At 41.2% G+C, this 144,179-nt stretch overlaps 1 protein-coding gene across 11 annotated transcripts; it reads left to right on the top strand.

Annotated features, from left to right (window-relative positions):
• The first annotated feature begins 31,612 nt into the window (after window positions 1-31,612).
• LOC147621353 (protein BONZAI 1-like) lies at window positions 31,613-88,356 on the top strand. 11 transcript variants are annotated; one of them, XM_086824089.1, is made up of 19 exons: window positions 31,613-32,012; window positions 32,874-33,057; window positions 33,167-33,279; window positions 39,291-39,338; window positions 39,471-39,619; window positions 39,720-39,768; window positions 57,807-57,863; window positions 69,763-69,954; window positions 70,079-70,219; window positions 70,302-70,363; window positions 70,459-70,558; window positions 71,080-71,191; window positions 78,978-79,054; window positions 79,143-79,277; window positions 79,470-79,634; window positions 79,751-79,864; window positions 87,256-87,335; window positions 87,449-87,545; window positions 87,632-88,356. In XM_086824089.1, exons 4-19 carry the CDS (start codon window positions 39,330-39,332, stop codon window positions 87,701-87,703), a joined length of 1,611 nt encoding a protein of 536 aa, XP_086680215.1. In that variant the 5' UTR covers window positions 31,613-32,012; window positions 32,874-33,057; window positions 33,167-33,279; window positions 39,291-39,329; the 3' UTR covers window positions 87,704-88,356. The 11 variants fall into 11 exon arrangements, 10 of the variants coding, with proteins under 10 accessions (XP_086680215.1, XP_086680210.1, XP_086680212.1 ...); XM_086824084.1 differs by having other exon boundaries at window positions 31,613-31,940; window positions 32,874-33,279; XM_086824086.1 differs by having other exon boundaries at window positions 32,874-33,279; window positions 87,665-88,356.
• Window positions 88,357-144,179: the final 55,823 nt, after the last annotated feature.

Genomic DNA, 144,179 nt, shown 5'->3' with positions numbered 1-144,179 from the left:
CTCTTTTTAACTAAAATATCAATACCTATTTTTTTGAAGAAACTTGAAATCCTTCTTTTTCTCATTTTAATGAGTGCAATCCAATTATCATGGGAATTTCTCTTTTACCATAAATTAAATCCACTTAAAATTATTTTTAAAAATTACATAAAAATATCCATTAATTTCATTAAGCTAAAAATTCCACTTTTCTCATTTAAACATTTGAATTCCAATATGGTGGGAATTCCTCTTTCATCATTTAATCTTATCAATACAAAAAGATAAATTTAACTAAATTTTCTCTTAAAATTTAAATAAAAATCTTCATTAATTCCTTTTACACTAGGAATTACACTTTCCTCATTTGGATTCCAATATAGTGAAAATTTATCTAGGATGATTAATCCTAGAATTTGGTAGGAAGTCCTCTTTTCATAATATATGAAAATGATTTATGTGTATTTTTAAAAAAATTTACCATAGCTCCGCTATGCTATTACTGATAATTCTCAAATAATTTGAAAGCATAAGGTTTAGTATTATCCATGTGATTAGAATAACCACTAATTGGATCATTATCCAATTATGGATTGATTCATAATTTTACCATAAATTAAATAGCATAAAAGTATTAAAAAGCCATTATTTTGGCCTCCAATTAAACAAGCATAGAAATTACTTTTAGATTAGAGAAATGCTTCATGAGAAGCTTCATCTTATTCGAATTGAGAATGTCATAGGAATGACCATTCTTTGGGGGAGAAAGAGAAATGCTTAAAAACCATTATAAATTAAGCATAAATGGAAATTTATGTGTTTCTTCATTACAATACATTAAAGAACTTCAATACTATTCAAAAGCCATTCAAATTAATGCTTATCAAGCTTGAGAGGGGTTGAGAAGAGAAACATTTAGAGATTTAAGAAAAAGAAGACAATAATCCACACTTTACCTCCTAAATTACTTGATTCTTTGATCACTATAGAGGCCCCCAACCAATCAATTGGTTTGGTATGTTGTTGGAGTCTCCAAGGAAGATTGAAGAGAGAGAGAAGCTCCAATCTCTTCAATTTGTAGAGGGTTTTTAGAGGATAATAGAAAATAAGCTTAACTTAGAGTAATATCGGCATAGTTTAGTTCACAGATGAGAATACAAAGGAATGAGGGTCCATTTATAGGTGAGGGAGGCCACTAACTGAGTCCAACTGAGTTCTAGAATTTTCCAGTTTCAGTTTGGCTGAATTTGGACCAGTTTGGCTCCCTTTTTTATTTGGTTTGATCTAGGAGAGATAAAAATATCCTATTATTTTTTAGTTTAAAACTCATCCACACATGTGAAATAGGCGCCTCCTTGAAGGGCCCCCTTCTCCTTACCAATGTGTCAAAAATGAATGATTACTCCAAAATATCTCATTTTCTTATTAATACTTCATAGTTTTTAACTAATAAATCTAGTACTTAGTCAACCTTTCATCTTATGTGGGCATTTACTCATTTTTGGGTATTTTCTTTTATTCTTTGGATTTATCTTGTCCCAACACTTTGATTAATCTTACTGGTCCATAGGAACCTTAATCCAAATCTTTAAGAAAATCTTGACCCTTAGGATAAGGTCTTCTAAATCATTTTTAATTAATTCCAATTACACCTTGAAAAATCTATTTTGATTTTCTATTTCAGGGAAACATTTTTTTGATATCTATAGAATTTATTTATCCTATGGCAAAATTTTCAGAAAATAATACATATCTTATTTTTATGCATAATGCCAAAAGAGGACTTCCTACCATTTTCTAGGATTGGACATCCTATCCAAAAAGAATGATTTTCATCATATTCATGGAAAATAAATTTTTAGTATTCATGCATAAATATTTAATTAAAAGAAAAGAGAAATTTTTGGTATATTTATTTTATGCATAAGAAATTTTTAAATGATAAAAGAGGAGTTCCCATGACATTTGGAATTCAATCATTTAAATACAAAAGAGGAATTTTTGGCATATTTGAAATAATGGATATTTTTATTAAAAAAGAGAAATTTTAGATAAATTTATTTTATGATAAAAGAGGAATTTCCATGACATTTGGAATTCAATCATTTAAATGCAAAAAGAGAAATTTTAAGCATATTCAAAAAAATGGATATTTGTATTTAATTAAAAGAAGATTTTTCATGGTATTTTAAGTAGAGAAAGATTTAAATTAAATTTTGGTGACAAAAGAGGAATTTTCACCATAATTCCACCTAGAAACTTAAGGTTGATAAATAAATTGGTAGAAAGAATATTTTTAGATATTTTAGGTGGATAAATCACCAAATTGATATTTATCCAAAATTAGATTAATGGAAGAAGAGTCAAGACCTCAGCAGGCTTGACTACCTTGAATTTTGCTTAAAACACCGGCTAGGGGGCCTGGGAACTCTTTTCCAGTACCCGGGCAAAACAGAACCAAATTTTTATAAAGGAATCCCACCAATACAATGGTTGGGCCGGTTGGATCGGGGGATTTTTGCGATACAAATAGTTACGATTAAGTTACATTAGTTAGAATAAGTCCTAGTTAGGAAGGCCCTTGTTCTGTGGGAGGGAATCAATGGCTGTGCCTCGCTCTAAAGGAGGAAAAAAACGATGATTATATGGACCAAAGTGCAAGTCTCTTCCTTGATCTGACTATGTGACTTTCTGGTTCGATCGGATCAGTTTGGTTAGTTAAGACTTTGACTCGATATATCAATTCTCCCGTTAGATGATTTTCCTAGTGGAATAGCTCGTGCCTTCTGGGCGAGGGAATTTTTCCGAGTTCAATTTTGGAGGAACCACCGGCGGGCTAGTCTCTTGTCCGGATATCCATGGGCGAGGCCCCGAGTGTGGATCCGTGCCCCATGCGAGAGGCTAATGCTGCTTCGTCGGCTGCGCCCTCGGAAGGGGCATTCTCGAAAAGGAGCGGGGGTCTCACACTTCTCCTCTTGCTTTCTCATATAATAAAATGTAGTATACTTTTTAACTTTTTACATAAAGTACTAACAAAATGTTGATTCCTAATTGATTTTATTTTGTTGATATTTTGTAGGCTCTTCTTTTAGGGTTTCAACTAAACACAAGATTCTAGAGTACTAATAAAATGTTGATTACTGATTGATTTATTTTGTTAATGTTTTGTAGGCTCTTCTTTTAGTGTTTCAAGTAAACACTTACAAGATTCTTGAGGTAAGAGCTCACTCCTTTCTCTTATGCTTTTAGGGTTTTATATTTTTTTAGATTTTATGCTTTTAGGGTTAGCTCTCAATGCATGCATAGAGCTCTTTATGCATGAATTGAGAGCATAAAAGAGCTCTCAATGCATGCATAAAATCTTAATTCATAAGCTTTATACATAAACTCTATGCATAAGCTTGTGCATAAAGCTCTCTTCATAGTTTTAAGCATAAATCCTTTATGCACAGGCTTCATGTGTATAGGCTTTATGCATGAAAGCTTTTTGCATAAATCCTATGCATAGCTTAATGCATATAGGATTTATGCATAGGCTTTATGTATGAAGCTTTTTGCACAAAGCCTATGTACAGCTTTATGCATGAAGGCTTTTTGCATAAAGCCTTTTATGCATAGCTTTATGCATAGAGGCTATATGCATAAAGCTCTATACATCGAGGTTTTATACTATAAATAAAGCCTTTATTCATCATAAGCTTTATGCACAAAGGCTTTATGCATGCATAAATCTTATGTATGAAGGCTTTATATATAAAGCCTTTATGCATAGCTATTTATGAATGTTTTATGCTTCAACCAATTGACTATCAGAAGCTAAAATCTGAAAGGAGCACTATTTACCCTAATTGTCTAGGCTTTATCCTAAGAAGAATTCAAAATTCTAATTCATTATGTAAATGGGTGCTATTTTGATTCCTTACTCTAATTATTATGTAGTTAATCATGGATGATCCTCCTCAAACTTCTATGTCGATCGACCCTACTCAGCACCGAAATGTCACAAACTTGTTCAACATCATCAACCAATGTCATGAGCAATAGGCATGGAGGTAGTTTTCACATACACAAGTATGTTTTATGACTCATTTTCACATACAAAATATTTAGCCTTTGTATATTTTATGCCCCTTTAGGCATTCTATAAGTACATTCATGCATCCTTATATGTAGACCAACATACCATCAAGCCAGTCCATTGCATATGGCCAATCTACTCCATATGGATAGTCTACTCCATTGATAAGCCCAAGTCCAAGTGGTGTAAGCCCATCATGCTATAGTTGATGAGATTACACCACCAAATGTTGACTAGACCCACCCCTGCTCCCGCATGTCCAGCTTCACTAACAACATCATAGGGAGTCTAGGGGGTCTACTAGACATCTTAGGGGGAGTAGGGTGCTTTTATTTTAGGAAAATTAGCACTAAGTCTCTCGAGACATCATCATCCACTCATTTTAAGCCATCCCCCAAAGAGACCCATGCCACAGGGGGAGTAGGGTGCTTTTATTTTAGGAAAATTAGCACTAAGTCTCTCGAGACATCATCATCCACTCATTTTAAGCCATCCCCCAAAGAGACCCATGCCACAGTTTGATCCTCGCAAGCTACCATATAACATAGATCCTCGCAAGCTACCATATAACATAGATCCCAATGGGGCACTCGTGATAGATGGTAGAGGGAATCAAGTCATCAATAGAATGCATGGAGTAGACCAACATACCATCAGGCCAGTCTACTCCATATGACCAATCTACTCCATATGGCGAGTCTACTCCATTGATAGGCCCAAGTCCAAGTGGTGTAAGCCTATCATGCTATAGTTGATGAGACTACACCCCGCAAACGTTGACTAGACCCACCCCCTCTCCTGCATGTCCAGCTTCAGTAACGACATCGTAGGGAGTCTAGGGAGTCTACTAACATAGTAGGGGGAACACGGTGCTTTTATTTTGGGAAAAGTAGCACTAAGTCTCCTGAGACATCTCCGCAACGAGGGGTTTCATCATCCGCTCATTTTGAGCCACCCCCCAAGGAGAGCCATGCCACAATTTGATCCACACGAGCTAGCATATAACATAGATCCCAATGGGGTGCTCGTGATAGATGGTAGAGGGAAGCAAGTCATCATCAATAGAATGCATGTACTTGGGAAATTGGAAAGCACAAGATAAGCTATCAAAACAATCTCTTCTTTGATATGCTCAAAACTGAGTTTCATGTTCAACATCCGAGCCTCCCCTTCTCAAATGATTGGATGAAGAAGAGAATGAAACTTCTCCTCTCTCTAATAGGAGAGAAAACATTAAGAAAGCGGCCAAGAACAACATAGAGAAGCCAAGTATTTTCTCACAAGAGGAGTGGAAGTATGCGCGGAGCTTTGTGAGGAAGCATCTAGGTGCTTTTTAACAACAAACGGCGAGACAAGTGCTTCAAGACTATGGAAGTGAGGAGCATCGTACTTTGGCTCAAGAGGAAAATCCTCCTTTATTACTTGCCTTGTAAGTGTCTATTTTACTATTCTCCTTACTTTAATCTAATTTGGTTTTAAACTATATTATTCCCTTTAGTCTAATTTGGCTTATGTGTTACTTACCTTGTCAGCTTCTTGAGTCTCCAAAAAGACATAATTAGATTAAAGAAAACAATAAACTTTAAAACCAAATTAGATTAAATAAAGCAGAATAGTAAAATAGATACTTACAAAGCAAGTACTAAAAGAGTATTTTTCTCTCAAGCCAAAGTGCGACACTACTCGCTTCTGTAGTCTTGAAGCACTTGCACCGTTGCTTGTTGTTGAGAGGAACCTAGATGTTTCCTCACAAAGCTCCAATCCTCTTGTGAGCAAACACTTGGCTTCTCTATGTTGTTCTTGGCCGCTCTCTTAATGTTCTCTTCTATTAGAGATGAGAAACTTCATCCTCTTCTTCAGGATGCGAGACCCGGATGTGGAACATGACACTCACTTTTGAGGACATCAAGAATATATTGTTTTGATAACTCATCTTATGATTTTCATTTCTTAAACACGTTTGTGAGCTCCATGTTTGCAAGTACATGCATTCTATTGATGATTTGCTTCCCTCTACCATCCATCACAAGCACCCCATCGGTATCTATATTATATGGTAGCTCGTGTGGATCAAAACTATGGCATGGCTCTCCTCGGGGGGGTGGTTCAAAATGAGCGAATGATGAATCCCCATGTTGGAGAGATGTCTCAAGAGATTTAGTGCTACTTTTCCCAAAGAAAAAGCACCCTGATCCCCCTCGCTACTACGTCTAGTAGACCCCCAGACTCCTTTTGCAACATCATGAAGTTAGACATAAGGAAGCAAGGGTGGGCCTAGTAGATGTTTGCGGTGTAGACTCATCACAACCATAGCATGATGAGACTACACCACTTGAACTTGGACCTATCCATGGAGTAGATTATCCATATGAAGTAAACTGGCCACATGGAGTAGACTGGCCATATGGAGTAGACTGGCTTGATGATATGTCTGCCTACATATAAGGATGCATGAATGGACTTACAAAATGCATAAAGAGGGCATAAAATATACAAAGGCTAAACACTATGTATGTGAAAAGAAGTCATAAATGGACTTACAAAATGCATAAAGAGGGCATAAAATATACAAAGTCTAAATACTATGTATGTGAAAAGGAGTCATAAAACATACCTATGTATGTGAAAACTATGTCCATGCCTATTGCCCATAACGTTGGTTGATGATGATGAGTAAGTTTGCAACATCTGGGTCCTGAGTAGGGTCATCGACATAGAAATTTAAGGAAGATCACCCATGATTTCCTACATAAGAATTAGAGTAAGGAATCAAAAAAGCACTCATTGACATAGAACACTTTAAGGAAGATCACCCATGATTTCCTACATAATAATTAGAGTAAGGAATCAAAATAGCACTCATTTACTTTATAAATTAGCACAACAGTGAAATTTTGTTTCTTAGCGCGATATTGGAGCGTTTCTAGTAGTAAAAATAGAAATGTTTCTAGTATCAAAAATAGCAGCATTTCTCTGTGCCCTTATAGTTATAGCAGCATTTCTCTGTGCCCTTGGAGTTATAAAATCATTGATATTTTTGCTTGCTAGAACCTCTTTCTATTGTAGTGTAAGGCCATAGATTGTTGCTTGAGAACATGTTGGTTTTGGAATTATAGTCAGGTGATAGTATCCAAAGGTGTGTGATCTTGATTTTTCAGGATCGTTCTTTAAGTTTGATTACTTAGCCTAATCATGTTTAGGGATGTGATGATGGGTCCTGTACATGGACTTGTCATCACAATATTGTGAAAATATGCAGGGGAGAAGGGATCTTGAGCTCTTGCAAGCACACACACTCTCTCACAAACCCTAGAAGAGAACACACAAGGTGAGAGGCTGAAAATTGTTCTTCTTCTTCTTCAACAAAAGAATTCTACAAAGGAGATAAAGCGACTAACACACATACTAGAGCATGTACAAGTGGTCCATGATGTGAACATGCTAAAGTGGAGTGGGTAGGTGTGGACTAGTTAGTGTAGTCCTGGCAAGCAAAGATATGTCGGTGCCAGCTACCAAACCATCCAAAAACTTCCAAGTGAGACAAATCAGGTTTCTTGCCACTAAACTTCTCCTTTGGAATTACATCATGTATGGCTACAGTAGGAGTCTTGTTCATGATATAAACTGTTGTAGATACAACCTCAGCCCCAATAGCTATGTGGAATATTCTTCTCTGCTACCATCAATGCTCATGCTATCTCTACAATGTGCCTATTTTTATGCTCAGCAACTCCATTTTGCTGTGGAGGTTATCTACATGTAAACTATCTTTGAATGCCATTCTTCCTCTGCAAGAAATTAGAGAACTCATTGGAGAAGTATTCTCCTCGTCCAGCAGCTGACCTTAGGCACTTCACATGCTTTCCTATTCTCTTTTCAGCATCACTCTAAAATTCTGAAAATGAGTAAAAACTTCACTCTTCTCCTTCATGAAATACACCCACACTTTCCTCGTGTGGTCATCAATGAATGTTACATAGTACCTACAACCACCCCGTGCAGCCACCCATAGACATAGTCTTCACAGGACTCCATTACATCTGAATGCACAATATCTAGTACATTCTTGCTCACATTTATGTCATGTGGAAATACATGCTTTCCAAATTAACATGCTTCACATACTTTCTACATACCTTTAACCTTAAACTTAGGTGGCCCTGTCACAATTTATTTAGTCTACATAGACTTTATTCTTTGCACATTTACATGCCCAATTCTCTTATGCCAAATGTCTGTATCTACAACAACTCCTAAACCATTTGCAAACATTGCAGCCCAGGCATATTTACATTCAATGTAAACATTATGCCTACTCTGTTACCTTTTACAACCAACCACTCTGTTACCTTTTGCAACCAACCACACTTATCTTTAAAGTCTGCTACATAACAACCATCAGGGTTAAACCGGACCTACAAACCTTGCTCAACAATCATCTAGCCAATAAAACCAGATTCTTTGTAATATTCAGAACATGAAGTACATCTACAAGGTACTTCACCTTACCATCTTGCATAGACAATGGCATATCTCCAACATGGGCAATCGGATGAGCAATGTCATCCCCTGTTTCAACAAAACTTGGTCTTTCAAGACTCTTCATTTCCTTGAACTACTCCCCACCATGACTTGTCATGTGGTTCGAAGCACCTAAATCAACATACCATACATCATCCTTACATGTTGCTATATCATTTCCAGACACGGCATTAACTACATGTTGCATAATAAACAACCTCTCATCATCCTCATTATTTCTGCTAGAGGACGCATAGTTATTTTGCTACACTTTTGCATTTCGCATGTCATTCTGCTTCTTATAGAAATATTCCTACACATGTCCAAGCTTACCACCATAAAAATAGCCTCGTGTATCATTATGCTACCTTTGCTAATTACCATGACCTCTTTGACTCCCCCTTGCCTCTAAACTAGCCTCTTCCACCTGCGTGTTGTTGTTGTGAATCCTGGGACTATTGCTATTGCTGACCATAATTTTGATTACCTATTCAGCTCTACCACCTTGGCCACGGCCTCGACCTATACCTCATCCTCTACCTAACCTTGTGTAAAAGGCATGCTGCTCCGAATTGTTTTTGTTTTGTGAAGACTGTTAATCTTCACCCAAATTCTTCTCTTCAGTCAATGATCAGCATTGACACCAAATCTGTAAAGTTGGGAATGTTTTTTCGAGTCTGAAGACGTCTTGAATGTCTTGTATTATGGCCTAAGACCACATAGACATACTTCTACCTTATCATCATCATCCTCAACAAAAACACTAATAGATGCAAGGGATTCCATAATGCCCTTGATCTTCAAGGCATAATCATTCATAGACATGTTTTTCTTCTCCACTGTATGAAGCTTATTCTTGAACTGAATCTTTCGTGTCTTGGTGTTAGTTTCATACAACTTCACCAAGGTTTCCCATGCCTCCTTGGGTGACTTGGCATCCTATATATACCCAATCATGGTGTCATGTATTCCAATACTTGTATTCTGCACCAGTTGGATTAATCTCTAGTATCTCTGGTGCCTCCACATGCTCACCTTATATTTAGTCCCAATAGCCTTTTCCCATCAGAAATTTTTTCAATCTAAACCTCCAAGCATGGAATTTGTTCTCGTCAAGCTTCTTTGCAACAATTGTTATGGGCTACCACACCTCCAAGATAGAACTCAATGCATTCACCTAAAGGATGAGCAATAGATATCGTAGGGCACTTACCAATGCTTCGAACTTGAGTCCCTTGAGGCCTCCAAGCTCACTTGTTAAGCTCCAAACCTCCAAGCTCCACCTCCACGCTGTCACCGTAGAGTCGCTCACACCGTCGCACAAGAAAATCACTCTCCCACAACACAAGCATGAATCATACAAGCATAGAAGAGAAACAATGCTAGAATGCTCTCTCTCTCAATCTCTCTCAAGACACAAAAAAGAGCTCTCACTAGCACAAAAGGGGATTGTGTCTTTATGAGAAAATGCCTTATATATTTGTCCCTTATTCACACTTGGGCACCCAAAACTTACTTAACTAGGCCTTGGGTGGCCAATATCTCATAATGTATAACTTTTATAGTGCCGTTTCATGACACTTATTAATGTCCTCAATTGGAGGATCATGTTTGTTAATCTAAAATGGAATTAACATCCCCCCCTTCCTAATGTAGATTCTGTCCACAGAACGTGTTACCAAGGTCAAAAGACCTGGTCACCAAACTCATGTTGGTAGAAATTTCTTCATGATTGGAGCTTTCTGAGTGTACGTCTGAACGCTGAGTTGGAGCGCCAAAATCCTATGTCCACCATGCCTTTGAACGTGACATGCATGTAACCCGGAAGACATCTTAGATGATGGTAGTAGAGCATCATGCCCCTATTAGATGGCCCTTGATTCATGTCGAACTTCAGTTGCTCAGCTTCATAGCCATCATAGGGCTTCTTAGATTAATCAATTAGCACCCCCAACAATTTCAAAAATCTAATGCTTTTCATAATTGCCAGGTTTAAAATTCTTCGCCATGCTTGTATCCATGTAAGCATTTGTTTCCTTTGCTCCCGTATGTCTGGAAATGTCATTGGCAACATGAAGATCCGAAAGTTGTAGCAGGCATGGGAGTCGCATCGTTTGGCTTCCTGAAACTCCATCAGCGTCCATCTTCTCTTAATTGGCATGCATAATGGGTCAACATGTTGTGTTGGTGGCGCGCACATATAGGCCTGGTCGTACTCTAGAATTGTTAAGTACTCTTTTCGTCGCCATTCCAATCATATTCCAAAATCTTCCAAGTTGGGTTGCACCTCATCTATGACAATGGTGGCATAACCGCCTCTTGTGTGTACGAGGTGAGCCTTCCTCCACCTATGGAAGTAGTAGCTGAGCATGAAGGTGACGATCTTGATTTCTAGCATGTCAGCTAATTGGGGGTTGGCCAACTTTGTGTGCTTTGCCACATTTGCCCATAATGTGCACTCTCTAGCCAAGAAAATTAATTCTTCTAAATCAAGGTGAGGAGCTCGTAGAGGGTATGGCATATTGTGTTGCTATGTTGGTGTGACCTCGGAGTAGGCTTTTGGCATGATCCATCGAGTTGGCTCAAATGGAGTGAGTTGCATGAGGACCTTGAACATCAATTTTGGCTTCAAGAGAGGATTGCCAGCGCAAATGAAACCCTCGTACTCTACACCAGACAATGATTCCAAAATTGTGTCATCAGTGAAGGCTTCAATATTATCCTGGGGAATAGGATAGCGTACCTCTTGAGGGTGCCATTGGGGAGATGGGTGAGGTGCCAGTATCTCCTCGATGGAGAGAGGGTTAGTCGAAAAATCTATCTGCTCTGAGGAATGAAGGTTGAAACAGTGTCGAAAAATTAGACCTGTTTGTCCCAGATGACATTCTCGAGACACTGGCCAACTATGAGGTGGTAGCACTATCAGTGGATTATAAGTCATGGTGGGTAGCTCGAAGTATATAATACTCACCAACATATTAACTTATGTGAGTCTACTTTGTATCATCCTTTTGGAATTCTAAAGCTATACTCTAATATCTACAAACACTTAGAAGCCATGTTAACAAATGTACAGTACAATTTTGATGCTACCCACATTGAATATCCTACTATAAATCCCGAGGAGATCCCTGACTTACAAGAATTTATAAAATCTCACAAGGCTAGCCACCCGCCCCCTAGCATAGGTCAGGGTCAAAAAGGATCCTCGTCCTCATCTTTAAAGTCAACTTACCCCGTCTATTCTAATTTCTCTAGTAAGCTACTTAACCCATATCCTAATACACCACCTACTTAACCCATATCCTAATACACCACACATCTCAAGTCGATTGCATTTTTGTCTTATGGATTAGTTATTACTATGTCCGCCTGTAAAATTTCCATTATTATTGTAGGGTCAGCATCTCGTTCAGTATTTTGCTTAATTAGGGTTAGTTTACCTAGGCCTATGTCTTCAGATATATTTATATCGTACTGAAGTAAAGAGAGGATTAGTGTGTAGACAAAAACAGAGTGAGAGTTTGAGGAGGGGCCTGAGGAGTTACTGGAAACTGACCCAATGTTAGGGCTTTCTTATGTAATTCTTAGACCTTAGTCAAAGGGATTGGGGGTTAGTTATGTGTGGATGTACCCTTTGGGATCTGAACCGAGTAGTTATACTCTGAGTTGCATCTAGGGAATACGTTGATTCTGATCGCTAATGAATGAAGGAGAAGTTCTGCTATGTCTTTGCTCAGTGTCTATTATGTCTTTCTTGATGTTTGTGCAATCATTATGCTGTCGTGAGATGAATCAGAGTCTGTGCTCTAATGTGCTCTGAATGGTGTTGAGTGAGTATTATTTGTTAATGTCTTGTACAGAACCTTTTTGAGGCCATGTACACATTGGCGATCCTGCGAGTTCGAATGCCCTGAGTTCTGGGAGGATATGACATATTCAGAGGACCGCTAGCCTTGGATGTCTGAAGATAATTTGGGGAATTCAAGACGATATTATACAAGGTTAAGGGCCAGAGATGCTGATGGAGCTTTAACAAGCAAGAATGATGAAGAAGGTGATGATTATGATTCGGATTATGAACTTCCTCCAGGGACAAGTGGACCATTGGAAACTATTTTGGAAGAAGATGTAGAGGAGGAAACATTGGATCAAGAAGCAGAGGATATTGATGATGAGGAAGAAGTACATGATCAGTTTGTGGATGCTATTCAAGGAGAAGGGATTCCGACAGGTTCGGTACAATCTAAATTTGATCCGGGCATTCTAATTTTAAATAGTGATTCAAATGCTAATGCAGAAGCAGGAAGTGTTGGGGATGCTCAAAATCCACCAGTATTCTCAAGCACTTTCAGGACATTTCTTGGAGGAACCTTGTTGAATAGAGTTATTAGGGGACGTAGTAGGAGAAGGTTGCAGTTTCAACCATTACCAGTCTAGCAAGGAGGCCAGTTAGAGGGGCAGCAATGAATCCTTAAAATCCACCAGCATAGAACCCAAAGGTGAGATCAGCAAAGTTCAGGGGAAAACCCAAGGAGGACCCTGACTGCCATGTAGCCCAATTCCAAACAAGGTGGGAGGCTAGTGGCTATGACACACTTTATGGGGGAGAGGTGAAGAAGAGGCAGTTTGCTGCTACCCTAGAAGGCTCAGCAATGGATTGGTTTAGCCAGTATGGTTTGGGACATTTTGGAAACTTTGATGCTTTGAGAGATAGTTTTCTCGCCAGGTTCAGAAGGGAGAAAATAGCCAATGACATCATAAACAAAATTAAAGATCTTCAACAAAAAGAAATGCTAGTAGAGGACTATGCTCAAAAGTTCAGGGTTCTCTCTAGAAGATTGGAAGGAGCAGATAGGCTTTCCAATGAAATGTTAACTTCCTATTTCCTGAATGGATTAAAGAAGACAATCAGATCAGCAGTGGCTAATGTAGACATTGCTGCAGGTTTTGATGCTTTGGTGCAAGCAGCAGTAAGAGTAGAAAAGAGGTTGGGTGTGTCTGCTCTCAGAATACTATTATGATAGATCTGTGGAGGAGCTAATGACCCACTAGGATCTTCACTACCAACCCGCTTGTTTGTTGTCTGCCTACTCTCCTCAAGGATACTCTCTAGAGATCACGCTCGCACCACTCCATATATGCAAGCTCCTCAAATCTAGAGGAATCTTGTTAGCACCAACGCCCAACAATTTCCATGCCATGATCTCCAAATCCTTGATCGTAGCATGGGGTTGGCATGCCTATCACTAGATCGATCTCTTATGTGCTAGGGTAGAGATCATCTAAGCCCAAAACTTTATGTATCACCACATCCACCACATATTGTCTATAAATGGGACAACTAGCTCATCTCGCACACCAACTAGAGAGATTGATGTAAGATAGGTAAAATAAGTGGTCGCATCCCAATCCATAAAACCTAGTGGCATCAAGGGAAACCATGCAAACTAGGCAGGTGATGTCATGAAGAAACTCTGGAGCATGGGATGTAAAAGGACATTGACATCTAACATCAGTGGGGTGGCTCGACGAGGATATAACGCAACATAGGGTGGGTCTACCACAAACTACTACTAGTCGCATCTGATGAAAGAAACTCTGGAGTATGGGATGCAAAAGGACATTGACATCTAACACCAGTGGGGTGGCTCCACGAGGATATAAGGCAACATAGGGTGGGTCTACCATAAACTACTAGTAGTCGCATCTGATGAAAATAGTTCTTGAAACGATACTCTATGATCCAATCCCTCATTGCCTCATTGAAAAGATGCCCTCTCTTATCCTCCAACTGCACTCTCACATGCTCTCTAGACTGGTCTCTCTCTGCTCTTGCCTGGTCTAGCTCTGCTCGCGCCTGCTAGAGATCTACACTCACCTGCTATTGGAGCTCTATTGTGAGACTCTCAGTCATATGAGATGTGATTAGATCGGCAGTCCCATACACTAGTGCCTACTCAAAAGGTTAACATTTAATGAGATATCTACCAAATGCACAAAGAATATTTTAAAGAAATTGTTGATATAAGAAAATAGAGAACTACCTCGATAAGTGGGGTCCTAGATTGTGAAAAAAGTTATACCACCTACTAGATGCTCTCTATATAGCTGAATGTAGATCCACACCAACATCCAAAACTAGTGCCTTAACACTAGAAAAGGGCATAAAAATGAGATCCCCCTAGCTTATACAAAGGATTGGTGAAGGTCTCCTAGGGCCCTGGTCGTGCATTCACCCTCTGCCAACACCACCACTAGGCCACTAGTCTATGTAGTCCACTCGATGTCTCAAAACAAACTTTACATATAATTGTTTCACAAAGTATAATGGGATATATCGATGGTTAGGCATCCTCACTTAGGCAATGACATATCACTGCCTAACATGGTGGGAGCACTTAGAAATAAAAAGGGGCTTCTCAACCCTCGGTCGCACTCTGCCTATTAACAAAAAGATCTAATACTCCATCTCTATAACACCAGGTAGCCTATCTATCTCACAATGATAAAATAAGCCTCGTGACACACCAGATATACGCTATCTCTCTATCCACTCATCTACAAACAAAACGCAGTAAGGCTGCAAAGCAATGTGAGAATGGCCTCTAGGTTTGACACTTTATGTAGTGTAGATGGTCTATCTATAGTAGTAGCACAAAACAACAGGTAGCTTACACTCAATGGAAGCTATTAAGTTTGCTATAAAGTCGCGTGGCTCATCACGTAACTCCATGCTAACTAAGATACCTCAAAGGCCAAGTATCTAAAAAGAACAAAAGTTTAATTTGGCTTAAGGAATTTTGCCTTTAAAAAAGACTAAAATAAGATTATGCTAATGAAGACACGAGAGCTTGGTGTGTGAGAATGGTGTAATTTTTGTTTTAAACCTTATAACACATCAAACGAGGTCGTTTTATGGCACCAATGAAATGGCAACAAAAATTAGGGCTTTTTTGCTAGTAAGCTAGATGGGGTTGATCCATCCATAGTATCTCAATCGAGGTATGGACTACACAAATATGATCTTACCTCAATTGAGGTATTATCAACGGTCTAGATTCCATTATATACCTTGATCGAGGTAACAATAGATTTGCAATTTTTGGACGGTCACGTTTTTTATCTTATTGCCCTTGATCAAGGTACAAACAATGAAGATTTGGTCCAGGTACCTCAATTGAGGTCTTAACGACCCATAGTGCTAGAGAAACTATGCCATCTTTGGAGTAGCAAACCTTGCCTATAGAAGATTGTGGTTAAATTTTACACTTTGTAGAGTTGAGTGGACCCGACCGATCGCCCAACTGCTGAAGCACTTATGGGAGAATAGTTTGTCAGGGGTCTGTGGAAAAATTTTGAGACCAAATTTAGCATCTATCTCACCATCAGCCCCAGTGGATAAAATGAGCTAGTGGAAGGTACTTGAAGATTGGAGCACACTTTAGGGGAAAGATCGACTTCAAAGAAGGGGAAGAAAAGGTGAGAAGTAGATTCCTCAGAGGAGGATGAGCAAGAAGACGACACTTTAGATACTAACTCAGATGCAAAGTCAAATTGAGAATCCAAGCACAAGAACTGAAAGAAGAAAAACCAAAAGCTAGAGTTGGTCAAAGAATGACTAGTGGTAGCATGGTCTAACCTTCAGGGGGCAAGTTTAGGGGGAGCTAGATCTAGACTGCAATCAAATGTTTGGTGAAAGAAGTGTTTAAATCAAGGTCATACCAAGGAGGAATGTAAGCTTACTCTCTATTATGCCATATGTTAAGCCATCACTCATATTATGGAGGCTCGTCGTCGGTACAATGGCAGAGTACATTGTCCATAGCTCCAGGCAGAGCAAACCCAGGGTGCAGTTCTAGTCCAACAAATAGCATCAGTCAAACATAGGCTTGTCCTTATGGTGGACGAGGTTGTGGTGGTGTGGAAAGTGTACCTTTCCAATGTTAATATACTATAAAGCAATTGATCATCGTACAATGGAGTGTCTGGTGTGGTAGCACATCATCACCCCAAGAACTCCAAAAAACACAAGCGAAGGGGTCCACTTTGTCCCCCAACCTGCAGCAAAATCAACCTCATATAAATTCAACTATATCTAAAGACATATGAGCCTCTGTAAAGCTATCATGGTAGTTATAAGGTCACAATGCCCAACAGCTAATTTAGAGAATAAGGATGGACCAATGACAAAGGAAAAACCCCATAATTGGGAGGAGCACAGGGCAAGCTTTGAAATGCTTAGAAATCTCCCCTCCTAATAATAAGGGCAAAGGTAGCAAATAGTCCGGAGGCTACTCGATCACAAAAAAGGAATTAGTCTGATCGAATCAAAAAGGATCCAAGGTTTAGTGAGCCAAAAAGTGGTGAATGCATCAAAGCAAGCAAAATAGGTGCAGTGTAAAGTTAAAAAGTGTCGAAAGCACTTGAATCAAGCCATAGAGCTAGCAAAGCTATAAAGGAACTATCTTACACAACAAAGCATACTATTGAAGCTCAAAAGAAAAAAGGAAAAAGAACATTGTTAAAGTTCAAATGTTGACATTCAAAAGAAAGGAGGAAACCAAAAAGTTATCTGAATCCAAGCCTAATGCTCGGCCAAGAGAGGGGTAGTTATTTCACCTTACAAATTTGGAAGCAAGGGACAAACAACTGAAGAATCATCTAATATGCAAGAGCTATGCACAAGATGAAGCTCAAAATTACATTAGATCAATTTCTGTGTATAGTGCCTACTTATTGGAAATAGCTATTTGAAAAGGATAGTATGTGTGGAGAAATGGGTGAAAGTTCAAGTCAGTAGCAATCACATAAATGCACTATAATGTTGATCAGTAGAACCAGTTTTGGACTATGATGAAGCATTCCTAGAGGTCACAATAACATTCAAAGGTTAGATAGTGTCTAGTATCCTTATAAATGGAGAACCTATACTCAATGTGCCATCAGAAGAAATGGCCCATAGATAAGGGATCACAGAGATGCACTCAACACCCTTCACCATCAAGATGGTGGATTAGCAGGAGACTTATGCCTGTAGGTATCATCCATAACCAATAAATTAGTGTGGCTAAATGTAAAATTTTGGTATCCTTTGTGATACTACAAATGAAGGAAAACTTCGAAGCATATCTGATGCTGGCCAACTATGGTTGCACCATGAAAAGATCCACCAAAACTAGAAAATATACCAACTTACCATCCAAAGGGAAGAAAAAGGTCAGAGCATTTGTGTTCTCAAAAGGAAAAGTGGATCCGCTGGTCTAACCACTTTATACAAAAGGACTTAACTAGCTAGAAGGAGTGGAAGACAATGAGGAAGATAAAGTCTTTAAGGAGAATCTGGATATAGTTTCCTCGTTTGAGGTGGATGTAGACCAGATTATTTAACGATATGAGCAAGATGTAATGGTAAATCCAAAGGATAGGGTTAAGCATGTTCTTTTAGAGATAGATCAAGCTAAAGTCCTGAAGGGATTAAACCATCATTTACATGAAAAGGACATGCATAAAAGTGGTCGGGTGCAAGAAGATGAAATGTTTGAAATGAACTTGGGAGATGATCAAAATCCTTGGATGGTCCAAGTAGGTGCTGAACTCATAGAAGAATGGAGGCAGAAATTATAAGAATTTCTATTTGGATATAAAGATGTATTTGCTCGGAGCTATACAAACATAAAGGGTATTGATCCTAATTTTACCAATATAAAATCAATCTTAAGGATCAGATCCCATCCGATAGCCTTGGTTTGTGGAGGTGCTCATCACGAGAATGTGACACATATTTTAAGGTACCAGAAGAATTGATGTCTGGATATAAAGATGTATTTACTTGGAGCTATACAGACATAAAGGGTATTGATCCTAATTTTTATCAACATGAAATCAATCTTAAGGAAGACGAAGTTCCCATCCAAAAGCGGCTTTTGGCTTCAAGCTCTGTGTAACATCAAAGAATTGGGAAGGTTTCTTGGGCAAATCGAATAGCATACAAGGTTCCTTCATTATCTAACACATGTGGCATGTCCGTTGTACATACTCACAAAGACAAATGCTTAGTACATATGCAATGATAAATGTGAGCAAGCATTTTGGCATCTCAAAATGATGTTACACTAACATCAATAGTGCAACCTCCGGATTAGGAGAGGTCATTTCATGTTTTTGTGGATACATTAGATGTTGCCATTTGAAAGTGCATTAAAGCAACAAACCAACAGAGGATGGTTCTACCTAATTTATTATGCAAATCGAATAGCTATCTGCTGCTATAGAAATAATTACTCCACAATAGAGAGAGAAGCCTTGGGTATGATTTATTTATTCAATAAGTTCAAACATTATATATTGGGAAATCATTTTGTTTTCTATGTTGATCTCACCAAGCATTGGTTTATATAGTGAGAAAGCCTAATCTCATCGGTAAGTTGGCAAGATGGATGTTGTTATTACAAGAGTCCGAGTTTACCATAAAACATAGCCCTAGAAACGAGCATGTAGTTAAAGATTTTATGTCCCACATAGAGATCGAAGAACCATTAGATGCAGTACTATATCAATTTCTAAATCATGAGCTGTTTATTCTTGATGTTCCACCAAACACATGGTATGATGAAATCCTTATGTCCTTAGCAAATGGAGCATTTTTTTAGGGAATGACCAGAGATCACCAAAAGAGGTTGGCACTCCGTAGTATGGCTTTTACAATTGTAGCAAACCAGCTATACAAAATGGGGGTGGATTAGATTTTAAGATAATGTGTTCAAGATTATGAGAAAGTTGCAATGATTATAGAAGCACATCAAGGTGTCAGTAGAGGACATTTTTATGAAGAAATTACAGGCAAAAAGATATTTCAAGTAGGATTACAGTGGCCCACAGTGTTAAAAGATACCTAGAGGTTTGCCAAAGCCTATGACTTTTGCCAGCGATTCGGACAGCTGAATACTATGGATAGAATGCCGTATAATTGATACTACCATTGCGCTAGAAGCATTTTAAAAATAGGGGCTAGATTTTGTAGGACCTTTCAAGCCGCTAGCTCAAAGAACTAGTAATAAATACATTATAGTGGGCTACTGACTATTGCACAAAGTGGGTTGAATCTAATGCCCTCAGAGATAATAAGACTACATCAATAGAAAATTTCTTATATAACATGATAATGATCAAATTTATCTATCCAATTGAACTGGTCATCTCTGATCAAGGTGGAAATTTCTTGAATGAGATCATCAAGAGTCTCACAGAGTATCATATGATAATGCCAAGAAATCCATAATTTATTATCCACAAGTAAATGGTCAGGTTGAATCCACAAAGAAAATGTTGCAGAAAATCTTGAAGAAAATAGTTAATCAAAATCAGACAGATTGGGATCAATAGTTATATTTGGCACTATGGGCATTTCTGATAGCTTATAAAGTGGCAATACTTTTTCATTAGTGTATGGTCTCAAAGCAGTTGTGTTGATGAAATTCATCATTCCTAGTTTTTGAGTAGTAGTGACTCACAGACTTTGCCTAGAGGAATCAGTTACACATCATCTGGAGTAGTTAATGGCATTGGGGGAGAAGAGAGTCCAGAGTAGTTAGAATGTTAATGTGATCTATAGGTGTCAAAAGATCTTTGTGGACCGTAATACAAAGCTCAAGATTTTTGATGTGGGTGTGATTCAGTTTTATTATTCAATTCCAAAATGGGTCCGAATTCGAGTAAGCCCAAGCTGAGGTGGATAGGACCTTACTAGATACCCACCATAAAATTTGGTACGGGCACATTTGAGCTGACATTGCTAGATGGTGTGAAATTGTTAAAGCCAATTAATGGGTTCAAATAACAACCCTATTTTGGTAAACCATCAAAATCGGTGCATGTGTATACTATATATGTCATGCACTAGTATCACATGTGTTTGAATCCATGTAGTGTGTATATATTGGGTAATGTGCAAAGTCGTTGTGGGTCATTAATATTGCATCGTGGGACAACAAGCCCTGTTGCCTTGATATATGTGTTACTTGGACCCATGATTCCTAAATTGGTGCCTAGATTTTTTTACTCGTTTTTTTGGCCTTTCTCATGGATGAGGGCAATTATTTTGCATTCTTGCCAAGTACTTTCGCAAGGTTCATTGCCTTCTTGCTCTCTGTTTTTCCCCTCACATAGCTCTCACAACTTGCAATCGCTCTTTGAAGCCATGCTAGAAATCGAGAAGTTGATAGTAATTCTGGATGTCAACACCATTTTCAATTACACATGGTTGTAAAAGGTAGGATTGTTGCAGTTTGCTTCTCTCCCATGGAACCCTATGAACATCAACCCGAACATACAAGAATAGTTTGCAAGAAGTGCAAAATAACTGGGTGATAAAGATGGCCACATAGGGATCTCATCTATGAGTACATGGCCAAGGTATTTCATTTTCCACTGAAGGGAGCCATGGATGTTCTATCAGCCACATAGAAGAAGACATGGAGTTCTACTTTGGCTCTAAAGGGTCTGGGAAGGAGTAGAAACTCAACAATCACAAAGAAGCTCAAGATAGGTTGCACTTCAGGTTTCTTATGAAATGGTTATCCTCACCAACAAGCTCACTTACATGTCAAAGAGGACACTAGGCTTAACCCTGTATGCATCTACTCTAGTAATTCTATTGCATGGGTGCATATCTCATTGAATAAGCTACATAAGCAAAGCTTAAGAGTATAGACCCTAACTCAAAGATAAAGATTGATCAGTATCTGCACTTTCTCCATCAGCAAGGAATCTCAACTAGTATGAAGACCTCAATTACAACTATCTCAAGAGCAAAGTGTACACCACACTTTCAGAATAAAGTGAAGAAGTTTTAAGCCTAGGAAGAGGGGTCCCATAAGGAAATAACCAAAGAGAATACCCCAGAAAAAGAGCTAGAAGTAGAAGTGCAAGCACATACAAAGATACTTAAGGAATTCGGCAAATTAGAAAGGCTCTTCCAATGAAGACAACTTTGGAGACTCCTGATGTGGCATAGGCAGTTCAAATCCACTAGCTTTTCTAGATGAGGTGAAGGTACAGTCTTGTTACAAGCTGCAAAACTGTGCAGCAATAGCAACTAGTGTGTTTGCATCATTAACAACCCAAAAATATTCTCTACATAATAATGTACCTAATTTATCTAGAGCTAAGCTGACAAAATCCAAAGCAGAACTCGCAAAGAACCCAGAACAAGGTGGCAACCTTAGAAGTTGAACATGCGACTTTAAGGCAGACAATAGAAGCACTCAGAGAGGATGTAGTGTAGTCCAATGCAGACAAAGCAGAATATAAGAAGAAATTCTGGATTTCCAACAAAATTACACAAGCTCATAATTAAAATGTCATCTAATGACCTAGCATCTTTTTACCATGAATCAATATGAGGCTGCATCCAAAAAAGTTGATTAAGCAAGACTCTAGATCTTACAAAGCTGAATGGATGCCATGGATACAGCTAAAGATCTAGAGGTCCACAAGCTCAGAGCTAGTGATGCGGATTCTTATGAAGCCTGAATCAAGAAGCTCACAAAAGATCTATATGCTGGATATATAGAACAATTTAAGCTTTTGGTTAATCTTAAATGTTGACCTGACACCTTGCTAGACAAAAAGCTAGATGATACTTCCGGAGGTGGTGGATCAAAAGCAGGTGGATCTAGAGGGCCAAGCAAAATTTTGATAACAATTGCAAGAGGATCTAAAGAAGTACCAGCAAAGACTTCAATGGCCCAATCTTTAACAAATTCTCGAAATCAACATGATAAGGACAAACAAGTTTTTTTTTATAGAATGAACAGCTTACTCAAGTTTAAAGAAAGTGTATCATTTATAAAGAATAGGCTAAAGCTTATCTTCATAATGGAGAGCAATTCAAGAATGAAGTAACAACTTTGAAGTTAGCAAATCAAGAGGTAGAAAAAAAAATACAAAACTTGAAGACTTACAAGCTCAAGATATTGAGAGGATTAACAATCTTAAAAAGAAAGCTGAGATTAAATTATTATATATATCCAGCATACAGATCTTCCATGAGCTCCTTGATTCAAGCTTCATTATAATCCATGAGCTCCTTGATTCAAGCTTCATTATAATCCACATCACTAGTTGTGAGCTCATATATTTGGTTGCATCCATGGCATCTATCTGAATTTTCAAGATCTAGAGTCCTCTCGCAGCTTTGGATGTAGCCTCATGTTGATTCATGGCAAAAAGATGTTGGGTCATCAGATGTTGACATTGAAGCTCTGAGCTTATGTAGTTTTGCTCAAAATCCAAAATTTATTCTTGCATCATCCTGGCTTTACGTGCATTGGACTATGCTACATCCTCTTTGAGTGCTTCTACTGTCCATCTCAAGGTCTCCTGTTCAGCTTTCAAGGCTACCACCTTGTTCTAGATTATGGACAAATTAAGCACATTGTATAGAGCATGGGTTGTCAATGAACTAGATCACCCATATCAAAAATCTTGAACTTTGTATTTCGATCCATAAAGAGCTTTCGATTCCTTTGGATGACATCAATATTCTAGCTAATTTGAAGCCTCTTCTCCTTCAATGCTACTCTAGATAATGCATGAGAGTGAATGCATACTCTCTTGTGACAACCATATGCCCTTAGGCAATCTGATGACCTCAATGCCAAGAAAGTATCCCAACTTACCCAAATCCTTCATGTCAAACTTCTTCCTTAGGAGACTCTTTTTATTCTCAACTTCCTCTTCATTTGTCACCCCCAACAATTCATCCACAAAGATCGTGATGACCACAATCCCCATATCACTCTTTCACACATAGAGTGAATGATCAGCATCTGCCATATGAAAACCAATGGTGATAAGATACTATGTAATCTTATCATACCATAGTCTTGATGCTTTCTCAAGCCATAAAAGGCTTTACATAGCCTGCACACATAATTTGGGTGACTGAAATCCTCATAACTAAGTGATTGTTCCAAATATACTTCTTCTTGTAACTCACCATGAAAGAACACATTCTTTAAATCCATCTAACGTAAAACCCAACCTTTTAATGTAGCCACTACTGAATGTATCCTCATAATCAATGCCGTAGGTCTGAGCATAACCTTTGGCAACCAATCTCTCCTTGTACCTGCTAATACTTCCATCTAAGTTGTGCCTCACATCTAATAGCATTTTTACCCCCCTCAAGCAAAGGCACCAATTCCCATGTCTTATTTGCATCCAATACAGCCATTTCTTCATCCATGGCTTTCTCCCAATGTACATGCCTGATAACAGCCTTGAAATATACGGGTTTAACCTCCTACATAACATTTGCCATGTATGCATAATGGTGAGCTACATAAGCATTATACATCAATCTCTAAACATGGTTTTTGACCCTACTCAACAATTGTTTGGTCTTGGATCTATCCTTGGTGTCCTTGCGGGAAACCTTAGCCTTCCTTGCACTAGGTGTCCTAATAGCTAGAATCCCAAACTCCTCATTAAGCCTTCGCTCTAAGCCACTAGACTCTCCATTAACATATAAATGCCCTATTGAAATGTCAAGCATACCAAGAGACTCATCCACCTTCTCTTTACCTTTATGTGATGCACTTGTTGAACTTATAGGACTAATTTTCTGATGCAGCCTACCACTCCATGGTCTATCAACAAACCCACGGTTAGAGGGCTCTCTCGGTCCACTCAATGACTCTAATTGTTGACCTATATTTTGTGCAACCACCTGCTCTTGTGCATCAGCCCCTAATTGAGTCTTTTACAACATTATACCAACTGGTCATCTCATATCTTGGTGGTGGATCAAATCGAGGAAGATTCTCTAACATCCCATGTTGCTGCAAAAGTATCAAACCACCAATAGCAAACCTAGCATTCCACAACTAGGCATCTTTCACTCAGTGCATTAGAAGTGTCTGCCATATAAGAAAAATCACACTTGTTATAGATGTCTAATTTGTATAAACCACTAGTGGTTCAAGATCCATTAAGCACAATTTGTCATGTTCTCTATATTGGACAATACATACATTTTTAAGACAAAGATCCTCACCACTTATTACTGTAGTGAGAACTATCTCACCAATACCTTTGACAAGGTAAGAGGCATTGTTGGCACACATAATAGTGCCTCTTACCTTTGACAAGGTAAGAGGCATTGTTGGCACACATAATAGTGCGACCACCTTGCAAAATCTCTATATGTTCGACTAAACTTCTTTAAGACGTTATGTGCTTAGAAGCACCACTATCAACAAGAAACCAACTGTCACATAGATAGTTGCTTAGAAACCAACTGTCACATAGATAGTTGCATTGAGACATACATCTTAGTTAGGATTATAATCACAAATAGCCATTAGTCAGAGAAGTCTTGATGGACAATAGCATTAGTAGAGTCCTCTTTCTTAGAACTCTGATTGTGTCAAGTAGGACTGCTAGAACCTTTGTTGGATTCCTTTTTCTTATTTTCCTTATTTTGAAGTTTAAAGTAAATTTTAATTGCATGGGCGGGTTTCTTACAATACCGACAAGTCACCTTCTTTGGATACCCTTAGCCTCAAACGTTCTGTTGGAATTGGTCTTCCATTCAAACTTATTGCCCTTATCCTTGGTTACTCCAGCCTAGTCACTATTAAAACTCTCATTTGGATTGTTCCTCTTACAACAATAAGCTAACAAGCTTCTGATAAATAACAGGGGTTGCATTGTCTGTCAAAGAAAGATGGAGGGAGGTATTGAAACCTATATATAAATCAGGCAAAGAGTTAAGGGTGATGTTAATCATGTCCTTTTCACGAATGAATTCATTAATATCAAGAGGTTGCTATCTCAAGTCTTATAATTTTGTCAAATGTTCATTCATGGACCCCTTTTCTTGCAAATTTTCATTATCAAGTTGCCTTATGATGAGAAAGGAAATCCTTGCATCATTTTTAGCCTAGAATGTTTCAAGTAAGCATGGATGTTTTATAAGAGAAAATATGAGGAACAATAGACCCTTTAATTGACAAGGTAATCAATGCCAAAGCTTGAGCATCATGTGAATTCCACCTTCTTTTTGTTCTAAAAATAACTTGAGGAACTAGATGCTAGCCTTGACCCTTTTTGTGGAGTAGCAAGAGTGGTTGTGCTAAGATGTGGATTGTCACCATTGATATGACCCCATAAGCTATTTTGCAATAAGGACATTTCTAACCATAAAACTTCCTAGGGAGTAATTTGACCCATCTAACTTATCCTCTTTAGAAAAATACCAAACAAATCTTTTAATGAGTTGTTGGGCCATACTTGACTGATTAAGAATTTAAGAAGGAAAGATGCAAAAAGAGAAGTGTAATCAGACGAATGGAAGACCATCGATCAAACGATTAGAAAACATGAATCACACGATTAGAAAGTGTAACGGCGATTGAGATTAACAATCGGGAAACTACAATCGTTGATTGGAAAAGTTGAATCAGACAATTGAAAAAGTACAATCATCAATTGGAAAAGTATAAAATTAGGCGATTGGGTTGGTTGATTGAAGAAGCCGCAATTGAAAAATCAAAGCAATTGCTCAATGCATAAACTTGAGAAGCTGGCAATTGGAGAATCCAATAGAGAAGCTCGTGTGAACTAATGCAATTGGGGCAATTGGAAAAAGCCAACGATTTGCGAACCAATCAATTAAACAATTGGAAAACCCTGTAGAACGATTAGAGAACTAGATGATTACATCATCAGCGACGCGATTAGAGAACCAACTAGTTAGAGAACTAAACAATTGCTCAGATTGATGATTGCACAATTTTATGTGCCACATAGTGTCAAAGCTTGTGAAGCAATGGAAATGGACAGAGTTGATCGATGGATCTAGTCAGACATCAACATCTATCAATTGATTGATAGACTACAACAACAAAATCTAAGAATTATGCTACTCTATTGATGAATTGAGCTGCTTGTGTGAGAATTGAGCCTTTTGGGTGAAGCTACAGATGACTGCTTGTTGTTATCGGCTGTAATGCCACCTCCTGCAACTTGACTATAGAGATGCACCGATTGGCTATTATGTGATTTAGCGAGCTATAGGCCAATGAAAAACACCTGTAAAATGAAAGCTTGAACACTAAAATAACATGCACCACCAAAGCTATGAAAGCTTCAACCAATTGAAACCCACACTGTTTTTGCAACATAATGGAAGATATTGAAAGCTTGAACAAATAAGCAATGAAAGCTTAGAAGCTTGAACTGAAAACTAAGCTATGTAGAACTTAAAAAGTTGCAAAGATTGAAAACTAGCAAACTAAGCGATGGAGAGCTTGATGACTCTGTTAGCTTCGATGAAAGAAAAGCTGTAAACACTCACTCACTCTCAATGTCCATAGATCAAAGAGAACACAGGGGAGAGGTAGAGTGTAAAAGGCTAGTTTACTATACTGGGAGCAAAAGCTCAAGGTATAATGAATTATAAATCAACAACAACCCTAAACTAAGGATGAGGTTGCTTATATACTAACTAACCCTAAGGTGCCGTTCACACCTAGATGACCATGAGAAAAAACCAAGTGGGACAAAAGTTCTCATGGCATAAGTGCATGACCTCATAGTGTAGTACTACCAAATATTTAATAGATTCATGAATCTTAGTAAATACAAATTTACATAAGATGTATTTTTGTGAGCTTTAAGAGCTTTTTTTATAAAATCTTGGGCACAATAAAATAGGAGCCATCTATTTTTTTTATGACATGATATTTTTTTTGAATAAGTTACTTTTTGCCAAGTCTATGTTCGCACACTGCATCTTAAGTTTGCTAATGGGGTTCTATCATAGAAGTTGTTATTATTGAAACAATCTTCGTTTAGAATAATTGCAACAATGTTGGGGGTGGTTGGGTGGCCAAAATTTGGGTTGGGACCTTGGGGTAAAGGGAATCCACGATCTTCATTTTAGAATAGTTGCAATGATGTTGGGAGAGGGTAGGTGGCCAAAATTTAGGTTGGGATTCATTAGGACCTTGGGGTAAAGGGAATCCATGTTTGGTTTATAGTTGGAAGATGGATGTACAATTAAAAACATATGTACACATCTTATATTTTCTTTTTTCAAAGAGAGAGAAAAATATATATGCACATTAAAATTATGCCTTGTTTTTCCATAAAGGGAGGGAATTGTATGAATTTAGCTTCTTAAATTATTTAAATCAAATCTACTTGGTAGATTTGCTTACGAATAGTCCCAAACAACCTATTGCATTTATGTCGAAAACTGCCAAAGTATCAAGTAGAAGCACTGAGTGTATCAATAATAAAGGCTTGATGAACTCTCTTGGATCAATATATCCACAAGCTATCTCCTATGTCCAGGAGGATTTTTAAATTGTTGTGCTTTCATGAAGGGCTTATGCAAGATTTTTTCTTTTAAGGGGATGAAGATAAGAAGGGGTGGGGATAGGTGGGTGTTCCCAAAGAGAAGGAGAAGGTGTGGGCTTGCAGTGTATGTTGTACAAAAAGAGTGGCTATGTATAAGGAAGATTTTACAAAGGAATGGGACCCTTGAAAAAATGTGCGAGGGAGAGGGGTTCCCATGAGCATCTTGAAAAGCAGCTTACCTAGCCATGCGATATGTTGTAAAGAAGCTATAGCAAAAAGATGAAGGTGGGATGGTGAAGTAGCTTACACAAATAGAAGAGTGTTATAAATTAGAATTATAAGTTGGATTATGGTGGGATGGTGAAGTAGCTTTACAAAAATAGAAGAGGGCTAGATATTATAAGTGTAAGCTGGACCATGGTGGGCCAACTAGTGGGTTCAAAGAGGATGAACTGTGTGGGAGGTTTATGTGTGGTAAAGAGTCACAAGGATATTCATCCTATGGAGTTATTTTGTACCCCTTTGCATAGCATTCTTCTTTCTTCAATAATTCAATCTTCTAAGAAATTAAGGAAATAAGTTGAGATTACACAAAACCTCTACTTAACTAACTTTGTTTTCCACATGGGGGCATCTAGGCTAAGAGCAAAAAATGCTCCAATTGAATGAGCATGGGAATTGAATAGGATCTCATTGTAAAACTTATCTCTTCAAATAGCTCACAAAACATCCATCTTTTTAAACCCTCTCAAGCTATTCTTTACTACTACTTAATGAGCATTGCTATGTCTTAAGATAAAATAGGAGTAAACAATGGGGGAAATTTGGAAAGACAAGAAGACCTCAAAACAAAATTCATTATAATAATTGATCACCCATTCATTGTAGTATGCAATTTTAATCATCTCCTTGCTATATGTAATAATCATTTTGAGAGATACTCTAGACAAAATGCTTAAAGGAGTGCTTGAAGGAGGGTGGTGTGGCTTAAGCGCATGAGAGGGGACTGTGTGTGGGTGATTTTTTGTGCAAGTAGAAGGTTGATGACACATGAAGGGGGTTTTGTGGCGAACTCTTTGTTGACCTACTAAAAGAGGCTCTGTATTTATGCTTAAATTTTGATGTGTATTTCCTTTTGGTCAAAATATTTAAGATTTTAAAGAAAAAAATATGGCAATTTTATAATCAAGTGTCCACCTTTTTTTAACTCACTAAGTGGGTGCTCCTTATGTTGATGAATGTCATATTATTAAACACAAGTATGATAATTTCTTACTAAAGGTCCATGTTTCTTTCTTAAACTAACACGTGGGTGCTCAATATTTCATTAAACATTACATGACGCAAAATCAAATTTAATGATAATTTAAAAATTATTATAATCCTAAATTACAAGATTTGGTTGTTTGTACTAATATGGAACTACCTTTTGAACAATAAAAACTACCTTTTCATTTTCCCAAAGACTAAAAATTCATTCTTTAGAATTTTTAAATGAAATAAAAAACCCATATTATTTAAGGGACTGGGAAAGCTTTCTTTTTAGTGTTGTCCAAGGACTAGAGACTATCACTATGTCTACCCTTGCAAGAGGCACATTAAAAACTTTGAACTTGTGGCAAAAAGAGCCCTTTGTCCATATACCAAATGAGTGAATCAATAAGGAAGTTCATTTAATGCTTCTTTAAGAGGATCCTAACTTTGTCCATAGTTCATATAACAAGGTCCCTTTTTCATATGCCATTTTGTAAAAAGTGTAACGGGATAGCCCACCTTGATTTAGTAACAAGTATATTACGAGTGCTACTGATGATTCATATGTTTCTTTTAGAAATAGTGTCACCTCATAGAGGTGCTTCGCAAAATGCAATTAGGATTTTAAACCTTATACAACCTTGATGGGAGGTTCTAAGATAATAAGTGCACTTCATTTTCAACTACAGAAGAGATAGTGATCACTTACTCTTTAGTACCATAGGCTTGATCCAAACCATCCCCAAGCACTTGGAAGTTGCCTTGAGTAAAAACTTCAATGTAAGACCTTTAGACATACATATTAGCTCCTACTATTTTTGTTCCTTACCATCAACAATACTTCTAAAAGGTTTTGTAACCACCTCATGGGCACCATTAAAATCCTTACTTGTGTAAAGTATTATCAATTAACCCTCCAATAGATAGAGAGCCAATATTAAGTTAATCCAATATGCATGTAAACTTCTTATGTGTCCCCCTCCCTTTATTGAACCAATGCAATAACTTAGGTGGGCACAATCATTCATGAGAAATAACTTTTCAATAAGATTAAGGTACATTATTTTCACTTCGAATCATGCTAGATGATATTAAAGAATAACACTAGTGTTATGTGGAAAATTGGCATATAACTTTTGAGAAAGGTTGGTGGAAGCATGATATAAAAAGACTCCATTTGGGTTGAGCACATGCCACAAGTGTGTGGTCTCTTGAGATGATGTCATCTTTCTATGTAACCCAAGTTTTTATTTATATATACAACTATTCTAAAAAAAAGTAGAGGGACAAGGACACACCCTTCACCTTCAACCATTCTAGTGCCATGTGGAAAATTGGCATATAACTTTTGAGAAAAGTTGGTGGCAGCATGATATAAAAAGACTCCACTTGGGTTTAGCACATGCCACAAATGTGTGCGTGTGTGTTGTCTCTTAAGATGATGTCATCTTTCAATGTAACCCAAGTTTTTATTTATATATACAACTATTCTTAAAAAAAAGTAGAGGGACAAGGACACATCCTTCACCTTTTTGAAAACTCATTCTTTCTCTCTCTCTCTCTCTCTCTCTCTCTCTCTCTCTCTCTCTCAAGTGCTAGTATATTGGTTTAACTAAGAGATCCCATGTCTTAAGACCCATTCCTTCCAATTTGGTGTTGTCATGTGGATCATATATATGATGTTGGCTTGACCAAGTAAGGATTTTATCATGGCATAATCAAACCAGTATAGTAAAATATGAACATCAACTTTTGCCTTCATAAGCACGTAGTCATGTATGTAAAAATCTAAGTTGGCATGCGATGGCACGGCTATTTTTTTCAAACACTCATATGGCATGCTAAGTGTTGACTGCATAAAATTAGCCAAAATCTTCGTGGGCCAGTCAATTCGCATAATCAAATCCATATTGTAAAATATAAACATCAAATTTTGTTATCACATGCAGGTAGTCATGTATGTAAAAATCTAAGTTGGCATGCGATGGCATGGCTAACTTTTTCAAACACTCATATGGCATGCTAAGTGTCGATTGCATAGAATTACCCAAAATCTTGGTGGCTTGGCCCAATCAATCGGCTCTTACATTTCAATTGGGCTCTATTATTCTATGCACTTGTGGAGCTAAGTAGGAATCACATGCTCTTAGGGTGCAACCATTCAGAGCTTGTGAAGCAAAGTGCCATGTCCACTTAAAGGTTGCTACTTCGACTTGCCGATCGATCCATGGTGGTCAGGTTGTTGGTTGTGTGGAGGCAAGGAAACACAACCCAAAAATGGCCATCCAAGTCCATGTATGAGGAGCCTTGAGGCAACCAACCTAGTGAGAACTGTCTAAAAATCAAGCAGGCTCATATGTGTGATGGCTAGACACGTGAAAACAGACATATCCAAATGTGAAGGTGTGAACAAAAAAAAAGCACACTGTCTACGAGGAAATGTACTCGTAGGCAAGGTGTTAGGCCAACGTAGGTCAGGTCAAGCCATTGAAAGGGTTAGGTCCGTTTTATCAGGGCACGTAGACGTTTTCACTCGTGCGGTGTAGTCTAGGGCAATTTACTTCTTATACGGCATCGGCAGAGTCACCGTGGCTGACTGGACGCATCACCTGTCCTGCAGGCTGGAGTCTTCTCTCGCTTTCCTTCTGTCAAAGCTATATTACTAGCAGAATGGCTATGGAGTCTACATAGTACAGCTGCTGCTTTCAGCAAGGTTTCTTCACATGCATCACATCGGGTATTTTAACCTATCTTTATCACCATATACAGCATCCTCGCAGTTCCGAGCTCATCTCTCTTGATGCCGCAGGTACTCGCTGTAATTTTTCTTTGCTTTTTTGTTTTTTTGTTTTTTTGCCTTGGATGATTTGCAATCCTACGCAAGTTGCAAAGTGGCTGGTCATTACGATCCATGTGTTTACTCTCCTCCCGCCCCACCCCCTGCCCTTTCAAAGCATAACGATATGATCTTTGCATTGTCATAGCTCGTAGCCCAGCTGTCTACATGTAGATTTGACATGATCTGCAAATAGCTAGATGTTTGCTTTGCATTGTCATAGCTCACGTCCCCAACATCAATACATCAATGTCACATGATCCATGTTCTTTGCACTATCATAGTTCACATCCCCAAACATCAACGCATCAATGTCATATTATCCATGTGTCATCAGTGCCATTGCAAATGGCTAGACGTTTACTTTGTACTGTCATTAAGCCCCCAGCATTGATGCTTCGCGATGTCACATGATCCAGGAATATTTCCCATTTAAAAGAACTAGATGTTTGCTTTGTATTGTCATCGACATGGTGATGTGACACGATCCTTGTGTCAAAAGCCCGTCACAAATATTGAGATATTTGCCTTGCATTATCATATGGCTGATCGACATGCTTGTGCCATTGTGCACCCATAGGTCCTATGATTTGCATCATCGTTTCCCCATGTTAATAATGCAAAGCTACACTTCCTATATGGGGATATTGCTTTTCAATCCTGACAATCAATTCAATTATTCTTTGATATAAGCATTCCTTGAAGGAGTATAATTGTGTTTTGGAGTCTTATGGCCCCATACAAGCTATGGATTTGTTATCTTTGCAGTGTAGCTTTTTCAAGCTCTACATGTCATTCCTCTCATTCTGTTTAGCTATTGGCTTTTCTTTGCAGGAAAAACTATTGCCATGGGTTCTATACATTTGAGCTCCAAGCTTGCTGATATTTTAGGCTTTTGTCTGGAATAGCTTGAATGCTCTTGAAAGATAAGAGAGCTTCAGCCGATGATTGTTTGTATTGTCATCTGGTTGATCATCAAAGTTTTGAGCTATAGATTGGCATCTTCTTTTTCTCAGAGGTAAAGGTGTTGGTGGAAGATCTTATGTACTCTTTCAAAGGTTACATTGAAGAACTTAAGCTGTAGCTTCGTCCCAAAGAGAAGATGGGTTCGTGCTTTTCTAGTACAGCGGCAGGGAAGAGTTCTGTTGGAGGGGTTAATGATCAAAAGTTTAATGGAGGGGATGCTTTAGAGGCCATTCGTGCACTTACTGGAACCCGTGGTTTGTCTTCTGAAATAGAGGTAAGTACCTTTGTCTCAGTTGTCCCTCTCCTGGCTTTCCCTTCTCTCTCTCTCTCTCTCTCTCTCTCTCTCTCTCTCTCTCTCCACACCTCTGTGTGTGTGTGTGTGTGTCTCTCTCTCTCTCTCTCTCTCTCTCTCTCTCTCTCTCCACACACACACACACACAGAGAGGTGTGGAGAGAGAGAGAGAGAGAGAGAGAGAGAGAGAGAGAGAGAGAGAGTAATCCCAACCATTATTGAGCATATCAGATAGTCACAGAGAATAAAACCAACCACAAGAACTTGGACAACTCTGCTCTAAAACAGGGACCTGATTTGTGCGTTAATCTCAAGGAGAATTTTCCGACTTTTGACTTGACCAATGTTGCTTGAGGAACGCTGTTCTTTGCTGCCGCACTGTGCTGATATGCTTGTGTTAGACTTCGTGAAGGCGACTTAATCTATGCGTTTTTCAATGTTGCAGCAGATCACCTTTTGTTAAACCTCGTTGTGCCTTAGCGTTAAGCCTCTTAGCTGTCTTGGCTGCTCTTTGGCTGGTGTTAGGGTTTGGTGCTGATTGTGCACATGAGATGGTTGCTACTGAGTCTCTTTGACCCTTTATGTAGAGGCCATACGCTGGGTGACCAGGGCTAGGTTTGGGAGAGCCTCAAGTGCATGAACAGGTGTGCCCTGAATTGGGTGCGTTCTTTCAGCCCAATCTTTCACACCTTTGGGTGCCTAGAAGTGGCCAGTGTGTTCTTAGTCCTCAATCACCAAAAGCATCCATTTCCCACTTTCATAAGGATTTTGCTACTTCCTTTGCACTAAATGAGTTTACACGAATTCGACTCTTAATCCTAGAGTTTCACCTTGACTTTGACCGGTTGTCTGGGCTCTTGACCATGGGTCTAATGAGTGTCCGGATGTCCTTATACATCATTACAGCTTGCTAGTGGGTGATATGCAACTTGTGCGAGACTTGCACAAATGACTTGACACAGACATGACCCTATGGCCTAAACCTAGATGGTGCCTGGCGACATGTCCGTGGACAAGGGCTCACAACATGCACAATGCCTATTAGAAAATGCTTTGAGTGTAGTAAATGTAGCATTATGTCGATGTTGCACCCTAGTACAGTAGGTGCATGTGCCAAAACATTAGTCAAGCTATAAGGTATGAAGTATTGTGCATGTGGTAGAGACACTCAAAAGCCCGCCATTATGCATTCAACCTATAAGATTTTCAAATAATCAGCTATAGATAATAGACCATTTTATGTGTTCCCTTCTTTACTTGATTGAGCTAAAATTAGATTCATATGTATGAAAGATATGTCTAATCATATGTATGATCCATATAAAATTACTTGATTAAAGTATTGTGCATGTGCTAGATACACTCATAAGCCTGTCAGCATGCATTTAACGTATAAGATTGTTAAATAATCAACTATAGGCCATTTTATATGTTCTCTTCTTTATTTGATTGAGCTAAAATTAGATCCATATGTATGAAAGACATGTTCATTGTAGGGCAAATCTTCAGAAGGACATGAAAGTTAGCCTAAATGTTTTGGAAAATCCTTTAGACTAGCGATTGGGTTGATATTAGCACCTCTCTTTTTCTTTGATTTCAACACTTTGAGTGAGCTTGAAAAGTCTTTGGATGGAAGCAAATGATTTGGGAGTCTAATCCATAAATGAATGCCCCCAACTTATCGGCGTCCAATTTGCACAATTGCCAAAGCTAATCGACCGATCTTGTTGGCAAATAGAGCACTGGCTGTGAGTTCTAATGCAATCCTTGAGACCCATCATTGAGTCTTGCTAACTACTATGGTGGTGGGAAAGATCCGACACTTCAAATTTGCTAAATTGGAAACGAATTGATTCGATTGCCAATGTCTTGGTCACTTATTAGGCCACTGGTCAGTTGTCTGTCGTTGATGTTATTAGGGTTTGTTGAAAGTTAGTGGATGGAGGTTATGAGAGAGAGAGAGAGAGAGAGAGAGAGAGAGAGAGAGAGAGAATTGCACGACTCGCAAACAAAGAGGACCAGTGCAAACTTTCTAGTCACATAGTGTTATCAATTGGAAAATCACATCCCACCCATTTGAGGTTTTTCAATGCAGCAGTCTTCCAATCTTGCACCATTCTTGTAGCATATGGACAATCCGCAATGCGACCCTCAAAACGGCCCAACACCACTTCCCAATGTGAATTGACGCAATTTCCATAAGCCATAGTTTTCATGCAAGGATAATTGCCCAAGGTTGCTATTGCCGAAAAAACACAGGAATCATGGTAGCTTTTTGAGCTAAAACATGGTAGTGAATGTCAAGAATATTCAAACCACCATGCATCTTTGGAGAACAAACACAATTGTGTGGCAACAGTCTCAAGCCTTTTATATTCATCTTGGTCTTCCAGAATAATTCCAAAGCTTCACACATGAAAGCATGCAAATCTTTCTTTTTCCAAACAAGCAATGGTAAATGGAATTGAACATAGGGAATGATCACTATTTGTACAATGCATAATCTCACATGGAAGGGCCACATTGAGAGCTTTCAATAAGCAAGTTTCGCTTTAAGCCTCTGCAATGCCCATTGCGCCACTTTCTGAACCGTCATATTCCATCCTAGTGGGTATCCAAGATGCCTAACGATTTGATCAGGTTGAACTATTTGTCTTGGCCATAGAAGTCGATGCCAATCCATACAAAGCAATGGAATCAACTTCGACTTTCCAAAATTCATATAAATTCCGGTAGCCTTACCAAACAACTCTAAAACACTCATGATGCATGTGAGATCGGTTGTTGGATCATTTTTAGGCGTGAAGAAAGTGTCATCTGCATTTGCTTGTGCCATAAAGTGAGTTCCATCCGAAGTCCGCAAGCCATGAAGTTGTCGTGTTTGCGTCAATTTGTCAATGTACAAAAGCAAAGGATGTGGAGCAATTGCATATAGCAATGCACTCAGAGAGCAACCTTGTCTTACTGATCTTCCCAAGATCCTTACCAAGAATACATTGGGCAGTGCTATCCCTATACAACCAATAGATTACATGCCGCATTTTCATCCCAAAGCCCAGAGCAGCCATTACATCAGCTATGTAATCCCTTGCCTTGTATCTACTATCAAACGCCTTTTGCCACATCCACCTGCAGAATCAGCACATCTTGGTTTGTATATTTGGCCTATTCCATAGCAATATTATCATTATTTTCTTCTTGGCACAAAACCATATTGACGAGGATGCAATCCATCATACAGAACACCTTTCAAGCGGTTGGCTATCATTTTGGTGGCCAGCCTATATATCATAAGCATTAAAGTAATTGGGCACCATTTGTAACGTGCGGAAGCTCTGGGGTCTTCTTTCAGCCCTAAACACTCTTGGAAACCTTCTGATGCAAAAACGCACCATCTGATGCAAAAACGCAGGTAGAGAGAGAGTAGAGAGAGAGTGAGAAGTGCTGGAAATTCAGTATATACTATTGTACAAAAAGGGTACATATCTTGCAGCCATGGGCTGCCTTCATAAGGTGGTTAACCCTAAAATCTGTCCCCTATGGGACCTCTAATGATCCAATCCCCTAGTGGGAGAGAATCCTAAAACAATGAGTACTTGGGCCTTTTTATAGGTCCCTTGGACAAAGGGTAGATTGGCCGATTGCTGGTCGGCCAGTATTAATGCATTAAATGCTTATTAATTCAGCCGACTGGGTGGTCCTCCTTGATCTTGATGCGCCTGATGCCTTGATCTTGATGCGCTTGATGCTGGTTCAGCCGACAGTCCTTTCTATGCAGCCAGCACCAATGTCCTGCAGCAGCCGACACACTTCTGATCTTCAGCTTGTTCTCCATGCCAATCTACTCTGCCACAAGTGCTCTGTACTCCTTCATCTCGGTTCTACTCTTTATCTGGCTGCCTCTTCTGGATCTAGCCCTGAGAATGTCCATGGCATCTATGATGCACATGGCATCCCCCTCTGCTAAACTTGATGACAGGATTCCAACCTGCTCTTGGATGACTGTCATCATCCCAATCCTATCCCGAAGTCCCTCTGTCATCATCCATCCTTGGCAAAACCTTTTTCTCTGAAAATCCGGTCTGTTCTCCAAACCACTCTGTCTCTGATGAAGATCTATGCATCTGGTTCCTCTAGTCCACCATCCATTCCTGCCCTGACTCTGAACACCGTCTTGGTCTTCTTTCCTGGAACTGAGTCTGGCACTCACATCACCCTTGGAGGATCAACCTCCCTTGGGACCGTCACTTGAGAACCTATCTGGCTCACGGAACTGCCATCCCCATCTGGCACTGTGGAACACCACCAACAAACTTCCTGGGAGTTCTTCCCGCTTCTGTGCTCCTCGCCTTGGGCTTCGAATTCGTGTACTTTCCTGTACCTTGGACCTGTACACCATCATATGGGACTGATTCAGTGTTTAGCTTTGCTGAGCCTGATGCTCTGATACCAATGTAACGCGTGGAAGCTCTGGGGGTCTTCTTTCAGCCCTAAACACTCTTGGAAACCTTTTGATGCAAAAACGCACCATCTGATGCAAAAACGCAGGTAGAGAGAGAGTAGAGAGAGAGTGAGAAGTGCTGGAAATTCAGTATATACTATGGTACAAAAAGGGTACATATCTTGCAGCCATGGGCTGCCTTCATAAGAAGGTGGTTAACCCTAAAATCTGTCCCCTATGGGACCTCTAATGATCCAATCCCCCAGTGGGAGAGAATCCTAAAACAATGAGTACTTGGGCCTTTTTATAGGTCCCTTGGACAAAGGGTAGATTGGCCGACTGCTGGTCGGCCAGTATTAATGCATTAAATGCTTATTAATTCAGCCGACTGGGTGGTCCTCCTTGATCTTGATGCGCCTGATGCCTTGATCTTGATGCGCTTGATGCTGGTTCAGCCGACCACCTCCATGAGCAGCCGACAGTCCTTTCTATGCAGCCAGCACCAATGTCCTGCAGCAGCCGACACAATTCTGATCTTCAGCTTGTTCTCCATGCCAATCTACTCTGCCACAAGTGCTCTGTACTCCTTCATCTCGGTTCTACTCTTTATCTGGCTGCCTCTTCTGGATCTAGCCCTGAGAATGTCCATGGCATCTATGATGCACATGACACCATTCATTCAGCATTTCACACAATTCCTTTTTAGGAGCCAATGTAAGCAACCCTTCTTTCCACGAAGTTGGCATTTCACCGCTCATCCATGAAGCATTAATCTTATAGAGAATTGGCGACTTTAGATTCTCCCACAATGTTTGGAAAAATTCCAACGTGAGGCCATCCCATCGAGGAGATTCCGAGTGACCCATTTCTTTTAATGCATCTTGTAGTTCAGTAACATCAAACAATGCATCAAAACGCATGGCCACACGTGTCTTTTAATGCATCTTGTAGTTCAATAACATCAAACAATGCATCAAAACGCATGGCCACACACACACACACACACACACACACACACACACACACACACACACACACACACTCGTACGTACATAGATGAATTCACACATACATACATATAAAAAAACATGCAGGCACACACATATTAAATCTTTATGCATGCTTATAAACTATATTCATAAATTTTGAAAATACTAAGTATGGAAACCGCACATTTTCTTTTTTTGAGGGATGTAATGCTTTGAAATAAAACCTCAAAAAACCTTGCAACTTTAAAAACCTTCAAATGTTTCTTGTGACTACGACTGCAACACAAATTGCATATATGGTGTTTGACAAGGTTACAATGTGCCGAAAACATGTGTAAATGTGATTTGGATTATGGAAGTTGCCACGTTTGTAAATACCATATTGCCAAGGGTTATAATGCATTCTTTCAGTCTATTTGAAATTTTTTTGTGCATTTTATGGTAACTTAAGATTCTTAGCTCATCAATTTATGAATCGGAGACCTAACCATTTTTTGCACAACCAATATTTTAGTGACTTTACTATGGACACACCTTTCTGATTACTTTCTTTTTGTCCATAGCTATCACTGTCAGCTTCAAAGTTGCGAGATAGAGATTCAATGTCAAAGGTATGTACATCACGCACGCACGCGCGCTTTTTTGTGCATGTGGAAGCACACACACAAGTGCATGTGCACGTGCATATGCACGTTTTTTGCATGCCTGAAGAATCATTGGAAGGTGATTTCACTCATGTCCAGAGTGATCCCATGGTGGTTCTCTACGTCAAGAGAAAAGATGGAAGCTTAGAGGAGCTGGGGCGAACTGAAGTTTTCTTGAACTCTTTGAGCCCTAAATGGGTGACAAAGTTGCTTGTTTTGTACAGTTTTGAGGAGGTTCAGGTCTTGCTGTAAGTGACAATTAAAGGCTTCTCATATTATATCACATGACAATGATTTGTGTATGTTGCTTTTCCTCTTTGCCATGAAATTTGTTCTTTATGGCCACAGGTTTAGAGTGTATGATGTGGATACAACTTTCAACAATGTTTCAACCAAGGTAATGTATGGCTTGTAATTAAACAAGAAGGAATGATAGCTAGTTTGCTAAGTGGTTGGATTTTCTATCAAACTCCCCTTCTCCCTACCCCTTTATTTCTCTTTGGCCTACCTCGTGTTGGCTTTCTGCATGGAAAATCTATGCAATTTTGTTTATGTTGCGATAGAAATATCCTTGTTCTTGAACACTTTCTTGGTCTGAAATGTACCTTGTAGAAGCCTCCATCACACATTCCTTGTAGAAGCCTCCATCACACATTCCTTCCAATTCAGCGTTTTGTCAAATGTATCTTTTGTAATCATATTTCCTTTAAAAACTTACGAGCCTTTCAATCGTTTTTTGCCTTTTTTGTGTCTGACCTCACTTCTTTACCTGTGTGCTTAGAATATTTAGCATTCTTAAAAACAACTAGAGTTATCTGAGATGACATTTGGTTATATACATCCATAGGACATGGATACAGCCAGAGACCCTACCCCTCCAGGATGACCCTCTACTGATATCAGTTTCTTATGCTATTTCTCTACCTGAATGTCTTGTAGCACTGAAGCACTGGACACAGGCTTCTGATATGTGAAGTTCAGGCTGCTAGTTGGGCTGTGTTCGTTAGCAACCTGCATCTGACTAGGCTTATTCTTTATTTAATGTTTTGATTAGGTGGCCTTTGTGCATGAGCGCTGGTCAAAGTTGGGTCCTTTTTGTGGTTGATTTTTTCTATCTGAAATGTCTGGAATGTAGGAGATATGCAGATTTGTAGTGGAATTGTATGTAGGAGTTAGGAGGTAATAGTGCTAGGCACACTAGGCCTTATAGCATTTAGTTTGAGTGGTTTTTTAAACCTTAGAGTCACTTACACTTTTATAGGGACACATGGCACATTATGCTTGGACCCGTTTGGTCCTTTGATTTGGGGGTTTTTACTTTAGCTAATGAAACGACTCACACACTTACGTGAGGTTTTCCACCGCCAACTCTCCTTCTCTCTGTGCTCGTCAAGTTCTGCCCTACCTGTGTGTGTGTGGTAGCTACATGTAGCCACCTCTTGAAAGCCCTACAACCCAACATTTGATTTCAGAGCAAGGTTAGCAGCAGTTCAGCTTCAGCAGCTCATCGCCATCCACATAGAGGTGCACCTGCTGGTTTAGAGCCCTACAACCCAACATTTGATATCAGAGCAAGGTTAGCTGCTGTCACCTCAGATCTGAACGCCGCTGCTGAGAGCTCATCTCCCCGCTACTTCAGAGCCGAGAGCTGCCATTTTCTGCCTGCACAGAGCTGACTATTGCCACCCGTTTGCTGCCAGTTTTGGGTGGTCCCACTGCAGGGCGCACCAGAGCTGCCTAGCCTGTCGTGGTGCTAGTGTGGAGCCTTCCACTGCTGTCACTTCCCTGGCCTGCTCTGCCTGCCTCGGTCTTGCTTCGAGATCACTGCCAGTGGCTGCCCAGCTCTGAGATCGCTGCCAGCATCCTGTCCCCCAGCAATTGCAGAGTTTTATGCAAAAGCTGCAAGGTGGCCACTTCTTGGAGGGTCTTCTGCACCTAGGAGAAGAGGAAGAGGAGCTGCGGGGACAGCTCTAGATATAGCTGGGTGAGTCTCGCGAGATCCTATTGTCGGAAGGCGGAAGAGTTTGTGTGTGGAGCGAGAAGATCGTTGTGGCGCTACTACAGCTGGTGTCTTTGTCTTTGAGCTACTCGTGGGCACTGCACAGAGAGAGCTTACGGGTCATGGTGCATTGACAAAGGGTGCTCTTGTAAGTCATCAGGTATAATTTTTGATACAGTGCATTTTGAGCTTTTGTACTACAGTTCATCTCTTGCAGGCACACAGATCTGTGTTGGAGATTCTTGTGCTATCACTTGTGTTTACAATAGAGTAGCGGGCATGTTGAGCAGTGATGGCACATGCAGAGGATGTATTTGGGGTGTTAACCCAGGAGGATAAGTTGCACTGAACCAACTACTCGTTGTGAGTTATATGATTTGTATTGTGTTGATAGCCAAAGGACTTTGGGATATCGTGTCAGGTGTTGACACATGCCCACAAACAATCTGCACCCCAGAAACAGCTCCACCAAGGATTGCAGATGTACAGTCCCCCTATGCAGGAACAAAAGAGGTGGGATTCTTGTGATGCATAGGCTTCATTGATTGCCTTATCATTGAAAAGATCTATCATACCTCATATACGTTCATACCTCATATACGTTCATGTAGATCAGAAAAACAGGCATGAGACACACTGAATAACATGCATCAGACAAGGAATGAGGCACGGGTTGCCTATCTCAAGAGGCAGCTTGACATTTTTGAGATGCATGAGGGAGATTCCATCTCAAAGCATCTACCAAGGTCAAACACTTGAGAGAACAATTGCTGAATATAGATAAAGTTGTACCTAACAGGCAGCTTGTTACAAACACCTAAAATTCTTTGCCTCCGTCTTAGAAATCCAGTCTCTTTTGATGAGCTTGTGGGCTTGCTTCTACAAGACGAGCAAACTAGGGCCAATCGCTCTCTTGGTGGTGAACGATAAAGGCAAAAAAATGTTAGATACAAGGAAATTGGTCACAAGGGTGATGCCTCAAAGATAAAGAAGAAGAAATTCTGCCATAAGCTAGGGCACTATATCAATGAGTGCAGGAAGAGGATTGCTCAAGATAAAGAGAAGAAAAGGATGCAAGCAAGGAGTGAGGCAATTCTTCAAATGACAAACAACGAGAAATCAGCCAACGTTGTGGAGGATGATTGGGTGTTTTTGATCATAGAAGAGGTGAATGATGAGTTGCCTCTAAGTGCACGTGAGAATAGTCAACTTGTTTGCTACATAGACAACGGAGCTTCTAGGCATATCACTTCTAGACGTGATGTATTCAGCTGTATGCAGGTTGTGGATAATGGGAGTGTCTCAGGTGGAGATCACTCTTCCTATCGTGTAAAAGGAATTGGCAAGGTGCCTTTGGTGCTTGCTAATGGCAAGCAAAATGATTGTTAGAGAACAAGCAATTGCTAATGTGCAGATCACTCTTCATACTGTGTAAAAAGGCGTAGGCAATGTGCCTTTGGTGCTTGCTAATGGCAAGCAAAATGATTGTTAGAGAACAAGCAATTGCACACAGACATAACAAAAAGCTCCTGCTTTTTCCGTGTATATGCAACGATATTCAAAAATTGTATAAGGTATCTAACCATAGCATCTTCTTTGCTCACCTTTGACTCTTCTTTGTTTTCCTTTGAATTGTCCCATACCACCAAGCCGTGACCATAGCATGTATAGATGCCTTGTCTTTACCTTTCTTGCACATAACCATGGCCCATTGCATGCATATAAATTCTTGTTGTCATGACAACCACTCCGTCCTTGAAACTGGGTGGCTTTACGAAGGTATGATCACCTACTTGCCCTTCGCCATGTCTTCCCTCTTGACAGAGAGCTTTCATAGGCCTTACAATCATCTACTCCTAGTGCTGTTGAACTTTGGGCTCAACCGCACCAATCTCTACATCTACAAGATGTGGTAATTTGCAATAAAAACCCTAACCCTAAATCAATGGTTGGTCCTACGAAGATTGAGCATCATGCAAAATTTACTGTGTGGCTTTCAATGGCATCTTTGCGCATGGAGAACCATGAAGGTTGCCAGCATACATGGCCTTGATCTGAAGACTTATTTGGAGCACGTTGGAGCCTTGAAGCGTGTTGGAGACTCTTGGAGATTAGAGTCTGACACCGGTCCTTCATTGGTGTCCTGTCAATGATGATTAAAGACTAATCAATAGTAATTAGAGAGATTAAGTCACAATTGTAATATTCCCTTTGTAATCGATAGGGGAGCTGGAACAAAAAGAAGAGACACTTCAATAGCAAACAGAGAATAACACTAGGAAGCCATCAAATATAAATAGATAATACATTGAGCCGGAACGGCCGGCCCCCCCTAAGGAACTTATTTATTACATAGACGTTTTACAAAGAATCCAAGGTGAGGGTGCGGATAGCACTATATTTTCCATAGTATACGGAGCAACTTTCCACAAAGCATAAACAAGCCAAGACAAAACAGTCCCAAAGCTGCCCCAAAATTGTCTCAAAACAATTCCAAATCAACTTTGTAGGTGACGAATAAAAGACAGGCACTCTACACCATTGTGACCACCAACTTGAAGGTGGCCAGAAGAGAGAGAGAGAGGGAAAAACACTAGTCGTTGTCACACGTGTGGGTGTACGGATGCTGTACGGCTGCCTGTATAGCTTGGAGGCAGCCATCAAAAAACATGGGTAGCACTGTTGTCACCGAGCTCAAAGGTAGCATCAAACAAGAGAGAGAATTAGCTATATGTACGACTAGTTCAGAGGAGAGAGAGTCCAGCAACTGCTGCTGACCTACAATCTTGTGTGCCACCTCTTCCATGAACATACCCTTGCCACCACCTAGTTGGAATCGGCCAGATTTGAGAGTAAAACCAAGAGGGAGGAAGAGTCAACGTTTTACGGCAAGTTTCTTGTGCACTCATCCCAAAGCAAGAAGCTCCACTTGTGCGCCTCCTTCAAGCAAGCAGCTCCTTTAAGGCTTCAGCGTGTGCCTTTTTGACTCAGCCAGCCTAGAATAGAGCTCGTGCTTTTCCGTTTTGCCAAAAGTGGTTGTGTTTGCCTAAAATATCCCACTTATTGCTTTTCCCCAACTTGCTCCCCAAGTTTGTACTTAGGTGCCTCATTTTGTCGAGGGATTCATGCCCAGTGTCCGGTCAATCTTTAATGATGTTTGACCACATTGACTTGTAGACTTTATAAGTCATGTAAATGATGTTTGACCACATTGACTTATAGACTTTATTAGTCATGTAAATGTTATTCATGCTTTGTGAACATCTTTCATGTCAATCCTTGCCAGTGAATGCTTCAGCTTCCTTTTGTGGAAAATCACTGTTCTCACCTTGGTTCCGTTCTTTGTGTGGGCTTGCCGCAAAACACTGATCAAAGTTGGTGAAGGGACCAAAAGGTGACATCCCCTCCGCCTTACAAACAATTGTCCACAACTGTATAAGCCTGGTACCATCAGAATACTCTTCAAGTGTAGTAAATCCGTTGCCAATATGCCAATCTAAAGTATTTGATAGTCCGGTCATTAAAGCCATAAGTCCAAATTGCAATTTGAAGTCGGATACGGGCACAAAAAGACAACCGTATCGAGAAATAAACTTTGGCCAATTCAACCGGCTATATCAAGAATCAGACACAGGCACAATAGCCAACTATGTCCCAAATATCCATAAATCCATAAGTAGCTATGAATATCTGCAAAAAGAAAATAGACAGAATACATAGCAAAGAGATCTTGTCATGCCATTGGACTCCATGAGGGCACCACCCGTATGATCCATACGCATGCCCAAGACTAACATGCTTCATATGTACAACTACTATACCAGGTCAACAACCCTTTCATGTGTTGGAGAATGCACATGTGGAAGCATAAACAAGACGAGAGAGTAGAGAGAGCTTGTGGACAAGATCACCTTTTATATTAGCTTGAAGCTTTACAATGGCAATTGGCCAGCACTGGGTTCTCTTGAGCGTGAAGTGCCATGGGAGCCCTAGAAGTGGTACTAGAATCTGTATCACTGTCGTGTGTCGTGTCTTTGCCCTTTCTGTGAGATGAAGCCTTGCCCTTGGTCTTGTCCTTCTTCTTGGACAAACTATCCTTGGACAGATGTCCTCTTTTCCCGCAATAGAAGCAGCGACTCTTAACCTTTCTTTTGAATTGAGGAAAGTGCGTGGTTAGAACTGTTGGCTGACACCTTCAACTTACCTTGTGAGATGAGAACGGACGCCTCCTCCAAAAGCAAGGAGCTAAGATCATCAAAATCCAATTGAGTGGATGTGACCTGGCATCGCAAAGATCGAGAAATCACATCATAGTCCGGAGGAAGCTTGGTGAGGATAAGTGCAGCTTGCTGAGTAGAGGACAAAGCAGCACCCATAGCCAGTAACTCGTCTCATGGATAACCTTGGCTTTCATGAGAAACGACTGCATGGAATTGTCTTTAGGAAAAAACAAACCGTAGAGCTGCCCTTTCAAGGTAATTGCCCGTACCGACGAATCTCAAGAAAAGAGATCCTTCAATTTAGACCATACTTGATGAGCACTGGTGAGTTTGCACTGTCGGTGAGACCTCCTCTGTGATGGTCAGCACAAGCACAGAATGCGCCTTCAGGTTCTGATTCTCCCAGCCCAGGGTCCCACTGTAGCCGGGCCAAGGGGCGCGCTGCATATGTCCATATGCGCCAATCCGGGAGTACATCAGCAGGGTCGGGGTCAATATGCCACTTCCGAGAAGCGGCGGCCACTACCCGAATCCTCTGAAAAGTGCACTCTGCAACCAAAGGCGACTCCACCTCCACTCGCTGGAGTCTGCCCTCATCCTGAATCTCATAGTAGAGGCAACTGCCATCCTCAGTGCAAGCTCTGACCGCAATCAGGATCTCCAACTGAGTAAAGGCTCCCATCCACCGTGGGGCCACTGGCTCGAGAGGCGTGAACCACTCCTCTGTGAGTGCCTCCTGGATATCATCCCTCATAATCAACCCCCCTCTGAAGTGACTCAACCTCTCCACCTGAATGAGACTGCAGAAGGCCTGCCGGTCTCCAAAGCTACGAGCTGGGCCTGCCGCTAAAGGCCCCCAGGCTAGACGAGGCCGAGAACCCAGCATATGACCCTGCTCTGTGCGAACCGCAGGGCTCCAGATGAGCGGCTGTCTGGCCCGCTCCTCAACACAAGGAGGAGGTCGCTGAGAGAGCCCCGGTCTCAGCAGCTCCCAAGCTCTCAGGATACTCAAAGCAAATCTGTCCTCCCATCCTCTACTGAGGCCTGTCCTCCTCATCTCTATGAAGATCCAGCGAATCTCTGGTGCCCAAGTGCCCCCTGCTGGGGGCGCCCGAGCCTGCAGCCGCTGCAAGAGGAGCTCTTTCCAAGGCTCAGCGCCTGGAAGCAACCCCCGAACAATAAGCTTCCCCAATAAGGCTCTACTCTGATCAACTGGATCTATAATGCCCAAACCTCCCTGAGCCAGCGGAAGTGTAATAACTGCCCATGCAACCTTTGCTCGAGCTGGCTGACCGTCCCGCCCAGACCACAAAAAGTTCCTGATCAGCCTCTGTACCTAGCTGATGCAAGAGCTCGAGAAGATCCAGCAAGACGTAATGTACCACATGGTCGCTAACAGCACCTGATTTGCCACCACCACCCTCCCGGCCAAGGATAGTCGAGTTGTACTCCAATACAAAAGCTTCTTCCGAATGCTCAGAAGAAGCGGGGCAATCTGCTGCTCAGGTGACAAATCCAGGCCAATCTGGCATCCCAAATACCGCACTGCTGTGCCTGGAGGAATCCATCTAAAACCGGGGTCCGGGCTCCATGCCGGAGTAGGAGCACTACTGATCCAAAAGGCCATTGTCTTGCGCCAATTGATCAATGCTCCCGAGGCTGCACTAAAAACCTGGAGCGACTGCTCTGCCCGAAGAAGATTGGCCTCTTGGCCATGCAAAAATAAGCCCGTGTCGTCTGCAAACTCAGCATCAAGCAGGTCCTCCCCCCGGACTGGGAGCTGGAGTCCTCTCAAACCAACCTCCTCTGCTGTCAAATACATGCTCATAGCCTCCGCAAAGAAGAGAAAAAGAAAAGGAGCAAGGGGACACCCCTGACGGACTGATCTGGTCAACTCAAAACTCGGCCCCCGTCCTCCTGCAATCAACACCTGGCTGCGAGCTGTGGAATACAGAGCCGCCACCCCTCTGATCCATCCTGGCTCAAAGCCCAAGCGAAGCATAGTGCCCTCTAAAAACCCCAATCAACTCTATCGTATGCCTTCTCAAAATCGAGAAGCATCACGACCAAGTCCTCGCCAAGAAATCTAGCTCGGGCCGTCACCTCCCAGAAAGTGAAGATGTTGTCAAGGATATTGCGCTCCTTGACAAATCCTGTCTGAGTAGCATGAATCAACTCCCCCAAGAAGGGCTGGATCCTCAAACTCAAGGCCTTTGCTAAGACCTTGTAGACAGTATTGAGGATCGTAATAGGCCTCCAATGCCGAATATCATCTGATACTCCCTCCCCCTTGGGGATAAGATAAATCAAGCCCTCTGAAAAGCTCTGCGGCATCACCCCAGTATCCAAAACATGCTGAAAGCCCCTGCGGAGGCCTGGCCCCAATAGGTCCCAATAGCGCATAAAAAAGGCCGGCGTCAGTCTGTCCTCCCCTGGGCAACTATGTCGCGGCAGGACCCTCAAGGCCTCGGCAAGCTCAATCTCTGAAAGAGGCGCACCAACAACTGAACGCATACGATCTGTGACCCTCCTCTGCACATGGGCCCACACAGTCTGTCTGCAAGCATCTTTGTCCTCAGTGGAGCTGACTCCGCTGAAAGCAGGTCTCTATAAAATGCAGTGGCAATGGCTCTGATCTCCCCAGGCTCAGTAGCTACCGAACCATCCGGTCTACCAAGCTGACGGACTCCTGCCCGAGCATGGCGGGGTCCAGTGATCTCAAAGAACTCCCCAGTCACTCTATCACCAAGCTGCGTCCACTGAGAGGCCTGACGACGATAGTAAAACTCATGTCTCTGCTCCTCTGCCTCTCTAACCTCCTGGCGTGCCTGGCTCAGCTGTGACGCCAACCACTCACATGCAGGCTGCTGCTCCTGAAGGCGCTGAAGCGAGGCAAGGCTGTGTCTCAGCCGATGCTCCCGCTCGCGAATCTCTCCCAGCCGTGTCAAAGTTGCAGCGTGCAGAAAAGAGCTAAGCTCGATAAGTCCTTGGGCACACTGGCCTGCTGCATCCTGGTCAGGGCACTGACTATCATGCCAGATCCTCTCAATGTCCTCAGCGAGACTGGGATCTGTAAGTACCCTCTGGGATCCTCAACTGCAAGCTGGGCTCCCGTGTCCTCTCCTCCAATGTCTGGATAACTGGCGCATGATCTGAAAATGAGGTGCCAGCGAGAATGCCGACGGAGCCCCCTCGCTCCCCTAACGAGTCGCCCACATAAAAGCGATCAATCCGAGATTAATTAGTCCCTCCCTGTCGACGATCCGACCGAGAGAAACTAAGACTGTCCTGAGAGCGGGAAAAGGCCCCATGCTGCCATGCATCAGTGATCTTAATGTCATGCAAAACCGGTCCCAAGCTGCAAGCTCCGTGCCGTGCACTGTAACATGACTGCCTCCCACCCTATCGGCCGGGTCCTCAAGCATGTTGAAGTCTCCCCCGACACACCAATGTGCGGCCTTTGGCAATGCATCCATAACCTGGGTCCAGAACTCTGCTTTGGCACTAGCATGATTAGGCGCATAGACGTTGAGCACGCCCACTAGCTCATCATGCATCCTCAGAATGACATACTGTGCTCTGCCAGGCACAATGATCCCTCGATCCACAATGGCTTGCCGCCATACATCTGCAATGACCATGCAAACTCCTCCCTGTCCACCCAAAGGACCAAACCCTGCAGACCAAAAGGTATCCCATCTACCAGGCATCACCGAACCATATCTCCGGATCCTGCTCTCACCCAAGTGGTGCTCCTGCATCATCAAAATATCAATGCTGCCACCAATCAGGCATCTCTGAAGCTCCTGCCTCAAGCAACCTCGATAGCGTATAAAATGTGCTCCGCCCAGGCCCTGTACATTCCATGAGATGATCCTCATGGGTGACCTGCTGAGGTGGATGCTGTCTCAGCCGTACGGCGGGCCTTCGCAAGCGGCTTGGATGGAGAGTAGTCCCCATTCGAGCGGCTTCGAATCTGCCCACCCGGTGTACCACAAGAATTACGGAGCAGGTGCAAGTGGCTGTGGCCCATGGCGACTGCCTCCTGCTCTGACAGAGCAACGTCATGTATACATACATATCCAGGGTCGCGTGCTAAGTTTGCCACTATACGCACGACCAAATGACGAAGCCCTGAGGCATCCACACTCCCGGGATCCAAGAAAAAATAAGCCAGCTCCCAGAGCCGGCCTATCACATCTGTCACCTCCAGGTCGCTCACATGATGAGAAAACTCAACTGCCTGAGTCTTCAAAGTGCTAAGAGCGAGCTCTACAGTCCACTCCCGGTCGCAAGGGCCACAAAGAGGGAACGAGAAGGCCACCGCTGAATCAAGTGCCTCCTCCCCGCGGGCCGGAGGTATCACTACATGAACTTGGATGGGTGCTGGCTCATGGGGGCCCTCTGCTCCAAAAAGCCGAGTGAAGGTGTAATCGAAAGCCTCCTATCGCTGTCTAACACTGAGGCGACTCAGCCGACTGCGGATAGATGATATCCGTGAAGCCCGAATCGGCATGGTAGGTCTCCTTTGTGGTGCTCGAGCGAGGTTAGTGCTCAGCGCCCTCCGGACTGTGGGCGAACGCCAGGGGACTGCCAGGGTCTCCTGGGAAGGCGAGGCGGGTGGGGGGGGGAGGAGGGGGGGCGAGGGGGGTGGAGAGGGAGCCACTGCCGCAACCGGAGCGGGGACGGGAGGAGGCGAAGGTGGAAGCGAGGCGGTGGGAGGGGATGGAGGTGGGGGAGCTGGCATCTCCTGGTCCTCAGTGGTCTCTGCAGGTGTCTCCTCCTGGAGGGGAGCGAAGCTGTTCCTCACGGGAACCCAGTGAGGCTGAGATTGTGGTTGCTGCTGCAGCGGTCTCTGAGCGTGCTGTTGTGGCTGTCTCCCTCGGCGGCGCCCCTGTCCAGGCTGCCACTCCGAAGTCTCTGTGGCCTGAGCAGGTGTCCCGGAGGCAGCCTGCCGCGCCGCATCTGTGGGCGGGCCACCAGGGGCCTGCTGCTGTGGTGAGGGTCGAGGTCTCCTGCGAGGGCAGGCCTTGGCCAGATGGCCGACCTGCCTGCATATGAAGCACTGGTTCGGGAGCCCCGAAAACCATCCCCCCCCTATCCTAGGTAGCTGAATGACCTTAGGAAGGGAGGAGATGTCAGACACCAAAACTCTGACGGAGGGTAGCCCAGCTGCTCTGGCCACCACTGAAGCTGCTGTGGGGCCAGTCTCGAGTATCGAGCCCACCAATGCTCCTAGTCGAGAGAGGAGCGAAAGATACTCCCGACGGAGTCCAGGGAAGCAAACTGTAACATGAAAAAGGCGCTCTCCCTGCTCAGCCGCTGCTGGGTCAAAGCCATGCTGCCAAGGTCTGAAGAAAGCCCGAGCACCCCGGATGTCAAGGGGACTCATGGCAAGGACCTTGGCCACACTCTGGGCGGTCTCGAACTCGATCTGATAATGTCCACGGCCCAGTAGCTGTACGTCCAGGATCTTGCCCACATCTGCAAGAAGGCGGGCCTGAAGAAGATCCCGGATCTCCCCTCTGCTGGGGCGAGTGCCGACTATACAGCAGATGGTGGAATGAGCCTGAAGGCGTTCCACCTCTGCGGTGAGGCTCGCTTCCTCTTCCGGTGAAAGAGAAAGCCTGATGGGGATGTCCTCGGGGGCGGGCGAGGGGGCTTCGGATGAGTCCCTCTGAGGCGAGGCGGGAGGAGTCTCCATCAGAGTTTGAAGCTCAGGCGTAGGCGAGGTGAAAGCGGAAATCTTGCAAGAAACGGGCTGCACACAGAGAGGCGGAAGACCGGAGGAAAATGAAAAAACAAAACCCCCTGGGGGCGAAAGACAGCACGAAAGGGGAGGGGGGGCGGAATGTCGAAGGAGAAGCCCGGGGGGTGGGCGGCAGCTACGCGAAGAGGGGCGGGGAAGAGAAAAAATGACGGAGGGGGGGGCGGGGCGCTGCAGAAGTGGGGTGGGCGCGAAGAGGGGGGGGGGGATAGGCGAAGAGGCTAGGGGGGGGGGCGAGATGGCGAGGAGGGGGCGCAGCAGCGAGGGAGGGGGGGCGCAGCAAAGAAGCAGGCGAAGGGGGGAAACAAAAATGGCGGCGGGTAGAGCAGCAAGGGAAGAGGGGCGCAGGACCTACAACAGGCGGGGGGGGGGCAGGAGCAAAGCGAGGGGACCAGGCGGGTGGCGCAGCAGTGCAGAACGCACAAGCAGGGGTGAGGCGGGGCTTCAGCGAGCGCTATAGGTGGCTCCAAGCATTGAGTTCTTCAATGCTCATGGTGAATGGTTTTCAAAGACGAGAAAATCTGTTAAGCCCATCTATAGTCATCCTCCAGGGGGGAAGTATGTTATGTCCCAACAGGCCTAGGATGAGGGCTAGGGGTGTGTGTTAGGGTTAGGGTTAACACGTGATTAGGGTTAAGGTTTAGCTGGGGGGTGGGGACGTGGAGGGTTCACATGTGGGCTAAGGGTGCTAGCAAGATGAGGTCTAGATTGGCAAAGAGCTTATAATTAATATCTTGGCGCTAATACTGGCTAAAAGCTTATAAATAAAGCATGAAAACTAAAAAAAAGGAAGGGCCATAATAGCCATTACTATATAAGTGACCTTGGGGTCACTTATTAGACAATAAGAGGTCATGTAGTCATGTGGTGGCTTGGGGCTACCAAGGAAGCGTGCAAGATCTCATGGCCATGGAGCTGCAAGGTGGGTGGTTCAACCGAGTGGTAAGGGATGCTAGGTTGCAGCCATCGGTACCAAGGAGGCTCGCGGTGATTAGGCCTCAAGCTCGAGGATGGTTTGACGTACTGAACCTATGGTTGTGTGGTAGGTCGCTAGCCACAATCTATCGCAGTCATGCGATGCGCACGACGATGTCAGGTCTATGAAACCTCATTAGGGTTTTGGTTCTAGGTCAAATAATCCTTGGGCGTGGTCGGTGGAAACATAGTCACAGGGGACGGATGCTTGGAACGGCGGGACGTGGAGTCGGGACGGATTAGGAACGGGGACGGCAGGGACGGTCGAACATCCCCCTGGAGGCGTCCCCCTGGAGGCGTCCCTCACAAGGGATGGGGACGGGGACGACTGTAGGAGCGGGGACGCTGTGGGGGACGGCAGGGAGCTGTTGTGTGCTGTCCCGACTGTTTTTTTACCCATTTATGGCTGTTTGGGGACGCCTTGGCCGTTTCTAGCCGTTTATGGCTGTTTGGGTGGCAGTTTGGGGATGCCTTGAGTATTGAGGCTTGGCCTTTGAGGCTTGGGCCTTGGCCCTTGCCTCTCTCTTCCCTTGGCCTTTAGGCTTGGGACCTTGGGTCTTGGTCCTTGCCTCTCTCTCTTGCCTATCTAATATCTATATAAGAACAAGGCTACAAGGCTACAAGCACACACACCCCTTCAACTTTCAAGGCTTCGAGGCTTCAAAGTTCAAGCAACTCTCTCTCTCAACTTGACATCCGCATACTTAGCCAGGCTTCAAAGTTGGTGTTGCTCTATGGTGGGAGGACTTTGGTTCGGATGGACTGGAGCTACAGCAGCTTGCCATTCGCATACTTAGCCAGGCTGCGAGCTCCTCTTGCTTGGAGCAACTTTGGAGTACCTACAACCACATTGCATCTAGGAAGAGGAACTGACTTGGGGTAGAGCGTGCCAATGACTTTGTCTTCGTCAGCACGAACTTGCGAATGCTTTGCAAGAGCGTGATCAAGAAGGCAGATCCCTTCACCGAGTGGGAGATGAGTCAACAAGAAGAGCAACAAGAGGATGAGGTGCAGGAGCAGCATGCTTGTGAGGATGAGAGTGAGGATGAGCTTGATGCTCCTTTGGCACAAGCTACCCATGACCATGAGGCGAGCACTTCACGTGGATGATGATTCATGGGTCATGATTCATAGGCCTTACTACTTAGCTCTAGCCTCTAGGCTTGAGCAGTTTTTGTCATTGACTCATTTGAGTCCATCCATGTATTCTGCTTCCTTAAGCCTTAGTCCTGACTCATTTTGTATCTACTTAATTATGAATACAATCAACCATCAACGCCTTCACTCTTTGATTGGCGTATTTTGTTAATATGACTCAAAAGCTTATCATTTTAGTGTAAATTTGTGCTCATTTTGATGTACTTCCAAAGTAGAATAAGTGTAGAGTAGAAAAACTTAAAAAAAAAGTATTTTTGGAGTGCCGTTCCCTCTCCCGTCCTCGTTTCCTTCTTATGGCCATCCCTCGACTCGTCCCGACCCCGTCCCCCGTTACCGTCCCCCGTCCCTTGTGACTATGTGTGGAGACCTTACAACAGTAGTGCTTGTACTAGATTCTCCTGTGCAATATATCATTACCAAGGGAAGAGGGGGGAGGTTTGTGTACTTCTCATTATGTTGTTTCTTTGTTGATGTGTGAATGATTTATAAACTTGTCAGAATATCTTTATCTCTTGTTTAGTAGTCCAGTAAAATTCCGTACACAATGAGTTATCCCTATGAGACAACTCTGTTTCATCAATAATTGTTTGCACAATATAGCTATAGAATATCCAAGCAACTTTCTCCCTTGTAAAACAAACGGATACATCCATCTTGGTGCTAGCTAGGTAGTAGGGAAGAGGACTCGACTAACCAATGAGTTGTAGGTAATGATTTGCTTATGAATGCTGTTTTGTTAAGTTTGAATGGTGTGTTTTATAGTTTTAACCTTGCATGTGCTAGTCACTTGGGGCCCATCCCTAAGGGTCACAATTGGTCAACCCACTAGGTAAGTAAAATGAGTTGCAAGACCAACAGACCTTACAAAGCCTTTTCGCTTTTCCTTCGCTAATGACAAAGACCTCAAACCTTTAAAGGGTCTAGAGATCTCAACTAGATAACATCAAGGGAAGCATGTTCACACAGATGGCGAGCTTACGTTGAGAATACACCTTGTAATAAAAGAGAAACCTTGAAGTCTTGTGACTAAGTTTTAAGGGAATCAATTTGCTGCCCATTTAATATCCTCTCTAAGTGTCTATCAAGGAAGTCTAGTACATGTGCAATGATGAGTAAAATGAAGCTGTAAGTAGAGAAAGTGGAAACATAAGTGTAAATGTAGGAGTATATAAGTGTAGGAATGTAGATGGAATTTTTAAAGTAGAAGTAGTGTGTGCGCCTCCCATCTAGAAATGTAGATGGAATTTTTAAAGTAGAAGTAGTGTGTAGGAATGTAGATGGAATTTTTAAAGTAGAAGTAGTGTGTGCGCCTCCCATCTAGAAATGCTTTTAACCCTAACAAAAGTATTGTAAAGAAAAAGCAATGTTTGGGACTTTCAAAGACTTCATATCTCTTTAAGTGTAATTTCTCAAAGGACTTTCAAAGACTTCATAAAAAAAACCAATTTCTGTATAAGTGTAATTTTTCAAGAAATTATGCAAAGATTTAACCTATTAGGACCCCCTAAATAGTAGTGTTTATATGCCCTCACAACCGTGTATGCCGGGTTACGATATTAGAGTTAAGAACCTTTGCTTATACTCCCAACCAAAAAAGTATCATGTGCCCTTTAGAAGCTCTTCCCACAATGGTCATGGAGAGGTATACAAAATGCTTCTCCCATAGTACTCGCGGGTGCTACACAACCACTTACTTGGGGTTTCAACAAGGACCTAGAGTTGGACGATACCATGGCATCCTACCTGTATACAAAATGCTTCTCCCATAGTACTCACAGGTGCTACACCACCACTTACTAGGGGTTTCAACAAGGACCTAGAATTGGACGATACCATGGCATCCTACCTGTATACAAAATGCTTCTCCCATAGTACTCACAGGTGCTACACAACCACTTACTTGGGGTTTCAACAAGGACCTAGAATTGGACTATACCATGGCATCCTACCTGTATATAGCCACTTTCAAACGACCATTATTTTTTTTTATTAAGAATGAGCCACGGGAAAGTTTCAGCCTGAAGGCAAGCCCATTTCTTTCTTCAATTCATAGGCAAGCTCCAGCCTTTTAGTGTAAGGTATACAAGTCATTCATGTAACACTAATCCATAAAACAATTGCAACACAAAGGTAGACAACATTTTGAATCGGCTAAAACAGCCCGCGCTTATTAAACATATCAAAAAGCACCATGGGTTTTTTTTCAGAAAAGTTGACAACACAGTGTAAACATTAATCCTCCAAGATAACCTCCATTGGGTTGCACAATACAGTAGCATGCATAGAAGATATAGGGCTTACTCCAACATCCACAACCCCATATTGTTGGAACAAAATCTTATTGTCCATGTTTTGGGCAAGGTGAAAAAGCACCATAGAATGCCTAACTTTTTTTTTTTTGTAAGCTTGCTTTATCTCCCCCACAAGAGAGAGCTAAAAGGGTGTGTTGAGTTCTTATACAGGTTTCACACTTGAGCGCACAAGCCATGTTCGGATGTCACAACATGGGGCTTGGAGATTGAGATGGTGTATATGGAGCTCAGCCTACAGATGGACCAGAACAAAAGTGGAGCAAAAGTGCATGATTTGCTCCAGTGATCTAAGTTGAGGAGGAGGGGATGTCATGTGCATCACCCATGTGAATGCCATGTGTACATGCTTCCTATTTGCAGCCGCCTTCTAGGCAAAGTACGTGTTAGCGTATGGTTCATTTTGGGTTCTTTTGGCAGACCAATGGGTGCTCGGAGGTGCTGAGGACATGGACCAATAGTTGGTGTAATTCACCTTGCCGAGTGTGAGCACGTATTGGGCACTGTCTTGTAAATATAATCACTTAAAACACTTAAATGAATGAAAACAACACAAAACATAACAAAGCTGAAAACTGAAAACTGAAAATTTGCACAAGTACACCACATTGGGGCCGGAACCCGGGCCCCCTCAATACCAAGTATATTATTGGAGTATTTTATTTGTACAATGTTCCACGGGCTATGATAGGCAGATTTGCCATAGACAAAGAAATGAATACAAATACTAATCAATGTTTGTCGGAGAAGAATCACGTCGAAGAAGACTTCCCCGTCTCTCATTGGAGAGAAGCAAATGTGTCCCTAGTGTTCTGGGTCCACACACAACACTGGTGTGCTTGTACTAGCGCTTGGCTTGCCCTCTCACAATTCGGGAATGCTGAAAATGGAGAACCGGCACCAGTAGACGCTCCCGGACACGATTTCAAGCAGCGGTGATGTTGATGAATTTTTGTCGCATAAACTTCAAAGGATTGGTTATGGGTCCCACCCACAGGCACTATGGATGCCCAGAACAACCTCAAATCAGCACAACCAGCCCCTGGAATGGCTTGACCAGCTCAAAACAGGCTGTCTAGCAGCCTGGGCAGATCAGGGCAGCGCATGGAGGCCGAATAGCAGCAAAACCATTTGCCTGTTGATGATGTGGCCCTCACTTCTGGGGTGCCCACCCCACACTTTGTGGCCACTAGGGTGCCCACCAAGTTGGGCCGTGGGCACTTTATAAAATTGTGAAGAGGAGACGCCCACCAATCACTAGAAGTAGGCTTTGGACAAGCATGTGAGTTTGTAACGGCCATGCCCCTGAGGCAGCATAGCTCGAGGCAATGATTCATATGACAAGATGCTATAAGCGTTTACCACAGCATATCTGCATGGAGTTGATAGAAAGATATATTGGGTCACGTACTGTAGTATGCCTTGTGGGCCGTTTCTTGCACCTTCGGGTGACATCTGGAATATAGATGCGATTAGTGAGATCTGGTCGATGGCAGAGATAAGAGCTCAAGGCCTTCGAGGTGGAGGTGCAAAAGGTCCACTTCTAAAACCAAGTCGTACCTATCATAGTAACTCCTCTTAGTGGCTTTTGCCACTTGCCTGTTGTGGCATACTTAATAATAATTTTAGTGCTAAAAGAATGTATGCCATGCGTTCGGCATTTGATTGCGAAATATTTGTGCGTATATAGATGATTGGTGGGGTGAAGGCTCTGTTTGTGACAGGTCATGTGATTTAACTTCGCATCACATACCAGAGCTAGTTGAACATAGATCACTCAGACCTTGATAGCTTTTATTGTTCTCAAAATTATAAAGTAAATGCATTGTTTGGAGTGTTGCTTCAGTAGTTTTATGCGAAAATGGTCCATTATCATGGTTGATTTGGCCTGCTTGTACATGTGGTAGCCAGCTCTCAGGTCCAGAAGGATAGAGAAAGGAAGGGTTTTCATGCAGCAATTAAGTTTGTTTAGCTGGAAGTCGTGCTAAAAATGTCTCTTTTTTTCAGAACATTCCAGTTCAGCAGCAACAATTTCTTGGGGAAATGGAGTGTGTTTTGTCACAGGTAATTATGGACATATTTTGATTTAATTTTTTTGAATCTCAGTTAGTAATAAGTGTAACTTACCAGGAGAAGATGTCCATACACTAAATAGTTATGACATGCAGTTTTGAAGCCGAGTAGCTGTGCTGTGTGGAGTGATTAGTTGATGTCAGGCTTGGCAAGATGCTGTCCAAGGGAATGAAACAGGAAGCTTTAGCTGGGTAGAGCATTTCTCTTTTTTCCTACCCTCTCTGTTCATGGGTTTTAGTCTTGGTGGGAGTGCAATCTTAGTGTTTAGTGGAAGTGTCGTGCATGAACCTAGATCCGTTCCTCGATGAATAATTTTAGGGCCTCTAATTAACATGGCCTACAATACTTGTTGGAGTTTCGTATCATGCCAAGCACAATAGTGGTACTGGTGCTGTTAGATATCAGGGCTTGCGATGGATAAATGCCTTTGCACGCTTGCTGAATGTTGGTACAGTCTACAGGCTAGGGAGGCTCATAGACTACAGCCATGGCTATGGTGTTGAAGCAGTCGACAGGGAAAGAGAGTGAAAGCTAGAGAGGGAGTGAAAGTACACGACTCAATGATGTGATAGAAATCAATGAAGTACATGTACCTTCTGTAAGTACAAAGGTTGCTTCCGTCTCATCACTGCTTAGATATTTTGTGGTTTGACATAAGCAATGATGTCACAGAAGGTACATGTACTTCATTGATTTAATCAAGTTTGACATAAGCAAACTTTGTACTTATAAGAGGTACATGTACTTCATTGATTTAATCAAGCAATCATCACATCATTGAGTCGTACTTTCACTCTCTCTAGCTGTCACTCTCTTTCTCTCTCTATTTCTGTCAACTGCTTCAACACCATAGCCATGGCCATAGTCTATGAGCCTCCCTAGCCTGTGGACTTTTTTGTTTTTGTTTTTCGAGCCGGGGTCAGAGATGAACACGTTCGTTTCTGAGACTCGAACAGAGAAACGCTTTTGTCATTAGCTTCGTCGCCTCGGTCGTGATGACGGTTGGTATCAGAGCTGCATTGACACCAGCCCGCCATCTCACAATAAGCAGCCCGCCATCTCACATTCTGTCTGCCATCTCACAATGAGCAACCCGCTTGCTGGTCGCCATTCTGTGCACTGCCCAGCAGCCCGACTGTCGTGTACCCATCTCCTTGATTTACAACAAGCTGTAAGGCGCCTGTGTGTATAGTAGCGCCACAGTGCACCTCAACATCTGCCCGCCATAAAGCTACTGTGCGCCACCTTACCCCACCTCAGCGTAGCAAAAGACAGTCAGGTCGCACAGTTCAGTCCAGTGTATGCATGGGAGAAAAAGAGAGGCGGACCAATCTCAATACAAAGGTGGGGCTGTCATCTACAGCAAACTTGCATCAAATCTACAAATCGATATCAAAACAAAAAAAAGTGTTCAAAAAAATTTGGAGCTTTACAAGATTCTACCTTTGGTGCATCCTAGCATCCTGTAGCATCATTTTCAAAAACCCCCAAATTTGAAAATCCTAATTTTTTGAAAATCATGATTTATGTGGAAAAGGGTAGACACTTGTTCATCATCCATAAGACCCAAGACCCCTTGTCTCCATCATTATGGGTTCACATCTGTTCATTGAAAAGCTTGACGGGACAACTTTCACACTTGGCAGACCAAGTTGAAATTCAGCTTGACGCGTGAAGGCCTCTTGCCTTACATTGAGGGGGAAGAAAAGATTCGCGAAGAAGGGGAAGATGCAATACTAAAAGCTTGGAAGCTCGGAGATAAGAAGGCCTTTGGGTTGATAGCCCTAGGGTTGTTTGACAACTTCATACATCATGTAGAAGATCTTGTGACTTCTAAGGAAGCTTATGAGATGTTGAACAAGCTCTTCGGAGATCAAGTGAAGAACTTGAAGGTTTCCGTGCAGATTGAGTTTTATGGACTCATGATGTAGTCACATGAGAGAAGTCTCTCATGAACCAGCTTTCAACTCAAAGCTAAAGTGGAGAAAGAGGTGACCGTAGTTGTGCTTATCAAGTCCATGCCAGAAGAACCCTATGGTACCTCGTCACCACACTAAAAAATCTCTCGACACTCACCTTGGAAACAATCATAAACTCCGTCAAGGAAACAGAAAAGAAGTTCAAAGCCATAGCAACAGGAGGGGACAACTTCTTCTACACACAGAGGTAAAGTCATAGGTACAATCTGTCGCAGGACTAATCACACCAATAAAGACTGTTTTTCAAAGAAGCCTTGCAAGCATTGTGATACGACAAATCACCATGAAAATAAATGTTACCACAAAGCACAAGCAAATGTTACACAAGAGAAAGAAGACTGTAAAGAAGAAGCAAACTTTGCAGAGTATGAAGTAGAGGGCTTTCTAAAAGCCCTGAATAACAAAGAAAAAGTTGGCGTAGCAAAGTTCCTCTTCATCAAGGACTATACCAATCATAACATTCCAGTGAAACTAAGTCATAGGCTTAGATTAATCCAAGGAAGTATATACTAGGATGACGCTTGAGGAGGGTGTTGAAAGCAAGCCTTAAATCCTAGTACAAATGTTTTGGTATGTAAACAGCCTCTCAGTAAGTGTTTGTGTGTTTTTGTGTGGATCACCTCTTAGAGGGGCACATAATATCTAGATATTTTGTGCGGTTTGACATAAGCAATAATGTCATAGCAAGCGAAGTCTCATTCACACTTGATTTATTATAAGTAAAGTACACCAATCGAAGCTATATTGTGGGTGAGTTGTGCTGCAATAAGATGATGGGGTTGTGCTTAAATTGATATTTACATGAAAGCAGTTCTTTCTAAAAGCTAGATGCAATTCATGTTGAGAGTCAAAGATTCTTCAATATTAAATTGCTTAAAAAACAATAGAATAGAGACAAAAACATGATATTGGGTTCAATTTGCTGTTGCTTAAGAGTGAGTCCATGCTTTTTCTTAGTGTATTTTAATCATGTTACTTGAAATAACTTGTGGAGCTCAAAATAGCTCCCACTTTTACAAAGATATCGACATCAACAAAAATAGCTTGCTTTATTAAACGTGCAAGCCAAACTACTCAAATTAGGTATAAATCTCAAACCATATGAGTGTGTGTATCTTTTGTAAAATTAAATTGCATAAGGAAGCTTTTACATATCTAAATAAATATATCCACTGCCAATAAATATGTATGTCACCTAAAATGAAATAAATGACGTATGCTATACAAAATTAAATAATAATCCACCGATACCTAAAGTTGAGTGTCTCAAAATCTTCTTGATCACCACTACTTGTCTTCGTTATCCAACCCAAGGATCTATACTTACATCAACTATGCGAATCAATTAATAAATTAATTCATTAAAAGTACAAATAACCATATGAAACTTAATAAATCAAGATAATGCAACTGATACTCACGCATATACGGAATTACCCACATACGTGTAAAGTAAGCAACTATCATTCGGATTTAGAAAGGTGTCTCAATCTAAATCCGTCTAAGAGAATTCATAAATAATGACAAACATGGGAATATTCAATTCCATGAATTTACTTCTCATAACATGTCCCAAGGATAAGAAGCAAGTGTCCTCAGTTGTCACAAAATCGAAAATAATCATGGGCGAGTATGAATATAAGATGCAATCAAGGATGGATAGACAACGAGGGTATGATCAAGGAATCCGTCGATATTCAAAGTTGAGTGTCTCAAAATCTTCTTGATCACCACCAGCTCGCCTTCGTTATCCAATCCAAGGATCTATACTTACATTAACTATGTCAATCAATTAATAAATTAATTGATTAAAAGTACAAATAACCATATGAAACTCAATAAAACAAGATGATATAATTGATATACATGCATGTACGGAAACACCCGCGTACATGCTAAGTAAGCTACTATTGTCCAAATTTAGAAAGACGTTTCAATCTAAATCCGTCTAAGAGAATTTATAAATAATGACAAACGTGGGAATATTAAATTCCATGAATTTACTCCTTATAACATGCCCTAAGGGTAAGAAGCAAGTGTCTTCTGTTGTCACAAAATCAGAAATAATTATGGGCGAGTATGAATAGGCAACAAGGGCATGATCAGGGAGCCATTGAGTCTCTTTAATGGAGTGATCTTTATACTTTACTAAATATCTGTGATAAATTTTTTCTCTTGTTGTTGTTGTTTGCTCATAGTCTAAAATAATTTTAAATTCTATGATCTCAGAATCTTCAATGAGTAATGGAGGGTCATTATAAAGTGGATATCATAGTCAATTCGAGGATTAAACTGAGGATGAAAGGGCATGCTAAGATAATATCACTAGTGTGCAGAGATGCAATCAAGAAATTTCTTCTCTTTATGAGAGCCAATGGTAATTTTGAACTATCTAATTTTCTTTAGTATCATTATAATGTGTATCTTGAAATGAAGATCTGACCTATGCATGTGTCTCTAATTGCAATTTCTTAACAACACGTTCATAAATAAAATCGTGGGTGTTTCTTACAACTTCATGACCAGTAATTTAACTCTTCATGTCAAGCAATGAATAAGCTGAAATAAGGTTACTTGGTACATCGTTTTGGTGGTGGTGACCATCGCTGTGTAGCATATCTTTGACCAATCTAGAGCATAATCACCATCTTCGTTAGGCACCTCCTTGATGTTGTGAAGCTGAGCAACTGTTCGTTTAAAGGTCTTCCAACATTGAGTAGCAAAGTGACATGGTAGATTGCAGTCGTAGCACGTAGGGCGAGGCTTCTTGGCAATGTTAATATTGTGACTCATAGGCTTGGGTTAAATTACATTGATATGATCATTAACAACCTTTAAATTTTAAGTAGGAGTATTGCGTGTATTAGTAGGGGCTACCCAAAGCTTTCTATTCGCATTAAAACCATTAAAAGATCGTGATTCAAGAAGTGAAAAAGATTACTGGTTGTTATTAAAACTCGAAGTCTGTCAATTATTTGAAAAAGAGGCATTGAATTGTCGAGTAAGCTTGTTTAAATCTCTTTTGCATTCTGCATTATGTGTTAAGGTAATACCATTATTCAGTGAAGTAGGCTTGAACATGTTTATCTCCGCTTGAATAGTATCTTCAAGACCATATTCATAACGATGTTGAATAGTAGCTTCAGACACGTCTTCAAGCATACAAAGCTGAAGTAGAGTTTGCTAAAACTTCTCTATGTATTGAGGAATGGTCTCGCAGTCGGACATAGACAAAGCATCCTATGCACGATGAGCTTTGAGTGGAAACTGTGTGGTAAAAAGCTGGCCTTCAGCTTGTGTTGAAATTCCTCCCAAATAGCAGGCTTGTCAAGGCTATTGCGGAGAACATTCCACGATAGTGATGCACGATCAACCATATGGTTGGTAGTACGTATAATCTTATGTTGTTCTGAAAAAGTCTCTTTAGAGAAATAATCATCCAATTGACTTTACTATGTAAGCATAAGGCGAGTATTCTTTTTCCATCAAGTTTGATAAAAGAAAAAGTACGACGGCTAATCTTATTGTCCTTTTTAGTTGTGTGAGCGTCGAAAGTAGCCTTAATGATCTTGGTGGTGTGTGCGTCTTCAGAAGCAAGAGTAGAAACTTCATTACCGACAAGGCATTGCTTGAGGATGAGGCGTTTTGGTTGCTTATCTTAAGTTATTAACCAAGGAGTTGAATTTGATCTTCAAAGGTCGGTTTTGGTAGTAGAGAATGGGAGAATCCACCATCTCGAACATTAGTAGCTTCATTGTTGGTGTTGTTGTTGGCGGCTTGATTGAAATCGACACTCGAATCTATTTGATGTGAAGTGAAGAAGTTTGATCCGGCTTGGTTAAGTGGCTTGAAACTTGTCCAATTGCTTTGCCTTGTCTTTGTCAAATGCCTCATACTAAGAGGGTCCATAATCCGTATTAAGGTCCATTTCATAGGTTTAACGGGGGAAGGCATTGGTGCCTGCAAACATCAAAGTTGAGCTACAAGAATGGAAAAGACAGCAATTGGCAAGACGTGGTTGTGGGCCTCTGCGTGAGGATATTGAGGCTAGTAAGGATACATGTGATGCATCAAAGAGAACACGATTGGGTACAAAGGAAGATGTACAGAGCCAACCAAGATTCGGGGGTGCGGGTAGTTCCACTCCCATAGCAACACGAAGGAGCTTAGATACTACATGCGTGTGATGGTGGTTAGAGTTATTTTTGTGTGTGTGTGTGTGTGTGTGTGTGTGTGTGTGTATTAGTGTGTGTGTATGTGGGAGCAAGTTCTTAAGACCTTATCCCTTTTAAAGGGTGGATTTGGGTCTTCTTGTTCTTGTACGTGAGTTTCTTTCATCTCTCTCTGTACTGTACCACACACTGTATCCCCTTTGTAGCTCTTGAGCTCTCCCTTGCGGTCTTCTTGTTCTTGTACGTGAGTTTCTTTCATCTCTCTTTGTACCACACAGTGTATCCCCTTTGTAGCTCTTGAGCTCTCCCTTACAGCTCTTGAGTAGCTTGTATAATTGTATTTTATACCATGCCCGAGCCTTGTATTTTTTTAACACAGCGATGATGTATTATGTATTATAAATCACCCTCCAGCACATGGTTTTATAGCAATGTATCTTTGCACATATGACATCTCTCCATGTCATCACTGATGACATCCGTAAGACCTTCCTATTCTCATGATGTCATGTACCCATGTATGTACGTGATGAGGTGGAGAAATTGATGTTCGAGATGCATGACAATCATGGAGCATTCAGGTGATATGGTTCTCTACACGACTAGAGAATCATGGATATTGAAGATCATCAAAGCAATCATGGCACGCATGTGATGATGAGAGTCCATCTAGGTGGTCTACTGTGTCTTGATGTGTGACATGCACTCTCATATGTCATAAGGAGATTAAGCCATGGGGACGTAATCATTCCTTGATCTCACACTCATCCTCTACCATCTAGATGTAATGCCTATGTCTATAAAGGCTATCCTATACCCATCCTTGTGTTTGTATCAAAGGGGGTTCTTTTCCTCTAGTATGTCCAATCCTCACCCATTTCCCATGGTTGGCATTGAAGGGGGGTGTTGAGATACTACAGGGGTGTGATGGTGTGTGTGTGTGTGTGTGGGAACAAGCCCTTAAGAGTCAAGACCTTATCCCTTTTAAAGGGTGCATTTGGGTCTTCTTGTACGTGAGAGTTTCTTTCATCTCTCTCTGTACTATACCACACAGTGTATCCCCTTTGTAGCTCCCTTTTTTTTTTCCCGAGAGAAAGATCCTTCAATTAGTTAAAGAAAAAACAGTCACAAATGGCTAAGTGCAACCACGAAGGACTAAATACAAACTCGCCTCATATAAGGGTGGGAAAACAAGTGATCATAAGGGGGAGAGATGCCTCCTCCGGCTAGCCGCTCTATGAGAAGGCTCTCTCATACAGGGGGAGGGGGGGAAACAAACACACAGGTGGTTTGTAATGCCAAATGGGGTCACCGCCTTTATCTGTGAGGTAAGGGCCAGGCCTCCGCAATCTCAAGAAGGCTTCACGTCGCTTCCGCATGCGGTCAGAACCTCCCTGCAGCTTTTCCCATTGACCACGGAGGGTGTGAATGATGTCGAGCTAGATGCCGCTGATGGTCTCAGCCGGCGGAGTGTGGGTACCCTCAATGGCCTCGCTACATCTAGCACGCCAGATGTGCCAGGCTGCTATGCTATTGCAAATCTCCCATCGCTGACATGAGCCTGGTCGCCAAACACCTGCAAGTGGGGTTGTGACTGGTACTACTGCAATACGATGGTGGGAGACCTGAAGGGCAAGGCCTCCCTCATCCACCTCGTAAGTCCTGACCACTCTAGCCTCGGTGGCCCAAGTGATGGTATCCAAAGTGATGATCCGGGTCGATGCCCTGTCCATAGCGAAGATGCGGAGAATCCGCTGCCAAACCTCCTGAGCCTTCGAGCAATCCCAAAGACAATGTCGCTGGGACTCCTGGGGGTGGCCGCACCTCGGGCAAGCTGTTGACTGACCTATGATTCCCAAACAAGTACCCACCGCTAGACTCCTATGTGTGGTTAGCCAAAAAAAGAGAGAGATCTTCCTCGGTCGAAATCTATCCCAAAGCCTCTTCCAGAAATCTGCATATAAGTGTGTATATCTTTTGTATAATTAAATATGCATAAAAGAGATTTTGTATGTCTTCCTTATCCAACCCAAGGATCTGCACCTACATTAACTATGCAAATCAATTAATAAATTAATTGGTTAAAAATACAAATAACCATACGAAACTCAATAAGTCAAGACGATGCAACCGATACTCTCATGCATTTATGAAATTACCTACGTACACGCAAAGTAAGCTACTTTGCCGCATTAGAAGGGCATCCCAATCTAAACTCGACTAAGAGAATTCATAAATAATGACAACGTGAGAATATTAAATTTCAGCTCATAACAATTCATTTGCTCATTTATATGTGTGCAACATCAAGCCTTAGGAATTACATGCGTGTGGCTTTACATTGGCCACCACGATTGTGAGTTGCCAGATCTTCCATTGACATTCGGCCGGTCTCTTGCATATTGCGGCTATGATGTTTGTTGGGGAATCTTTTTTTTGATACCAGAGATTTATTGTTCATGTGATGGTGAGTGTCGTTAAATTTACTTATTGGTGAAGCCGGAAGTAAAGTGGAGGAGTTGGTAAGCTAGGTTGTGGCTTAGAGAGAGGCTTTGAGAGGGGTCGGAGATAGGACGAGAAAGGGAGCAAAGAGAGAAATACGTTGAAGGTAAGAAGATAGAAGAGGAGGGGTGTTGGCACACTGGGCCATGGGTTAGAGATAGGCATTGAGGGGGGTTAGAGGTAGGAGGAGAAATGGCTAGGAAAGATACCTTATTTTTGCTTTATTGTAATGCAATGAAAGCTTCAAATAACTGGTGTTGAAAGTTTATGTTGAAAATCCGGGTACACCAAGATGTTGTTTCAGAGAACTACTCTCAACACAAGATATCAGATGAAAAAAATGTGAAGTGCCAAAAAATGTTTCCATGGCCATTATTTAGTTGCTTTTTGCAAAAAAGATATAATTTGTAAATTGTACTTTCAAAATAACTTCAATAAAATTTTAAGCACATTACAAATGCAGTACAAAAACTCACCTTGTATCAATAAAGACAAGTTTTTTTTCACATCTCCTTGAAGATGAGGCTAGTACAAGATTTTTATGTTATTTTTAGTATTTAAAAATTGTAAATTGATTAGATACATGATTAAAAAAAAAACTTTACCATAGGTAGATGCGTGCTAACCAAACATTCTCAAGAGTTTCATGGATTATAAGTTAATTTGCCTTTTCATTTCTAGCTTAATTACAAGACTAGTGGTAATAACCTTCTAAGGTGTAATTTACTGTTGTGTGTTCTGTTGGAAAGCCACAGCCAGATAGAGAGGGTTAGGGTTTCAGCTTACAGCCACACAAAGATGGAGAGAAACACAATACATAGATGTTGAGAGTGATAATCATTGGAGGTGATAGAGTCAACCTTCCACATATATCCATAATAATAATATGAAAGTACAAAGCAATAGATAGAGTGTCCCTTCACCTTGGATATCCAAGGGAAAAAACCACATGAAAAAAGTGTCCTTCGTTAGGTTCTATTCACATGTAGCACTACCATAAGTGTGCATTTGCCTTCAAATCTCCCCTATAGTGTAAGTGTGAACCTATATAAGGTAGCAGATCACTCTCTATATAAGAGCAAGCTTAGAGCTTTTCGAAAAGCTTCAAACTTCTCGCAAAGCCTTTGTAAATAGATCTGCAACATTATCTTGTGTAAGGCAGTAAGATAAACTGATCTCCCTTGCATGTAATCTCTCTCTGACATAATGATAATAGATCTCAATGTACTTGATACGTGCATGAAATATGAGATTTTGTGCCACGGCCATAGCACTCTGGCTACTATCAGTGAGAATAGTAGTGGGTGTCTGTTGACACTTACGAAGATAAGCCAATAATCTACTTAGCCATACACAATCTACCGTAGCAATGAAGGCTGCTTTGTACTCAGCCTCGCAGGTAGACGTGGCAACAGTGGGTTGCTTTTTACTCCACTGAGATATGCATGAACTGCCAAGGGAAAAACAAGTCCCTCTGGTGGATTGGTGGATTGCCTGGTATCATTATCACCAGCCCAATCTCAATCACTGTGCATAAAGTTGCAAGTTGCCGCCAGTGAGGTGATAGCTCAAGTGGTGAAGGTGTTTGCGTAGGACCAAGGGGTCTTGGGTTCAAAACCCCTCTTGGTGCTTTCTCGACGGCATTGCCTACGAGTGGATAAATAAGCGCCTACGGGCGGTGAAAAATTGGTAAATATGGGAGGATCTTGGGCCAAAGGCCAGTATAAAAAAGAAGAAGAAGCTACAAGTTGCCCCTTAGGATGGAACAAATCAATATCTAGGACAGGTTCAACACCTCTTCTCATAGAGAGATTGAGAGAGGTGTGAAAGCCCAAATATGAGGGAGGCAAAGAATTCAAAGTATTGGTGACAAACTATTTGTTTGGGATAATCTCATCAACGTTCAATAACTGTTCTTTCACTTTGGTGAGGTGTGGTGAGGTGATTTGTCATAGAGTCACCCTCATCCCTAGAAAGAGTATCCAATTTCCTCTTCAAGTAGGCAAACCTTGCGTCGTTGTGTACGCGATACATTGCTTCCAAAGTGTCCCATGCAAGCTTTGCTGTCTTGTAGGATCAAATGTGCGGAATGATAGACCTTTTGACAGAAAGAGCTATTAAAGACATGGCCATCTTCTCTACTCTTGTGTAGGAACAAGATGTTCTACCTCATCTCCTGGAGCTCTTTCAGCAGCACCCCATTGAGGTGTTGCGGTAGGTGGGCATGTGTCATCACCACACACAATGCCCCAAAGCCCTTTTGGCTACCAGCTCCAAAAGTTGTATGCAATTTTGGCCCCAATTTGTACTGAATTGCATGAATTTCAGAAAAGCCGCAAAATTTGTGACTCTATAGTGTAGTACCTGCAAGCTGAAAGCCTCATCAAATTCAGAGATTCAAAGTAGACCTTTGACTGAACTCTGAACATAAAGCAGCTGCTGATGGCTAGAGAGCAGCTGGGTGACGTCATGCTAGTCGGGAAGCTACTTCAGGCGGAGGTGGTGACCTGGTCGGGTGCAGGTCGGCGAGGGACTTCAGGCGACCACACAGTAGCTGAGTCAGCAAGGAACCGATGGAGACATGGCACGGTGAGGCGAGGCGACAGAGACGGCATGTAAGTGACGGCAACGGAGTAGTACCTGAAAATCACATGGAAAATGTTCCCTTGCCACATCAGCCCAAAAGTTTGTAGTGCTGCCCACTGGCTTGGTGGCGGTGGCTCTCCCCGCACTAGTGGCGCCCAGCGAGGTGCGGAAGTGGTTTACTCCATACTAGTGCCAAGGGGGGCTGAGGAGGGGGGTGGCACGGAGCTGCAGCGCACAGGCGGGCTGGGGAGAAATATGCAGCGCACAGTCTCCTCAGAGAAGCAATGATCAAAAGCTGTACACCACCAAGAGAAGTAGGCCACGCTTTGATACAAAATGTTGGAAAGCCACAGCCAGACAGAGAGGGTTAGGGTTTCAGCTTACAGCCACACAGAGATGGAGATGGACATAGTACATATATGTTGAGAGTCAACCTCCCACATATATCCATCCATAGTAATAATATTTAAGTACAAAGCAATAGATAGAGTGTCCTTTCACACTGGATATCCAAGGAGAAAAACCACATGGGAAAAAGTGCTTGGTTAGGTCGTGTTCACTCGTAGTGCTACCATAAGTGTGCATTTGCCTTCATGTTTGTGAAACTTTGCTCATACTATGAAAGACCGTCTTTCATGGCTTTCTTTGCAGATTATAACCACACCTAATCAGAGTATAACGAGAGCATTACAACCATTGAAAGAGCAAGCGTTAGAAGCGGCCGGAATGCGTGATCTTGGTCTACTCACCGTGAGGGCTGAGGAGATGGTCAATTCAAAATCTGTCATTGAGATTAGGGTTCATTGCTCTGAACTAGACAACAAAGATGTTTTTTCGAAAACTGTAAGTTTTTTCTTATAGATGCTTTGATCCTTTTGTTACATTTTCTCAGCCTTTTTGTTATGTAATGGGAAGTCCTTGCCCTTGCAAAGTTAGCCCATGTCTTGACTCATGGTGGTGTGGTTAGGATGCTTTCTTGTCAATAAGCAAGAGAATTGAGGATGGGTCTTTCATACCAGTCTATAAGACAGAAGTGAAGAGGAATAGCTTGAATCCAATGTGGAAACTGATCAAAATTACCCTTCAGCAGCTGTGCAATGGGGACATGGTAGAAGCTTGCTTTGCGTGCAATGATTCAAATTATTCATAAAGGAGGGTGTATAAGCTCATTTATTACTTGAATTTTGCAGGACTGCCCACTTAAGATTGAGTGTTTTAATTTCAATGGCAATGGAAGGCATGACTTCATTGGGTGAGGCTTAGCAAATTCGCTTCTCTTTGTGTTGGACAATGCAAGGAGCATCCAAATACACTTCCTGCTCATGAGATTTTATGTATTTCTATCAGGGCATTCCAAACATCATTGAATCAACTTCTAGATATTGTAAAGCATGAACCAACTGGAATAGACCTGGAACGACACTCTTCGGGGTATTCATCAACTAAGGTTTGTGCTCTTCCGTGAGGGAAATTATTGTCATGCTGCATTGTTGCATGTCTTTATTGTAAGCTCTGAGTGCAAGGCTATTGGCGTGCCGGCGACGGGCGTGCGTAAATGGTAGGTCTAAGCGCTTTTTTTTTTTCCCTTTGTTTTTGCTAAGAGACATATTTCTCTCTCTCTCTCTCTCTCTCTCTCTCACACACACACACACACACACACCCACTCACCCACTCCAACACACAAACCAAATAGAAACTCTTCTAATAATGAGTCTATATCCTCTAATAAATGTGCTGCTAGCTGCTTCTTTTTTTGTATTGATATGATTTGATATTCTGGTCATTGATATTACTATTAATGTAAAACAATCAATAGCAAATTGATTATTTGGTATTATTCAATCATGATATTAAATAGTATTTCAAGTTCTTTCAAAATGAAAGGCAGGGCTATCAAGAATCGATTGTTTTGGTTTTTTTTTTTTTGTGTGTGTGTGTTCATTACATCTTGCCCCTGCATGTCACCAGGTTGGGGGAAAGATACATATACAGCAATGTGCTATATCACTTCGGCATAGCTTTTTGGACTATATTTTTTCGGGATTTGAGCTGAGCTTCCTTGTTGCCATAGACTTTACTGGTAGGTGCTATTTCTGTTATTGCGCTTGTACATTTATCGAGAAATGAAGTGGGGTATGAACTCTTAGGAAGCTTGATTTTAGCAACTTCTTGAGCTGGAAAAACACCTCATGATTCAATCTGCACAATGTTGCCACTGTGCAAGTTGATGTTTGTTTAGTGAACTAGGCCTGCCCGCCTGTATTCCTTTTTGATTTAGTTTATACCACACGTGAAAAATGTTCACAATTCTGAAGACTTTTGCACTTACGTGAAAGAGCTGATGATGCATTGCACCACTCTTTCTGCAGTTTGTTTTTCACATGGGCATATGGGCGACATTGCTTCTCTTGGACTCACTATGGCAAGGATATTTTTAGGATACATTCTTTATTTTGTTGGTTCTCTAAAATTGTCATTGAGATCCAGATTATTATAGGCATACTCGGGTTTACAAGGGAGAGTAAATGCTTCAGTCAGTACAGGAGGGGGAGATGCTGTGCCGCTAAAGGAGGATAGTCGTTACCAGAATGTGTTCTACTTTAGCATTTTCAAAGAGAGGTCGTGGCTTTCAGACTGGTATTTGTTAAATGTTTGCACTGCCATCTCGGCCACGATTCTATGATGTGTTCAAAAGCAGAAGACAATTGCCATTGCCACTTCTCAAGAGGACATGATATCCACACACAAGTCTGATACTATGACCCTGTAATATGCTTTTTTCCATTGCCTTGTATTCAAATGTACTTTGCAGGATTGGGTCTCATAAAGCTGCATTCAGCTTCCGAAGATGATAATTTATCTATTTATCTCTGTGTGTGCTTGTGTGCATTGCCAACACTGTATCTTCTCTACAGGAGATAAACTGATTTATCGGAGATGACATTTGGTTGATACATAACTACACGAGATGGATTTAGCAAAAGACGCCCCAAGCCACTTTGCAGTGACATCAAATGGCCTCAGCTAGATGCTAGGCTACCTTGAAATACACGTGACACATGCACTCAGGATCTCCATGGGGCATTTGAGGGTTTCTTCACATAGCTTGACATAAAAACAGGGGAGAGGTAAATATGATATGAGATAACTGCCAGCTATGAGTAGCTTAGTGTGTAACATGCATGAGATAGAGATGTCCTATGGGTGCCGAGATTCCTTTGTTTGTTTTGGGAGGGATTTAAACCTTCTCTACTGTGTCATTGAGTATTATGATCAGAGGTGTGACCCTCTAGTAAAATGAGATGCAGAGACACAGACAGAGACGAACTCATCATACATACGGGGAGGCAAGCACCTCTCACATTCTCTTTTCAGAGTGCCATGTCAGCACTTAGCTAGTTAGAGAGGTAAATGACGAGGATGAGGAAGAACTACAAAGTTGCATGACTAGAGGTCACCTAGAGCAATCACGACCTCAGGGGTACCCCGAGACAAGTAGCTGCCTCACATGATTGGCATTGCATATGGTGAGACCTGAGACTCCATAGAGGAGGATCTTTGTGAGTCGCACTGTTAAGACATGATAATCGAAGTTGGACGCGCCCAACAGTGAAGGAGGACCCTTTTGATCTTATTGGGTCTCCAGAAGAGATTGCCAAATGACTACATAACTACAGTAGTCAATGATGATGATAGACCCGCCACCCTGCCAAAAACTAGTGAATCTAGTGGTTTAGTTTCCTTTTTGATGTTTTCCAATAGGATCTTGGAGAATCTCCTGCCACATTATTCGTACTCATTGTGTATCTATTTTGTCCAATCTGCCAATCCGCCTCTCTTCTAATGACTTCCTTTCTCTCTCTCTTCCCCCCCCCCCCCCCACACACACACACATTGCATTGGACATTTTGGTGGAAAAAAGAAACCACTTACGCCCATCCTAGATCCTCTCACTAGGGAAACCTATGCACTAGATTCCATCCTTAAAGCAAGAGACCCCATATATAACTATAGGACCATCATGATGGAATACACTATTGTCAAGATCTATGTTATGTTGAGATATCAAGCTTAACTAGTGCTGATATGGATGACACGCTAGGATGACACCTCCACACTTCTATTGGCATGGTTGATGAGATTATGGTTGATATACTGCCAATGGTTTACACGTTATATGACCACCTTTTTGGTTACTTGAGTTATTGTATAGTTATAGTGTCAGCTTATTTAGTCGGGTTCACACTATGGAACTTGTATGTTTTAGTAGTAGAGTACTTTTCCTTATACTATGTACTCTTTATCTTTATGTTGTGGTTGTAGAGAAGAGAGAAGAAAATCAAAACATCCATCTCGCTTGTGTGCTAGTCTACTCTTGTGTGGGTGTAAAGAAGTTTGCTTGCAAGGCATAACGAGCTCAAGAGGCAATCAAGAGAAGCTAAGGGTAACTCCATCTCTTTCTTTTTGGTTCACATGAAGTGGAGCTATAACAGGTTTACACCATTGTTGGTTATTGTTTATGTATCTATCAGACATATTTGGTGTAGGTGAAAGTACTGCAGGTAACAATGTCAAACAATCTATCCCAGGTTTTTAACAAGAAGCTGAACAAGAACAAGCACCTTGTGGGATTTGAACTTCTTCATGGCAAAAGGATTTTAGTTTTTCCTTAGGTGACGAGAAAGAGTCCGAGCGTCTGGAAGATTATTCCACTTCACAACAGGTACGTACTTTAAGGCATGGCATGGGAGGGCCAGCAAGGTTATGTATTGGTTCTCTATTAGTGTGTTTGATTCTATGATTGATCATATATAGGATGCAACGATACCTTGGCTAACTGGTATAGCACAAGTACCGAGGCTAAGAAGATGCAGTTAAAGTAAGAGAAGTATCATGTGCAAAGAAATAACCTAGGTATCAATGATTACTCATTGAAGATTAAAGGACTTGCAAATGTTCTCGTCTCTATTGGAGCATCGGTTGATGATGACGACCTAGTGTAGGTCACTTTGAATGGACTTGAAAAAGACTTTGATTAGTTTTGGACATCTATCCGAACTTAGGAAAAATTTTCAAACTTTCGGGACCTTGTAGCCCTTTTGATTAGTGATGAGATTCATGTTGGGAATAAATCATCCTCCAATAATACGGAGAAGCATGCCTTCTATACAAATACATGCAGAGGAAGAGTTGGCTGAGGTGCAAGCCATTATGGAAATAAGAATTATGGACAACAATAACAGGATTCCAATTCGCAAAGAGGTGGTAGAGGCCACTCTAGAGGTAGGGGAGTCGGAGAGGCCAAGGTGCATGGCAAAGAAATTATAGTGGAAATAGTATAGAATACTGTTACCTTGGCAAACTACGGCATATAGCAAACTATTGCTATAAAAAACATAATTATATAAAAATTGTGAAGTTGTAGTAAGGGTATACATCGTTAAGTAAGCAAGCTCAAGATAGAAGTGAGCAACTTTTTGTGATGCAATATATGCTTAGTTTCATGACTACAGATGCACCGAATTCAAGAGATGTATGGTATGTTTATTCAGGTGTCATTAACCACATGACTAGCCATGGTAAGTGGTTCAAAGGATTAAGGGATTTGAAAAAAGTAGGTTATGTATAGATATGTGATGATACATCACATCCTATTGTGTACGTTGGGAAAGTGCCTTTGTCTATTCAAGATGACAAAATCAACTATCTTGCTAATGTACTTGATGGGTTGAACATAACAAAGAACCTGATTTCTGTTTGAGCATGGTCTGCGAGTGACGTTTAACTTGCTATGTGAAAGATTTCAATAACCAGTGCCGCTTAGTTGCAAAGGGAAACAAAGCTGGCTGAATGTTTAGCATGCCTGAAATGAAGGTTGGTTTGTTTGCACATGATACATGTGTGATTGCAAAGATGTTGATATTTGACATAAACGCATTGGACTTGTCAATATTTAGCAATTGAAGAATGTTGAGGCCTAAAGTATCGTTATGGGTTTGTCAAAGCATCTTAAATGAGGATAATTAGCTATTATGAGATGTGCTATATTTGGCTCCTAGTTTATAGGAGGCCTAAATAAGTGACTTTATGAGTCAGTTTGAGAGAGAGCTTCTCAGACTTGGACTTGGGGCCTTGAGATTACTCTATGCTTACATCTAATGGGTGTGTGGTTTGGGATGCCAAGGACTTAGCACTTGGAGCCATGTCTTTGATGCTAGTGTGAGGTTGTGGTCCTCAAAGGTTGGGCATGCTTTAGTGTGAGGAGGACGCCTCTCTACGTGGGTGGAAGATCTGAATCTGGGTGCACATGAGAAGAAGATTCTAGCTTTTTCTTTATATAGCATAGGAATGTTAGTGCTGGCTAGTAAAGGACACGTGGTACTTTATCACTTAAAAACAGGCCGACTTTTGAGGGACGCACATTTGAGATGCTTTTTTTGGGACAAAGTATGCCTTTTTTGGGGAGTGTGGTCATACTATGCACAAAGATATCTGAAGTTGACCAGAGATAGTGCTTTTTGATGTCCTAAACTCCATGCGTTGTGTTTCCTTCTTGTGCATCTCCTCCCTCATCACCTCTCGCTTGCCATAAGTATCTCATCCCGTTATCTATTGCCGATACACTCTCTACAGGTGCTTTTTTTTCTCTGAACTGATCTATCGCGGAGTATATGGACACCTCAATTACATCTGTGGAGGTACATGGAACCTCGCCGGCCTTTCTGTGCAGAGACTCAACCCGGAGTAGCTACTGTACCGGTTGCCCTTATACAAAGTGGTGACATTGTTCAACCCAATATACCACATGTATTCCCTCAATATGTGGGACAGCCTTTACTGGAAATAAAAAAAGGTGTGGATCCCAATTTTCTTCAAGCTTTTTCTCAGTTTGCTGCTCCGTATTCACAACAGTGGTGACGTTGTTAAACCCAATATGCCACAAGTATTCCCTCGGTATGTGAGACCACCTTTACCGGCAATACAAAAAGGTGTGGATCCTAATTTTCTTCAGGCTTTTTGTCAGTTTGCTGCTCCTTATTCACAACATGAGGGCTATGTACAACCTCCTCTACCTACTAGACAGCCATCACGTGCTCCTCAACCTTTTGCATGGGTTCCTTGTACCTCATTGTACTTTCACTTGCAAGCTTACCATCTCTTTTAATAGCAAGGGTATCATCAAATTTTTTGGCATAATAATAGATCTCATCAAGAGAATGAATATGGTTCGGGAGATCCTAATTATGATAATCTGGTGGAAGGCCGAATAAATATAGCACGTAAACCAACACATGTTGCTCCTCAAGTGCCAGATCTTCCTGGGAATAGTTGTCCAGGCTCTTCTTTCCAAACAACCGACGAAAGTTGTCTATTGTTCAACCCAATATGCCACAAGTATTCCCTCGGTATGTGAGACCACCTTTACCGGCAATACAAAAAGGTGTGGATCCTAATTTTCTTCAATCTTTTTGTCAGTTTGCTGCTCCTTATTCACAACATGAGCGCTATGTACAACCTCCTCTACCTACTAGACAGCCATCACCTGCTCCTCAACCTCTTGCATGGGTTCCTTGTACTTCATTGTACTTGATTTAGAGAGAGTTGGTGCTCTTGCGTGAGGCAGTACTTGCAAGCTTACCATCTCTTTTAATAGCAAGGGTATCATCAAAATTTTTGGCATAATAATAGATCTCATCAAGAGAATGAATATGGTTCCGGAGATCCTAATTGTGATAATTTGGTGGAAGGCCGAATAAGTATAGCACGTAAACCAACACATGTGGCTCCTCAAGTGCCAGGTCTTCTTGGGAATAGTTGTCTAGGCTCTTCTTTCCCATCTCCAATCTAAACAACCGACGAAAGTTGTCTATCTTGTTTATAGAGACAAATTGTGCCTTAAACACATGCTGAAAATCAGACCACATTATCGGCTTCATATAGAGGTCCTTCCGCCGTGCGAACCCTTTATGCTGAAGCATAATTTGAATCTGACTAGTACACTTAGCATTAGTGTATTTGTACAGATTTAAAAAAGCATCTCTTTTGTTTAAATTCATTATATGGATAGTAGTAGTTGCCAGGGGTGTGAGATTAGCGAGTCTGCCTTTATTCCGCATGATCTCTTGCGAGGTGGGATTTATAGGTGGCCATTGCATGCGGATTCTATTTGACAACGGCTCTACTCACAATGTTATTTTTCACGTTTGGTGCATACACTCCGGCTACCCACGGTGGCAAGTGATCACCATTATGTGATCAATCTTGGGAGGGATACAGACGTGGAAGTGTGGGATCGAATGGTGCCTAGGCTGGAAGTCGAGATTCAGGACTGCCGGGAGGCTTTGGACTTCCACATCATGAACCTTGACAGTGTGGACATGATCTTGGGAATATCCGATTTTTTTATATAAGAGCGCAACGATGATGTTTCCATATTGAAGTGTTGATGAGTTTGTTGTCGAGGAGACTTTCCCATGAACATTCACACCAAACCGGTGGTATTACACTTGAGTCCTCCATGCAGCTTACACGAGAGGGGCAATGCAAGTTTTGATACTCACAGGTGGCCAGCTGGTTTGATTGTCATGGCCTCGAGATGGATCCTGTTCTCGCTTTCCAGTATAGCCTCGTGTTCTCGCTTTCCAGTATAGCCTCGCCTTTTCTTGGTCTCCCTAGACAAGAGATCAACTGCCTCATTCGACTCGATTTGACAGGGCTTGACATACATCTTAGGTGGCTGACCCACCTCAGCTCTTCACAAAACTTCAGTTCTACAGAGAGCATTTCTTACGAGGTCCAGACGTTGGATTCATCATGAGCCCTGGATACCTCCACAGGCACTAGTCTCGTCTTACCGCTTATGGGTCAAGTCAGGTAGAGCAGAGGGAATCCCGAAGGAGGTATGTATATGCAGAGTATGCAAAACCGGGGGGGTGGAGACCGAGGAGCATTATATGTTTAGATGTCCACCCTATTATGATATCTGCGGGAAAATTCATTCTCTTTAGAGATGGGTTTGGCCCTCTATCAGGATTTGAGATGGCTTGATATGTACTTACTAGAGCTCCATTGCCATCGGTAGTATGTGCTCAGATAGCATCGAGGGGGCAGAGCCAACGGGATGCTCCCCAGACCTCTATCACTGACTTTTTCAGATTTCATCCACCAGCGACACAAAGGATGTCCACGTAGCTAGAGAGATCACACAGCTAGACCCCGCAGAGTTACTAGAGAGAGAGCACAATCTCTTGTGAGAGCTGGGTGGCCTGGTCCCTGAGGATCCTGACCATCCACTTGCGAGCTCCAGATGTGGGTCTTACCCATGCGTCGTACACCACAAGGAGGGGATTTCTTATAAGGTGAATTTGGATGACTACCATGAGGTTATAAATTGCACTTTCTTATAAGGTGAATTTGGGCATGTTCCTGGATCATCTAGGTATATGTCTTACCCATGCATCGTACACCACAAGGAGGTGATTTCTTCGAAGCTTTGTGCTCTAGAGAAAGACGGCGTCCTCGCTGGTCGAGGAGATGGCCATCATCGCAGCTCAGTTTCTTGCTCTTCGAGGAGGTTTACATCATTCATATCCTATATGTATACATTGTACCTTGCTACATTGCTATGTGTACTATCACATGTTCCTTGTATTGGTACCCAGTTTCCCTTTTTGAGTTTTTTAGTCCTTTTCTTTCCATGAATTAGTGCTCTGTGTCTCTTTTTGGTCTCATAGACCCTTCAGATCTTTAGAGGATGTTTATATATCTGTTTTTCTTTCTCTCTGTACCTCATGAGATCTATGACATTGTTTGAATGTCGGTTAATATGTAAGATGGCTGACAGTTTTGTACTTGTTCTTCTGCAGCTTCAAACGGAAACCCATATCAAAGAGATTCCTTGCATTATATTGATCCATCAGGGCGATTAAATGCATACCAAGCTGTAAGACACCATCATTAGTTGCACAATTTTCATGCAAGAACCTATGGTGTGCTCTTTGTCAAGCACAGATATTGCTTGGTGTGCTTAGGCTATATACGCAGCGGGAGAAGTGTTGGAGTTCTATGATTCAGATAAGCAGTTTTCTGTCTGGGGTTTCGGAGGCAGACCTAATCAAGATACACCGATTTCTCACTGTTTCAATCTGAACAAGCACTCTGAAGAGGCAAGAAAATATCATGCAAAACTTTTAAATCAATGTATTTAGGTTTTTTCTAAATGGGGAGGGGAAAATTGCTCTCTTAGTATCCAGACAGTGTGATATCGTTGGTAGCCTTGCCAAGTCCCCTATAACGGTTAACCAACCCCCCCTGTTAAGTATATGCTAGTGCTACTTTATTCTCTCTTGTTTGTACAGGTTATTGGAGTTGCAGGGATTTTGGAGGCATATTTACAAGAAATACGCCATATATACTTGGCCGGCCCTACAATCTTTGGCCCTGTCATAAACCATGCTGCTTCAATAGCTAGTCAAGCAGCAGAAAGACAGCTTCATAAGTATTTTGTGCTGCTGATAATCACAGTATTACTCTCAATTCTGAAACATCTTCTTTCCACACCATTAACGTCCATATATGTAAATATCTCACGTAGGATTTTGATCGTTGATGTATGCTTAACAGTAACTTGCATTATCAGGATGGTGTTATTACAGATCTGCAAGAAAGCATCAATGCACTGGTTAAGGCATCTGGGCTCCCCTTGTCAGTGCTCATAGTTGGTGTTGGTGGGGCTGATTTCACAGAGATGGAGGTAAATGCGTTTTTTGTAGTAGCTCATGTTCTGCAGAAAGCTCAAATAAGCATAGTTCTGTAAAGATATGTATTGAATGTAGTGTTTAATAAAGTAGTATAGAATGGAGTGTGCATTTTAGCTACCAAAAACTGGTAACTGCAGAATTGCACCATAGAATGGAGTGTGCATTTAGCTACCAAATCAAGGGGAAAGTGAGAAATGATGAGAGCAACTCCCGAATTAGTGGTTTGAGCTCCAATTGCTCAAAAACATCACTATCATTAGCACTAATGAATTTGATTAGTAGAAATTCTTGAATTGAATAAGCTACCAGAAATCACCACTAGAGTGGATATGTGAAGGAATTGAAGTAATAAATACTTCACTCTTAGTAAGTTGACACCATGAATACGTTAATTTGCACTGGGTTCTTTAGGTTTGATGAAAACAAGTTTTCCAAGGTGAGCTGAAATTAGCACAGAAATCTTGCTTCCCAAGAGCTTCCGGATTGCTTCAATCTTGATACTCACATAATGAAAGTAGAGAAAAAGTGATTAAGCTAATGTCAAGATAATAACAATGCATGAGGTTACATTTAACAGACATTTACATTAGATTGGGTGCCTTTAAATAGGCCAGAGTGCATCATCGTTAGCACCTTGTTTTGCTTAATCCATTGTCTAATCTAGCCCTAATATGCTCTCTTGTTGATTCCAAGTTCCACCTCCCTTGATTGAAGGCTCCTTTATTGCTCATAGTTGAGTATTATGCACCTACTAGTCCACTTGTTCTAGGCGCCTTCTTTTGATGCTTTCTTGGGTTTTCTTGCCCACATACATCATGGCTTATGACCTTTTTGGCCCATCTATTTATGTGCCATTTGATTTGACACACCCTTCACATAATTTCTTAGGTTACATGCTCTCTCCCTTAATGTCCAAATGGTTGCACCCTTCATCACTTGTTTTTTAATCTCTCTTAACCACTACATGACAGAGATGTGGCTGTAAGAAAGATGCGACTCCTCATTGTTGGACCAGAGAACCACTGTTGAGTGGGCTATGGCGATTGCAGCAGTATGGCAGCCATGGCGAGAGTGTGTGAGTGAGAGATGAGAGAGAGATATAGAGAGGAAAAGAAAGAAAGTAAGAAAAGATATATTAATGTCTACGGAAGGCCATATTTACCTATGAGACAAATTTGTATACAACAAGTCTGTGTCCTGAGTATCATGGAAAGAAAAATTGAAATGAAAAGCTAATCCCAGTCACATGCAGCTCACTATGCAGTCACTGTATAGCATGCTATAGATGTACAATCATGATAAATTGTATACTACTAATTCCACCCAATGGAGATGGTGGGGTGTAGTACATCATACATGGGGCATGGGGCGAGGAGGACTCTCACAGTTGCTGTGCCTCGGTGTAGCCTCTGGACTCTCTCCTCCATAGCTCTGCGGTAACGTGCTTTGATCTGGGCAGACTCGGTCTGATGTAGTAGTGGTGGTCTGTGTGCGGGTAGTCATGGTCTCCTGGCAACTCTGCTCTCCGAGGCTCTCTGTAGTGTGAGCCCTCGTTGGGAGGTAGATGATATAGGGGGAGGGGGATGTGGCTCGTTGATAGGCCTGAAGAAGCTGGTGATCTATGGCTGGGATCTTTGGCTTTGCACCTGTAGAAGCCTCTCTCTATGTTGGTGTAGCTCGAGGAGGAGAAGGCCTAGGCATCTCTGATTGGGATACTCCATCATCGGGCTAAGTGGGCCAAAACCCTCTCTGACCAAGCAACAGTATCTCCCTCTGATCTCATAATATACAGGGCATCTGCATATGTAATGCTCCTCTGACTCTACCTCTCTATGGCATAATCTGCATACTCTGTCCTCTCTAGGGGTCCGTGCTGCTCTCTCTGCCTCAATCTCCAGAGTGAGAGGAAACTCTGATCTGACCAATAGTCACCCTCATAGAATGAGACATTTGTACATCCATGTAGATTGGCCGTCTAACAAATCCATCCTTTGTGAATCTAAGGAAATGATCTCTGTAGTACTACATCTTGGTGGGAAGGGGGCCCGACCAAGTCTCCCTTGTGGGCATCTGGATCAAATCCTGTCTCAGAACTCTATTCCTCTCCTCTTGGGAGAGTGTAAAGTATGGGTAGTCATTATCATACTGGAAGGGCGGTAATCTATCCATGTCGAGCCCATGTGTTGAGAACCACTCATCTACTGTAGCATACCATGATGGGTGATGGCCCTCTGTGGCAATACTCTGTGAGGACTCCATGGCTAAGCGGGGTAGTCTCTTTCTCTTTGGACCCATGGCTTTGAGGCTATGGTCTGAAATAGAGCCTCTACCATCATGGGGGGCACTACAAGCTCTGTCCTGACAATCTCATGTGGTACTGATGGTTTTTTGCGAATCATCCTGGAGATTACGAGGATCCGCGGTCTCTCCATTTGACACCAATCATATGTGGAGAGGTTAGGTGTCAAATCCCCACGGATCTCCTTGTGATCGTTCTTGGTACGGGACTCGAATCCTGCAAACAAACGAATAAACAACAAAGGGGATGCAGGCTTGACTCACCTCCCAACCATGACAGCCGTGGGCAAGCCCACAGACTTGGCTGTCCCCACCGAGCCACGAGCTGAGCTAACTAGGTTGACGTACCGACCAATCTCCTCCTCGCGACGTCCCATACCGCCACGAAGCTGTCCTCGTGGGCCTCGAGATTGCTGCCGGTCTCGGCTGCGTAAAGCAGGTGCACGTCTGCACTAGATCAAGCCTCCAAGACCATAGAGCTCTCACAAACTCGCGAGACCCTCCATATCCCAATAACTAACCTTGGCCAACCTTTTATAGGCTCTTGGTCGGTCATCGAGGACCAGTGCTTTGATACCACTATTGGACCAGAGAACCACTGCTTAGTGGGCTATGGCGGTTGCAGCAATTCATGCATGCAAGAAAATGTACACACACATGTATGCTTTTATGTGAATACATGTGTGCATGATCATGTAAATCTGCATGCACACATGTAAGCCAGACATCCAAAAGCACGCATATGAGTGACTACAGGGATTCTGCCATTCCAAGCCTCATAAGCTATCATAGATTTCAATGCTTTAATGGGATAGCGGTTCAGCACATAGTCGGCGCTCATGACAGCTTCAAGCCAAAATTTGGATGGCAAATCCTTACTTTGAAGCATACATCTCACCATTTCCGTAAGTGTATGATTACGGTGCCTAGACACACCATTCTGCTTTGGTGTATAAGAAGTAGTACACTGATGAGAAATACCACGTGACTACATAAAAGTTGTAAACTCATGTGGAAAATGTTCCCTCCCCTTGATCTGTGCGCTTATGGCTGCAAGCATTTTCAGCCATAGGAAGAAATTGACGGAAAGCTGAAAATGCATCTGATTTAGCTTTCAAACCATACACCCTACAAAAATGAGTGTAATTGTCAATGGAAGTCATAGAGTAGAGATGTCCTGCAAAAGATGGTGCCCTCATAGGGCCACATAGATCACTATGTACGAGCTGCAATGGCCGAGTAGCCTGGACAGTGCCATCTTTTGGAAAGGACTGACGATGCATCTTTTCCAATATACATTCCTCGCATACATGCTTGTGTGGGAGCTGCATAGGCGGCAACTAATGAACCATAGACTGATGCTGTAAACGCATAAGAGAAGGGAAGTTAAGGTGACCAAACCGAGCATGCCATAGCTTAGCGTCACGCATAAACCTGTGATGTGGAAGCAACCATAGCATCATCATGAGAATCACTACTCTTGTCATACATGTCAAGCCTATAAAGGCTATTGCTCAATGTACGAGAGAGCATAAGCGCATCAGAATCTGTTCTGTCATAAATGGTTTAGCAATGATCAGAGAACTGGATTTTGAGAGCAACTTTGCAAGTGCTGAGATAGAAATAAGATTCTTGCAAATTTCAGATTCATACAAAGTATTTGCAAGAATAAATGTGTCCCCACTACATGACGTCAACTCCACATTGCCAATGCCTTTAATGGCATATGATGCATTATTAGCACACAGAACTATACCACCTGATGGTGAATCTCTCAAGGTAGCAAACAACTTCTTGCACGACGTGATGTGCTATGTAGCACCTGAATCAAAATACGAATCAGCATCCGATAATTGTAAACAAGAAATAGGCAAATCACTGCATGTGACTATTAAGGCGTTGCCATTATGTGCAAAATTTTCTCTCTTGCCACTGTCACCTGTAGTTGCAACAAGACCTTGTTGCTTCTTCTTTTTCTGACTCTCTTTACGCTTCCTGCATTCCTCAATTACATGATGAGGTTTTCGACAATAGTTGCATCTCTTCTTCTCCTCTTTAGAGTTAGGAGGATCTAAATGGGCTTGTGCTTTGTCCTTAGGTTTAGCACTAGAACCAGCGCTAGATTTTCCTCTACCATGATAGGAGGCAACAAAAGCTTGATCTGCAGCAATCATGTTGTTCCGGTTGCAATGAGATTGCTCCTCCTGTGACAAGAGAGCTACCAAACCATCAAATGTGTACAAATCTGTATTTCTCTTCATCAAGAGGCAAAGAGTGGTAGCAAATCCTTGATAGAGACAAGTGAACTATTAGGTATCACATCATCAATATCACGTCATCAATATTGATTAACTGCTCTCACAAATCCTTGAACACGGGTGAGAAATCCATCCATAGAATCACCCTCAATCATATGCTCCAAGTCAAGCTTTTCTACAGAAGCCTCACTGCGGATTTGATGTAAATAGGCAAATATATCCCATGCACTTTTAGAAGAAGTAAATGAACGGATATGAAGTATGACTTGCGGTTTACACGAGAGAGCAATCAAGGCATGAGCTTGTGTATCTTTAGCATCCCATTTGAGTTGTTCTTGTGTAGAAGGAATTGGTGCAAGTGGTGCACTTCCACTGGAACCAAAATCACTCGTTCCAACAGTGGATACCCCTGACGTGCTAGCTAGCATTTGCAAGAGATGTTTCAAAAACAGGTTGGCAAAAACCTCTGGTAACTACTGGAATTTGCATGAAAGTCATACATCTGCACATGTGCACTAGCTGAAACTGAGGTGGGTGGTACAATCCAAATTCCTAGGAATATTAAACCTCACGTCAAAGCACCAGTACAGATAGCTTTAGTAGTTACAACCACACTCATCCACACTCAGTTTAGTGATAAAAGATATGGTAAACTCCTCCCCACAAAAAAAAAAAAGAAAACTTTACTACAGGGAGTATTTACAGATACATGTAGAGGGTGCTCTGGGTGCTCTTGCACCGGATTTCCAAGTACCAAGGATGAAAACAAAATAAAATAAGTCTATCGCCCAAGCCCAAGGCAAGGGGTGTTTCCAGCTTCACACCGGTCTAATGTGGATCTCGCAGGACGGGCCAAGTCTCATATAGCTGGCTATGTGTATTCACAAACCCTCTCAGTCTCACACTAGGCTGGATGTACCTAGAGAGCCATGCTTATCTAGTCTTCAGACATTAGATTGAAACATGTGTGTGCAACAACTCTTTCCAACACATACCTTCCTTTTGGATACTCCTTCAAGGTACTTGTATCAAAAGTGAGATATTCGATCAAGAGCTTTCAGCAGATTCTACACTTGAATTTTATGAATGGTTCACCATACACTTGTAGAAAAGTTGATGACAATCAGCTGTCTTTCCCTGTTTGTAGCCCTGGTGTGTGTAAGAGTTGATGAAGATGATACTGCTGTACGACTCTATATGCAGCCTGTATGCAGTCCAGTGCAGCAAACTTAACTAAGTCTTAAACGTGGGTTTTGGTACTTTCAATGGCTAAATTCGGCACCTGCAAAAAGCTTTTGGTACTTTCAATGGCTAAATTCGGCACCTGCAAAAAGCCAATCACTAATCAACAAGTAAAGGCATCCACAAAGTCTCGTAGCCAGTAGTTCTGAGTGTCCCCAACGCTACGAGTCTAGACATAAAGCAAGCATGCAAGACACGAAAACAAGTCATGCATCTAATAAATCTTTTACACAAAATGAAATGCATATGCAAATATACATTGGAAATCCCCCATTCTCAAGTCATGTATCTCACTTAGGGGTCTAGTCATACTAGATGACCACGAGCACCAGTGTTCCCAGTCATATTGGTCACACCTCCAAGCCTACTAGTCACACTAGCACTGCCAGAAGTGCTACTGATCATATCAACAAAGCTCCCATCCCTTTGGAAATACCAGTCCATGTCACAGGACTACTGATCATATTAGCAAAGCTCCCATCCCTCTTGAAATACCAGTCCATGTCACAGGACTACTCGTCATATGAGCAAAGCCCAACCACTAGACATCCCGAGGGTGATTCACCCATCAAATTGGTGTCCAACTGCATAGAAAGATCCAGTGAGAATCTATCTTTGCATTTATTTAAGGATACATAGTTGTTCGGGAGCCAAATGGTGACACTAGTTGTTCTGACATTGAAGTCTCCCAAGAGGAGAATGTCTCCTACATGAGAGAACCCTATTATGTCTGCAAATATAGGTGCAAAAAGAGACTGACCATCTTGCAATACATCACCGGCAAAGGTAGGTCTTTGGCCAAAGTAGCATATTGCAATGTGGACAACTGTGACTCTTGGCCAGGTGAAATGGACCCACATGAAACGGCCTCCTTGTCTCATCTAACTTCTTGGTTTGAGAAGACATTCCCACCACGTGACAGTAGGCGGACGTCCCATGAAGTGCTGGGCTTTACACACGTCATGAAACACACAAACATAGCAAACATCTAGCAAATTTTCTAGATTCACATGCAACCATGCATGATGCAAATCAAAGGGGGTTCTGGACAAAGTGGCTACGTACTATCTGTGTGGGCGAATGCAATCTGAAAAAGTCTGTTATGGATGTCTGAGAGGCATTTGGTTGGCTCTGGCTCCCTAGCTGCCGTCTGAGCTCCCGGTGGCAGTGAAGCTCGAGTAGGTACAGACCCAAGCATCTCTGATCCTCTCGATAATTAGCTTGTGAGAGAGGGCCGAATCTGTCTCGGAAGGGAGCAAAATATATTCCGGATCTTATAGTAAGATGGGCACCTAAACATGTCATGCTTCTCTGTCTCGACCTCCTCTGTCATGCATACCTTGCATATCTGTGCCGCCCGAGGGGTTCGATCTGCTCTACCTGACCAATCTGTAGACGGTGGTATGGTACCCACAGCTAGCCAACAGTGATCTGCATGTTATGTACGAGATGCAAATTGCAGTCATCAGATTTGATCAGGGTGGATATTGTGCAGTTATTGAAGACTGCCGACAAATGCCACAGGTCGAAATTAGTAATGCCTTAACCTGTTTGTTTATGTTTGTTCTTCTTTGCATGGAAGATAGGGCAGGAGCAATAGGCACCCTGAACAGGGCAAAACAAGGCCAAAACGGACCGGGCAGAAAGAAAAAAACGGGCAAGATAGGTCACAGTGCAGAGGGTTTGTGCAGCAGCAAAGTCGGGCTGAGAGAGAGAGAGAGAGAGAGAGAGAGAGAGAGAGAGAGAGAGAGAGATTAACAACATGTACCCTTGTTACAGTACTTGGATGCAGATAGAGGTAGATTGCAGTCATCGGATAGGAACAGAGTGGCAGTGCGGGATATCGTGCAGTTTATGCCACTGCGGAATGCCACAGGTTGAAATTAGTAATGCCTTAACCTGCTTGCCTCTTGAGTTCTCGCATGGATTTCAATAACTCTGAAAGGGTCTGATGCATTGCAGGGGCAATTTCTCTTGCACACATGTTGCTTGCAGAGCTTCCAGCACAGTTTTTGGAGTACATGCAAAACATGAAAATTTTTCCAAACGCAATGCAGGAGGCCATGGCAAGCATGCAATGAGTTCAGTTTATATTTTTGGGAATTTTTTTATAAAAGGCTTTGTAGCCTCGCAGCCCCCGACGCTGGCATGAGATGTCCACCTCGTTACTTCAATGGCGAGAAGGACATGTTCCAGCTTTGAGGAATTTGTTGGGTGTATTAATGTGATTTTTGAGAATACGAGGTTCATGAAGGCAGGTGCTTGGAAGACCTTTTTGTAATATTATTATTGGCGGCTTTTGGTAGAAGCTCCTGAATGGCTAGATGCATTTCACTTTTCTCTGCTAGAGCAGGATGACTCAAGTGAGACTGGCTTTGAAGCTGATGAGAGCTTCCTATTCCAACTCAAGGGCGAAAGTTTATTTTGTATTGTTGTAAAAAGTCTCCTTGAAGATGCCTCTACACCATTGACTTGTAATCATGGGAGGATGTATTATGTGCCGAAAAACGATCAACACTGCCTAGGTGTCAGCATCAGGATCCGTTATCACCGTTGCCTATTTTGTGTAACATTTTTTTGCTCCCCAAGGTGTCCCAATCTGAATTTGAGCTCTTCAAATTCCCCGTCATGTATAATTTTTTCATTATAAAAAACAAGCAGCTCAATGTGAAGACCATATTAAGTAATGCGTCTGCATTATTTCTTATCCTCGGTGCAAGAAAGATGTGGAATCAAGCCACAGTAAAGCTAGGTAGATGAGCCTTGATTGCGTGCGTGCATGCAGATGAACTTCTCCATGCATATACTTGTGTGAAATGCCCACTAATATGCAGAGTCCTTTTGAGAATAAATGAGATGCATGACTGTTTCCATTTTATGGTGAGGCAAGGCAACTTACGGATAACTTTTAAGGGTTTAAAACGCCACATAAGACACCTGTTTGAAACCCATGATCTATACACATTGAATAGGTACATAATAAAGAACAGATTTATTTGTTGATTAATATTTCATTCATAAAGTGCATCAAATGTCATGCACTCTGGTGATTTTATGTTGTTTCTTGTTGACAAATGAATCAAAAAGGAAGGGCTTGTTTTTTAATTTTATAGTCCTTTCAGACAAGTTGCATTTAAGTGTACTAAGAAGATGCCTTGCATGCATGCTGTTGTAGATTGATGGGTAGCCCTGCTTGTGCAAAAAGGATGTGTCAATTTCAAAAGTGACCTTGACACAAAAAAAAACTTTTTGTAACCAGGTAATTGATTAAGAGAAATTCACCTGGCCCACACGTGCAATGTGTTTGGGAAGTTAAATGATGCTGAATGCTCTTCTTTGAAAGCATTGCCATGTATTGTAACAGAATGGAAATATATTGTAACAGAACGGAAATATATTGTAACAGAATGGAAAGGTGGTAGGTTTCTGTAATGAAATAGAAGTGGTGTGCACACATTGCTTAAAGGGCAATAAAGAGAGGAGACCACAAATAGAGAAAGGAGATGATAGGGTGGATAAAGAGGGGAAAAGCTAGTAATGATGAGTAGAGGATAAGCTTGCGATTGGTAGGCTTTGTGAAAACAGGATCTTAAATGTGGGGGGGTATCGATTCTCCCGACCATAGTTCATTATGGAAAAGAAGATGATGCAACGAATAAAAAACCTAGCTTTGTACACTAAACACTATCCTCTGCTTCACATGAGGGTAATACTTTGTGGCAATTCATTCATATTAGGCCTATATCCATTTCATCATTTACATCCAAAGAGTAACCTTGCCACTCTCTTTCTAGTGCATCCATTTGTTCCCCAAATGGCATTGCATTCATCCCCATCTCATGCATGTTCTTTTAGTACCATTTCCAACTTCTCAAATGCTTCTGTGAGCTTTGGATTTTTCCACAGCTACAACCAAGGCAGAAGCTGTGGAAAGCACGAAGCTATCCACAAAAGGCTATAAGTAATGCTATCTCAGATCCTTTCTTTGGGTGCAATTTTGTGTTTGAGATGTTTGGTATGTGCCCAAAATTGTAATGCGACAAGTGCCTTGAAAAGAAAACAATTGCTACTTAACTTTCTAAAGTAACACTAAAAATTGATTTGTTCCTCTCGTGTGCTCCCCTTGTAGGAGAACTGTAGTAGATGCCTTATATAACTTTGACATTAAACTCGGAATAGTTGTAGGCTAGTGCTGGCCACTAACCAGTCCATCACCTAAGGTTTTATCTCTCTATGCGAAAAAACCACCTTTTTTCTTGCTTGTAGGCTTGGTCTTTGTTTGGCCTTGTTACACAATTCTCACTAAAGGGCACACCGTGTGATAAGGGCATGAAGTAGATGTAATCATGAAAAATGATCAAAATATGTACCTTGATAACATGATGCATTTGAATAGAGTTAATATAGAAAGGAAGAGAGAATTACATGGAATAATGAAGTGTCTACATCTACATGAAAAAATAGTACGCATACATAGTAGTATCGAAAGATGCATCAAAGCAGGTAAAGATACGCACAAAGACCGAACCAACTAAGATACACACAATAGTTGCATACATAGGAAGATGCATGAAAGTTGGTAAAAGACAAACCAAAATCAAACGAGCGACCAAGTAAGATATACATGACATAGATAGATATCATAAACAAGTATACATAGATAAAACAATATGAGTAAACATACATGGTTTACATGTTAGTATCATGTAGATGCATATTAACAAGAAACTAAAGACAATGGAATGCATACGAGATGGTATCTATGGTGGTATTGTTGGAGGGTGGGAGAGGAACGAAAGTTGATATTGCCACCGTTGAAGAAGGGGAGGGTTTCTTTAGAAGTAGAGGAAGTGCCACATGTGAAGAAGAAACCCTCCCCCTTCCTTCAAGAAGACTTTCTTGACATCGTATAAGAAACCCCAAAGAGACTCCTCTTGCTGATATGAAACATTGTGTAGGGGCTATGGTTGATTTACAACTTGCTGTTGCCAATTGAAACCCTAGCTCGTCGAAAGGAGGTGGTTGTGTATGGGGTTTTCTCTTACTTGCACGAACGCATAGAGTGAGGGGTTGTGTTGATAGCCTTCACACAAAAGCATGGAATCTCTTTGAGACGATTGTTGGGATCAAGGTCTTGCTTGTGTGTGTGAACACATCCCTAAAAAGGTGTGAACACTGTGTGTAGTTGTGTGTGAACTTAGATGGAGTGGATAAGCATGCATTAAATAAGGTCAAATGGTTTGGTATTGGAAAAGGCCTTTATATTCATGGGCTTGTACTTCATATCAATCTATCAATACAACATATCATTGAGTTGTATTAATTCTCTCTCTTGTTCATCTTCTAGGCGTGTCTCTCTCTATCAGTATTGATTTCTCTAACACAATAGCGATGGCTTTTGTTTTTGAGCCTCCTTAGGCTATGCTGGTTGTAACCCTAATCCATGCTTGGGCCTTCATTACGGCATTCTGTCGACATTATCCCTACTGCACGCGCTATCATCAACACTCTATCAACGCGCTGCTATCGATGTTTTTGTCATCACTTATTGTATTCTCCTTTGGTTACCACGATGACAGCTGTAACACCTCTCTATAGGCCTAATTGTCTCTGTGGCATTCATCTCCAGTAGCCTTAGCCGCCCATAACAACATGGCTCCCTTCCCAGCTGTGCTTTGGCTCTCTAAAGCACACCCAGCCACAACCTTCACTGTTAGTCCTCTTGCCCCCCTCATGGTGCCACCGTCACAGCACTGCCACCGCAACAGGATTGGCAACATCTTTCCCATCTACTTCTACGACTACTTTCCACTTGTGCCCAACATAGGCGGTACCCAACGCACCACGCTTTCCACAACGGTTTTGTCTCACGAGTCAGCGTTCACAGCCACGTCCATGTCCACCTGAGGGCCTCCACTCCACACAGCTGCTTTCCATCAGCAGAAGCAAAGAGAGAGAGAGAGGATCAACACCTCTGCAGGTGGCCACACCCGTGGGAAAAAGATGAGGTTTATTTAAAAAAAAAAACTAAAGCCCAAAAAAGAAGAAGAAAAGAAAAGCCTTAAAGCTTATTAACCTTGAGGTTTAAAAATGACTGTAAAATGGCATTTGGTTGTTCAGATGGGCTTCATGGATTTCTCTTATTATGCTTCATTATGGCCTCCCACGTCTAAGTCTTCTTCATCGATTTCTACATCGGCTTTTGGGACATAGTAGCACACCAAGAGCTTCATCGACTGGGAGTTTCTACTCCTAAAAATAATCATTAATATATATTGTGGGTTCTCTGCCCGGGATATATCCCAAAAATGAACAAAATAATCTTGTGTTTGTTTTTTGTAAATCACCTCTGGCCACCATATGATGTCGGCCATGTGATATGTTTGCTTGTGATTTGTGTGTGTTGTTGGTCTTTCTTCCTTGTTTGTCCCTGCGCATGTAGAACCACTCATCGACGTGAGAAAAACTCATGACACAGGTGAGGTGAGATATCCCTTGAGGGGGTTCCTAGCCGAGGAACACCATTGCGAGCATGAGAAATTGGACCATGAGTCCAAGATTTATCCTTAACACAGAGCAGGAGAGATAGCCCTTGAGGGGGATTTGTTGGAAGTAAGGCCTGTACTGTATGTATCCATGTATGTGTGTGTTGTTTGTGTGACCTATTCCTTATGTGTTTCTACCCCAAGTGGAACCGAGCTAGCATGTGAAACTAGAAGCTAGATTTATCCATGATACAGTAAAAAAAACTGGCATGTGAAACTAGTGTTCTAGATTTATCCTTGACATAGTATGAGGCAATCCCTTGAGGGGGGGTTTGTTGGGGTCAAGGTCTTGCTTGCGTGTGTGAACACATCCCTAAAAAGGTGTGAACACTTTGTGTGTAGTTGTGTGTGAACTTAGATGGAGTGGATAAGCATGCATTAAATAAGGTCAAATGGTTTGGTATTGGAAAAGGCCTTTATATACATGGGCTTCTACTTCATATCAATCAATCAATACAACATATCATTGAATCGTGTGAATTCTCTCTCTTGTTCATCTTTTAGGCGTGTCTCTCTCTATCAGTATTGATTTCTCTAACACAATAACGATGGCTTTTCTCTTTGAGCCTCCTTAGGCTATGCTAGCTGTAATCCTAATCCATGCTTGGGCCTTCAACGGCCATGTTTGAGTTGTTTGCATTGGCCCTTGCTTGTTGAGTGAGGAGACCCCAAATACACAAGCTTCGCTTTCTAGTTGAGTGAAGGCCTTAGGGTTACCAGTGGTGGTAGTACACTCCTGTACCTGGGCATCGGGGGCCACATGTCTAGTACCATCTCGCATACCTAGCCATTAGGCACCACCCTTGTTCGAATCACCTCGCATACCTATCCATTAGGCACCACCCTGCTTGAATCATCTAGAGCCGCTTCCTTGTCCATCATACCAATCGTGCCAAGGCACACCACGTTTAGCGGAGAGGGGTCAAGGTCTTCTACCGCTGCCTTCATGTGCCACACCCCGCAGATAACATTAACACCTAAATCTATGAACCTTTGTGGTACCTTCACAGGAATACAATGTTCACACAATTATTTCAACGCATTATTTTAAGCACCATGTATTATACCCATAACCGAAGTAGTGTAAACCATGGTGGTAAGTTCGACGAGACATCACAACTCTCCAATCAAAACTCCGAATAAGTTGAATTCTTCCAGTCACATGTATCCTGCTGAGGTCTTCTCATCAAGACACTGTCTTTTTAATGCCCCAATTTCTCAAGGTCTCATAATTGTTTTTTCCTCTAGGGTGTTCTAGGGTCATTAGACAATTGAAGATTCTTCCTTAGCCATTTTCGGTCTAAGTTCATATCTACTTAGGTTGGTAAAATTCTACGCCTCGTTCAGCTAACTCTATGTATACCTATTTTCCATTTCTTTCTAGGGTTGCTAATTTCGAGAGATAAACTTTGCTAATTTCGAGAGATAAACTGTGAAATTGAACAAGGTTAGCTAATTAAAAAAACCAGTTTTCCATGAGTCTTTTATTTATTATTTCATTTCAAAAACTAAGGTCACGATTTATACATCATCTCGGATAATATTTTGTGCCTTGATGGCCTTAGTTAATGGGGTAATTTAGTAGCTCTCTCTCTCTCTAAATCTTGCATAACTATTAACCTAAATTATCAGTAAACTAACTAATCAAATCATTTTAAATCTAAATCCCTTCTAAAAAATAATTTATTTTGAACTCTAAAATATTATTGATTCACGTGTGCATGTTTATCTTCACTTTATAATTTTTTATTTAAACCTAGACTATTAATCCCTATCCTAATGTCAGGTCAAATTCAACTTAGCATAATCCTAGCATGGATTTATCTATGTGCAAAAATAAAACATATAATTTTATGTGGCCCTAAAAATAACGATTCTTTGATAATCCTAAGGCTAATGTGCTACATAAAGGTCAATTAATTCACTGGTCTTTGGGATGTGTGCAAAAATCTTAGTTCTTCTCCAAAAAAAAGCTCAACTTGAATCTAATGTATATCCCATTGGAAAAAAAAGGGTCAATTTAGACTACGTGTGTCTTTTTAGTTACACAACCTTAATAAGATCTTACCCTAAGGTGTAGATAGGTCTACCTAGGATATTGTGTAATAATTAAACAAAGAATCATAAATTTATTTGTTTGAATTTGGACTATGTGTGTCTTTTTGGCCACACAACCTTAATAAAATTTACCCTAAGGTGTAGATAGGTCTACCTAGGATATTGTGTAATAATTAAACAAATAATTACTAATTTATTTGTTTAATTTAAATTTAGATGATCAAACTCAATTAAAATGAAAGAAATAGCATGAAAAAATCAAACTTTGAAGACAAGGGCTGAGAGTATTTCTTTGCCTTAACGTTGGAAACTTTAAATACAAGGGCTAATTGTACCTCTTTGCCTAGCATTGGGGGGGTTGAAGTAGAGCCCAAAGACGAAATAGAATTGCTATACAGGTCCCTAGACATCCACAATTTTCTCTAGGTCTCTTGAAGGTACTGTAGTACTCCCAAGGATCTAGTACACGTGCAATTGAAGTACCTAAAGTGCTAAGCAATTGTACTAGGTAAAATGATGTGCACATGCTACTCTCCCCTCTCTCTCTAGGTAAAAATTCGTTTGTTCCAAATAAGCTAGGGAGCCTTTATACACTTGAAAATGACCGTTGGGCACTCCACATGCTCCCTTAATTGCCTCAAGTTTGGTAGCCCACCATATCTCATGCAAAGAGCTAACTATGCATGCAACCATCCATTTCTCATGCAACTACCCCTTCCTCATGCAACTAATGTTTATCCTTAGTGAACTAGATATTCTCATACATAATTTAATTATGCATGCAACTACCCCTTCCTCATGCACAACTAACCCTTACTCTTAGTGAACTAGCTCTTCTCGTGTATGGTTCACTCTAACTAATAGTTTCCATATTTATTTTTTCATCTATTTGATTTTCTTGGCCCCAAAATTCAACCTTAGCCTATTAACCAAACCTTGATAATTCTTTAAATTTTATTTTCTCATGGTTATGATCTTTTCTCATTAATTTGGACACCTCTCTCAAGTCTCTCTCTCTAGAATATGCACCATAAAAAGCAAAACCCCTTGTTAAATTTAACACATGGCTCGCCTAACTTCCCAATCTTCTTCCTCTAGGTCTACAACTTGGGCCATATATTATGGATATTTAAAACTTCCCTTAACTCTCATGGGATCCCTGTAGTTCCTCCTTTAACATGGATGTAGCACTTTATATATAAACATAGGTTATCTTCTTGCTATCTATGGCAGTATATCTTATTCTAGTCTACATTGGAAGAATGTCCATAGTTGCTAGAATATGCAGCTAATTCCCAAAGTTCTATGGAGTGAAGCAAAAAATCAGAATTTATGAACTTACACACTTTTCTTCCAGTATTTTATTACATGTCTAGGACATATTACATCACATATTGACCACTGTGAATCTTGCAATAGTCGTAATCAGCTATGGAGTGAAGCATCCAAATTGGATTCGAGGGCTAGTAGGTTAATGATAAGCCCTCCAACCAATATTAGTAGTTTTCCACTAACTTAGGGATTTTACTAAGCCCAAAAATTAAAGAAGGCTAATCCAATTGCTAATTAGCTTACCTAATCACACTTTTGGGAATCTAATTACTCCCAATTGGATTATACTTTGGAAGGGGAGATTTTGTATAGAAGTGATGTGTGGATGTAGGCTAATTATGGATAGGTGTTGTGCCCAACGGCTTAGTGGTGATAGAGTGCACAGTCGGTGGACCACTTCCCACGTCGTGAGCACCACCTCGATACTATATGTGTGAAGCTGGCGGGTTGTAACCACCACAATAGCCGTTTCCAAGATTAAGAATACAAAGCTTAAAAGGGTGGCTGATTCACTATTGCTTCAAAGGGATTGCAAGGTGGCACGTTGCTCACAATTGACAGCCAATAGTGAGAAGAAAAACATAGTCATAGTCTTTAGAAAAAGCAGTAGTCTTTGTGTCGACTGTAATGATCCTGAAATGATTGTGGAAGTAATCTAGTAAACAAAGAGCAATGTTGCCATTCATTACGTCTTTGTGTTACCCTTTGTAATGTGTTGAATAAGAGTGTTGTGTCTCTATTTTAATAAAGATGATGTGCACTAGAGAGAGAGTGAGAGAATTATGTAGCGCAGAGTGAGAGTGTGTGGAGTTCTAAAGTGGAGTGGTGGTCTGAGTGCCCCCATGACTACTCTAGAGATGGTGTTCGAATCCAGAAGCTCTGGCAGCAGGTGGCTACACGCCTTCCATGTGGCATTGCCTAACTGGTCTATTACTTCAGACCGTTGTTTTGCCATTTCATTGAGAGCAAAATCAGCGAGAAACACCTGGAAATTCTGCTAGGGAACTCTACCACAACTCCATTGGAATACTTCTTACTGAGGGAATCCTCATTGCAACTAGGCCGATAATCTTTCCTTTTTGGAAAATTGCAGGGGCAGAGCAGATAGTCATCGCGGCGTTGCTGAGTAGCATTCTACACCTTCAGGAAAAGGAAACTTTGAAAGAGGAAGTTGTGGTTCTGCTTAAACTAATCTTGCTAGAATTAGATCCCTAAAACAAGTCTACGGAGAAGCCATACCATGAAGGAGCATTTTTGGGCAAGACAGTGTGCGGAGAACTTTCCACCACCACACAATCCAACCAGCAAAAATGGAGTCAAGCATGCCTTCCGCATGATAGTGAACCTGAGGATGGAGAGAAGTAATGCCTTCCAAGAAACCCTCTAAGAAGCTCGCAGCTACTAATAGTGTCTCGCATTGTTCCAATCAGGAAGATAGTGTGGAAACTTCTACAACACCACACGAGCAAGAGGGAGCGTCAGATTTCAAAGACAATTTGGACCAAGAGCTAAAAGCTATGCACAATCGAGGTCCAGAAAGCCCAAGAAGGGTGGAGCAACAAAACCAAGAAGAACAACCATAACAAAAAAAACCCTGAAAAAGGTTCAAGGGAGCTGTGGCATCATTAGACAAAAATTTCCCAATATTCTTAGGAGAGAAAGGGGAAGATGCAGATCTGCATATAAGGAGGTTTGAGCAATACTAGAAAGTGTCGAGACCTCAGGATGTGGAAGAACCAGAGTTGAGTGAAATCCTGCTTTCATGAACACCTTCAAAGACAGAGCCACGAAGTGGGTGTCAAGATACCAAGACAACAATTTTCAGACTTATGAAGAGGTCATGCCTTCTTTTCTGGGAAGATTACTCAAGGTAAAGTCCGCAACTCAACTCTATGATAAATTGAGAGAACTCCAACAAGAAGACATGGATGTAGAGGCCTATGGAACAAAACTGCTGAGCTTGAGGCAAAGAGTGGTGGAACAAACCCGACCCTCAATGCAAATAGTTGTAGATTGGTTTGTCCAAGGGCTTAAGCCGGGCATACAGAAACTGAAGAGGAGTTCTAGGAAGTGGTCGAGCTGGCCAAAATGGCAGAAAAAAGAAGTCAAGAAAGAAGACAAAAGAGAAAGCCCAAGAAAAGTGTCACAACTCAAGAGGATGATTCAAGTAACACCTCACATGACACTCCAGTGTGGCAGTAAAGAAAAGGAAGGACAAAAAGAAGAAAATTGCCAAGGACACAAAGGAGCCTCGGAGAACTTGTGTTGCATGTGAAGCCGCTAATGCAATAGATGAAAAAGAACAAAAGCTCATAATTTTGCAGAAATGTATTCTTCTCTCAATGTAAACAAGAAGGCCACCTCAAGAAGGAATGCATAGTGTCACCAACGTATACCATTTGTAACATGTATAATCATAGTACATGGAACTACAAGTACAACTTCAAAAATAGAGCTCCCATGTGGTGAATAGTATGGAAGGAGTGGAAAGAAGATGCCCAAGGATGGGAAGGTATGGGAGAAAAGGCCGCGAAAATTACTCAGGAAGAAGAAGCCAAGGACATGACGGTGGTTCTATAACCTTCACATGCTACTATTGTCAACAGCCTCGGCACACCAAGGCGGAATGTGCCATGAAGAAAAAACATGATGGAGAAAGACAGGTGGAATTTATTGAACTCAATGAAAATCCGCCAAGTTCAAACATGGTGCAGGTGAATGATATACAGATGGAGGTTCAAGATAACTGGCAGTCACAACGGCAAAACCAAATGAGTCTAATGTAGTAATCACTCCGCTAGATAATCAAGATTCACCCAAAGCCCGCAAAAAGGCAGTTGTGGAGGACTGGGAAAACAACAGGTTAAGGTGAGGATCAAAACCACTAAGGAAATAAAAAGAAGGCAAGGCAAGTAGAAGGAGGGTGGCTCATGCGAAGTCATCGCGCAGATCACCCAAAAGCAAGCAAAAATCCGCACAAGATGCTATGCTATTGGATAGACATGTTCTCCTAAGGACAAGTGTTAGACTTATGTCCAAGATTCAAGGCTAAAAACTTGATGGCAGGTATTGAAGGACTAAGCAAGGAACTGAAGCACTCAAAAGAAGAAGAAACCCCAGAATGCAAGTGGAGGAACTCCCAGTATATCCAGAGGTCATGAAGTGCCCAAAGTCACAATCCTACCAAAACAATGTGCTCATCAATGATGCACTACTGGATGGTGGATCCAGAGTAAATGTCATTACTGAGGAAACTGCAGTGGGATTGGGTCTCAAATGAGAGCCTAATGTTCCATTCAACATAAGAATGGCAGATAATAGAATGGTGTTTCTAAAGGAATTATCAAGAATGTCCAAATGAAAATCAAACAAGTAGACTTCAAGGTCAACTTGGTGGTCATAACCACTGAAAACCACACTGGGTCGTCTTACTAGGTGTTATTGGGAAGGCCCTGGTTGAGACATGGCAAAGTAAAGAAGGACTGGGGTAGAAACAGAATCTCTATCAGAAAGGGGAAGCGAAAAGTTCATTTTGATCTTTTCGACATAAAGGGGTCCGTAACACCTGCTCAAAGGCCAGTTTATGTGAAGACATTCAATATATCAGAAGGCTTCGATGATGATGAAGAAGACACAATACTATGCGAACATCGTGACCTAGTGCCCTTGTACATGTTACATGTGAATGAAGTAATGGGGCACTATGCGGAAGCAAAAGATGAAAACGTGGAAGAAGAAGCCAAACAAATGAAGAAAAAAGAATCAGATTTCGTAAAACCAGAGGGCTAAAGGAGAACAAAATTAAGAAAAACCATGCAAAGGAAAGCCTTATAAGAGATTAAATGGGCTCGAAATCTGGAGCAAGAGGAAGAGATTAAAGAGATCCGTGATTGGGTGCAGAAGCAAAAAGAGAACTAGAAGAAAAATGCCACGGAAGCAAGACCGGATAGAATAGAAGAGGTGAATTTGGGAAATGAAAAAGAAGATTAGTTTGGAACTGGAAGAATAATTCAAGCAAGAGTTGATGTCTTACTGAAATAATATCAAGATGTCTTTGCTTGGTCATACCAGGACATGGAGGGCATCGACCCTAAATTCTTCCACCACAGCATCAATTTAAGATAAGGAGTCATACTAGTCAGGTACAGAATGAACCCCAACTATGCCAAACAAGTCAAAGAAGAAATTGATAGACTACTAAGAGTAGGTTTCATTGTGCCAGTAGAGAAAGCTGCTTGGATACCCCCAATTGTGGTAGTTCCCAAAAGAACATGAAGATCAGAATTTGGGTGGACTACCACAAGCCGCAACTACCTCGGATCCCTTTCCACTTCCGTTTATGAACTCTTTGCTATATGAGGTAGCTGGAAAGTAAATGTACTCATTTATGGATGGATTCGGTGGGTACAACCATGTAAAAATGGCGCCAGAAGGCAGCCCTCATCACTGAATGGGTGTCTTCGGCGACTGTCTCGTGATGTTCGGCTTGAAAAATGCACCTACTACTTTTCAAAGAATGGTGCAAGAGATCTTCTATGATTACCTGACAAACTTCATGAAAGCTTTTGTAGATGACTTTAGTGTGTATGGAGATAACGCAAAGCACATCTATCATTTGAGGCTGTGTCTACAGATGCAGAGATACAAGGCTTAAGCTAAAGCCAACCAAGTGTGCATTTGGAGTGAGATCAGGAACACTATTAGGACACATTGTGTCAGCCCAAAGATTGGCCATAGATCCTACTAAAGTAGAGGCCATATCTAGGATGTCTGCTCCTCAAAACATTAAGCAACTAGAGAGGTTCCTTGGTAAGGTTAAGTGGCATGCTGCATTTTTAAAAATTTTAGCACATGTGGCTAACCTGTTGTATGCACTCACCAAGAAAAATGCAAAGTATGAATGGAGTTCGGAGTGTCAAAAGGCATTCCAATGGCTAAAGAGCATGGTGTCACCAGTAATAACCACCCCAAATTAGAATGAAATGATCCATGTGTATGTGGATGCTTCAGACAAAGCAGTGGGTAGTGCACTGATGTGCAGAAGAAGCAACAAGGGTATAGGCAACCCATTCATTATGCTAGCAAAGTCCTCACAAGAGCTGAAAGGAGCTACAGCACACAACAGAGCGGTAAGCTCTCTTAATGATTTGTGTTATATGAACCAGTTCTGACACTACCTCTTGGGAAACAAGTTTTTTTTCCATGTGGACCATCAAGTCCAGATTTATCTGGTGAACAAAGCCTTTCTGGGGGGGAAGATGGCAAGGTGGATGCTTCTACTACTACAAGAGTTTGAGTTCACCATCCAGCATATGCCCTGACAAAGAAAATGCGATGGCGGAATTTCTATCTAGATTGGATTCTGGAGAACCTTCTCTAGATGGAGTGGATGACCAACTTCCAGATACCAACCTATTCACAATAGTAGCTGTAGAAGTGGGACAAAATTGGTATTATGATATGTTGTAGTTTTTAGAGGATGGATCTTTCTCGCAAGGTTGCACTGCTGACAGAAAGAAACGAATTACCTTAAGGAGCAGGAAATTCACTATGATTACAAGGTAGCTCTACAAAAGAGGTCATAGACCAGATCCTATGCAGGTGTGTCCCAAACCATGAGCAGCAAGTAGTATTAAGAGAAGCACACTGTGTCATTACCGGACGATACATGGACAGATAAATCACAGCCCGAAAATTTTTGCAAGCAGGTCTATGGTGGCCGATGATCATGAGGGATGCCAACAGTGAAGCAAAGCAATGTGATGTCTGTTAGCGGATGGGTCAACCTGGTTATTCTAATAGATTTCCCATCTTGCCCATATTGCTACTGTTTCCATTCATGAAGTGGGGATTGGATTTTGTTGGACCAATCAAGCCACCCACAAAAGGCAGCAAGTGTGAATACATCATTGTGGCAATTGATTATTTCACTAAATGGCCGGAAGCTAAAGCTATGAGTGAGAAGAGAAATTCCTCATAAGAGGTGTTCAAGGACATTATTACTAGGCATGGATTGCCGGTGGAAATAGTCAGTGACCAGGGCACCCATTTCATGAACAAGGTGATGAAAGGGTTGATGCAAAGTAGCTAATTAATCACAAGAAGTCCTCAACCTATTACCCACAGTGCAATGGCCAACAGGCAGAATCTACCAACAAGGTTCTGACCAAAATCCTGAAGAAGATTATAAATGCCAACAAGGACGATTGGGACTAGAAGCCGCACATCTTACAAAGTCTCAATAGGGAAAACACCATTCAAACTAGTCTATGGGCTGAGGTAGTAGTTCCCGTGGAATTTGCGGTGTAGAGTTTGAGAGTGGCAATCCAAGAAAAGCTACCAATGGAAGAATCCTGGGGGCAGAGAATACAGGAGCTCCTAGCCTTAGAAGAAGAAAGACAACTTAGCTCTCTACAAGCAGAGATAGTGTAGCAGAGAAGAAAAGCTTAGATTGACAGGCATCTCAAGCATAAAACTTTCAAGCAAGGAGACCTTGTTATCCTCCTCTCTCTTTCCTCTTTGCTCTATGAACAATCGGTTATCGTCTCTCTCACAACTAGTGCTTGAAACTAAAGCAACAGACATCTTTAAGGCATGCTTTATTCCCTCATATGAGGATTGTGTGGGAATTTGCAAGATGTGGGAAAGAGAGATCTAGCTAATGAGAGAAAGATGTGGGCATTTGCAAGATGTGGGAAAGAGAGATCTAGTTAATAAGAGGAAGAGAAAAAGCATGCAACAAAGAAGGAAGCATACATGCAAGCTATCAAACATTCTCAATTGTGATTAATGAGATTGTCCTTTTTCTCATTATAAAAATGTCTTATATACATGATCTCGTATTTACAAGTGCTGATAGCCCAAGGTATATCCGAGGGGCCAAAAGCTAGTTAAGCTTAATACCTAGGCTATCTATATATGAATTCCATCTTAGCTGACAATACGCATGTCATAGGCTTAGCTAGACCCATAATCAATGATCGTTAAGCACAAGGCATAATTATAACAATGATATAGAAGTGGCAACCGCACATTGGAAGTAATGCTAACCAATCCTTAGGCCTCCCAGTAGCCCTTTGTGATGTTGACACCAGCACCACCATCCAAGATTACCAGAGACAACCTTTATATGATGATAGGTGCAGCATGACATTCATCTCCATCACTTTCAAAACCGCAAGTTAAAAATAATGCTACCCAATCCGCAGGCCTCCCAGGAGCCTTGGTGAATATGTTGACATTAGCACCACCATCCAATATTGAGGAGACTACCTTTATATGACAGGTAGCACGACATTCATCTCCATCGTTTTCAAAACAATGTCGTGCCAGTTTGTTCATGGGTACTTTAGGGAGTTCTTGCTTTGTTTTTGGCTCAATGTGACATGGCTCCTCCTCTTCTAGTTCTTTGACATGGACTGATAAATTCCCATTCATCCAATTAGATGAATCTCTCTCCAAATTTGAGCATTTTCTTTCAAAAAATAGTGTGTTAGGACTTGAACTTCAAATGACAAGAAGATTATTAGGCTTGCTATGTCCCACGGGTGATATTCACACTCATTCAAAGACATGCAATTGTATAGAGAATGTGCATTATTTCTTTGCTACTAGGAGACGATGCCTTTGAACGGGATGAAATGAAGTCATCCTCGAAGAAAATATTGTGTTGATCCATTGGAGGCAAGTTGTGGCCTATGGCCTTCCTCTAATCCTCCAGCAATGTGTGATCTTGTTCATTAGTTCTAGAGTTAGGAATATTGGCTCTTTCTCATGCCTTTTCCACTGGTCTTCCCTAGAGTTCCTCTTAACCATTTGTTGCATTTAGTCTTACTCTTAACAAAGAGTAAGACTAAACTCTTGTGTTTAGTCATACTTTCCTATTCACTTGTAGGGATTATTGAGATTAGCTTGCTTGATTTTCACAGTCATTACTTCTTCTTCTTTTAGCTTCGTTTCTTTTTTACTAGATGACTTCCCTAGAGTTCCTCTCAAAGACTTCTGTAGTTAGCTAAGTAGAGTTTACTCTCAATTTTACATTACCTTAGCCTAGTCTTCACCATTATTAAGTGATTTTATTTCTTTTGATTGATACGAGCTTATTATAGACTTAATTTTTCCTCTTCTAAGCATGCAACTAAGGTTGTATAAATATGTGAACAGTTTGATTGGTTCATTGATCCTATGTAAACAAACATTAATTTTGGTGTGTTTTTCTTCTTGTTTGCTTACATAAGTGTGTTAGCTTGTTAATTTAGTCCCTTAATCTTAAAAAAAACCAAAAAAGTCATAAATCATCTCCTAATAATCACTAATTCACACTTATATGCTAGCTTTTACACAATAGTGACAAGAGATAACAGTGGATTCTTTGCTATAGAAAAATAAAATTATGGATATATTGAAAAATAGAGGTGATTACCTTGAGGTCTTAGTAAACTAATTGCTAAGGCACTCACCAAATTTGTTGGAGTGGAGATCAAAGTAGCACCACACACATAGATGCAAAAAGCAAGGAAAGATAGGTAAAAGCACAACATTCAAAGTAGACTAATAAGAATAAGTGAAGTACAAGTGAAGTGACATAATAAGGTCACTTACTCACATAAAAAGAATGCGTACATACGCTCGAGGAAAAAAACCTTCTAAAGAGGAAAAATGTGCCTGAGCCCATTATTAGCCTATGTCCACACTACCATATAAATGGTTACAAATCCCCTCTATAGTGATGATGTGAACATGTATAGGGATCATGTGGCTGATCAATCCCCAAATGGAAATAAGCCCAAAGCTTTGTGAAAAGCTTCACACTTCTCTCTTGAGAGAGCCTTCGTGAATGTATCTACCACATTATCGTGTGTAGAGACATAAAGTAGGCTAATCTCTCTTACAATGAGCTTCTCCCTAACATAATAATGATATACCTCAATGTGATTTGTGTGAGCATGAAACACTAGGCTAATGTACTCTATCAGGGTAGTGAAGATAAAGGTAGCGGACTATTGTCTAACACCAAGGTCTAGCAAAAGGCATCTAAGCCATACGTACTCCATAGTCACTACTGTAAAAAATGCCCTATACCCACCTTCATAGCTCAAAGTGGCCATTGTCGGTTGAGCCATGATATACATGAATCACCATAGATGAAAGCAAAATCCACTAGTGGACACTCGCGTCATAACATCTAGCCCAAACAAAATTGCTGAAAGCATGCAGTTGAATATCACCCCCCCTTAGCATAGAAAAGGCCAAGGGAGTGAGTGCCTTGTAAGTATCAGGATACTCGTTTGACATCTTACTAATGCATACTTATGGAACTATGCATAAACCTACTAAACTGGGAGACCTTAAACTAAATGTCTGGCCACGTATTGCATAGATAGATGAGGTCCCCAACATGCAATTGTTGTGATAAAGTGATGCATTAAATCATTCACTTGCATCCTGAAGACTAAACCTAGCCCTTCTCTAATACTGGTGTAGCAATAGGCTTACAATCTTCAAGGCCAAACCATGTAAGGAACCTTTGTATGTATTTTGACGGCAATGTCATGATACCATTATCACACTACATAACTTATATGCCCAAATAATAATTTAACGAGCCAAAATCTGTCATCTCAAATGACACATGTAATTTAGCCTTGAAGACTGAAATTTTCTTCTGAGTAGGGCATGTAAAGCAGTATATCATCAATGTATAAAATGATGACCAAAAAATGATCTATTACTTATCCTTTACATTAAGGGTACTCTCAATTGGACTGTTGCAAAAACCATTTGCAACCAGTATGCGTTTATCTTCTCATACCATGTTGTGGAAGCTTGCTTAAGGCTATATAAAGTTTTTCTTAACTTGCATACTTTAGACTCCTGTCCCTTCTCAACAAAACCACGAGGCTGAGATACTTAAACCTTATCATGCAAATAACCATTCAAGAATGGATTCTTAATATCCAACTAATGTACATTCTAACCATGATATGTTGCCAATGTAATAATACACTTGATTTGGTCACATGAGATGTGGGTAAAAAGGTCTTATCATAATCTATGCCCTTCTTGTGAGCATAACCCTTTGCAACAAGCCTTGCCTTCTTGTAGGTTAATGCTACCATCAACTTTATGGTTAATCTTATAAATCCACTTTATAATAATGGCCTTTTTATTATAAGGTAAATCTACTAAATATCAAGTCTCATTTTTTAGGATTGAGTCGTACTCATCTTACATGGCCTACATCCAATGATCATTTTCATGTGCTTCCGCAATGGAAATAGCTTCCTCTTCATTACATATGTTAGCAACAAGAGCATGATCACAAAGAACCTGCACGTGCCTTGCTTGGTAAAGGAGTAGCTAATTTGGTATCTCGCAATATCTACACTAGCCATTTTGGCATACTTTTGGATGCTTGTATGGTTGGCCTTTCCTCATGTCATCAATAGGGTGATCTATGGGGGTTGAAATTCAAGTTGATTTTCAGCTGGCATGGGTTGATTTTACAGCACCTTGTTGAGCATTCATATGCTCCGCATATGGCTACCCGCGGCATTGTACAAAGATAGGAGTGTATCAAAGATGTTATGTGAGCATATATTTTACCGTTTTTTACAAAAAAGGCATGGGATGAGCTGAGTTCTTTATAAAGAAATATCTCACCAAAATCCACTTTGTGGCCGGATGGTAGAGTTTATACCCTATATCCAAAAAAAAAATGTATTTTATCTCCTTATCGTCTAACGTATTGCATTTTTTCTCAAGTACAGGAGCATAAGCAAGACAACCAAAAATACGTAAATGAGCCACTAAGGGCTTCTTGCCATTTCAAGTTTCATGAGGAGTAATTTTTTATAAGGCCTTATTAGGGGGCATCTATTTTGCACATAAGTGGCACACACAACTCCCTCCAACCAAAAAACATGATGTAAATCCTGGCCTTTAACTATGCAACATGCCATCTCCATGAGAGATGTTCTTCCTCTTAGTAGCCACACCATTTTGCTAAGGTGTGTAAGGCATTGTGCATTGATGTTTTGAAGCATGGAAAAACCTATGACATTGCTTTCAATGGATACACCCAAGTATGCATGGAGTAGTTGTTAATAAAATTCAAGTAGAGATATCCCCCAACCGATGGTGTCCTCAAAGGACCACATATAGCAATATGTATAAGATGTAATTTTTGGATAGTCCATCCATCTTTTGGGAATGATGCCTATTACATCTTGTCCAAAATTTACCCCACATACATGTTTGATAGGAGCCTTAAGCTTTTGCAACTCTGATGCCATCTCTTGATTTTAAGACGCAACAAACAAAAGCGGACATGCCATAGCTTTGCATCACTCATATCATGAAATACTTTTTGAACAAGAATTATGTACCAACCTCTCATAATTGTCCTGCTTGTAAAGCCCATGGCTAAGAGTACTAGATACCATAGTGGGCATACCATAGCTCTGCATCACTTAATAGCACGTATGAACAACCAATCTCTCATTTGTTGTCTAACTTGTAAAGCCCATGGCTTAGAGTGCCAAATACCATAGTGGTGTCTCCATGATTGGAGTGAGGTCTCCATCACTCCTCCAGTCATGAAATGTACACATACCATCAATAAATTTGACAACTAGGCTTGCCCTAGAAATGGTAGAGACTGACATCAAGTTATTTTTAATGCCTGGCAGCACAAACAAGACTTATGAGAAAGTGATTGTACCACCATTTGCAGTAGTGGGCATAACTTATGTCCAATCATCTTGTGCATAGTTTGCTGACTCCTTCTTTTCAAAACTTGGTGATGCTAATGCATTAGCCCCACAACCATGCCTAACTCTTTCTTCTCCTTCTCAGTCCTTTTCTTCATTCATTGATATAATGGCATGGCTTCCAATAGTAGTTGCCTTTGCGTTTCTTCTTAGGCTTATCACCTCTCTTCTTGGCATCCTTGCTATAGAAGACTATGATGATTCTGCCTTTAGCTTATAGACGGCCTGAGAAAAGGCTTTGCCTTTTACCTTTTTAACTTGCAAAGCGAATGCTTGATCTCCCACATGCATACTAGTTCGGTTTTTTGAGATTGCTCTTGTTACAAGAGTACTGCAGCTAACTCATCCAACATAAGGGCATTGGAATTACCCTTGATCATATGAATCAAAGTGTGGATACAAAACCATTGTATAAATTCGGTAAAGCTGTAAGAATAGTAGACACTAATAAATTGTCTAGATATGCATCATCAATACATGCAAGTTACTACTCATCCATTAAATCTTCCTCATTCATATGTTTGGACTCTAACTGTTTACTCAAGTAGGCCACCCATGTTACTACACACCTGGTAAAGCGCATTCCAAGCCTGATTGAAAAATTTTCATAAGCGAATATGAGGAATAGTGCTTCTTTTCATGGAAAGTGCCACCAATGCATGTGCATATGTATCCTTTTCATCCCACCTAGCTTGTTTCGCTGTGGGAGGTGAGGAGGAAGATATCACATTTATATCTGAACTAGTATCACCATCCAAAGTACCTTATTATCTTCTGTGCCTCAATGCCAATGATGACATAAATCAGCCCTTGGCAACTAATATATGAGTTATCATTCATATATGATCACAACGGTCTTGTCAAGCTTATCCTCAATGAAAAGCATCCCAAATACATCACTGTATGCCATTCAGTCTCTACAAATACCTAATCTCTGACACAAAATGCAAATATCCCAACTACTTGCCACTGAATGCAACCCAATAGATCCTAATGACAAAGACAACCTGCAAAGTGTGAAAATTACAATGTAGAGTGTGAAAATGTTACTTAGCGTAGGAATGCAAAAATCAATGATAATGTTAACGATGTTGTTGAAGGTGTTTGACACTATAGACTATACCTTCTCCACCTAAGAGGATAGCTCAACCTGAGACAATCAAAAGAGCAGCTCAAGGAGAAGATGGCAAGGAGGTGAGAGCCAAGATAACCTTCTCTAATACCAATTATTAGAGTGGAGATCAAGGTAGCAATGCACACATAGATGCAACAAAGAAAGATTGGTAAAAGCATAACACTCAAAGGAAATTGATGATAAAGAGTGAAGTACAAGTGACATGATAAGGTCACTTACACACACTCATAAGAGCGCGTACATAGGCTTGAGGGAAAAAACCTCTTAAAGAGGAAAAAAGTACTCCTTCTGTTTCTCATCAATTTTCCTCCCAACAGAATGGCAAGACAGTGGTTTGAAGTAACAAACCGGTTTGAAGTAACAAACCGGTTTGAAGTAACAAACCGGTCAGACAATGCTGTGGGAGGCATGTAGCCACCCGCGAGAGCTTCTGGATTCGAATGCCATCTCTAGAGTAGTCATGGGGGCACTCAGAACATTGCTCTGCTTTAGAACTCCACACACTCTCACTTTGTTACATAACTCTCTCACTCTCTCTCTAGTGCATAACCTATTTATTAAAATAGAGACACAACACTCTTATTCAACACATTATAGAGAGTAACACAAAGACATAATGAATGGCATCATTGCTCTTTTTTACTAGATTACTTTTGGAATCATTGTAGGACATTACAGAGCAATTTCTCGACACAAAAAATACTACTTTCTAAAGACTATGACCATGTTTTTCTTCTCACTACTGGCTATCAACTATTAGCTGCTGTGAGCTATTAGCAGCGTGCTACCTTGCAATCCCTTTGTAGTAGTGATCAACCACCCTTTTAAGCTTTGTCTTCTTGATCTTGGCAACGACTATTATGGTGGTTACAGCCCGCCACCTTCACACGTGCAGTATTGAGGTGGTGCTCATGACGTGGGAAGTGGTCTGACTGTGCACTTTGTCGCCACTGAGCCACTAGGCGCGCAACACCTGGCATGCCTGGTGCTGGAGCATCTGCTGTGGAACCCGTTCCCTTTATAAATTTATCTTTAAACCTTATGAACATTTCTGAAGGAGTACAGTCCAGAATGTATATATTATCTAAGTAAGTGGTATGCTTCTACATCCTCTTCAGCTTTGTTGTGAAAACAACAACAAAATTCTTATACGAGCAAATTATCTCAAGGTTTGGCTGCCCATTAGAATTAGTTAGTGATTGCGGCTCACATTTTATTAATGAGGTGATCAATCATTTACTTGCTGGATTCTTAGTGGTCCATCGGAAATCCTCACCTTATTACCCACAGGCTAATGTTCAAGCAGAGAGTACAAACAAAATTTTATGTACTATCTTGACAAAAACCTTGGAAGCAAGTCGAATGGACTGGGAACATAAGCTGACAGCAGCCCTATGGGCATATCGAACGTCATATAAGGTAGTGATGGGATACACTCCCTTTCGTCTAGCTTATGGTGTTGAGGCAGTAATGCCTAAGGAATACCTAGTTCCAAGCTTAAGGATTGCAGTGCAAGAACGTTTGACAGAGAATGCATTAGCTGAAAGGCTAATCGATTTAGAGAAGCTTGATGAGACCAGGCTAATAGCATCGCATGGACTCATGGTCGAGAAACTACGTAGGAAGCATTGGTTCGACAAAAAATTGAAGCAAAAAGAAGTGGAAACGAGGGACCTTGTCCTCATGTATGGTGTAGGAAGCACTAGGAAAAAGAAACTCAAATATAGAGGCCTAGGACCCTTCCGAGTGTCTGAGATCACACCTCAGGGGGGGTTGGTTAGAGTTGAGACAATTGACAGTGTATAGATGGAGGGTTACGTCAATGGAAGCAAATTTAAAAAATATTTTGGACCACCGACCCAAGAGATGCTCTTGCAAGAACATCTCTTAAAACAACAAAAACAATGTGCAAAGGAAAAAATCCAGCAAACTCGAGAAGAGGCTAAGGCAAGCAAGGCCAAAGCTAAACAATTACTCCTGAAGAGACTGTTACACATCAACATGGCCTCCTTAACTCTCTCGGATGAACCAGCACGACTCAAGGTGGAACTCACTATAGCTAAAGGCCATGCAACGAGCATTGCACTAATAGTAGATACAGGATCAACAAGGAACTTGATCTCATATGAGACATTAGATAGACCACACCTTGAACCCACTGATGCACAAGGATGTAGTGTGCACTTGTTAACTATACGAGAGCTGTGGTATTTTTAAGTGTTAACATTTCCATCAGAAATAATTCCTTGGTTGGGAAAGTGTTTGTCACGCCTACAGGTTCCATGGAAGAGGAAATAATCCTAGGACGATCCTGGATTTGCGCCAGCAAATGTAATATCCAATGGGAGAAGAGGACAGCACTGTTGAAAGAAGGCGACAATGTCATGTCCATACCCTTTTGGAGCCTGGCAAACACAGGGAAACAGGCCATGAGTGAGGAGGTAGCACCACCGAGCATAGTGACATCAACTCAAAAAGCATCAGTTTCACAAACCGTACATAAAACAATATCCAAAGTCACAGGGGAAATGGAAATGGGTGCCCAAGGTTCAACTAAATAACCAGCCCCACAAGGAGGAGAAGAAGGATAATATGGAGACAGTAAGAAAGATTCACAAAGGAGCCAAAAATCAGACTTGGACCTCACAACAAGCAGGTTGGCAGTACTCCAGAAATACCAACATCCCACAAGGCATTCATAAGCAGTGGGTCCAAAAGAATTTACTACGAGCGCAGGGATACTACTAAGGCAATAGGGTAGTGTGGGTTCCCAAAGCCCGCTTAGTGGCCACCGTCACACAAACTGTTCCGGTAGTAAAAGCATGCAGCACCAGCACCCAACTAAAACCAATGCTAAAACATTGGTATGGAGGAGGAAGACCACTCAACAAGATGGGTTGAGGATTGCCAAAGCAATGTCAATAACCACTTCAATAAAAGAGCTAGATAAATACTCTAAAAGAAACAAAGAAGCTCAGCCAAGGGACACGAAGAAAAGCCCCCACCCACAGGACCCAGTCATAACATTGTTCAGTTGGGTGGAAGGAAGAATAAAAAACTCCCAAAGGGAGCTAAAATGACTGCATTAACAACTACCCGGGAAGTGCTAAGGTGTCACCTTGGTTTTCATGGTGGCAATAAAAGATGAAGGTATCCATTTGTTGCCCAATGGTAAACTCAGTATCATTCACTCATTTAATGCATGTTTGAATGACTGAGCAGCATGAAGAAAAAAAAATGAGATATTTTGGAGAAATGATACATTTTTGACACCTTGGTAAGGAGAGGGAGACTCTTGCGGTATGTGCCTTTTTCACATGTGTGGTTGGGTTTTTTAATTCAAAAAAATATGATATTTTTATCTTTGCTCTCTCCTGGATCAAACTAGATAAAAAAGGGAGCTAAGCTGGTCCAAATCTTGTCCAAATTAAGTCAAACTCAACCTAGAAAATTCTAGAACCTAATTGGACTTGGTTAGTGGCCTCCCTCACCTATACATAGACCCTCATTCCTTTGTATTTTCATATTGGAGCTATACCATGCCAGTATTATCTTAAAATAATCATATTTCTATTATTCCTTAAATTTTCGTCTCTCTTGGGAGCTTGGAGCTTATCTCTCTCTCCAACAACTCTTAAAGTTGCTCTTCTCCTCTTGGTGGACCAATTAATTGGTTGGGGGCTTCACTGCTAATAAAGAATCAAGCCAAACTTGGAGGTAAAATTGATTTATATGGTTTTTTCAAATCATCTCAATGACTTTCTTCTTCTCAATCCCTCTCAAGCTTGAGAAGCTTTCAAAATACTAGTTTTTATTCAAATCATGCTTTTTCTTAGTTTTTTAATGTTTGATTAGCATTAAGTTAATATTTATGCTTATTTGTAATGATTTCTTTAAGTAAATCTCTCTCTCTCTCTCTCTCTCTCTCTCTCTCTCTCTCTCTCTCTCTCTCTCTCTAAAAGAGTAGTCATCTAAATCTCTTGGAAAAGGATGCTTCTCAATGATAGTCTCTTAATTCAAATCTAAACTCTAGGCTCGATGAGCTAGAGGATATTGGATTAGTGAAAATAATGGTTAATCCTTATTAGATTGTTTATGACTAAATAAAGATTACTTTAATTCATTCTAAATGAGAAAATGATTATCCTAGTAAATTGGGAAAAGAAAAATGTTTAAATTAACTTAATCTAGTGAAATAATCATAATTATGTTTATAGTTATGGTTAAAATTATGATTTGAATACATAGTTTGATTTTAAGCATAAAAGAAGAACTACTTTCATATTTTCATTACAAGCTTTTATTCTTTTAGAAAAAATTGAGAATTATCACTAATAGCAGCGAAGCTATGGTAATTTTTTTAGAAAATAATACATATCTTATTTTTATGTATAATGCTAAAAGAGGACTTCCTACCATATTCTAGGATTAGACACCTTATGCAAAAAGAATGATTTTCATCCTATTCGTGGAAAATAAATTTTTAGAATTTATTCATAATTATTTGATTATGAGAAAAGAGTAATTTTTGATAAATTTTTTTTAATGCAAAAAGAGGAATTCCCATGATATTTGAGATCCAAACAATTAAATGTTAAAAGAGGAATTTTTGGGCATAATTCAAATTATGAGTATTTATCAAAAGTGAAATTTTGAGTATTATCATTTTTATTGAGAAATATGGGTAGAATTGATTTTTGTAAATCCCATGAATCTTTTATTTAAAAGAAGAATATTGAATATATCTTATTTGAGAAATTTGAGAAAGAATGTGAAAATATCCATCGAGAAAACCTGGATAATTCTTATTCAGAAAAGGGAATTTGGAATCCCTAGGGGGATCGAGGATCCAATAAGTAAATGGAAGTTTAGAATTAGTTCTCATTAATGAAGCTTAAGGAATGAAAATACAATATGTAAATGCTCTTTCTGAGTTTTTTACTATTCAATTTTGATAAGGTTTATTTTCTTAAACCTTCACTGATACTTAGATTTAATGGGATCGAAAAAAAGTTACCTTTAACTAAGTCAAGCAATTGGCAAAAACTTAGAAAAGTTCTATCAATATCAAAAATAGAGTATCCGTACTACTGGATGTGAATGTGATGAGATGTGAGTGAATGTGATGAGATGTGAATGGGTGTGATGAGATGTGAATGGATGTGATAGGATGTAAATGGGTGTGATGAGATGTGAATGGATGTGATAGGATGTAAATGGATGTGGATGTGAATGTGGTGAGATGTGATGGGATATAAATGTGACGAGATGTGATGATATGTGAATGGGTGTGATGAGATGTGAATGAATGGATTGATGTGAATGAATGTGATGAGATGTGAATGGATGAGATGTGATGTGATAGATGTGAATGTGAATAAATGGATGGATGTGAATTAATGTGATGTGATGTGGATGGATGTGAACGGGATGTGATAAGATGATGTGAATGAATGTGATGTGATGTGAATGGATGGATGAGATGTAATGTGGATGAATGTGATGTGATGTGGATCTGGGTAAATGTGAATGGATGTGATGTGAATGTGAATGTGATGTGATGAGATACAAATGGATGTGAATGTGATGCGATGAGATGTGAATGGATGAGATGTGATGTGGATGGATGTGATGTGATGAGATGTGGATCTGAATGAATATAAATGGATGTGATGTGATGTGAATAGATGGATGAGATGTAATGTGGATGAATGTGATGTGATGTGATGTGGATCTGGGCAGATACGAATGTGATGTGATGTGGATCTGGGCAGATACGAATGTGATGTGATGTGGATCTGGGTAGATATGAATGGATGAGATGTGATGTGACGTGATGTAATGAGAATAGATATGGATAGATGTGATGAGATGTAATATGATGTGATTGGATGAGAATGGATAAAGGACGATGGGAATAGATATGACTCGATGTGGAATAAGCAATGTGAATTAATAAACAAGAAATGATGTGGAACTATGTGGAAAGATGAGAGTTCATTAGAAACTGTATTTATGAAACCTGTCTTTAAATGATTGTTTTATGTCAAGAATGCTGGGAAAGCATTTTGACCATCTTGTGAATGAGGTTGTGGATACCTAAGTGATAAAGTTGCAACACAGCTGACAGAGAGTCAATGGAGGACGTCTCGCATAGCAAGGTCGGCCGAGGTCTTGACTAGCCTCGGTTCGATTTAAATGGTGAGCTTCTGGTAATAACGGTGGATGAGGGACCAAGAAAGCGGCCTATGAGTGAAGCGCTAGGTGACCTGTGAGAGCCTAGAGGGTGCTAACCATACGATGCTCGAGCTCTGGGTCACCAAAGATACCCATGCGTGCATCGGGGAATAAAATGGAACAAGGAGTTAGAGTTGTTTTCTGAACTCGGGCATGGATCTGGTTGATTGGCCTTGCTGGTCCAACGGATGAGTCCATGGCTCTTTTATATGGATCTATTGGTTGATCTTACTGATCTTCGACAGAGAGTCCATCTAGATTTTTCTTATGTGATTATATTTCCGGGTACTATGAGCTAAGAACTATTGAAAAGGTCCCTAAGTGAACAGGTGGTGAGCGTTCTGGTTGCCACTGATGCCATAGGTACACCGATGAAGGAATGATTGGAAATTAGAATTCAAGGTAGATATTCTGGAGGATTATGATCAGTGATACTATAGTGAACAGGTGGTGAGCGTTCTGGTTGCCACTGATGCCATAGGTACACCGATGAAGGAATGATTGGAAATTAGAATTCAAGGTAGATATTCTGGAGGATTATGATCAGTGATACTATGGTTTCATTAAAATATTCTGGAGGATTATGATCAGTGATACTATGGTTTCATTAAAATATTGTTTTAAAGATAGCTGAATTTGTGAAACAAGAAATTTCATATTGGGTGTGTAAGTAGTGTGACTATCTTGAAGTTTGCTTGAAGCGCCGGCTAGGGGGCCTAGGAACTCTTTTCCCTAGTACCCGGGGTAAAACATAACCAAATTTCTAAATGGATCCTATCACTTACAGTGGTTGGGCAGTTGGCTAACCCTTGGGATTGGATGGGGGCTGGATTGATGGATCCCTAAAATGAGACTCAATTCTGTTATGTTACGATAGTTGAAGTAAAATCTCGGATAACCCTTGTTCTATGGAAAAGAATCTATGTTACGATAGTTGAAGTAAAATCTCGGATAACCCTTGTTCTATGGAAAAGAATCAATGGATGTGCCTCTTGATGAGGAAAAAAGCGTTGGTCTCTATGATGCAAGTGCAAGTCTCTTCCTTGATCTGACCATGTGACTTATAGGTCTGGTTGGATCAGTTTGGTTAGTTAAGGCTCTTGACTACGTTAGAATAGATTTTTCCCGTCGGTGGAATCACCTATGTCTGCTGGGCGAGGGAAGTTTTTCTAGATCCGGTTTTGGAAGGACCAAGGGATTAGTCTCTTGTCCAGATATTCGTGGTGGTGAGGCCCCAAGTGGGAGACTTTGCCCTGCGCAAGAAGTGCTACTTCTGTTGGCTAGCACCCCTGAATTCGTTACGTTGAGGGGGCATGGATCTTTCAGCTGGTATCAGAGCAAATTGGCTAAAGTGGAACAACCGAGAAGCCAGAAATGTCAAAAATTTATGAAGTAGAAGTAAAAGATTGTAATTGGGTGATGTAATTCATACAAATTGATATTCAGAATGAAGATTCATAAATTGGAAATTGGGTCTTTAGATGGAAGTACCGCAATTGTGTGGAATCCCTGACTTGCTTGAGGCCTAGATATGATGGTATTTACCTTATAGTTCCAAGATCGTGATTACTCGTATATACCATGGGTATAACTGTAGCTCTTTACTGAAAATATATACGAGTAAATCTAAGACCTTGAAATTATAAGCAAAAATGCTATCCAGATGATGAATTTGAATGTTGGTTGATATGATTTTAGAATTCTGGTTGAGAATTGATGAATTGATTTGGATTTTGATTGAAAGATGATGATTTTTGAATTCTGGTTAAAAGAAGAAAAGTTGAACAAAGCCACAATGAGGATGAATGGCGAGAATCCCAGTGACGATGTTAGTAACTGGAAGACGATTATGACTTTAGCAGATCACTATGAGATTAGTGGATTGTGCTGACACATTGTTGCTGTTTGGCCTTTGACCCAATGGATCTAATTAAGGAATGACAAATTGAAAACTTGCATAACTGAAATTTTCGTAGGAAATGTTCAAATGGAATTTTTGGTCTGATGGACCACTATTGTGTTAAGAATAAAACATAGTTATGGTTATTCCACTAGATTAAGATAATTTAGACATTCCTCTTTTCCCAATTTACTAGGATAATCCTTTTCTCATTTAGAATGAATTAAAGTAATCTTTATTTACTCATAAACAATCTAATAAGGATTAACCATTATTTTCACTAATCCAAAATCATGAAAATATCAATTCTTATCCTCTAGCTCATCGAGCCTAGAGTTTAGATTTGAATTAAGAGACTATCATTGAGAAGCATCCTTTTCCAAGAGATTTAGTCATAAAGATGGCTACTCTTTTAGAGAGAGAGATTTACTTAAAGAAAGCATTACAAATAAGTATAAAGATTAACTTAATGCTAATCAAATATTAAGAAACTTAGGGAAAGCTTGATTTGAATAAAAGCTAGCATTTTGAAAGCTTCTCAAGCTTGAGAGGGATTGAGAAGAAGAAAGTCATTGGAGATAATTTGAAGAAACCATATAAATCAATTTTACCTCCAAGTTTGGCTTGATTCTTTACTAGCACAGTGAAGCCCCCAACCAATCAATTGGTCCACCAAGAGGAGAAGAGCAACTTCAAGAGTTGTTGGAGAGAGAGAGAAGCTCCAAGCTCCCAAGAGAGACGAAAATTTAAGGGATAATAGAAATATGATTATTTTAAGATAATACTGGCATGGTATAGCTCCAATATGAAAATACAAAGGAATGAGGGTCTATCTAGGTGAGGGAGGCCACTAACCAAGTCCAACTGGGTTCTAGAATTTTCCAAGTTCAGTTTGACTCGATTTGGACCTGTTTGGCTCCCTTTTTGATCTTTTTGATCCAAGAGAGAGGAGAGATAAAAATATCACATTTTTTTGAATTAAAAAACCCAACCACACATGTGAAAAAGGTGCCTACCTCAACAGTCCCCCTCTCCTTACCAAGATGTCAAAAATGCATCATTTCTCCAAAATATCTCATTTTTTAACTAATATCTCTTAATTTTTAACTAATAAACCTTGTACTCAGTCAACTCTTCATCTTATGTGAGCATTTACTCATTTTTGGGTATTTTCTTTTATTCATTGGATTTATCTCATCCCAACACTTGGATTAATCCAATTGGCCCATTGGAACCTTAATTGGACCATAATCCAAAAATTTCTAAAAATCTGGACTCTTAGGCTAAGGTCCCTTATACCATTTTCAATTAATTCCTAATGCACATTGGAAAGTTCATTTTGAACTTCTGTTTCAGGGGAATCCATTTTAGACATTAGGAGGATTTTTGAAAAGATGCAGGGGGGAAGAGAGCTTGAGCTCTTGCAAGCACACACACACAATCACAAAACCCTAATAGAGAACACACAAGGTGAGAGGCTGAAAATCTTCTTCTTCTCTACTCAACACTCAACACACCATATACAAGATAAGAGTACACACAATATGAAAGGTACTCAACCAATACATACACGGGTTCTCTATAGTGTGAACCCGACTAAATGAGCTGGCGCTATAACTATGCCAGTCTCTAGAATGGCTGTCACACAGCCTGTCATCCCACTGGCCGCATATCACCCAAGATCTCACCAACCATGCCAGTGGTGTAAGTGCGGGGCCTATCCCCCAGGCGGGTCATCAGTGTCCACCGCCTCACTAGAGCTCAAGATGCAGGGGGGAAGAGAGCTTGAGCTCTTGCAAGCACACACACACAATCACAAAACCCTAATAGAGAACACACAAGGTGAGAGGCTGAAAATCTTCTTCTTCTCTACTCAACACTCAACACACCATATACAAGATAAGAGTACACACAATATGAAAGGTACTCAACCAATACATACACGGGTTCTCTATAGTGTGAACCCGACTAAATGAGCTGGCGCTATAACTATGCCAGTCTCTAGAATGGCTGTCACACAGCCTGTCATCCCACTGGCCGCATATCACCCAAGATCTCACCAACCATGCCAGTGGTGTAAGTGCGGGGCCTATCCCCCAGGCAGGTCATCAGTGTCCACCGCCTCACTAGAGCTCGATATCTCAACACTCCCCCTCGAGCTCAACTCCATCTCATGTACACCAAGCGAAGCCCTGAATCTGCGGAGCTTCTCTGTACCCAATGCTTTGGTGAAGATGTCAGCTACCTGATCCTCTGTGCTGACATAAACAAGGTCAAGGTCTCCTGCCAAGACCTTCTCTCTGACGAAGTGGTAGTGGACCTCTATGTGCTTCGTACGAGCATGAAAGACTGGGTTCCTGGCCAACTGTATACTGCTAATGTTGTCACAGAAAATGACAACTTGTCTATCCACTGATAGACCCAAATCTGCAAGTAGCTTTCTCAACCAAGCTACCTCACATGCTGCCATAGCAGCTCCTCTGTACTCGATAGAGCAACCGTAGGCTGCTTCTTGCTGCTCCAAGTCACAGCAGCACTCCCCAAAGAAAACATGAATCCACTGGTAGATCTTCTATCTGAGATACTACCAGCCCAATCAGCATCTGTGTACCCATGTACACATATCTCTGTCCCAGTCTCATAGAATAGTCCACAATGCAAAGTAGACCTCACATACCTCAGTATGCGTCTCACAGCATCCAAATGCGGTTTCCATGGAACCTGCATAAACTGACTCACCAACCCAACAGCATAGCTCAAATCTGGTCTGGTGATCGTCATGTAGATCAAACTTCTTACTATGCGTCTGTACATAGTAGGATCCTCCAAGATCTCTCCTGAATCTGCACTCAACTTGCCATTCTGATCCAATGGCACGGAAATAGGCTTACAGCCTGTCATACCATACTTGGACAACATGTCCAAGCCATACTGTCTCTGCAGTAATCCAATACCATGTGGTGACCTAATCACCTCAATGCCCAAGAAATATCTGAGCTCCCCCAGATCCTTCATCTCGAACTTCTGTCTAAGCAAGATCTTTACATCAAAGATCTCTGCATCATGGTCCCCCGTAATGATCAAGTCATCTACATAGATGACAACAAGCACAACTCCTCTATCACCATGTCTCACATACAATGAGAAATCTGCATTGGCTACATGAAAGCCAATAGTGACAAGATATTCAGAAATCTTGTCAGACCATGCTCTTGGTGCTTGCTTTAAGCCATACAAGGCTTTCTTCAACCTGCAAACATGCTCGGGGTGACCCTCATCCTCATAACCAGGTGGCTGCAACATATACACCTCTTCTTGCAAATCCCCATGCAAGAATGCATTCTTTACATCCATCTGATGTAAAGACCATTGCTTTGACGCAGCCACTGCTATCACAACTCTCACCGTTGCCATCTTGGCAACTGGGCTGAAAGTTTCCTCATAATCAATCCCATATGTCTGCGCATATCCTTTGGCTACCAATCTAGCCTTGTACCTGTTTATGCTTCCATCACTGTTATGTTTAACTTTGTACACCCACTTGCATCCAATGGCTTTCTTGCCTTCAGGCAATTGCACTAAATCCCAAGTTTCATTTCCATATAGTGCATGCATCTCCTCATCCATAGCTTTCTCCCAACACACATTTCCAACAGCCTCATCAATGCATGTGGGCTCTACAACCTGCACAACTTTTGCCATATATGCATAATGATGTGCCACATAACCATCATATGTAAATCTCTGCACAGGGTTCTTCACTCTCCCTGATCTTCGCAGCTTCTCATTCATGGCTTCCATAGCCTTCTTTACACCAGGTGTTCTCATAGCTGGGATCCCAAGCTCCTCATCAAGACTCATATCTGAGCCACTAGACTCTCCATCAACATGAGAATGCCCTGCAGAAATGTCAGGCATACCAAGGGGCTCAACCACTTTCTCTTTTCCTTTACGTGATGTACTAATCACATTTGCAGGGCTGGTATTATGACGCAGCCTGCCACTCCATGGTCTATCAATAGACCCACTAGATGAGGACTCTCCTGGTCCACTCAAAGACTGTGATTGCTGACCTGCATTCTGTGCAACCACACTTCCACTCACATCAGCCCCAATAGCTTCTTTTTCAGCAGCATACCAACTGCTCATCTCATCAAAGACAACATCCCTGCTTACCCTCAACTCACGTGTAGCAGGGTTATAACACCTGTATCCCTTTTGCTCAAGGGAATAAATAAACACACATTTTTCAGCTTTCGGATCCAGCTTAGTTCTCAGCTCATCTGGCACATGCACATATGCAATGCATCCAAAAACTTTCAGATGAGACAAATCTGGTTTTCTGCCAGTAAACTTCTCCTCTGGAGTTACATCATGTATGGTTGCAGTTGGAGTCCTGTTCATGATGTATACTGCTGTAGAAACAGCCTCAGCCCAATAGCAATGCGGCATATTCTTCTCTTCCATCAATGCTCGCGCAATCTCAGCAATGTGCCTGTTTTTCCGCTCAGCAACTCCATTTTGCTGCGGAGTATATCTGCATGTGAATTGTCTCCGAATACCATTCTTCTTCAAGAATTCAGAGAACTCATTGGAGAAGTACTCTCCCCCTCCATCTGACCTTAGGCACTTTATATATTTCCCTGTTTGCTTTTCAACCAAAACTCTGAAATTCTGAAAGTGAGTGAATACCTCACTCTTCTCCTTCATGAAATATACCCACACTTTCCTTGTGTGGTCATCAATGAAAGTGACATAGTACCTGCAGCCTCCCATAGAAACGGTCTTCGTAGGACCCCATACATCTGAATGCACAACATCTAGTGCATTTCTGCTCACATATCTGTTACGTGGAAACACATGCTTTGTTTGCTTCCCAAATTGGCATGCTTCACAGATTTTCTGCATACCTTCCACTTTAAATTTTGGCAGCCCTGTCACAATTCCTTTTGTCTGCATAGACTTCAATCTCTGCACATTTACATGTCCAATTCTTTTATGCCATATGTCTGTGTCTGCAACAACTCCTGAACCATTTGCAAACATCGCAGCACTCATTTCAGGCATGTCTACATCCAACGTAAACATTCTGCCCACTCTGTTGCCTTTTGCAACCAACCTGCACTTGTCTTTGAAATCTTCAACATAACACCCATCAGGGTTAAACCGAACCTGCAAACCCTGCTCAATCATCTGGCCAACTGAAACCAGATTCTTTGTTATGTTCGGTACATGAAGTACATCTGCAAGGTACTTCACTTTGCCATCCTGCATAGATAATGGCACATCTCCAACGTGGGCAATTGGATGAGCAGTGTCATCCCCTGTTTCCACAAAACCTGGTCTTTCCGGGTTCTTCATCTCCTTGAACCACTCCCCATGACTCGTCATGTGGTTCGAAGCGCCTGAGTCCACATACCATACATTATCTTTTTGTGCTGCATCAACATTTTCAGACATGGCATTTACAACATGCTGCATAACAAACAACCTTTCATTGTCCTCATTATTTCTGCTTGAGGATGCATAGTTGTTTTGCTGCACTTTCCCATTTTGCATGTCAGCCTGCTTCTTATAACATTCTGACTGCACATGTCCTGGCTTACCACAATAATAGCATTCACGTGCATCATTATATTGCCTTTGCCAATTTCCACGGCCTCTTTGACTCCCCTTGCCTCTGAATCTGCCTCTTCCACCTGCGTGTTGTTGTTGAAAAGCATTGCGAAAGATCAGTAGTGAGGTAGCTTTGTTTTTGTAGCTCAAGAGCAATGGGTACACCTTCTACAACTAGGGACGTTATGGTGAGCCCCAAGTAACTAATTGTTTTGGTGAGAAGAGGTCACTTGCCAATACTGCCTTGAGCTTCATCTCAATAGAGCAATGGTACTCATGTTCTAGCAACCCTTGTGGAGCATTTGGTTGGCTAGTTTGACCATTTGAACTACCAATTTCGGCCATGGCACCCAATGGTCACCAGAGGTGGAGAAGGAAAATTATGGTGTTTCTCGCAACTCCCATGTCCAGAGTCTCGGTCCAATAGTGTGGATTGGGTACATGGTTGGGATAGGATTGTGAGAAGGTTCATTTTGGTTTAGTCCCTCTTAGGAAACTACTTTTCATGAGATGATAATGATGCAGTTGTGGCACGGTACTGGGATGACTCTTCATCTGCTACTTCTCCCCATGGGATTCAACCTGGGTTTTTGAACCTCTGGCTTCCACCTCCTTGGCGTGCATAGAGAAGACTAGTTATGAGTTATCTGGCAGCGTGCAGCAGAGAGAAGAACTGTGTGAAAGGGGGAGGTTCTTATTAGTGAGGAAAGGGTCGGTCGGGCGCTATATTGTTGTGGTGCCATGTGAAACTAGATGAGGTATTAGTGAAATCACTGGCATCATCTTCTTTTAACATATATTGTTTATTAATGCTAATTAAAAGCATTAATAAACAATATATATTATTCTAGTCTTTTAAGTTATCAAAAATAGAGTAGCCTGCTCATGCACACCAAAAGTTATTTAATACATCTCCCCTCGGCTTAGATTAGGCTCCTACATGGACACTCTACTAGTAATTAATGTGTGTGTAGGATTCCACTTGTACTCCTTGTAAGACTTGCCTTAGTCCATTATTGACTCCATAAATCATGATGAAAAGTGACTCGCTTCTCTATTTTTGTTGTGGGACTATGAGAGAAAAAGACAAACGAAAAGGATGATATGTCATCTCACATGTAAAGATGATTGGTTCTTCCTAAATTTTCTCCTTCTCATCTTGGGAATTTGACCAACATAGGACAACATCATATGTGTTTTTCCAACCATGCCTTAGATAGTCATATGAGTACCCTCACTCGTCTTCGATGGGTAGGAGTTGAGGATACTTTCACTTAAATGCTGAAATAGAGATACTCCATCATCCACGAATTGGAATGTGAATATTCTCCCTTTCCATATTGGCCATGCATCTACCTACCATCTTCTCAATAATCTCATAACAACCTTAACATCCAATGTGAATGTCTTGCAAAAGCTTACACTTTGGGACACAAATAATAGGTATCATAACATCAATGATTGCAACTTGACTTACATCACCAAGTCGTAAACAAATTATACAATATCTTCACTATAGTGTAGCAAAACTACTAACGTGTTGGGTTTATCCCAAGACGATAGGTTGGACATAGGCACAAATCCACTCCAATTCAAGAAGTAATCCAATCTCTCTCGTAGATTTCATCATCTCCTACAATCTCTCTCTCTCTCTCTCTCTCTCTCTCTCTCTCTCTCTCAACTTGAAAAATTTGTAAATAACCAAAACGATAATTAGAATCATGAATGAACATTATACACAAAAAGCAATAAATTTAAAAATGATATGAAAATGTGGTGCCCAAAATGCTTTACATACAGAAGTCCCATAAGCCATATATTGGTTACCAAAAAATCTCATGAATATAATAGACTATACTGAAATGTGGTAACCAAAATGTTTCACATATGAAGGTCATTATAACCTATATAAGGTCATTATAACCTATATAAGGTCATTATAACCTATAATAGACTATACTGAAATGTGGTAACCAAAATGTTTCACATATGAAGGTCATTATAACCTATATAAGGACAACTCAAAAAACTCATATACAATGACCCCATAAGCTATATAGTGGTCACCAAAATATTTCATGAATATAATAGACTATACTGAAATGTGGTAAACCAAAAAATTTCAAATATGAAGGTCATCATAACCTATATAAAAACCACTAAAAAAACTCATATACAGCAACCCTAAACTGGAAGATATAATATATCTAAGTAGAATCAGATGGTGCCACATAATCTTGGTGTGCTGCGACGTAGAAAGGCGATCTCTACGTGATGTCTTATGCATGCTACGATGTGACGCCTATACTCAAAACTACCATCTTTATTCTCAAATTGACATGTACCTAGGTAATACATAGAAGCCCATTAAAAACTTTGGATTTTTGAGATAAAAGAGCTTTACAATCATACAGTCATAATATTTAACATACCCTGGTCAACAGATGGCGTACTTTCATGGATAGGCGTATGCTAGCCTCAAAAAGCTTTACATATAGTCATCATCATGACCATGCCCAATAGCTTACAAGTCAGTAGGCTCTCGATAGCCTAAGAAAGACACAATGATGCAATTTGGGCTGCAAGGGCTTGTAATCCTATTAAGATCTACCTTATAAAATGTAAGTGGTATGTATTCTCCATTGAAGAACAAATCACGTACAAAAAGTTTCAATATAAATATATCCATATCAGGAATGAATTTGTTACAAAAAGAAGATCCCTTATACTCACTTATGCATGAACCAAACAACACCCTCTTCTTCACAAAGAATAATTAGCAACAAAATATTAGAATATGTACCTGCAAAGACTTGCCATCTCGAGACAGATAGGAGCTATCCATCAAAGGGGATCTACATATTTTCTTAGGTAAATAACTTTAGTGTTATTATTAAAACAACATAAGCTAAATGCTAAAATAGATAGCATATACTTAGGACTTGACCTATACCTAGTTAAAATATACAACCCATAAGAACTTTGGAATTTCAAATTAAAGATAAAGAGCTTTACATTCATATAATCATGATGTTCAACTAACCTTGGTCAATAGATGTTGCATCTTCTTCAACAGGAGTACATATTGACCTCAAAAAAGCTATATAAATAGTTCTCAGTATAACCATGCTCCATAGGCTCCCAATTTAACAGGCTTTTAGTAGCTAAAAAGAACACATCAATACAAAATGGACTCTTAAAGCCTATAACCCCATCAAGCTAAACAAAATACTCACTCAAGACTGGCAAGGATAATGTCTAAAAAGTCAAAATAAACATAGATACATCAAGAATATACTTGTTATCATAATGTTATCCCTTATACTCATGTATATACCACAAAACACTATCTCCTTCACAAAGAATAATTAACAAAAATGTTAGAATATTAACTCACAAATTTTGCCATGTCTAAGAGCTTAACCAATAACTGAGTGTAGGGAGGATAAGAGCTCTCCATAGAAAGGGATCTGCATAATTTCTTAGGTAAAAGGACTTTAGTGTTGTTATTAAAGACACATAAGCAACACCCTTAATATTTTTACAATTATGTATCTTTCACCCGAGCATAGGAGTCAACGAGAAAGATAAAAGGAGTCAAGGAGTCAATACAAAACAACTCTTTATTCTAATCCTATATGAAGCACACATGTATCAATGTCTATGTAGAGCCAAAAGATCTAAAAAATGTAAGCATAGAGGAAATAGTAAAATTATTTTGAATCACACAAACAGTTAAGTGAATGACCTAAAAATTTGCCTTTCATCAAAGCAAAAAAAAAAAACTCGCCAAATCACCTCCACATTCATCTCGAAGCTAATTGTAAGACCTCCTTGAACACCACATTCGTGGCGCAAACAATGCTGAAAGTACTCATATCAGTTTCAAATGTAGTGTTCGAAATAAATACTTTCATAGCATCTGATAATCGCACTCATGAGAAAGCCACATATAATTACGCATGTGGCTAAATACAGGTGCCACTAAGTATAACCCTAGAATTGATAGCATTTATCCCTGTGATTTATTGATGGTCATGGGTAAATGCAAGCTTTACGAGAATTTCCCTTTGTCTCATATCAAAAGGAAGCTGCAAAGTACTTGGTATGAAAGTTATTCTAGGGATGATAACCCTATCCCCAATGTGTGTACCTGTAATTATTTCTACTTCTATAACCTTAGAATGGAAGTGCTTACATATTAATCTCATCCCATTGCATAATCCTTTTCTTGGATCCAAATTTTGCAATAAAATAATAAGAGCATTTTTCTTCAAAACCAATTGATGAGCAGGATAACCACCTTTTAGATTCAAAACCAATTGATGAGCAGGATAACCACCGCCTAGATTCAAGGTATTAAGATATTCTATTGCATACAAAATGTTTGCCTCACCAGCTTTGGACACAAAATCTGCACCCAAGTATTCCTTATATTCTCTGTAAGCATTGCACTTAGAGCAATGTTATGAATAGCATCAACCTCAAAATCTGCACTCAAGTATTCCTTATTCTCTGTAAGCATTGCACTTAGAGCAATGTCATGATGAATAGCATCAACCTCAATATTTTGAGGTGCAAGGATAGCATGTTCTTTTAAAAAACTTGCATAGTCTCTAGTTCTCAAAAGCCTCGTGTACGCCCATTCAATGAGTTGTTGCATTGAACCTATTTGAAGAAGCATTCTAGGAGGGATTAACACAACACCTTCTTCTATTTTGCTATGTACAGTCCCATTACCAATGTCTAGGATCCATTGTGCAAATTCTTGCTCTGTCGAGTCACTTGTGTTGTAAAGAAGATGCATGTTCTACATAAGCTTTAACACTTTGATCCCTCTCTAGATTTTTGAATGGCACAATGTTGAATTAACAATGTCCTCTCTTCCTCCCTTTGGAACAACTGGTAAAATTTGTCTGAAATCCCCTCTAAAAGCATGACCTTTCCGCCAAAGAGCTTGTCATTAAACATTATGTCTTGTAACATTCTATCTAATGCTTCAAAGGCATCTTGATGTGTCATTGGTGACTTATCCCAAATTATCAATCTAGCTAATCTCAAGACCTCTGCAAGTTGGTTTTTGACCTTTATGTTGCAAGTGCTAGAGGCATTTAGGTCTAATGGTATCTTGAATTCAGAGTAGCTGTATGCCCATTGGCTAGCAGTAAGGTAGCTATACCAGATGAAGCACACACAAGAGCAACATGGCCATCTCCACACGTACTCGACAAAGCATGTAATTGTAGAGGAAGGTATTTCTAGATCCTCTAGGACCATCAAGAATGGATACATCACCAAAATTCCTCTCAATTGCATCAAGAATTTAATTAAAGGCAGCTCGTTGACAGTTGTTGAGAGTCATTTGCATCTGATTGGCCATTTCTACTTGTTGAGAGTCATTTGCATCTGATTGGCCATTTCTACTTGTTGCATAGGATCAAACATTATCTCTTCTTACAAAACAACCCAAACACAACTCTTACCCTACCTGATCTATCAATCAAAGACATTCCTTCAAACTCGGACAACCTTTGCCCATGCTACTGAAGAATGCACTCTACTTGTAACAAAGCCTCATTTTTTACCATAGGTGTTAGACATTAATAATTTACATTGTAACTTGTAAATCATGGAATATATCCTCTAAAAGATCTGCTGAGAATGTTTCCCACAAACGCACCCGGGAAATGGAGGCTCACAAAAGACCAAAATTGTTGCAAATAATTATCTCAGTTGTCCTGTACTTTGATGAAATGTGGCCTCTTGTATACATGTAAACCAATCTTCATTACTTTCCAATGGACCTCTAGCTATAGCAGCCTTGAAAGTTGGATAAAGTTGACCACCATCAATAGTACACAAGTCATCAAAAGACTTACAACCTTCACAAATAGTAATCAAGATACGTAAAAAATACTGCTTTTACTAGTAGATAGAGAAACATTGTACATGCGGCCAATGGTATTTCCTACCTTTCTTATAATCCACTTCTTTATGCGTTTGTTCCAAACCCAATTGCAAGGGAAGTCACTATACATTAGATTATTTGCATATCAACATGAAGCTCATTAGTTACAAACCACTCTATAAGAGTAGTTTTCTTATTTAACTACATCTCGCAAGTCATCATTGTCTCGAAACGTCACCTTATTTTGCAACAATAGATGAATTTGCAATCTCTAGATATCTGGCTTCTCATCATGCAAATCATATTCATAGATTCTCCAGCATGCCTCTGATGCTGATACATAACGTGCATCCAAGTATTTATAAACTTCATCCACTACACCACTGCGATCATTCATCCTTACCATTGCTCTATTAAGACCCTTATACACATACTTGTATAGATATTTCAGAGTGGAAATGGTGGAGCACACTTTAATATTAATGTTAGCCTTATATCTCATGGAAAGGAAAGGAGAGTATGACACGATCCACCTATTGTCCACTGTAACTCCCTTTACTTGTACATTGTTAACATCATCTCGACGCATGTAAATGGAATAACCACCACTATCAACTACTCTAGACTGAGTGAAGTTACGTTGATAACCTCGAATACATATCCCATCAACCATACATACAGCATTGGGAATCAATGTACCACATGGACCATGAAAATTACACTGTTTGATAACTTTATGCAACTCCGGAATGCAACTCCAGAAACATTTCCCTATTGGGTAGCTCAGTACATACCCATCAATCATAGTGAGCTATGTCATATGTCTTGAATTTCTCTTTCAAAATCAGTAATATGTGTGAGTGTGGCAGACCTCTCTTTTCAAATTCAATTACACATGCATAGCCAGCCACTTTTCCATATAAACTTTGCTTTGTAAGTAACCTCATCATCATAAGATCCAATTGATCATGGGTAATTTTCCCCAGCAATAAGGCGGCACATATTTCATGCCATTTTGGGTTGTATGTGAAGGTAATAAACAGGTTTGGCTTACCCTTCTTCCTTATAATTGCCATGTCGTCTTGGTAAAGATGATACATAAAGTGAGGCCCTCCTATGCCTGAGATGTGTTAGTAGATGGGGCATTAGGGTAGGGATTAAGGAGTTTACTAGTGACATTAGAATATACGGGGTAAGTGGAAATTGAAGATGAAGACGAGGCTTCTTCTTGACCACCATGACCTGTGCTAGGGGGTGGGTGGCTAGGCTTGTGAGATTTCATAAACTCTTGTAGGTTAGGGATATCCTCAGGATTTATTATAGGATATTCAATATGGGTGGCATCAAAATTGTAGAGTACATTGGTTAACATGGATTCTAAGTGGTTGTAAATATTAGAGTATAGTTTTAGAATTCCACATAAGCTGAGATGTTGGTGAGTGTTGTAAACTTCGATCCACCCATGGCATATAATCCACTGATAGCTATGTGCTACCACCTTGTAGTTGGCCGGTGTCTTGAGAATGTCATCTGGAACAAACAGGTCTAATTTTTTGACACTGTTGTCTAGAATTTCAGAGTTTTGAAGTACTCGACACCAACTACGAAGGTTTAACACAATAGGATGTAATGGGTAAAAGAAGATATCTTGTGGATTAGATAAGACTATCCCCCCATAAAAATCCCATTATAATTGTGGGGTCGGCATCACGTTCAGTATTCTGCTTAATGAGGGTTAGTTTACCTAGGCCTAGGTCCTCGGATAGATTTATATCGTATTAAAGTACGGAGAGGGTTAGTGTAGACAAAAATAGAGAAAGAGTTTGAGGAGGGCCCGAGGAGTTACTGGCAAACTGACCCAACTCCAAGGCATGCTCAAGGAGCAGGCGCATGTCATCTGTAGGCTTTGGCCGTTGACCTCGGTCTTGTATCGCCAACTGGGTTTCCAACTCTTGTAGACAAGAGTCATTGTTGCTAAGGAGGTTTGATATTGCAGTTTTGCGGACCATCCTTTGCAGCATCCAATTCCTCAAATCGTTGGGTTGCTTCCTCTTGGGTACGCCGGGCTGTAGCTTCTCTTTTTTGAGCTTTTGAAGTCTTTCTTCAGCTAGTCTCTAACTATCTTGTAATTGCTGGCCTCTTGGTGTGCTAATACCATCTTTTGCATCTCGACTCGTCTGGCACTGATGGCGTCGTTAAGTGCTCTCACTTTCTCTACATGTGCCTTGTTTGATTGTTCTCTCTCTTGCTTAAGTGAGTGGCTTTGTCCTCTACTTCCTTTAAATTTGAGGATAACTGTTGGATCTGTCATGCAGCTCACTTCTTTGGCCTTCGATTTGTGCTAGAGGTCTTGTACTTGCTAGGCATGAAGGGCTATGAGCTCGTGGTTGTGGGTGACCTCCTTTTGGAGTTTCTCTTTAGCTTGTTCCAACTTTGCCTTGAGGTCTGTATTTTCTTTGATGCTCTAAACAATGGTTTGGCTAAGAAACACATTATTGCTTTCTAGTGCCTTATATCTTGTCTCTTGCTCCTCAATGGCCTTCAAACTCTTCATTATAATGACATCCTTGTGCGTGGCCTCTACTGCTACCAAGTGGTCCTTTAAGGTCCGCACTTGTGTGTTTGACTCGTTAACCTGCTTCCAAAGGGAATGCTCTGATCATGGAGCATGTGTGTTGTGAGGAGGTGGCAATGCTAGACTTTTTGCTCTTGCTCCCATGGTGCATTTGTGCTTACGCCTTCTTTGAGTCCAACATGTGGCAGGTTTAATAGTTCATCCAAACCTTCCATTGTTTCCTACATGAACTGTTCATAGTCGACATTTTGTAGGAAGGATAACTGGGGTATTCTTCCCTCATCTTCCAATGCCTTCTTTTTCTTGGGCTTGATGGCTCTTCATCTCTTGTCCTTTTACCTCTATCCATGTGGTCTATTGGATCTTGAACTAGGACTGTTGGTGTCTCAATTTCCCGTGGTTCCTCAACCGATACTGGAATTGATGTTACTGGTTCTGGTTCTATCTCTGCGGGTGTGTCTGCCAAAGCTGAATCCTTAAGTGGGGACAGGTTCGTGAAAATCAGCTGTGCCGGGCTCCTTAGGGGAGTAACTTGCTACGTGTGCTCTTGTGTGGACTACCTGACTGCAACCTCTTGCATTGTCAATGCTTCCTGGTATGTTATGATTTCCTGTGCGCCGGGCTCCTTAGGGGAGTAACTTGCTACGTGTGCTCTTGTGTGGACTACCTGACTGCAGCCTCTTGCATTGTCAATGCTTCCTGGTATGTTATGATTTCCTGTACCACCTCAGCCTCTAGTCTTTGTGATTTTGTAGCTATGTGTGGGATGATGCCCCCTCATTTTCTTTTTTGTTTTCTTCTTTCTCCCTTTCCTTATCTCCTTCATAATGGCCTGGGTCTCCACTAGGAAAGCTTGGCCCTCTTGCATTTCTTTAGATGTTAGTGGTGGTTTCTCTGGCAGCAGTGCCAGTTGCAGTTGCTCTGCTAGTTCGGGCTCTAGGAGAAGCCTTTTTGCCACATGATTAAGGACTTGGGTTAGCAAGTATGGGTTGCATATTTTGGACTGGTGGGCCTTTAGATAGTTCTCCATCTCTCTATGAATATAATATGCCCAATCCTCCTCCTTTTCTTCATGTACTATAGCGATCCTGTTCAACGGGACCCTGTTGTATCGATCCACTAGCTTTACCTACATTATCAGTGACATAGCTTTGCAGGCTTTCTCTATAGCCTCATCCTGGATACTCTCGTACTCTGCCCCATTTGAGTTATAAGAACTCTTCTTCATAGCATCCAGAGGCATTTTGTCGAATGCGTGGGTGTCGACTTTGACTGCTAGTGGGAGCTGCAGAGCATCACGGATGAGTTCTTCTATGATTAAAAGTTGCTCTGTTGTGCCATTGGTCTTCGTGTGATGGTGCCACACTTGGTGCCTTTGTCATAAGTCTTGATATATTCAGCATAGAGCTGCCATTCTCCCTAGGCCCACTTTCTCCAGCTTCTCCTTGACCTCTGTCTCTTCCAGGATTTGGAGGCACTCTGGGCTATGGTAACGCAGTGCAACCTTTCCATGGGCCATAAGGATTTCCTTGCTGATGATGGCCCCATGGAAGGCTTGGACATATGGGCCCAAATAATTCAGTTTTGGTACTCGCACAGTGGTTTCTTCTTTTGACTTGATGGGGAGCGTGTAGCGCTGGCTTGGATGACTGTTGGGGTCTCTACAGCTTTTGTTTTCGAGGTCGACATTTGTACATGAATAGTACATCAGTCTCTAGACTGGTGGGGTAGGTACCATTATTTTTTTTGTGTTAATGGTAAACCAGTTAGTTGAGATGAGAAGTGTGTCAGTGTAGGAGTAATAAACAAGGTGTGTTAATTGACATGCAAATGTTGTGGCATAAAGGTGCAGGATCTTAGTAGTCCCGTGAACCTGCAGGTCGTTCGTGAGAGAAGTTATCCCGTGAAATGAGGTTTTGTGAGACTACATTGGTTTCATGAAAGGGAGTTCTATGTGAGACGGAATCCCGTGAGATGTGGTTTCATGAAATGAGGTTCCGTGAAAGGTGGTTACGTGAAAGCTGGTTTCGTGAAATGAGGTTACGTGAAAGCTGGTTTCGTGAAATGAGGTTACGTGAAAGGTGGTTTCATGAAAGAGGGTTTCATGAAAGAGGGTTTCATGAAAGAGAGTTTCGTGAGACGGAATCCCGTGAGATGTGGTTTCGTGAAATGTGGTTACGTGAAATGAGGTTCCATGAAAGGTAGTTTCGAGAAAGGGAGTTCCGTGTGTGACAAAATCCCGTGAGATGTGGTTATGTGAAATGAGGTTCCGTGAAAGGTGGTTTCGTGAAAGGGAGTTCCATGAGACGGAATCCCGTGAGATGTGGTTACATGAAATGAGGTTCCGTGAAAGGTGGTTTTGTGAAAGGGAGTTCCATGAGACGGAATCCCGTGAGATGTGGTTTTGTGAAAGGGAGTTCCATGAGACGGAATCCCGTGAGATGTGGTTATGTGAAATGAGGTTCCATGAAAGGTGGTTACGTGAAATGAGGTTTAGGGTGAGAGGTGGTTTTGTGAAATGAGGTTCCGTGAGACTACAATGAAGCATGAAGGTGCAGGTTTTTGTAGTCCCGTGAAACTTCAGTGAAGCATGAAGGTGCAGATTTTTGTGATTATATCATTTTTATGTTTTTGTTATCAAAAGATGTGATGCGTGCAAGTGATGATACCGCAAGGAATTATTTAGAATAACCACCGAATTCGGGTGATACTAATGTACAAGATTGTTGTAAGATTCCTCCCTCTAGCTTTTGAGATGTAAAGGTATAAGAACCTCCCCTTCTGTTCTTGTAATTATTCCCCTCTCTGAAATAGAAGAAAGATCTTTTTTTACCATGTTTTGGACTAGAGAGAGATAATTCAAAATTGAGATATCTTTGGATACAAAAATTGTTGAGATATCGAGCTCTAGTGAGGCGGTGGACACTGATGACCCGCCTGGGGGATAGGCCCCGCACTTACACCACTGGCATGGTTGGTGAGATCTTGGGTGATATGCGGCCAGTGGGATGACAGGCTGTGTGACAGCCATTCTAGAGACTGGCATAGTTATAGCGCCAGCTCATTTAGTCGGGTTCACACTATAGAGAACCCGTGTATGTATTGGTTGAGTACCTTTCATATTGTGTGTACTCTTATCTTGTATATGGTGTGTTGAGTGTTGAGTAGAGAAGAAGAAGATTTTCAGCCTCTCACCTTGTGTGTTCTCTATTAGGGTTTTGTGATTGTGTGTGTGTGCTTGCAAGAGCTCAAGCTCTCTTCCCCCCTGCATCTTTTCATGGTATCAGAGCCTGGTTCGTGCTAAGGGCTGAGCTGCAAGCAAGAGAACCACAAGAAGCGGTACGAGGGTAAGAGCTACAACTACTCTTCCCTATTGTGTTGGTGACTACATCCTTGTCGGGAGCTCTACGGGAGGCACCGGCAAACGATCTCCGATTGAGGAGCTTTCTTCGCGGGAGTGAAGCTACAGGGCAACTATACAGTCCTTCGGACTACAATTTCCGGGCCGAAAACGCGTTTCGGGCGCGTCTGGACCTCCGTTTTTCAGAAAGCAGGCGATTTCGAGCACTGCGGGTAAGTCACCGATTCTCTGCAGAACTCTGTTTTAAGAACTGCAGGAAGACAGATTGACTGTGCAGACACTGTGGGTGCTGCAAAGAGGTCTACAGTTGCCATTGGGTGTATGTATGTGCATTGAAGTCACTGGTTGTGACATTTGAGAGTACTACAGTACCGCTGTGCAGAAAATACAGCATTTGTGCAGAAAAACCAGAGTGCAGTTTCTGGTAAAATTGTGTGTTTGGCAAGATGTCTAATGATGGCATAACACAGATTGTGGCTGAGAAGCTGGACAAGAATAACTTCCATGCTTGGAGGTTCAGGCTGACTAATTTCCTGATGGGAAAAGGCTATTGGGACTACATTGAAGGTGAGCATGAAGAGGCACCGGAGATACCGGATATAAATCCGACTGCTGCAGATGTAAAAGAGTTTAAAGACTGGAACCAAGGAGCCAGGAAAGTAATGTATTGGCTTTCCATTAGTATACAGGACACCATGATTGGGCACATTCAGGATGCCAAGTCCCCCAAGGAGGCGTGGGACACCTTGGTAAAGCTTTATGAAACAAATACCAAGGCACGTAAGATACAGTTGAAGAATGAACTTCATACTGTCGAGAAAAAGAGCATGTCTGTGAATGACTATGCGTTGAAGATAAAGGGCATTGTGGAATCCCTTGCATCTATTGGTGTATCAGTAGATGATGATGACAAGGTGGAAGTCTGTCTACGTGGTCTCGGGCCACAATACAAGGCGTTTAAGACGTCTATCCAGACTCGGGAAAACATTCCCAACTTTACTGATTTGGTGTCTATGCTGATTATCGAAGAGAAGAACTTGGGTGAAGACCAACAGTCTTCACAAAGCAAAAACAGTTCAGAGCAACATGTCTTCTACACGAGTTCAGGAAGAGGACGAGGTAGAGGAGGCCGTGGACGCGGTCAAGGAGGCGGCCGAACAGGTAATCAGAATTATGGCCAGCAGCAGCAACAACAACAACAACAGTCCCAGAATCAAAAACATGAGTTGTGTATAGCACACAAACAGAGCTCTTCACCCTCCAAAACGAGCTTGAGCACTACCAAGCTACTCAAAAACTCTCAATTCTTTTCCTACACACACACACACACTTATATAGGCACATGCATTTCCTCCAAACGCTTTTACTTTGCCCCAAAATACAAGGCTAAGGTTAAATCCATAGTGTATGTGTAATGTCCAATATTTCTCAAAAGTCAAGAGTAATAAACATTGTGAATACTTTCTCACGAGGGGCCCAAAATAATTAAAGTCCGGCCTTTAATAATAAACTTGTCTACCATTATAATTAATGATGGCAATGCACATAATAACTTATTTTATGCTTGTTTCTCACTCGTGTGCATCCCATCATTCTGAAAGTCTATTGGGCACACCCCCATTTTAACCAGGGCCAAAAATCCTGTTGTTGTTAGGCATCCTCCAAGGTGCCCGGAACACATAATTTGATAACCTCCCATTCCCAATGCCTGCCTAAAGAATCCATATCCAGGTGTGGTCAAGCACAAGTCTATCGTTAAGGTCAAGCATAGGGCTTATGTATATGTAGAAGGGCTTGCATGTGTCAGTCTAGGTCTAGGAGGCAAAACAGTGTTGCTTTTCATGGGAGGAGTACGTGCAAATATAGGACCTGATATCATAGAGGAGCGGTACCATTGGCACGTGAACAATACCTAGCTTGCTGCAACAATGAGACACGGAAGCAGGAGGAAGAGGAACACGATACCCAGTCCAGATTCGGATAAGTTTTGGAGGATGCTACCTCAGAGGGCGAAGATTCAACAAAGATGCAGTTGCTATAGTGAGAGCTAGGCCAACAGTTATGTGATGAGCGGCCGCTAGGTTTTCTCTCTCCAAATCTAGTATAGAGGAGGATGAGACAAGTGTTGTAGCATTTTCTATGGCAGGAGATCTAGTTTGGATGAGGGCCATGTATTCTCTCCAAACCTAGTACCAAATCTAGTATGGAGGAGGATGAGACGAGTGTTGTAGCATTTTCTATGGCAGAGCAAATCTAGTTTGGATGAGGGCCATGTATTCTCTCCAAACCTAGTACCAAATCTAGTATGGAGGAGGATGAGACGAGTGTTGTAGCATTTTCTCTGGCAGAGCAAATCTAGTTTGGATGAGGGCCATGTATTCTCTCCAAACCTAGTACCAAATCTAGTATGGAGGAGGATGAGACGAGTGTTGTAGCATTTTCTCTGGCAGAGCAAATCTAGTTTGGATGAGGGCCATGTATTCTCTCCAAACCTAGTACCAAATCTAGTATGGAGGAGGATGAGACGAGTGTTGTAGCATTTTCTCTGGCAGAGCAAATCTAGTTTGGATGAGGGCCATGTATTCTCTCCAAACATAGTACCAAATTTAGTATGGAGGAGGATGAGACGAGTGTTGTAGCAGGGCCATGTATTCTCTCCAAACCTAGTACCAAATCTAGTATGGAGGAGGATGAGACGAGTGTTGTAGCATTTTCTATGGCAGAGCAAATCTAGTTTGGATGAGGGCCATGTATTCTCTCCAAACATAGTACCAAATCTAGTATGGAGGAGGATGAGACGAGTCTTGTAGCATTTTCTCTGGCATCAAATCTAGTCTGGATGAGGGCCATGTATTCTCTCCAAACCTAGTACCAAATCTAGAATGGAGGAGGATGAGGCAAGTGTTGTAGCATTTTATCTCGCAGCAAATCTAGTTTGGATGAGGGCCATGTATTCTCTCCAAACCTAGTACCAAATCTAGAGATTTTGGAGCAGAGCCTACATTTGGACTCCACGGAGGGAGATGTGCTTACAGCTTGCTCAGATCTTTGAGTTATGAAATGTAGTATACTAGGAGTTGCAATTGTAGATTGTGCCTCAGATGATGTGATTGTAGGTATGTTGATTTTTGAGCCATCTTGTTTGTTCACTTTGGATTCGACAAGGCATTGCCAAAAGGCCACAAGCGGGGAGTGATAGATTTCGGGAGGAGTGGAGCAAAGCTCCAATGCTCAAGTTTACTACTAGGAGGGGATTCCATGTGCATGCCCAAATGGGGATGCTCATTGGACATGATCTTCTATTATAGCCACGTGAAGGACAAGGGTGCGCATTGTTGGACATGTCATCTCCAACTCTCTTTTACTCCATTTTATCCCCTTTTTATCCGGATATTTATATGATACTTTAGGGAATTTTCCACATTTTTCCACTATTTTTATAGACTATTTTAGGCATTTATATCAGTCGTCGTGGACATTTGTCCTCCAATGCTACTAGGGCCTACTGCTCTACATGAGATGTATATAAGCATAGCCATTGTGCCTTCATATTTTATTCAACATTCATTCAATACATTCAATATTTTAGTCTCTAGCTCAAGTGTTGGATCTCTCTGTGGCTGTCTACTCTCTCTTGTGTGATCTCTATTTCGCGGCGCCTGCATTTGTGGAGATCTACTTCATCGCACGTTTCTACTACAGCGTTTCTACTATAGCAGCATTCTGCTACATTTTTCCCAGCCCTCCCTCTCCTCTCCTAATTCTTGATTTTGTACCTACTTCATCACACACAAATCAGCGTTTCTGCTCAGTAGCACTCTGCTGTATTTTCCCCAGCCCTCCCTCTCCTCTCCTAATTCTTGATTTTGTACCTACTTCTTCACACACAAATCAGCGTTTCTGCTCAATAGCACTTTGCTGTATTTTCCCCAGCCCTCCCTCTCCTCTCCTAATTCCTAATTATGTTCCTATCCTAGACTAGTGGTAGCACCATACACTTGCTCCATTAGCCTCTCCCTCCCTTACTTCATCGCGCATCGGATTGACTCCTGTCTTTACCTATGTGCCTTGATCTCCAGTAGGAGTATAGCACTTTGCTGTATTTTCCCCAGCCCTCCCTCTCCTCTCCTAATTCCTAATTATGTTCCTATCCTAGACTAGTGGTAGCACCATACACTTGCTCCATTAGCCTCTCCCTCCCTTACTTCATCGCGCATCGGATTGACTCCTGTCTTTACCTATGTGCCTTGATCTCCTATCCTAGACTAGTGGTCGCACCATACACTTGCTCCATTAGCCTCTCCCTCCCTTACTTCATCGCGCATCGGATTGACTCTTGTCTTTACCTATGTGCCTTGATCTCCTGTAGGAGTATAGTTCTACATCTTTCTTTCACCTCATCTAGCATTTATGGACGAGTGGGCCACCCTCAGGTACCTACTTGTAGCCTTTCTGCTGTAAATTAAAGAGGAGGATTCCATGTCTTCTACACTAACTATCATCTCTTCATTCATTCCTCAACTTCCAAAGGAATCCATTTTAGATGGAACAAATTATCTTGATTGGGCACTACTGACTCTTCTTTAATATCATCGGCTATGGGGTATTGTTTTTGGTACTAATACCTTTCCCGATGCTACTTCTCCTTGGCTGAGATTGATGCATGGGCTGACAAAGATGCAAGGGCTCATGCCTTTATCTTCTTCAAACAGAAAACCCTCTATTGCTTGTCAATTTGACGACAATGATGAGGAAACTACAGAAGACTTATGGGATACCATTCAGAGGAGGTAGCACCATGACAACTCTGCTCATAAGGTAGCATTGGAGAATCAGCTCTCCAACTTGCAGATCGTCGTTGTTGCTAACATCATGGATTTTGTTTACAGAGTTCATAACCATTCAAAAGGAGTTGGTCTCTTTGGGGAGAAAAGCTATCGATGAGGACTTTGTCAATCGGCTCTTTGCCGAATTGCAAGAGACTTTGTCAATCGGCTCTTTGCCGAATTGCAAGAGACTTTGTCAATCGGCTCTTTGCCAAATTGCAGGAGACTTTCTCTGCCACTTTTGGTTATTGCTTCACTCTTGGTTTTGGTCTTATTTCCTGGTTCCCCAAGAAGCAAAATACAGTTTCATTATCTTTTATTGAGGTGCTTATCTAGATACTTGCTGTGACCTATTATGGGTTCCAGATGTTGAGCAACCTTAATGTACTCTCGGATTCTCCGATCTGTATTCTTATGGACAACCAAAGTGCCTTCTCCAATCCGTATTCTTATAGTGGCAAAGCTCTCAGTCAATGTTCTTCCACTCCTCGACATTTTCATTGGTAGGCCGTTGTGAGGGTTCTTTGATACTTATCCAGTACCTTGGATGGTCTCTCTTTTAGAGGAGGCATTGAGCTTGTTGGATACTGTGATGCTGATTGGGCAGGTGATCAGGATACTCGATGATCCAAGTGATCAGGATACTCATCGATACTGGCTATAGGAGAAAAAGATTCCTCATAATCCACACCCTCAATCTGAGAGCACCCCTTCACAACCAATCTGGCTTTGTGTTTGTTTAGAGATCCATCAGCATGAAACTTGGTCTTAAAGACCCACTTGACCCCAATAACTTGTAAATGTAGAGGCCGGTCCACAAGCTCCCATCATGTACAATTCTTCTCAATGGAATCAAGCTCGGCCTCCATGGCTACTCACCACTCTCAGGATGAGCAAGAGCCTTTTTAGCTATAGAGGCTCCTATGACTGTATCACTGTGCTTATCACGACGAGGTTACAAGAATGATGAAGCTGTTGTAATCTCCATGCCCATGTCAAAGATTGTGCTGAAGCATCAACAAGGTGATGAAGCTCCATATTGGAGAGATGAGAATCACAAAGAGTGGTTTCTAGCCATTGTGGAATCTTGGGGGCAATCCTCTGTTGCACAAGAGTAGTAGGAGGAGGAGAAGTCGGGGAGGAAGGAGGCGGTGGAGAGGCAAGGGGTAAAGAAGTTGATGGTGGAGAAGCTATTGGTGGAGTTGGGGTGGCGGAGGAAGAAGAAGGTACCTCAATGGTAAGCTAGGGATGAGAGCGAGAATCATCTGATGAGGGTTTAACAAAGTGAACATGGTGATAAATCACCAAGGATCGCGACTCTAGATCCCATAATTTGTAATCTTTTGAATGAGAGCTATAGCCAAGGAATTTGCACTTCCTAGACATGGGATCAAATTTGGATCTCTTAAAATGAGGGATATGAACATAGGCATCACAACCAAAAACCCTGAAATGAGAGATGGAAGGTTTCTGTCTAGTAAAAGCCTCCTCTAGAGTCATATGAGAAACCGCCTACGTAGGAGAACGGTTGATGACGTAAATGGGATTGCTCACAGCTCTCCCTAGAAAGAGGAAGGAAGATCAAAAGAAGAAAGCATCATATGGGCCGTCTCCTGAATAGTCCTATTCTTGCGTTCAACCACACCATTTTGCTGAGGAGTGTAAGGTGTGGAAAATTGACGGCTTATATCTTTTTGTGAACAAAATTTATGGAAGGCTTTGGAGATGAATTTTCCTCCATTGTCGGAATAGACTTGTCAAAGCTTCTGTGTGGTTGTAGTCTTAACCAAAGTCACCCACTCTTGAAGCGGGAGAAGGCTTGAGATTTTTTTGCCTAGAGATAAACCCAAACTTTGCGTCAGTAATCATTAATAATAAGCATAAAGTATCTGGCTTCTCCTTGGGTAGTAATCTACATTGGGCCGCATGGTCCATATGAATGAGCTCCAGAATATGAGAGGCCCGATGAGAAGCCTTGTGAGGAAAGGTATCTCAATGTTTCTTGCCATGAAGACAAGCCACACAAGTGGAGTGGGAGGGTTTTAGTGGTGGAAAACCCTCTCTCAAGGAATATAACATCCTTCATAGTACACATTCCTTTAATAGACAAGAAATAAGATGGTCTATGTGTTGTAATCGCCAATGGAGTAGCAAAAACTCTACTCCAGTGTATATTTTCATGCCTCAATGAATTTCCTATCTATGGAGGCCTTCCATACCAATGCAGATATTGAAACACTTCTTTCCAATTAGGAATCAAACTGCTTGTGTATAGGCATGCCGTGCATATATCCAAATAGTATATTCCAATATTTCTCAGTACCGTATGAGCATGTTTGAAACTTTGTGCACATTGCTGCTACCATGAGTGTCCAAGGTTGTTCCTATGCAAAAAAAGTATGTAGCAACTTTGCTTTTCTTGCCAATACATGACAATGAATATTAAGAACCTGTGCTTTTTTATGATGTTTTGTCTTCCACTTCATTGTTTGTAACATAAAACCAGCAATTTAGTCAATAATCTGTTTTTTTACCATATCAGAAGCGGTAAGAAATATACAATTCTTTTTTTTGGAAAATATTTATAATATTAAAACTAAAGATATTTACAACACAAAAATTATCTTACAAAGCTTCCACCAAAAAATATTTGTACCCCAAGCCTACTCCAAGTCATATTTACTACAATTCAGTAATTTGCAAAGCATATCCCATCTTTCATCCTCCCATATAGGATACTTGGTAGCCCAACTACATATAGGCTATCATCATAGGCGCGGTGGTGAAACCTTTAGGTGGGAGCCTTTCCAAGCATGTTTGACTATCCATACCTTAACCATAGGTCTAGATCCCAACAAGGGATTTTCCACAAATGCCACAAATGTATAAACTAGAAATTTTTCCTTGAGATACCATCTTTTGGTCTTGGGTCTAAACTTGGGTAGCTTGATCTTCACATCTTTAGTTAGGAAAACCTGCATACAATCTTATGTTAGGAGTTCCTAGTATGTTCCAAGGTTTGTTGTATTGCAGATCATCTAATTCCATTGTGGAGAGATTATATTGCCTGAAGTGTATTAGCATCATATAACTTGTTATTAACAATATATACAGATCTGCACAAATGAACACATTTATACATTGTTTCAATGACATTCAAATTAGTTCCCCCCCCTTCTTTGAAACACTAAGCCATTCCTAGATATCCAAATCTCCCATAAATAGCCATATCTAATAATACTAAACAACCAGTTAGTAACCTCTTCTGATTCCACCCCCTTTCCAATACCCAATCTCCCCATAACCCGTGAATTCCCAAGCATCTAGCCACCCATTTCCCTATCTTGGACCAAAATCCCTAGATAGCAGGACACCCGCAGAATGTATGTTTCCCATCTTCCAAGGTTGACCTACACCTTGGGCAGCAACCTGAAGTAAAGTTTCTTTGAAGAATTTTGGATCCAACTGGCAGAGCTAGCAAGCACACTCTCCATAGGAATACTTGAAATTTCAAGGGCAAGTTAGATTCCCACATGAGTTTCCATCTCTTTCTCCAAGATCTAGCTTTCCATTTTACTTTCCAAGCTTTGTTGCAATATTCGGCATTCAAATCTATTTTTCTCAGTTCTAGATACAAGGCTTTGGTTGACCCTTTGTCTAACTTAACTCCATTAAACCACATCCAGTCTTTAAGCCAACAAGAATCATGAAATGTAGTGGAGACCCAAACTTTCTGGAATTCCCCTAGAATCTGATTAACCAAAATTCTTTCTCTGGATTGCAGCCTAAATTCTATGACTAGCTGGTCAAGCTCTTTCCAACCTGCTTGGGACCAATCCCAACAATCTGCAAGACTTCTAAGTTCTTTGTTATTCAATTTCTTGGCCACATTAATGTTTAACAAAGCTAAAGGAGGTTTGAAGTTGTGGGACCACCAAATCCCAAGGTTAAAGAAAGAGTTGCATGTGACTCTTGAACAACCATTCCACTGAGATAGAGTCAACATTTCCTTCCACTTGCCACATAAAAAGCTGCGGAATGAAGAGTTTGAGATCTTAAAAGGGGCAAAAGAAAACAATTTGTTTCTCAAGTAGAGTCCCATCCACATACCCTTCTGAGAGACAGGAGATTCTTCAACCACCTCTCTAAACATTCTGGCCCATATTTCTTCCTGAGATAGACATTTAGGTAAAAGGAGAACAATTCTGGCAGAAGCATGAGTGGGAAGATGCAGAATCCCCAACCCTCCATCCACTTTAGGCAAACTTATTTTGTCCCAGGCTAACCAAGCATGTACTCTTTTGCCATTGTCTTTATTCCTCCACATGGAGTCTCTAATAGGACTTATAATCCTATTCCACTAGGCTTTTCCAAAATTGATCACTAGAAGCATTCAATACTATGTTGCAAATAACAAGTCTGTCATGAAATGGGACTCTCACTCCTTTTCCCATTTCTTAAGTTTTAGTAGAAATCTTTCAATGGCCCACTCAGAGAGCTGTTTATTTAGTGACATCTATCCCAAAGGGTATTCCTAGGTGTCTGATGATCTAACCCCTTCTAACCACCTCACAACCCCACCTATCCAGATCAAAGCTATTATCCTTTGTTAAGCTAATCAATTTGGTTTTCTCAATATTACATTTGGATCCTGAGGCATCAACAAACTTCTAAACTAAGGACAAGGCTCTTCTCATGTTATCCCTGTCAGCCTTTAGAAACAACAGAGAGTCATCAGAACGCATTGAATAATGAGTCGCTCCCCATTCCGTAGTTTTAGACCAACAACCCTACCTTTCTCATCACTGGTTTCTTCCAGGGCTACAATCAGAGGGTGAGAGGTTATGGCAAACAGAAGAGGAGCTAAAGGACATCCTTGCTTGACATACCTTTTAATTTCAAATCCCCCTACTATCCTACCATTTAAGAGAAGGCTAGAGAAACCCCCCAAAGACAGAGTGAATATGCAAGAAGATACCCTAAAACCAAATCCCAAATTTTCCATGACTCTTTCCACAAAAGACTAGTGAATTCTATCATAAGCTTTTTCAAGATCTAATTGAAGCATGATGTATTTCTGATTGATTCTTATGGCTACATATCTCCCTACCATAACAGCAAGGATGTCATCATAAATGGATCTGCCCTTTATAAACCCAAGTTGTTTCTTGGATATCACCTTTTGGAAAACTGGGGAAATCCTTAGAGCAATGACTTTAGCCAAAATTTTATATACCACAGTTAGG

This window comes from Cibotium barometz, chromosome 30, assembly GCF_041138505.1.
Source record: "Cibotium barometz isolate CiBa-2024 chromosome 30, ASM4113850v1, whole genome shotgun sequence".
NCBI lineage: Eukaryota > Viridiplantae > Streptophyta > Polypodiopsida > Cyatheales > Cibotiaceae > Cibotium > Cibotium barometz.
The sequence above is the reverse complement of the archived record's forward strand: the minus strand, read 5'-3'. Positions and strand labels throughout refer to the sequence as shown.

Coding starts and splice junctions, on each gene's coding strand:
- LOC147621353 (XM_086824084.1), top strand. CDS start 33,142: ATGGGTTCGTGCTTTTCTAGTACAGCGGCAGGGAAGAGTTCTGTTGGA. Junction 70,220..70,301: donor AGCTGTGCAATGGGGACATG/GTAGAAGCTTGC, acceptor TGAATTTTGCAG/GACTGCCCACTTAAGATTGA. Junction 87,546..87,631: donor GCCACTGCGGAATGCCACAG/GTTGAAATTAGT, acceptor GATGCATTGCAG/GGGCAATTTCTCTTGCACAC.